This window comes from Crocuta crocuta, unplaced genomic scaffold (assembly GCF_008692635.1).
Source record: "Crocuta crocuta isolate KB4526 unplaced genomic scaffold, BGI_CrCroc_1.0 scaffold9, whole genome shotgun sequence".
Lineage (NCBI taxonomy): Eukaryota > Metazoa > Chordata > Mammalia > Carnivora > Hyaenidae > Crocuta > Crocuta crocuta.
The window spans coordinates 9218913-9363091 of record NW_027551567.1 but is presented as its reverse complement, the minus strand read 5'-3'; the positions used below and the strand labels follow the sequence as shown (position 1 = coordinate 9363091).

The 144179-nt window shown below is 38.4% G+C and overlaps 2 protein-coding genes and 2 long non-coding RNA genes across 7 annotated transcripts in view; 2 read left to right on the top strand and 2 right to left on the bottom strand.

The window, feature by feature from the left end:
- The window catches only part of LOC144220103 (uncharacterized), a 9160-nt gene extending 680 nt beyond the window's left edge, over positions 1 to 8480 (bottom strand). The window contains exons 1-2 of the long non-coding RNA XR_013331622.1: positions 8359 to 8480; positions 1796 to 1917 (exon numbers count right to left, since the gene is read on the bottom strand). This is a non-coding gene — a long non-coding RNA (uncharacterized LOC144220103). The remainder of the gene's footprint in view (positions 1 to 1795; positions 1918 to 8358) is intronic.
- The window catches only part of BCKDHB (branched chain keto acid dehydrogenase E1 subunit beta), a 207743-nt gene extending 194376 nt beyond the window's left edge, over positions 1 to 13367 (top strand). For all 3 annotated transcript variants that reach the window (XM_077750336.1, XM_077750335.1, XM_077750337.1), the window contains 2 exons: positions 11186 to 11334; positions 13137 to 13367. In XM_077750336.1, the coding sequence (XP_077606462.1) occupies positions 11186 to 11326 (141 nt within the window). In that variant the 3' untranslated portion in view covers positions 11327 to 11334; positions 13137 to 13367. The remainder of the gene's footprint in view (positions 1 to 11185; positions 11335 to 13136) is intronic.
- A 1628-nt stretch (positions 13368 to 14995) lies between these two features.
- On the bottom strand, positions 14996 to 28740 carry LOC144220157 (uncharacterized). The gene is made up of 4 exons (XR_013331646.1): positions 28324 to 28740; positions 22237 to 22333; positions 15766 to 15918; positions 14996 to 15204 (listed from the first exon to the last, which is right to left on the bottom strand). It is a non-coding gene; the product is annotated as an uncharacterized LOC144220157 (long non-coding RNA).
- A 1099-nt stretch (positions 28741 to 29839) lies between these two features.
- Positions 29840 to 110285, top strand: LOC144220156 (uncharacterized). 2 transcript variants are annotated; one of them, XR_013331645.1, is made up of 3 exons: positions 29840 to 30304; positions 98675 to 98830; positions 110101 to 110285. XR_013331645.1 is itself a non-coding variant. In XM_077750333.1 (2 exons), exons 1-2 carry the CDS (start codon positions 29919 to 29921, stop codon positions 98697 to 98699), a joined length of 411 nt encoding a protein of 136 aa, XP_077606459.1. In that variant the 5' UTR covers positions 29840 to 29918; the 3' UTR covers positions 98700 to 98860. The 2 variants fall into 2 exon arrangements, 1 of the variants encoding a protein (XP_077606459.1); XM_077750333.1 differs by lacking the exon at positions 110101 to 110285 and having other exon boundaries at positions 98675 to 98860.
- Positions 110286 to 144179: the final 33894 nt, after the last annotated feature.

Genomic DNA, 144179 nt, shown 5'->3' with positions numbered 1-144179 from the left:
GTAAGCCTCCATGTTGTCTTTTGGGATATTCACGAGGATGTGTTGATTACTCACAGAATTATTTGTGTCCATGTGTGCTTATGCACATCATTCTCTGGTGTATATGACCAGTAGGGAAACGCCTGTGATCTCTGTGGGGGAATCCATCCTATGTACTTTAGCCTGATTCCTCATTAAGGGACCTGATTGAATTTTTATAGAGTTCAGCCTCAAGTAGGTAGATAAAAAATAGTAAGTCAATGCTTTGGTCCATCTAAATAAACTGTGTGAACATCACCCTTTTACAGAAACTACATAAACTGAGTTCATCTAAAAACAGTACCTTTGGCATTTTTAATACTATATTTTTGCACTTGACTATGAAATTATCCAAAACCAAGTCCCAGTTACTAACCACCTTTCACTAGTACATCTGTAGTTTTATCAGGCTTATTAGACATTTGTCCACAGTGAGCATGCAATATAGTCTTTGTGAGAATTGGGTTCATCTCATCCACATACAATTTACCCAATTTATAGAGTAAAAAAAAGGAAGTATGTATATTTTTCCCTCATTCTGGAATATCTCTTGATTCTTAAAATTCTGAAAATGTATATACACAAATAAATAGACATTTAATCTGAAAAGCTTCTTTGTAAGAAATATTAACCAACTTTAAAGATAGAAACATAGATCTGTAAATACAGTAAAGAGGAAAATATATTTTGGATTCTGCATTTTATTTTAATTGAATGCAGACAACAATTACAAGTGCTAGATTTGTTTTAATGAAAGGGTTAAACTCATCGTATTAGCAAAAGTCATCTGCATGTAAATAATGAGAGCCCTAACAAGCCTTTTCTTACTTAGGTCAGAGACTCCTGCCAAAAACTTGTTTGCTTTGTTAATTTGTTCAGTTATTAAACTTTGAGAGGGCTGCTACTGCTGGGATCCAATTAACACATTTTTGACTACATCTCCCTAATAATTGATGATAGCCTTAGAACATTTATTTCTGCTCTGCTTTTCTTAGTAAAATTCTAGTGATCTGGTGACCAGAATTAAATTGCTGAAAAATAACTTGGGCTAATTTATTCCTTCAGCAAAATCCACCTTAAAGGCTATGTCCCTATGACACCCAAGATTAACTTCAAAAAATAAATAAATAAAGTGTGTTTAATTTCAGTGAAAACATTGGCACGTCTTTGGGAATTCTGTAGATAAAATAAAATTGATTTTTCCCTTTTCCTTGCCTTTTTGTTTTTTACATTTAGCAAGTTGCTTTAGCATTTAGACATAAACTAAAACATAAACTAGAAATTTGACATATTTATAGAGAAGGAAAAAGCAGTAACACACACACACACACACACAACTTTATATTGTAACAAGAGCTCATTCATAGAACAGCAAATATTTTAGCCATCATTTCTTTATCCAGCTTCTCAAACTTTTTCGAAAGATGGTGCCAAACAGGGGCTAGTAGTTTCAGTTTATGATTAGTCTCAAAACTTAAAAACAGGTTGCAAAATTGGGCCAGTGACAAATTCTAATAGAAATTTTCCTAGTGCGGGTTCAGTTTCCCAAATTCTAAAAGAATCTGTTTTCTGTGTCATGAGACAAAGGAATCTTTAGATTGCTTTCACCAAGGATTGATTTCTGCCTTCCGAGCACCATTTGGTAGTAGTAGAATGCTATAGTAATAATTTTATGATAAAGACAATCAGAAAAACTGAATGCTTTGTAAAATCATCAGAAGTTGCTTTCTAGGAGTATTTGAGGTTTCCTGCTGCCAAACAAAAGCAAGAATCCTACCTGACAGAGAGAGCGGTTTGTTCATGAGATGACCCAGTGCTGCAGTCGCTTATGTTTATCATTATGCACCCACATTCTCAGGAAATTCCACTTTCAAACTTTGCTGCTGCCGATGCTTTCTTCTATAGGGAAGAATTCAGAACTATAAAATTTGAGAAGCTTCAGCGTCTGTGGAAATTTGAGAGCATTGCCTTTTTCCCCCTCTCTATTGAATATGAATTGTTTTAACAAAAGCATTATAGCTGCGGTATACTTTGAATGTCTGCACATTTATATCTGCACATAATATATCTGAAAAGAATCTTAACTTTAGATTTTGAACTTTTAAAGCCTCAGAACGAAACAGACTGACTGCTGCAAATAAGCTCGATGTTTCTTTGCAAGAAGTCTTAATGGAGAAATGACCGTTTTAGCTGCTGTTTTTCACCATGCTCGTCAGGTGAAGGTGCCGTGCAGCAAGACTGTATCTGGGGCAAAGTTGGGAAACAGAACCAAACCTTTACCGGTTTTACCTGGAAAACCAAAGTGGTTTGGATGGGGTGCTAGTTTACGTTTGTGGTTGCTAATTTAGTTCTTATGAAAAACAAAATGAGTTAATATTTATAAAGCAGTTCAGTCCCTAGGCCATAATGAACACTATGTACTTTCTTAAAAAGTGGTTTTAGAAGACATGAGAAATTGTAGACATGAGATATCACTTACTTTCACTTATTTTCTGATTTTAAAACAGTAAAACTTATAAAAGCCATCAGTCTGAGAAACAAAAGCAATACCTTTAATATAATAAATTGTTGATTTTAATGTTACATTTTGATTTTAAAATGTGTTCTACTTTAGTTTCTAAAGTTAATATATTAAGATTCATAGATAATTTTATGTTAACATGTTTATATCCTAACGATTACAGAATTTGAGCCATGAATCATTTCTGTGCAGGTTTTAATATGATACTCCAACTTTGTTTTAGGTAGTTAGACTGTATTCAGGGAAACCCACTTAGTTCAGAAATAATATTTCTAACTTCAGAAAATGAGCATCCATTTTAAAAATGAAATTTGAATTTAAATGAAAATCCTAATTTAGAATTCAGCTCCATTCTTTTACTAAAGAAACCATAGAAAACAAAAATTGTACCAGATTGCCAGTAATTTGCATTCAAGAGGAAGAAATGGGTTTTTTTTTTTTTTAAAGTCCTCAGATACTGAAGGAAGACATTTCAGTGAAGTTAAGTAATAGAGATCTCAGCTTTTAATTTAGTCAAGGTTATGATTTTACAGAGAAGCTTTGCTGAAATGGCTTGGGACAGATTATAATGTTTTCAGGTGTTATAGAAAGCTAGATAAAATTATATTACCCATATACTGTTTTAGTTTTGCACTGGTTCAACTGTTTTAAAAGACTTCAAATCAACAAGTGTTTGTTGAATGCATCTTGGTGCAGATTGTATTAGATACATAAAATAAACGTAGCTCTAATGTTTGAGGGCAGATTAGGGACTGTGCTATCTGAAGATTTAATTTTATAGGTCTGTGTTACTGTAGAAAATTGGTACAGCTTAATATGTCTTCCAAGCTGTATTTTAAAAACATGATATGTACTATTTAAGCCATTAGTTTAAGTGAAAAATAATATTTTACATTAGTAAAAGTGGTATTCATTTAATTCAGTAATGAAATTAATTTGGAGTTGCTGGCATAGTGCCTTCACAGGTTTCTGTGACTCATTTGCTATGGAAGTGTGATTCAAGACACTAGAATCATTTTTTTCTCATCTGCTAAAGCTCATGTTTTGGCTATGGGCAAGTTTTGATGGTAGATTTAAGTTAAATTTAAAACAAATATTCTCTAATAGTACTGGGAGGCTGGTTGATGTCTAGCCTTACATAGATAAGACTAATCAACTTAAGTCTGTAAGTTCATTGACTTTATAGTTCTCAAGTTTACATCATTTGGTATATTCAGGTATTTTTCATATTTTTTAGAGTTTAACTCTTGCACTGCTCATTAGGACCCCTAACTACTAATTGAACTTAGAAGAACAAACTCTCTATTGTTTTGTTAATTTAAAAGTTTAACTAAATTAGGACTAATGGTTTTAGAATTCAGGTTGAAAACTAAGCACATCCACAAATCATTTAAAACTGTGTATTATTTTTTTTCTCCTAGAGAAGAAAAGATAACTCTATGATCTATATCTTGTTTGGTGCTTGTTACATTTATAGCTTAATTTACCCCCATCCTAGCCCCCTCTTGGAAAGAAAACATATTCTCATAGTTTAAATGAGTTATTGGTAGTATAATAATGATTATATGATATATTTGCAAGATTTTTGTTTGCAAAATAATTTAAAAATCAATTTTCTGAGCTATTACTTTGAAATTAAGTTGTGAACTAATGTTTCTCATTGTTCCGAGGAGGAACATAAAATCTTGATTTATCAGGTAATCCTATAGGCAATGCATGCATATTTTGACTTGTGATGTGTTTTTCATTACAGGATCCTGCCTTTCTGACTTTCCATTAAATGTAGAAAAATTAGTTTCTCATGAAAATTTAAGTAATTTAAACAGCCTATAGTAGCTATAAGAAATTAGGAACATATAAAAAAAATTCTGAGGTTTTCTTATCTCACTTTTAACTTTTCTTCACAACTTTTCAACTAAAGATCGTATGCGGTCTTACACGATAGGCTGTATCCAACTTTCTGTCATTAGAAGAGCTGAATAAAAATTATTCAAAATTGTTCCTAGAAAGAAATTGAGCCTGGGATTGCCTTGAACTAAAAAGCAAAAACCAAATGGTTACTTTAGAAATAATTAAATGATACTGAGTGGTCTTTGTATATAGTCTTGATTATATTCAGTTAGGTTGGGCCTTTTTACTTGTAACCATCCAGTAGCTAACTGACAGCCTACTTTTCTATAGTAGCCCTGGTGGGAAATTATGTTCTTTTGGGGGAGGAGGGTAGATTTTTGAACCATTTCCAGAGCTCTTGACTTTTCTTATCTAGCCATACAATCTGTCATTCCAGCCCCAGGAACTGGCAATTTGTGTCCACATTCCCTGACTCCCACCAGGGGGCAGCACCGGACCCTTTCTTTCCTTGAAGCCTGAATGTAGCCTGATTCTCTCATAACCTCAGTGATTTCCACCCTCCTTCCTCACATAGCACTTCGTTATTTTTGGTATTTTCGTACATTTTTTAAGGCTTAGTAAGTCTCCAATAAAGGGTAGCCGTTCAGGTACAGTGCTATTACTTCTCAGTGTTGACTGTTCTGTGTACCAGAATCTTCTCTTTGTTGATGATTTGATCTATCATTTCAAATACCTTGTGTTTATTATAACTTAGAAAATCTTAAGAGGGAAACAACAACCTAGCAATTACTGAGAGCTCTGATGTGTCAAGCTTGAAACCAGGTACTCTTCATATGCTGCTAGAGAGGCAAATAGGCAAAGTAACAATAGAGTTACAAAACAATAGGATAATATAGTATTTTTCAATACCTCTAATTTGCTATTGAGTAAACAGAGGCTCGAAGAAGTGAAATCATAGGAAAACAAAGATTCCCTTCAAAGAGAATTCCAAATTCCATGCTGTATCAATTATATTATACAGCGTTGCCATAAAAACAATGAAGACATTTGTGGCAAGAGTGACTGAAGCCACAATGTGGAATGTCTGTGACTGATTTCAGGGCTATAGCTCCTGTGACATTGTGACAGGAGAAGCTATGGTTGATGTACTTAAAACTGTAATGGGAAGATGAGGTTGAGTGTTGAAAGATTTTGCAAGATCCTGTGAAAGCCCTAATATGTTCATATTTACATACACATACCATATAATCTATGTTATAGTCACTAAAACACAGGACTGAATGCAGTACACTTAATTTTTAGAAACCTATTGCTAATTTTATTTTTCTTAAAACAATAATGGATTCAATTTTAATTAATTTTTACTTGCTCTCTCTTACCTGCTAAAGGATAGGCAGGATCTCTCTCCTCTGCAATCTCAACAACATACTTAAAATTTTGTTTTGTTACGGAAAAGAGACAAAGATGTTTTTCGTTCGTGTCTATGGTTTTTATGATTTAGAATTGTTAGATTGTCTGCTTCCTTTTCTGGTTATAATATACATAGCAACCCAGATAGCTAATATATAAACAATTTGAGTTATGCTGATTTAAATAATTTGGGATCGCTGAAGAGGTTGCTGATACCCAGGACCATCTGTTTATTGCTCTATGTGTGACTTTTAGGCTTAAGTGTGTGCTTTTCAAGTGCTTCCCATGTCTTAGCCTCTACCTTCCTTATATATACGAAAGAGGCTTCTTAGACTGAATTTGACCCGTTGTGCTCTTGAGGCTCTGTTCTAAAACCTTCCTTCCAGCCTGCTTTCTATTTTACCATTCTTCTTTATTCCTATTTTATCTATCTGTCTATCTATCTATCTATCTATCTATCTATCTATCTATCTATCTATCTATCTGGTTATTACTATCCTCAATAGTCACTTCGCAGAAGAGTGACTAGGAACACGGGCTTTATAGTCCAGTTGGAATCTTAATTGCCTATGTATGTAGCTATTTGACCTTGGACAAGTTCTTTCACCTTGATTTCCTTATCTGTGAAATGGAATATAATACCTACCTCATAGATTTGTCAGAGATAAAATATAATTCATTAAGTACCATTCTTGCTACATCATTAGTACTAGTTACTTTTATTAACATTTTATTTTATTTTAAAGGTGTGATGTTTTGTTTTTGTTTTGTTTTGAGATAGAGCACGAGCAGGGGAGGGGCAGAGAGAGAGGGAAGGGGAGAACCCAAGTAGGCTCATGCTCAGCACGGAGCCTCATGAAGGGCTTGAACTCATGAACCACGAGATCATGACCTGAGCCAAAGTTGAGCAGATGTTTAACTGAGTAAGCCACCTGGATACTCCTATTGTTACCATATTTTAGAAAGAAAATTCTCAAAATGACAGACACTCAAGAAGTAAATTTTGAATACCATATACTAGAATTTCACACAACGGTCTTTTGGAAGGAATTTCTGTTTCCCTTTAAAGCACCTGACTGCTTATGTGAAAGCACACACCGCAACAAAATGTATGTAGGTGTAACTGGGCAATTGCTTCAGGGTTGACATACACTCCTTCTCACTGGATCCATGGTAAAACTTAGGACCATGAATGGCTGGAGAAAAGTTTCTCATGGCACTTGTCTGGGTTCTCTCCTGATGTCCCTGGTTACATATTACACTGTAACTACTTTGCACCCTCACAGTCACATCTGTAATTGTCCCATGTGGACTGAGCTGATCCACATACAAGCTCTCCAAGGAGAGAGACCAGAAACTGATGCTTCCCATGTTAGCCCCTGTGCTGGACATGACCTGTAATTCTCACAACTCTGTGGGTTAGGTAATTATTTCTTCTTAATTTTATGTGGCTTACTATTTTTGAATAAAAAAATCATCAGAGTTTTTATTTATTTTTAAAAATAAATTATTTATTTATTTTATGTATGTATTTTGTGTGTGTGAATGGGAGAGGGGCTGAGTGGGGAGGGAGAGAGGGAAAGAGAGAGAGAGAGAGAGAGAAGAGAGAGAATCTGAAACAGGCTTCACACCCAGCATGGAGTCCAGTGTGGGAATCCATCCCATGAACTGTGAGATCATGATCTGAGCTGAAATCAAGAAGTGGCTGCTTAACCAACTGAGCCATCCAGGTGCCCCAAGAAAATAATTTTTTTTTAAGTTTTAAGTTTTAAGTTTTAAGTTTTAAAATATGAGTGTACTTATACAACCAGTGGAAAAGAAGAATACAATTAATCTGGACCTTCTTGGAAATTCAGGGCACATGGTTACTATAATTATGGTGTCATAATATGGTATGTAATACAGATATGATTTCTGGAGGATTAATCTGGTATATTGATCTACAAATCTGATGAAATTCAAATATTTTTTGTAAGTGTATGTGTGAGTATAGTTGCTGTATGAAAACACAGGTTGAACAAAACCCTGTTTTGGTGATTGCCCAAAGAAACATATAGCCACACATAAATCATTTGTATATGAACCCAGTCAGTAGGCAGTCACTCTGTGAAGCTGCTTGACCCAGACATCTTATTTCCAATCTCTTTGAAAGAAATTTTAACACAAGTCCATGAAAGGAATAACTTAAATCTCTTTAATATTACATTAGTTAGCAAAGCATTAAAATTTCAAACTGTTTCAATTGGTTAGGGCCTATCCTTATAAAAATTGAATCATAGTCCTCTGTTATCTTTCCTTCTATTATCTTCTGTAATTTAAAAATATTTTTTATGTATTTATATACAGTACTTTATAATCCTTTAGTTCTACTTAATGTACAATAATTGTTTCCAAATTAAGGATATGCTACATATAAAGTTACAAAACATAAAATAGTAACTTTCATTCACACAAGAAGGTGATTCTTTACTCTTGTATGTGAGTGTCATTTAATTACAAAAATAATACTTTCATAAAAACAATACATATAAAGGATGAATTAGAGAGTCCTTTCTCACCTCTTGCCTCAGAGGATGACCACTGGTTATAGTTCAAGTGTGACCTTTCAGACCTATTTCTGTGCCCATGCGAACACACAGATGTATCTTGTAAAGAGTGGTTCTAACAGTCTTGAGGAATTAGGAGCATTGCTATTTGAAAAAAAAAAAAAAAGTTTGACGATGTTAGTCATTGTGTTAAAAGGAGTCATTTTCACAAATACTGGCAGATTGGTCTATTGTAGCCCAGCTTCCCAACTTTGAAAGAGTAGTATTTTATAGCAGGTGTAAAGTCAAGGGCATTTAATGAAATGTCTTACTTTCGATTTTCCATACTTTGCAGTTTGACCATGGATAGTTTATGAAGAGTACTGTATTCAGGGAAGATGGGAAAAAAGCCCGTTTTAACTCAGTTTTAACTCAGTTTTATAATTAAAATAATAAAACTGAGTTAATCCCACACCAAGATTTAAATCCCTTTAAAATTACTTGTTGCAATCAAGGAACAATCCTGTCTTTTTTTTTTAGCATATTACTAGTGGAATTTCTTAGGTTACTCTTTAAGCCTCATATATATGTAGTGTTCTCAAGTTGTTAATGACGATTTCCTGTTGCGAGCAAAAACTAGGACTTATTTGGTGTTTGATACTATAAACCACAGTGGTTATAGGGGCAGAGTGAGGTCTGTAAATGGCCAGTTGGATCTCTTTGATACTACTTTGTTCTGTTCCCAGGCCCTTTCTGCCTTGATGTGTTTGTCACTTGAAGAAATATCCATAGAGATTGGGTATTGAACATGAAGTATCGTGATTCCTTCGTGTAAAACTTTCTGCTCAAATGAAAATGTTAAAATAATACAATAGCCAACTATGGAAATAGCCCAAATGTCCATTGACCAATGAATGGATAAAAAAGATGTGGTGTATATATGTATGGTGGCATGCATGTGTGTGTGTGTGTGTGTGTGTGTGTGAGAGAGAGAGAGAGTGTGTGTGCTTAAAAATATTTTTAATATCATATGTACACATACACATTCACACACACAGAATGGAATATTGCTCAGCCATAAAAAGGAATGAAATCTTGTCATTTGCAATGCTGTGGATGGAGCTAGAGAGTATTATGCTAAGTGAAATAAGTTAGCCAGAGAAAGACAAATACCATATGATTTCAGTGATATGTAGAAACTAAGAAACAAAATAAGGGAGAGAGGCAGATTAAGAAACAGACTCTTAACTACAGAGAACAAGCTGATGGTTACCAGATGGGTCAGTGGGTGGGGGATGGGTGAAGCAGATGATGGGGATTAAGGAGGGTTGTGATGAGCTCTGGGTATTGTACAGAAGTGTTGAATCACTGTAGTGTACAGCTGGAACTAATACTATGTTATGTTAACTGGAATTTAAATAAAAGCTTTAAAAAAATAAAGCATTGTGTTAAGAAGCAAAAAAATAAAATGCACTTAAGTAAAATATGTAAGGAAAGGTGGACCTCAGTCCTTTGTAAAGCAAGGTAATATAGAATGTAGATGTATAAGAAACCTGAAAGGTCTGTTTTGTTGCTGTTTTGTTTTGTTTTAGTGTAGTTGACACACGGTGCTACATCTGTTTCAGGTGTACAACTTAGTAATTTGACAAGTTTATACATCATGCTGTGTTCACCACAAGTGTGACTGCCACCTGTCCCATTACATCGCTATTACCATATCATTAACTGTATTCCTTATGCTTTGCATTTTACTCCCATGACTTACCTCATTCTCTAACTGGAGGCCTGTATCTCCCTCTCACCCATTTTTCCCAGCACCTCCACTCCCCCCCACCCCCCACCCCTTCTGGCAACATTCAGAAAACACCTAAGATTTTATTTGAGGTATGTGAATAAATACCTCAATATACAATAAATAAATAGCTGGGAATAGTAGCATTAATATCATTTTCATAGGAATAGTTTAATCATATATTTCTCTTAAGATTTTTTAAGCTCTCTAAAAATTTTGTTTTTAAATATGAATTTGCCACCTGAATAGCTTTTTTCCCCTGAGGATAACGTCCTACAGGATTCTTCTGTGGTTGGGATTTTACATTTTTGAACCAGAGCTCCAGCCTCATGGAGTTCATTGTCTCTCAGGAGAGACAGATAATTGGGCAACTTGCTGACCTTGCTGAGTTCTGTTCTGGGAGAGCTCAGGGCAGAAGCCGCTCTCTTATCAGTGGTGCAGGGTTGGGGAAGTGCCAGCAAGGAAGGCTTCCCAGTAGAGCTAACTCCTAAGATGATATTTGAGAGATGAGCACACATCAGTCAGGCAGAGTGATGGGCTTGGCCAGTGAATTGGGCAGGGGACCATTGGCATCTACAAATACCTGGCCATGGGAGGAGCCAGACACAGCTAAGTTCAGTCTGACTGTGTAGAACAATTACAAACATGGATTATGAAAGTAATACATGTCCATTGTACACACACAACTTTAAAAATACAGGAAACAAGAAAAGACATATGTCATCACCACTTTCAAGCCGCAGAGTTTCCTATGAACATTGTGCTATGATTTTGTCATGCCTTACACTTGTATTTGTAGGACAACATGTTTGGTATAATCCCAATTAGACTTAAACAATAGACATATATGCAGGCATAAATGCAAATGCATGTATGAAAACATTTTAAGTAAAATTGGGATCATGCCAAACATGCTGTTTGTTACTTTATTTTTAAACTTTTTTCTACATTAAAAGAGACTTAATTATTTTAATGCCCTTGTATAAAACTGTGTTCTAAGTGGGAATATTTCGTCTCTGTGAATAAGAGAATATGCTTGAAGTTAACTATCTGTATTCTTCTCTGCAGGAAGAGTGTTTTCTCAACCTAGAGGCTCCTATATCAAGAGTATGTGGGTATGACACACCGTTCCCTCACATTTTTGAGCCATTCTACATCCCAGACAAATGGAAGTGCTATGATGCCCTTCGAAAAATGATCAACTATTGACCATATTGGTAAGTCTGCCCTGCATTTTGAGAAAGCCACCATATGTCACTCCCATGAACGTACTATTAACCAAAGCCAATGGTCATCAATGTGTTGGCAATTTCCAGAACAAAATGTGGGTTTTAAGAAAACAAATCAAATTCACAGTGGTATATTTACATTGAATAGAAACACATCAAGTGTATGTATTGTCTGATATCTATAAAACACATGTGTGCACATACTAACATTGAGTAATCAATGAAGAGGGAGATGCTCTGTGCCATGGTTTGATTGCAAATATACCTCACTCCACTGTTCCAACTTTACCCTCATTTTTGTGTATTTTTATCAGCTATTTAAACTGTTCATGAATAGGCTTAATTTCTGCTGTTTAAAATTTGTCCTTCAAGCACCAATTTGGACTCCAGTGAATTAAACTATACGATAATCCATAACATGAAATTTGCATTTGTGTTACCTAAAAATAGGCTTGTTGAACAGGAAACCTATTTATTGTGTATAGGGAAGTTTTTACTTGAAAAAAAAAAAGTATCCAGCACCACCACCATTTCAGATTCCTTTTTGACAAGTGAATGTTTTGGCTTCTTTAAAGTTTATTTACTTATTTTGAGAGAGGGGGTGAGGAGGGTAGAGAGAGAGGAAAAGAGAGAGAATCCCAAGCAGGCTCTGCACTATCAGCACAGAGCCTGACGTGGTGCTTGAACCCATGAACTATTAGATCATGACCTGAGCCGGAGTCAAGATTCTGACAATCGACTGAGCCACCCAGGTGCCCTCAAGTGAATCTTTTTAATTGTGGATAATAAATGATATATATTCATTATGATTTTCCATGCCATCCTTATCTATCCCTTCGGCAGTATTATTCTAGCAAAAATGAATACCATTAAAAATTGTTTCATTTTCAGGGCTTTAACATAAAAGTTGCTATCACTGATACACTGCTTTATTTTACCTTGGCATTTTTGAAATGCATAGATAGGATTTAATTTTACATGTAATATTTGAATATTAACATGTGATAGTTACATTTTAATATCTAGATTGTCTAAAAAAATAGTAATAGTAATACATTTTGAAGAACCGCTATCGTTCTAAGCAAAAGAGGAACAGGCTGTGTAGTAACGTAAGCCCATACTTCTTCAAGGTAAGAAATTCTGTAATTCTTGAATTCCGTGTATGAGGAGTAAACCAAGCTCACGTAAAAAGCAGAGGGGATACCTTTAAATTCTACAGATAGAGAAAACAATGCCCCCCCCATCTGCCACTTCGATCCCCACATTCTTTGCAGTTCTATTTTGACACTACTGCAGATGTAAGTTTAGGTCCTTAAGCCACATATCCCTGGTGTTCTTTCAGACAATAGTAGATTCTGTGTATCTGGTATCCTCTTAATGTCTATGAAAGCAACTGGCCTCTACAGGAAGTCACACTGATGGCTCGTTAGAGGAGCGCCATCTTTGTTTTCCGTCCTGTTCCTCCCACGGTCTATCTGTAATGCAGAATCAAGGTAATGATAATGTGCGCCCGTCGTATTTAGGTGCTGATTTAAATTTGGATATATATTTCTTTTTAAACATAAAAAAATATTTAAGCTTATCAAGAAAACATGACAAAAGAAGAGATCGTTTTTCTGTGCTTAAAGCTAAATAGGGCATTGAGGAAAATAGTCATGCCATTAAGAAATCTATGTTTAGTTCATGGTGGCCAGAATGTCTATAATTGTTGCTGAATTTCTCTTACAGGAAAACTGGAAGATTGTGATATATGGAAATATTTTTCTTAACATTTTTTTTTATTTCCTCAGACTTCTCTCTTCTTGAAAAGAGTTTTAATGAACTGAATCACCTTGGATATTGGCTGAAAATTTTAAATTAGCTATCGTATTAACACGTACGAGTTGATGATTTCCACTAAGAGTGTCTCAGATTAACTTTTTTAAATGCTCCACTTGGTAGTCTTATAAATTCCATTTAATTACATCTGTAAATATTGGGTGTGGGATAATATTCAATAAAGCAAAATCAGATTGTCCTCAGGTCATGTGTCCTTCTGGTTTTTTCATTAGTTAAAAGAATTTTGTCAGAGTAATAGATTACTTGTTAATTCAATCTGAATGAAAGTGAAATGTTTAGAAATGCTGATTTCCAACTTCATTATATTTAGTATAGTTCTTTGTGGTTAAGATGGTTGTATGTATGAAACTTCTGGAGTATTTTTCCTCATCCTTCTCTCTTGTCTCAATAAGATCCACTGATGGACATATTCACTTTTTCTCCAGAACCTGGTGGGGCAGGATCATCCTTACTTCCTCTCTTGCAACTGTGGGAGCTGGACAGCATGAGCCCATTTTTGTTATAAAATTGCCAAGCTTTTGATAGAGTTGCATATTTTTTTTTGCCATGGCGTTGCAAAGCAAGTATCTTTTTCCATGCCCTTGCTATTATTATGTAGATGAAAAGCAAAACAACATGAGCAACAACAAATGCTCTGGCAAGAGGGAACCTCTGTGTTGGGGCCATTGCCAGGGCCCCTCATCTCTCACTCTGTCCTTCATCATAGTTTGAGACAGGCCTGAACAGCCTCAAGAATCCCTTAGCTGAACACTCCTTCTCTGGGTGCCTGGCCCTCACGGTGGTGCCAGTAGGTCTGACACCCCTTCCCTAGATTCCAGAAGAAGAGAACAGAAGAGTCTGTTCTCACCAGTTCCAGCAGAAAGATCCACCTCCCTAAAAATCAGAGAAATGGGGTTCATATAGCATTTTCCTTTCTCTGTAAAGATAATAGATATTTTCTTAGGATTACAAATGTTTATTTTACTTTAAAACTACAATTTAAAAAGTTGCGTTCCATTCATTTTTGTCAGATATATTTGGAGGGTACAGAAATCTTCAGTGATATATTTGTAGATAGCCAGAAACTTGGACGTAAATCAAAGGCACTTTATTTATCGTAGATTCTATATAGCAATGGGCTGAAACAAAGAACCAGAGCACTGGTTAGGGTAGAAATAAAGCCCTGTGCTTGGTTTAAAAATAGAAATGCCTGTATATTCTAGGCTGGGAAAAGAGGCACTTGTCAGCAACAAGTTTGGAAGACATTTAGTGAATCCAGTTGGCTTATGATACAGGACATTATGAGTTTAAGATGCCAAAACTCAATATGGACCTTGGCTTTGTCTTTGCCATCCTCCAAAGTTGTGAGGCATCCTTGCAGGAAACTCCTCACTCACATGGTCAGCCTGGCAAAGAGGCAAATACGCGGTAGTCAACCACATCTTGGCCTATAAAGAGTTCTATTCAAACATATTTGTTTTAGATGCTCTAGGTTTTTTAGTTGATATTACTTATGATTTTAAAGTTACTTATTTTAGGTTAATTGCCATTGATATCTTTTAAACACTCTTTCTTCTATTCATCTGGTCTTGTAAGAATTTTCCCTTAGCCATTTTCATTGTATTGTCTGTTACTCTGTTTTGAAATAGCAAGCATGAAGACAACTGTGGGGATAATCTACCCACTAAGAGCCTGAGTTTGAGGGCATTTACCCCTTCCAGTTAGCCCTGCAGTCCCCACCACTAAATACCGTGTTCCCTCCCCCAAATAAATGGCTTACAATTAATATTAAACTCAGTCTGTGGCACAGGATATACGTATACATCTAAATAATTGTCTTAAGTACATTTTCTTTACATGAAACAAATGTTCCCCATTGTGCAGATGAGAACAGGGAAATGAGACACCCAGGAGGTGTTACATGAACGCCAAGTTCCAAGTCTGCAGGACTCCCAGCTCAGCACAGGAAGGCCACACTCTCTGGGACAGCATAGATATATAAGTGAAGGTAATCTTCTATACTTCAAACTTCCAATTCCTCTAGGGAAAAAAAAAAAAAACATGATTAACATCCACGTTCTATACAACTGATACATCTTAACCAAGTTACGTGAACAGACCTGTATACATTAGAAAAAAATAGAGGTGGCACAAGATCGAGAAAATGACCTTATTTCAACCCCTTAGGTTTAAGTCACATAATCTAGAAAGTCTGAGTAAGAATAATGCGAAGACATCCCATAGAGGGTCCACATTTGGTTTCGTGAAATCCCTTTCCCATCAGCTTGCCTGCGGTGGACATGTGTGGTTTCCAGCTGCCAGGCATCCCTACCCCCACCTTGTAGTCACAGCGCTGATGTTTGTTTTGAGAACATTTGCTGAGAGCTCCCGCCCCACTGCATGTGGCTCTCGAGGGGCTGGCAACCCCAGTGCCATTCAGCACTAGCCACAGAGATGGCCCTGGCCCAGCCCCGTCAGATGGAAAGTCCGGTTGCCCGTGCAGAAACAAAACTTGGCCTCAGCCTTGTCCATGACACTAAATTCTGAAAGACCGACAGCCTCCCTAACTCGTACCCATTCCAAGTATACTTGAGGATATACCTGACGGGTGTTGACCAGCGAGGCACACAGTGTTGCCTTAGCAGACATGGTTGGCTGAGGAGTGAGAAGCGTGACCCCAAAGCCAAAGCCATCCTGTCAGAATTTCCAGAGAGACGGGAGGTTTGGAGACTCTGATACACTCCCCGAGGCCATCTAGTTTGGAAAGAAATAGAAAATGTTCATACATGGGCAAAGATTTAGAAACCCGGATACCTGATACTTCCCTGAACATCATAATTAAAGATATTTGCCAGGAAAATGAGAAAATAAGAACAAGAATAAGGAAATCATAGCTGGAGACGACTGGAAGTAAGAATGAAAACAACTTTAAAAAAAAGATCTATATCTAAAACAATGGTCTTAACTACACTTTTATGCGAAACAAATGTTCCATATTGTAAAAATAAGGAAATGGTGGTGACAATAAATGTGACTTAAATTGACAAAGATTAGAGTAGTAGATTTGCCAAGAGGAATTCAGAAGTGCCAGATTCTTCAGTTTCAGTAAAGAAGAGTAGAACTTTATTATTCACTTGTTAGTCTTGAAAGTTTAATATTGGTTTTTAAATGCTCCAAAAATTAAACTGATCACTAATAGGATTAAAAGCAGCATGTGTATCTTTCATATCATTGTACAAACCATCTATACTATACTTATTAATTCCACAAACGTGTAGTGGATACTTGTTATGGGCCAGGTACTGGGCTAGATTCTAGGATGCAAAATTAATTAAGAAACATCCTCAGCAAAGAAAATGGGAAAAAAAAATGTTTAAAGAACAAGGAAAGAAAAGCAGGAAAATGCAAGACCAAACCTAACAATGATGACAATAAGTATAATAGGGTAAATTCCCTAGTTAGAAAAGAAAGAACATAGAGTGGCTTAAGAAACAAAATCCAGTTAAAAGGTATATACTAGGAAGGATTTTGAAATAAGTTGACCTAGACAGGTTAAAATTTGAAAATGAGCAAGTAAAAGTTAGGCAAAAATAAATATGAAGAAAACAAATGTGGCAGAATTCATATCAGACAAAATAAAAGACAAGGGGAGAAAAGTATGCAGTCAATAGTAACAAAAAGAATATATTACAGGGAAGATATAACAGTTCAATTTTTTTTTAAGTTTATTTTTAAGAGAGAGAGTAAGAGCATGCAAGCATGAGCAGGCGAGGGGCAGAAAGAGAGGGGGACAGAGGATCTGAAGCTGGCTCTGCCCTATCAGCACAGAACCCAATGTGGGGCTCAAACTCATGAACCTTGAGATCATGACCTGAGTCAAACTCAGACCCTTAACTGACTGAGCCACCCAGTTACCCCAAGTTATTTGTCCTAAGGCTGTAATGTAAGCAAAACTTATAAATAGGAAGATATGGACAGAACAGTCATAAAAGACAACTTTGTCACCCACTGCAAATTTGATAGATGAAGTAGATAGGAACAAGTAATAGAATGGAGTCAATAGAAATATATTTTAAATTTTGTCCCTGTAAACAGAGACTATATTACCTTTTAAAGCATCCATAGCAGTTAAAAAACTTGATCGAATATTAAGGTGCACAGAAAAATAACACTAAATGCCCCCCCAAAAGTATTAAAAAACACCATATTTTTTTGTATGTATCCCAAATTAATAAGAAATATTTCCAACTACTTAGAATAAAAACATATCTAGCTAAGTTAACTACGGAACCACGGAGGAAATGTAAAACAATTACAAAATATTGAGAACTTAATATTACTGATGTGCTTCAGCCAAGATTTTACTCAGAGGTCAATTCTAGACTTGAAATCTTTTGAAGAGAAAAGTAGAAATACAAGATTGCAAGAATAAAGGAGGAAGAAGCTCAAGAATAATTAAAAAATAAAATAGAATAAAAGAAAATAAAAAATAAAAGCAGAAAGTTCCAAATGAGAAAAATAAAACTGTAATATTAAAATTATTTTTTCATAAAAATGGAAGTTTTCTTTCATTTTTTAATGTCTATGCCACACGAGGGAATATTATATTACATCTGTTTTTATGTAATGATGGTATTTTGTAGGATTTTTTAACCTCAGTGTCCAGGGTTCACTCTCTCACACCTTTGAAGAATGAAGGAGTGGACAGAATAAAATGAGCGGCAGGCAGAAGTTTATTAGAGGATAAGATTAGAGAGGAAGAATAGTAGGAACGCCTGGGTGGCTCAGTCGGTTAAGCGTCTGACTTCAGATCAGGTCATGATCTTGCAGTTAGTGAGTTCAAGCCCCACTTTGGGCTCTGTGCTGACAGCTCAGAGCCTGGAGCCTGCTTTGGATTCTGTGTCTCCCTCTCTCTCTGCCCCTCCCCCTGCTCATTCTCTGTCTCTATCTCTCAGAAATAAAAAGAAACATTAAAAAAAAGTAAGAATTGTCTGGAACCTCTCTTTACAGACAGGGAACATTCAAAAGTAAATGCCCACGACTACAGGAAGCAGCTTTGTTTTATAGGGTTTTGCTTGGCCCCTTTCTTTCCTGCTTCATTCTTCTCAGGTCCTACCCTTATTGGCTAGATAACTCTAAGTGCCTAATCATTCCTTTCTGATTGGCTCATTTCCATTGTATGAGAGGTGGTCTATGGCCATACCATTCCTTGTGGGTCCTATGTATTAGCGTCTACTACTTATTTTTAGTTAGGTCAGATTCCTGAGGGAAACCTGAGGGCGAGCAGGTGGTGTCTGCTACATTCTTAAGGGGAACCATAAGCCTGAGGGAGTTTGCTGGTGGTCATAGTCTCCCAGCATTGTCCCAAAATGTGTGTTTTTCCCCAGCCAGGGACCTTCAAGTCCTAGCCTCTTTCTTTCTGCCTACTGAATCTTATCTTTTCCTGTCATAATATCAGCAAATAAAGGCCACATAATGGCCATGCCTACAATGGCTAATACCGTCAAGTTCCTTTGTTTGATGGGAGGAAATTGTTTAGTGTAATCTAATCATTTACCCATAGTATTGATAAGTAAATGCCTTTGTTTTTAGGATATTTTATTCCATCACTTTAAGAAAATAATTACTAAGGTCTTGTTTTGCTAAAAGACCTTCAGTTTCTTGCTGAAGCCTAGTTGGCTACCACAAATATTTTATTTACTCTAAATTTTCAGAAGATACAGTGACTATCTTCTGAAATATAATTATTTTTGAAATGTTTTCTTGGTCATTTAAAACTTATTACTTATCACACTGGGAATTTCCCCCTCTCTATTTACAGTGTTTTACTGGTTCCACTGAGGCAGGAGAATTTGGTCTCTTTGTTTACTACCAATTCTGCAGAGCCTAGAATAGTGTCTAAGCTACAGAGGTGCTCAATATGCTGCTGAACAAACACATGAAGGGAAATGCAGACCAATACTTGAATTAGACCTTGTCTAATCAGAGCACTTAGGTAGAGAGGGCTCTTTAGGAATGTAGACATTTAAAGTGATAAGGATACATATTTTTTTAATGTTTATTTATTTTTGACAGAGAGATAGAGAAAGAGAGAGAAAGAGTGCACACAAGTAGGGGAGGGGCAGAGACACACACACACACGCTGAATCCGAAGCAGGCTTCAGGCTCTGAGCTGTGAGTGCAGAGCCCGACTCAGGGCTTGAGCCCATGATCTGCGAGATTGTGACCTGAGCCAAAGTCAGTTGCCCAACCAACCGAACCATCCAGCTTCCCCTTAAAGTGACATTTTAACAAATTGACATTTTAATAGCATTTGATACTTTATACCAGTTGATGATACTATACCACCAGAGGCTTGGGGTTGTATTTAATCTCTTAAGGAATTTCAGGAACAGTAACAGTGCTTTCATATGGGACTAGACCTCAAGGGTCCCGAAAAGATGAGTGTTTCTATATTTCTATATTTTTAGGCCTGTTTCTTCATACAGATTTCAAAACCATGTATTTTTAAATGGCTTCATGACAGTATTGTACACTAAACTGTGTATGCAAATAGACAAACCAGAAAGGAATTCTCATTCAAAACTGTTAATTTGGGAACAACAATGTTGTCAATAAATCTTCTGTATTTTCTTAACTTCTATTCTCGGAGCCACAAATGAAAGGTCATCCTGGCTCAGGGTTATCGTCCCCGTGGTCCTCTCTATGCTATAATCCTCTTCTTTGTGCTCGGTAGAGTCTGCAGACTCGAAGCTGGGTCAGTGGTAGGACACCGTTTCATTGGCCACAATGGCTGGTTGCAGGATGGAAGGTGACCAAACTTGGGCCAATCAGAGCCCTCTTTCAGGATTTTTCAAACAAATAGATCTGGACAGATGTTATTCTGGAGGGACCCAGGACTACCATCTCTATCTGAAAAAGAACAGGATCCTCGTACTGAGGAGAGCTGCAGCACAAGGTGAGCCCGTCCTCGCCAGATTTCAGTCTCTGGAGTCAGTCACACCCAAGACCAGCTCCGCTTCTGCCATGTGCAACCTCATGGTTCCCTTCTTCCTTTCGTTCTGTGAGGAATTACCCCAGGATCTCTCCAATAAACTCTCTCTTTGTCCTATGCCGAATTCGGTTGCTTGCAACCAAAAACATTCTAATTTGATCATTCTAAATGCTTTGAAATGCATTCAATTTGACAGAAGAAAGCCCAGGTGCTTTTAGTAAAATACACTTGGAGAAAACCCTCCACCTTTGGGACTAGTGTAGGTATTGTTCTGATATTTTTTCTTATCTATAACATGCAAATTAGCTGCAAATACTGTTGTATTAATGTCAAGTACCTTAGCCATAGAATAAATGAATTCAGACTTTCAGCCTACAAAAGTTGAATGCCCACACCTTCCCTTAGGCCAGGAAAATGAGCAGTTCCACAGCATCTGTCTTGTAGAAGATGTATTCTTTGGGTCTTACTCACATAAAATTCTTTACTGCTGTTATAAGACCTTAGAACCGTTGTTAAACTTACCCATATGGCTGAAAAACAGCCCTTGGGAATTTTCTTTTTCAAAGAACTTTAAAATGCCTATTGTCAGTCCAAGAGCAAAAAATTTTTTGAGAACACTTTGTGCAAATTCCTTATATTTATTTTCCTTCTTGTGAATCATATATTTGCTTTCACCCTTCATCTTTTATGTGAAATACTTCAGAGGTTAGAGAACAATGTAGTGAATGTCTGTGTGCCTTACCTCTAACGTAAAAATTGTAAAGTACAATTCACCTTCCCTAGGCTACCTTAACCCAGAGGAAAACTTAAAGTCCTATTAACAGTAACAAGAAGTGTTTAAAACAATTGTGTCAACTATTAGATAGCCTCACAAAGGTTTCTCTATTTAGGGGAATTGCTGGAGGGTTGCTCTGCAGCAGTCCTTTGAACAGCACGTGGAGTCCATGCCTCTCTGGTTCCGGCTCCAGCTCCCTACAGAAATATCTGCTGCTAGCCCCTGTGGAAGGCTCCTCGGGGCTGCTACTGCCTCAGGGGTCACCTACAGCTGGCACTCACTGCCCTGAATCTCCCTTCAAACCCCTCCAGAGGGCCACGTGTAGGTGTGGATGCTGTTGATGCTGTTCTTCACTGGGGCCCTGGAGTGGTGATGGTGCTGTGTTCTCCCCTGGAAGCAGGAAAATCTCTCATCGCCCATTGAGATACATGGATCCCAAGACAGTGTGGCCATGTGCCCCCAGTCTCTCATGGATATTTGGTGAGAGAGATCAATTGTCCTTAGAACCTCTGTCTCTTCCTGGGGCTCAAGCACTGTCACTGGTCTACATCTGGCTCCCTAGCTCCCTCTTCTCTGAGAATAGGCTTCTGCCCAAGCTGCTCTATTTCTCAGTACACAGACCATCAGCCAATTTGCCCGCCAGTCTTGCAGACCAGTCTAGATCCTGGAGCAAGCATACTTCAGTCCTAACTTGGTTTACTCTTCTGAGGAAAGACCTCATGTCTATCAGATTTATTTGATGTTCTGTGCACAGTAACAATTTTCATATAGATTATGGGAAAATTGCCTAGGAAAAAAAGGAGCAACAGTGGTTTGTGATTTATGCATCTGTATGATGAACATTAGTGTTCAGCCCAAGGTGGGGCTCGAACTCAGAAACTGTGAGATCTTGACCAGAGCTGAAATTAAGAGTTAGATGCCTAGTAGATTGAGCCACCCAGGTGTCCTGCCTTTGTAAAGTTTTGACCTTTCTATTAAGATGTATTAGAGTTTGTTAGGGTCACAGCAGAAAAAAGATGTCACATTTGTAGGTCTCAACTGAATAGAGTTTTATATTAAAGGGGCTATTTACAAAGGTCTGAGCAGCTATCAGGAACTGGGAAGGAAGAGTGAAGCATCTAGGAATTGACAGCTCTTGAGAAGTCATTGCCAAGGGGGAAGGAATGGCCGAGATCCTAGTGAGAGGTAGAGCCATGGAGGGTCTGCCTGACTAGAGGCCGGAGAGGTGGCCGGAGAGAAACAGAATGGCTACTCACAGAACAGCACAAGGAGAGAGAAGAATACATACCCTGCTCTCTCCTACCTTCTGATGGCCTATCAGTGCTTCGCATCTGTCAAACCCAGTTGCAGGCCAATAGGGCAAGACAGCCAGTTGATGCATTCACTGGAAGTCAGCTTTTCTGGAAACAGAGAAGGACAAAAAAAGGTGGAGAATGGATTTAGAGAGGCCGATGGAGAATAACTGGCACAAGGAGCCCACAGCGATGCCATGTTATAGACAAATAGATTACCTGTTTAACTACAAGCTGGTCCTTAATGTATTGTCAAGTTAGCTAACATACAGTGTAGTCTTGGCTTCAGGAGCAGATTCCTGTGATTCATCACGTCCATACAATACCCAGTGCTCATCCCAACATGCTCTCCTTAGTGCCCATTACCGATTTCCTGCTCCCCCAATTGTCTTCCTCAGTTGTTCTCTGTATTTAATCGTCTTTTATGGTTTTCTTCCCTCTCTTCATACTTATTTTTCCTTCTCTTCCCCTATGGTCTTCTGTTTCGTTTCTCAAATTGCACATATGAGTGAAAACATATATCTGTCTTTCTCTGACTGACTTACTTCACTTAGCATAATACCCTCCGGTTCCATCCATGTTGTTACAAATGGCAAGATTCCATTCTTTTTCATAGCTGAGTAGTATTCCATTCCATTGATGAAAATCTGGGCTCTTTCCATAATTTGGCTATTGTGCATAGTGCTGCTATAAACATTGGGGTACATGTGCCCCTATAAATCAGCACTCCTGTATCCTTTGGATAAATTCCTAGCAGTGCTATTGCTGGGTCATAGGGGCGTTCTACTGTTAATTTTTTGAGGAACCTCCACACTGTTTCCCAGAGGGGCTGCACCACTGTGCATTCCCACCAACAGTGCAGGAGGGTGCCCGTTTCTCCACATCCTCGCCAACATCTGTTGTTTCCTGAGTTGTTAATTTTAGCCAATCTGACCAGTGTAAAGTAGTATCTCAATGTGGTTTTAATTTGTACTTCCCTGATGATGAGCAATGTTGAGCATCTTTTCCTGTGTCTGTTTGCCATCTGTATGTCTTCTTTGGAAATGTGTCAGTTCATGTCTTCTGCCCGTTTCTATACTGGATTATTTGTTTTTTGGGGCATTGAGTTTGTTAAGTTCTTTACAGATTTTTGATACTAACCCTTTATCTGATATGTCATTTGCAAATATCCTTCTCCCATTCTGTTGGTTGCCTTTTAGTTTCGTTGATTGTTTCCTTTGCAGTGCAGAGGCTTTTTATCTTGATGAGGTTCCAATAGTTCATGTTTGCTTTTGTTTCCCTTGCCTCTGGAGACATGTCTAGTAAGAAGTTGCTGTGGCCAAGGTAAAGAGGTTTTTGCCTGTTTTCTCCTCTAGGATTTTGATGGTTTCCTGTCTCACATTTAGGTCTTTCATCCATTTTGATTATTTTTGTGTATGGTGTAAGAGTGTTCCAGGTTCATCCTTCTGCGTGTTGTTGTGCAGTTCTCCCACCACCATTTGCTAAAGAGACTATCTTTTCAATTGGATACTCTTTCCTGCTTTGCCAAAGATTAGTTGGCCATACACTTGTGGGTCCAATTCTGTGTTCTCTGTTTCATTCCATTAGTCTAGGTGTCCTGTTTTGTGCCAGTACCATACTGTCTCGATGATTACAGCTTTGTAGTATAGGCTAAAGTCTGAGATTGTGATGCCTCCTGCTTTGGTTTTCTTTTTCAACATTACTTTGGCTATTTGGGTCTTTTGTGGTTCCATACAAATTTTGGGATTTTTTCTAGCTCTGAGAAGAATGCTGGTGTTATTTTGATTAGGATTGCATTGAATGTGTAGATTTCTTTGGATGTATCAACATTTTAACAATATTTGTTCTTCCAAACCACTAGCTAGAATGTTTTCTCATTTCTTTGCGTCTTCTTCAATTTCCTTCATAAGTTTTCTATAGTTTTCAGCGTACAGATCTTTTACATCTTTGGTTAGGTTTATTCCTTGGTATTTTATGGTTCTGGGTGCAACTGTAAATGGGATCTATTCCTTGATATTTCTTTCTGTTGCTTCATTATTGGTGTATAGAAATGAAACTGATTACTGTACATTGATTTTATATCCTGCGACTTTGCTGAATTCATGTATCAGTTCTGGTAGGCTTCTGGTGGAGTCTGTCGGGTTGTCCATGTAGAGTATCAGGTCATCTGTGAAAAGTGAAAGTTTGGCTTTTTCTTTGCCAATTTGGATGCCTTTTATTTCATTTTGTTGTCTGATTGCTGAGGCTAAGACATCCAATACTATGTTAAACAACAGTGGTAAGAGTGGATATCCCTGTCATGTCACTGATGTAACTGTTGTGTTCCTGATCTCTGGGGCAGAGCTCTTGGTTTTTCCCCATTGAGGATGATATTAGCTCATATCGTGAGCCTTTCATATATAGCTTTATGCTGTTCCTCCTATCCCAACTTTCCCGAGAGTTTTTATTAAGAATGGATGCTGTATTTTGCCAAATACTTTTTCTGTATCTATTGACAGGATTATACGGTTATCCTTTCTTCTATTAATGTGATGTATCACATTGATTGACTTGCAGATATAGAATCAGCCCTGCAGCCCAGGAATGAATCCCACTTGATCATGGTAAATAATTCTTTTAATATACTGTTGAATATCTTGTTGAGAATTTTTACATCCATGTTCATCAGGGATATTGGGCTGTAATTCTTTTTAGTCGAGTCTTTGCCTGGTTTGGGAAGCAAGGTAGTGCTGGCTTCATAGAATGAATCTGGAAGCTTTCCTTCTGTTTCTATTTTTTGGAACAGCTTGAGAAGAATAGGTATTAACTCTGCTTTAAACGTCTGGTAGAATTCCCCTGGGAAGCCATCTGGCGCAGGGCTCTTATTTGTTGGAAGGTCTTTTGAAAACAGATTCAATTTCTTTGCTGGTTATGGGTCTGTTCAAATTTTCTTTTTTTCCTGTTGAGTTTTGGTAGTGTGTGGGTGTCTAGGAACTTGTCCATTTCTTCCAGACTGCCCAGTTTGTTGGCATATAGTTTTTCATAGTATTCTCTAATAATTCTTTCTATTTCTGTAGTGTTGGTTGTGATCTCTCCTCTTTCATTTGTGATTTTATCTACTTGGGTTCTCTCTCTTTTCTTTTTGACAAGTCTGGCTAGGGGCTTATCAATTTTGTTTATTTTTTCAAAAAACCAGCTCTTAGATTCATTTATCTGGTCTACTCTTCTTTTATATTCTATATTATTTATTTCTGCTCTCATCTTTATTATTTCTCTTATTCTTCTGGCTTTGGGGTTTCTTTGCTGCTCTGCTTCTAGTTCCTATAGGTGTGAGGTTAGGTTCGGTATTTGGGATTTTTCCTGCTTCCTGAGATAGGCCTGGATTGCAATGTGTTTTCCTCTTAGGACTGCCTTTGCTGCATCCCAAAGGGTTTGAACTATTGTGTTTTCATTTTCATTTGCTTCCATATACTTTTAATTTTCTTCTTTAATTTCCTAGTTGACCCACTCATTTTTAAGTAGGGTGTTCTTTAACCTGCTCTTTGGAGGCTTTCCAAATTTTTTCTTGTCATTTCTTTCAAGTTTTATTGTGTTGTGATCTGAAAATAAGCATGGGTATGATTTCAATCCTTTTATATTTGTTGAGGGATGTTTTGTGACCCAGTACATGATCTGTTTTGGAGAATGTTCCATGTGCACTGGAGAAGAATGTGTATTCGGCTTTTGGATGAAAACTTCTAAATGTATCTGTCAAGTCCATCTGGTCCAGTGTATCGTTCAAGGCCATTATTTCTTTATTGATTTTTCTGCCTACATGATCTGTCCATTGCTGTAAGTGGAGTATTAAAGTCACTTATTGCAGTATTATTATCAATAAGTTTGCTTATGTTTGTTGTTATGCCCCAGCTTGGTGGCATAAACATTTGTACTTTTTAGCTTTTCTTGATAGATAGACCTCTTAATTATTACATAATGCCCTTCTTCATCTCTTGTTACAGTCTTTGTTTTAAAATCCAGTTTGTCTGATAGAAGTACAGCTCCTCTGGCTTTCTTTTGACTTCCAGTAGCATGATACATGGTTCTCCATCTCCTTGCTTTCAATCAGCAGGTGTCCTCAAGTGCAAAATGAGTCTCTTCTAGGCAGCATATACATGGATCTTGTTTTTTGTGTGTGTTTGTTTGTTTTTTAATCCATTCTTATACCCTATGTCTTTTGATTGGGGAATTTAGTCCATTTATATTCAGAGTGATTATTGAAAGATAAGGATTAGTGTCATTGTGTTACTTGTAGGTTTCATGTTTGCGGTGATGTCTCCAGTCCTTTGTAGTCTTTGCTGCTTTTCACTCACAGAGTCCTTCTTAGGGTCTCCTGTGGGGCTGGTTTAGTGATCATGAACTGCTTTAGTTTTTGTTTGTCTGGGAAAACCTTTATCTCTCCTTCTATTCTGAAAGACAGCCTTGCTGGATAAAAGATTCTTGGCTGCATATTTTTCCTATTCAGCACACTGAATATTTCCTGCCACTCCTTTATGACCTGCCAAGTTTTGGTGGACAGGTCTGCGACTACCTTTATGTATCTACCCTTGTAGGTTAAGGCACATTTGTCCCTAGCTGCTTTCAGAATTCTTTCTTTATCTTTGTATTTTACCAGGTTCACTATGATATGTCATGGTGTTGACCTGTTTTTGTTTATTTTGAAGGAAGTTCTCTGTGCCTCCTGGACTTGGATGTCTGGGGAAGTTCTCAACTATAATTTGTTTAAATAAACCTTCTGTCCCTTTCTCTCTCTTCTTCTTCTTTTGGAACTCCTATGATACAGATATTATTTCATTTCATTGAATCACTTAGATCTCTAATTCTTCCCTGTGGTCTAGTAATTTCTTTTCCCTCGTTTTTTCAGCTTCATGATTTTCCATAATTTTATTTTCTATTTCACCTATTCTATCCTCTGCTTCTTCCATCCTTGCTGTCACTGCATCTAGTTTATTTTGTACCTCATTTACAGTATTTTTTAATTCATCGTGACTAGTTCTTAGGTCCTTGATCTCTGCAGCAATAGATTCTCAGATGTCTCTTATGCTTTTTTCAAGCTCACCTATTAGTTTTATGACTACTCATCTAAATTCTTGCTCAGATATATTGTTTATATCTGTTTTGACCAATTCTCTGGCTGTCATTTTTTTCTGGAATTTCTTTTGAGGAAAATTCTTCCGTTTCATCATTTTGGCTAGTTTTTTGCCCCTTATGTGTTTTAAAAGCTTGTTATGTGTCCTGCACCTGCCAGTACTACTATATTAAAAAGGGGTCATACACTGTCCAGGGTCTGGCGCTTCAGGAAGTATTTCTGGAGTCTGTTGTATGCACTCTGTTGTTGCATCTTTGGCTGCTCTATCCCACAGCTCATGGTGGATTTTTTGAGCCTTCCACCAGGTCCGCTTTGATTTGTTCACTGAAGTAACCCTAGAAAAAAAGGGAAAAATGGGGGGGGGGCTTTTCCTGTATAAACAGAGAAATCCTGGGGCTCCTGGGTGGCTTAGTTGGTTAAGCGTCTGACTTTCGCTTAGGTCATGATCTCGCGGTTCATGGGTTCGAGCCCCGAGTCGGGCTCTGTGCTGACTGCCAGCTCAGAGCCTGGAGCCTGTTTCAGAGTCTGTGACTCCCTCTCTCTCTGACCCTCCCCTGCTCACGCTGTCTCTCTCTCTCTCCTAGAAATAAATAAAACATTAAAAAAATTAAAAAAAAGAGAGAACTCCTATACAAAGAGAGGGTTTGGGAAATTCTTTTAAAAATGCAGAGAATCAAAGAAACTATAAGGCTTAATCCAGACAAAGAGAGAGAAAAATGAAGAAGCAGATAAAGAAAAGGTATAAAAACAACAGAGTAAAAATGCCTGATTAAACACACAACCAGAACAGAGAGAGAGAGAGAGAGAGAGAGAGAGAGAGAGATCTTTATATATATAAAGGAATTGACCAAAAGTCAAATGAGAACCTGAGTCTGATTCCAAAGGAAAGGGGGGGAAAAAAAAAGAGGAGGGAAGAAAGGAAAAAGGAAAAGAGAAGAGAAGGAAAGAGGAAAAAATTAATAATAAAAAGCAAAACAAAAACAGACTAACATACCAAACTGCAGGACAGTTGTCTGCTGGTGCCTGGGACCAGGGGCTGTGTTGGTCTGGAGGAGAGGCCATCTGGTTCTGTGGGTGTCAGTCTCATTCCAGTAGATGAGCAGTTATGCAGTTACCAGGCACTGAGGGGCGAGGTGTGGTGTAAGCGGTCCCGCCCCCACTGGGGGCATCTGTCCTATTCCAGGGAGCCCCACAGTGTTGATGTTGGGGAGAGAACTGGCAACACCCCAATCTCTCCTCCTAGGACCGGGTGTCTCCAACCATGCTGTTCAGGCAGCCTTCACAGAGTAGCCCAGGCAGGTGCCCTTGTTATGCCTGAATCGCGAGTCCCCAGAGACCTCCAAGGAGCCGGCACCGATGCAAGTACAAAAGGGTATTTAATACAAGCTCGAGCAGGGGCTCACCTGTCTACCGGCACAGCAGCAGCAAAGTGAAGCCCCGAACAGTGGCAAGCAGGGTTTTTATGGGGGAAGGATGGGGGTGTTACCGTGCACACGTTGTACGTTTTGCATCATTACATAAGCACCAGTCATAATTGTACAATACCCATAGTAACAGCATAGTAACAGTTTTGACCATTCAGTATCTGCGAGGCGTGCATTACATTTGGCGGGACCCAATCATGACCTTTGAGAGTCTTTTAAAATGACCAATTATGAGGTGGGCTCAGAGAATCTACCTGGTGCTTATGCAAGCGGTGATTGATTAGCAAGTTTGTACAAAGTAACTACCTGCAGTTACCAGCCCTGGACTCGTCTCCAAGACCACAGGAATGTTACACATTTCTTTTGATTGGCAGATCCGAGGGCGGTCCGAGGGTGGCTTCAGCTGAGGCTTTTCCTGGAACTGGTACTACGTGCAGCCTGAGGTTGTTTCTAATGGAGGACTTAATTTCTAATGGAGGACTTAATTTCAGGCTCCTCACCCTGCCCTGCTCCACAGTCTCCCTAGTCTCCTAAGTGCTCAGCTGGGATTCAAAACCCAAAGAAACTATAATGGCTTGATCCAGACAGAGAGTAAGGAAAATAAAGGAGATGCAGAACATGTATCAAGAGAATGGATTAAATGTGTATCAAGAGAATGGATTAAATATGTCTGTTTAAACAAACCACCAACCAAAATAACCAGACTAGAGAAGGGAAGAGCTAAGAAGAAGAAAAGAAAGGAAGATGTAATTATATAATAAGAATTGTTCAAGAAATAAACCAGGCAATGCAACCTCGCTGGTCTGGAGGAGGGGCCATCTGGTTCATCGTCAGGCTCCCGCAGAGACGCAGTTACCCAGCGCCGAGGGGCGTGGTTTGGTGTCGGGGGTCCGCCTCCACTGTGAGACCACGGGTCCGTTTGCTGAAGTCCCACCTATGGCCTGTAGGTTGTCCCTTTGGATCCCGAGATGCAACTCTGCCTCTTTTCCTCCTAGACTCTTGGGGTTCAAAGTTCTTTGGCCTCACCACGGCTTTATTTGAGAGATGAAGGAACTCCCGATCCCCCTCCTTCTCTGCCATGTTGACCCCTCCCTCCAACCGCTCACTTCCGTGGAACTGCGGCTTTGACTTGCTCAGATCCTCTGGGGGAGGGTCTCACTGAGCAATGGCCGGGCTCTGGCCCACCCCCAGGAACCTTCGCGAGACCATGCTGCTGCTGCTGCTGCTGCTGGTGCTCAGAGACTGCGGGCTGGGTGCCAGCCGGCCCCAGAAAGAGATCCCGCGAACTTGTAACAGCAGCCGTTCAGGGTTTATGGAAAATCACAACACACATCTAGCGCCCAGCTTCCCTCTTAACGTCCTTGTTCCAATACCGGCAAACGTAGTTGTTCTCCAGGGTCCGCTGGGACCTGTTGCCTGTTGGGGGGCTGCCCAGCCTCTACCAAATGTCCTCCCTGCAGGGGAACTGCCACTCCTCATGTGGCCCGTGGACACCTCAGACCCCCTCTCCACTCCTGGGGATTCGCGCCCTTCCCATCGGAGCATCACCAGGTATGGAGCTGCACCGAGTTTCAGACTCTGTGCTCCCTCTGTTTATAGAGTCTTAATGGAATTTTAACCCTCTCCCTTCTCCCTTTTTTGTTCAGTCCCTGCGGCTGTTTCTACTTTTACACTTTCTCGCCAGCTGCTTTGTGGGGGAGTGCTTTTCCCGTACTGTCCCCCTCTGTCTCTGTCACTCTCCGCAAGCAAATACAGCTCCCTGCCCTCCGCGGCTTCTCTCTCCCCCAGCTCACCTCTCCCCGGTCGTTGTGTACCTGCTGAGTTCTCAGGTTGTGGCTCAGGTTGTGCAGATTGTTGTGGTAATCCTCCAATCGGTTTTCTAGGGGTGCTGGATGATTCAGTGTTGATCTGGCTGCATTTGAGGGATGAGAGACGCAAAAAAAACCTTCCATGATGTTCTGCCATTTTGGCCCCTCCTGGGATTCAAAACCCAACGTATTAAAGGATCCTGCTCTGCGTGGACTTGGTTCTGGCGAAGCGCCACTTCCCCCAGCTGCAAAAGGCCTCTGGCTGTCACCTGCAGGGTTTTTTGTCCTTGGAGGTCAATAAACCCTCTTCCCATAGTACTTGAAGAAGGGGACTGTTACCTCCCAGCGTGCCCCTGAGATTGCTACCACACCCTGGGCTGACTCCCTCCCGGCCATACGATGGTGGCTCCGGTCTGGAGAAAGCCACACATCGCGGAAAACTCCGATCTTCAGCCAGAAGCTGGCTTTCTCCATATTTTTTAATTTCCCAGTCCGTGGTCCAGCGAGGTTTTTCTCTTGCCCAAAAACCACACTTCCACAGCCTCTCTTTGTCTTCTTTTGTCTCTCCAGAGAAGGGGTCCCCTCTCCTCTGTGCCTATGCTGCCTGCCACTTTATCTCTCTAAATTCACAAACATGCACCTCTGTCCTGCCAAGCTTTCTCTGTACACCTGCAGAGATATTTCTGTCACCCCAGAGCCTGTATTCCTGGGTGTTCCAAGTGTTCTGACCTCAAGCTGTGTTTGCGGGACAAGGGAAATTCTGGTCTCCCTAGTTCTCTGCCGTCTGAACTCCTCCCACAAGCTTATTGCTTTTAAAGCTGGTGAAAATGTAGATTCTTTTAGTCATACCAACTTTTCCTAGGGTGGGGGCTAGGTTTTGATGGCTATGTGTTCTGCTGGTGGAAATGTGTAGCATTTATATCTATATCCTGTATTTGTGATGATTTTCTGTGAGTCCTCAGTCTCCCTGCAACGCTCTGGATTGAGGGCAAAGCTGCCACACTGGAGATGTTCTGTGCTTACATCTGTTTTGAGGGTCCACGATTTTTCTCTCTCCTTTCATTTTATTGGAGCATACCAGTAGATTCCTTTCAAAAATCTCAATTTTCTGAGACCTTTCATGTCAGAAAATGGCCTTGTTCTAACCCTTGACTGGTAGTTTGGCTGAGTGTAGAATTTTAGGCTCAAAAACATTTTTGTCTCTGAATAGTGAAGGCATTGCATAATCTTCTCACATTTTTCTAAGTCTCTTATTATTTCTCTCAAAGTTTGTGTCTTTGTCAGACTTCTTGGGACAGTTCCTTAACCTCTTCTGACCTTCTTTATGTTATTTTTCTTTTGGCCGATTTTTTTAAACCTGTATTAATCTCACAGCACCCTCTTATTTTAAAGGTGAGATATATACATGTATGTGCATATATGTGTGTATACACATAAATATACATATACATACACGTGTGCGTGTGTTATTTTAATCTCTTGGGATATATATTAGAGCTATGGGTTTTTGGAAGTTTTGTTGTGTTTTCTGAATTATATTGTTTTCTCCAGTTCCACTTTCCTTTTTTATTTTTTTTATTTTTTTTAATGTTTTGCTTATTTCTAGGAGAGAGAGAGAGACAGCGTGAGCAGGGGAGGGTCAGAGAGAGAGGGAGTCACAGACTGAAACAGGCTCCAGGCTCTGAGCTGGCAGTCAGCACAGAGCCCGATGCGGGGCTCGAACCCACGAACCGCGAGATCATGACCCAAGCGAAAGTCGGACGCTTAACCGACTAAGCCACCCAGGCGCCCGTCCAGTTCCACTTTTCTGTTTGTTCTCTTTTGTCTTATGTATGGCGATTTCTAGTCATTTTTATTCAAGACTGAGGCATCAACAGTTGATTTGGATTGTAGTATATACATGCAATGGAATATTATTCAACCCTAAAAATGAATGAAGTTCTGATATATGCTCCAACGTGGACAAATCTCTAGAACATCCTGCTAATTGAGAAAAGCTAGAAGCAAATGTTACATATTGTATGATTCCATTTATATGAAATATCCAGACTAGATAAATCCATGGAGATGGAAGGCACATTGGTGGCTTCCAAGGGCTGGAGGAAGGGGATAATGGGGCAGAGAGTGCTTAATGGGTAAAGGATTTTACTTTAGAGCAATGGAAATGCTTTGGAGGTGGATAGAGGTAGTTGTATAACATTGTACATGCACTAAATGCCACTGAATTGTTCATTTTAAGATGGTTAATTATATGTTATGTGAATATCATCTCACTAAACAGTTTTTAAATGTTTATTTGTTTTGTGTGTGTGTGAGAGAGAGACAGAGAAAGAGGGGCAGCAGGGGAGTGGCAGAGATGAGGGGGGAGAGAGAGAATCCCAAGCAGGCTGTACGCTGTCAACACAGAGCCCAGGGTGGGTGTTGAATTCATGAACTGTGAGATCATGACCTGAGCCGAAGTCAAGAGTTGGACGCCTAACCAGCTGAGCCACCCAGGCGCCCCAGTGAGTTGTGTTTTGGAAGTTGACTGGACATGGGTGTGTGGCAGGAGAAGCGGTGGCCTTCGTTTCTGGGTGATTAGGCAGAGAGCCTGTCATGTTGAGAGGGCTCAACATTGTTGGGACATGAAAAAACTTTCTCTGGGGCTTTTTCTCAAGAAAAATGTTCTAATCTGCGGCCTACAGGGTAGCAGCCCAGTTCATTAAGAGCTGGTTCTGGGGTCTGGATGTAACGTTGAATTCCATGTTTTTTACCTTGTGCATTTTCTCTTCTTGCTCTGAAGCAGATTTTCCTGGTCCCAGAGGCTCTCGCTCTCAGTTTTGCCACAGACAAAACCTCTGGCCTCCAATGGGCAGGTAGACATGGCGTTCTCATGGGAGTGAGGAAAGGGAACCCCATGGCTTTCTTCCTCTTGCCTCAACCTTGCGGTGGGTCTTGGCACAACACGTCAGCCTCCTCCCATCGGATGGGCCTGGCCCCCACTGTCCCTCCTCTGCTGCAGCTCCTCTCACTGATTTTATTCTTCTGACCACATTCTCATGTCCCCTCTCCCGTTTTCTTTGCCATTGGGGTTTATACTTAAATTTTTGTTTCATTATTATTTTAATGCCATCCCTGGAAGGAGAAGAGATAAACCTGTTGTTCAACAGGCTAGTTTAACTGGAAGCCTGTATGTTTGTTTATTTTTCAACCTGTCAGGGGAAACTTTATCACAGAATGGAAAAACACTGCCCAATTGTCAGCTTTAAAATCAGCTGTGTTCCTGGGGAATTTGGTAAATCGCCTAATCTTTTCTTGTGCCTGATTTTTAACTGTTAAAATGGTTATTGGAGGTGTTAAGGCGTGGCTTGACGTGGGCGGGGGCCACATTTATTGAACACTGGTTATGTGCCAAGAGAACACTTTTCCTCAGGTTTCAAGTGCAAATTACTAAAATTGAACTGATGTTTCCCTGTCTTGTGTGATTGCTCTCACAAAGTATCAGTTCTTATAACTATCTTTGAAGGAGGCAAAAATTCAATAAGGTAATGTTTCTGGAGCCTTAGAAGAGCAACCTGTGCCTCTATTACAGACTTTTCATGTGCTGTTGTCATGATTCATTTACACCTTTCACCCTCACCCCACCCCCCAGCAGGAGGGGATCCTGCCTTATTCATCACCATTCACAAAGTAGCTCAATGAATGATTATATAATATATGGAGATCCTGATATAGGAATAATAATTTATATGGAAGACAATAAGCTGGATATAAGGTGAACTGAGAATTCATGGTCAGGGATGAGTAAAACTGAGAGTCTTATGTTCCCAGATCACTACTTAGCAGTCTTATACTTTGTTCTAAGAAATCCCCTGGTATGTGCACTTGTCATTACAGGGACCAGAGATTAACTCATAATAGTTTATGCAAGGTGGAATTTATTCCTACAAATCTAATTGCAGGAAGGATCTAGGACTTCGATAAGAATTAGAAAGTTGTAAAGTTTCTTTTTCTTTTTTTTTTTTTTTAACCCCACCTCCTTTGTCTCCCTCTCCCCGCTGGGGCCTCGTGGTATCTCTGCTTTCCTGCATGCCAGTTTCTTTATTTTCTCTCTGCCGACCTTCTCCATTCACTCCTCACCACTGCGCCTGGCTGCCTTAAAGCGGTAGTCCATACCTGGCTTTCTAGCGTGGCTACACATAATTAACAAAGTCAGTATTTGTTAAGTCTAATTCCAGATTCTCAGGAATAGGCCTAATTGGCCCAGCCAGGGTCAGGTGTCCTCTCGCCGCCCACAGCTGGGACAGGGCGTGCAGGGGCACTTCATATGGAGAGCTGGGGAGAGATTGCACCTCTGTAAGAGTCACTCGACAGGTCCCTCTCTCTGAAACAGTTGATTATTATTGCTGTTACTGTTATTCCTTCTCCGTAAATAAGGTATTTTATCCAGAACGTAATGGATGAACGGTGGGCGAAGCATGAATGAACATGTTGTCCTTGAGAGGACTTTGTGAAGCCAAGGAGCACATGGCACGTGGGGGGCAGGGGACCTTTCAGGCCGCCCTGTCGGGTGCTACTCTTACTGTGATCAGCAGGAGCACTCGCCTCCAAGAGACGGAGCATTTTCTCTGCTTCAGCCAAATTTCTTAAGTCACGTAGATGCTGACAGCTTATAAAGGAATTGACAAACAGACTTTGAGAAAATGGAGCCTCAGTTGTACTAAGGCTTGGGAGCCACACATGGATGGAGGGATTGGCAAGTTTCCGTCTCCGTGATCCTCTAAATGCCTTCTTTGCACACAGAGGTCACACGTTGCAGGCTGAAAAGGAATTAGAGGAGGAGGCAGATTCTGAGACAAAATCAGAAATCTGGCATGGCAGAGAGGCAGGGAGCTGCTCCAAGGAACAAAGGCCACATTTTGTCCTGAGAGTTGCACAATTAAAGTGATCTTTATTTATTGTATCATTTTTTACATATATCACCTGTGTGCTAGGCTGTCTCTAAGAAATGATGATTAATTGCAACACCAGGAATGGATGGGAATGGGAAGCCTGTGTGGGCTCTGAAGTAGCACTAACAAATCAACTTTCCATTTCTTCTCTTTGATGGTCAACTCTTTCCTGCTTTCATGCTCTTTTTGGCTCTTTCCTTTCCTAGCTTCAGTCCCCCAGATCAAGGGAATCTGATCTCATTTTGATTCAGAATGAACCCTTAAGCCCAGAATCTTGGTTCAGTCAATATCCTAGAGCCAGACTAGAACTGATTTTATAGGAAGTACACCGATGCTTTCCTCTGAAAGGGACCAAAGAGGTGGATAATGGGCATGATGGTGCTTAATGACTTTGCACTGTAATTACAGGTTGATATCATTGATTTTTCAGCCTCTGGTCAGCCAGCAAACCACCCAGAGTGTCCCTCCTGGCTCTAGAATAGTGTTGGCTTACTATTGTAGCTTCTCTGGAGTGACCCGGGGTAAGGGCAAGCAAAGGCTGACATAGGACCTGCCAAACCTTGTATAGAAGCATGTCATCTCTTGGAATGCTCCCTAGAAGAGAAAGCTTTGAGTAGACTCTGGAACAGAAAATGGTTATTTATACTGTTGAAGAGAGCAGAGATGCCTTTACAGGTAGTGGCACATGTAAGCTTTTATGGAAGAAAAGGAGATCAAGTTGGCCTCACAGTTTTAAATAACACTGTTCTTAAATATATGGCCCTAAAACTTTGAAAAATGACAACCTGCTTGAATTTTAAACTTAATAAATGTTGTTCTGTCAACTCCCTGACTTGAAATGCAAGTTGCATTAACCAAAGATGTGCCTTTAGATGTACGTTTAAATAAAGCACCTCTAAAGAAGACTCAAATTCTATGTAATTTTACATAATTAAATGTAGCTATTTTGTCATACTACAATTTTCCGCTTTGCTCCTTGTGTCTACAATTTTGATGTTCGTCATGGATTTGGATGGTTTATTTCGGTGCAAGCTTACCCACATTTGTAGGGTGCAGATGGTAATTACTCTCTACCCAAAACCAGACAAGATGCCCCAAGTTCTCAGTTTGATGACACTTGGAAAAGTTTTAGCAAAGAAAATAGTGAACACTCTTCAATCTGAGCACAAACAGTAAAGGCAAAAGTAGTTTCATAAGGTCACTTTTATTTCTGCTTCTGTTCTGCCTTTTCTACTTCTCTGTCCTTTTCACTGGTGAGAAATGATTGAGCTGAGGAGGGCACTTGTTGGGATGAGCACTGGATGCTATATGTAAGCCAACTTGACAATAAACTATTTAAGGAAAAAATAAAATTAAAAAAAAAAATAAAAGAAATGATTGAGCTGATGGACCTGAGCATTTCTAAAAAGTCTGAGTCTACCAAAAACTTCCAAGGACTAATATGCATTTGATTACAAGAAACTATTTTTTTTCAAGAGCTTATCTGTAGGAAACATTTTTCTTGTCTCATCAAATAAAAGATCATGCAGAATGTCGAAGTCTGAGGTTCTATGAGTCTTGTATACAATTTTTCTCATTCCCTTTTCATCATACATGAAAATGAATATTTTGAACTCTCTAACACTTTTTTATGTAGAAAATTATTCATATACTAAGCTCCTTGAAGTTAGAGAAGGTGACCTCATTCTAGGAGCATTATGGTACGAATTGTTATTATAAGCATAGCACAGGGCTGTGGGCCAAGGAGATTACAAAAGAAATGTAGGATTCAAGTCCATGCTCCCAGAACATATGATGCACTTAAGCAGAAAGAGTGCAACTGTATTTTAAAGTTTTTTTTTTTAAATAGATAAACTTGTCTCTCTGAAAATCTGAAGAGATCTAGAATAAAATATTAAGAGAGTAAGAGTACAAAGAATATGTTAGTGTGGCAAAAGTTGTGTAGATGGCTTGTAGGTGACTAACATTTGGACCATCCTGTGTTTACTTCTAGCCTTACAGCTTCACAGTGAGCACTGAGCTCCTTCAAAGGACAACAGACTCACTGTTATGTATGCCATTGACGTGTAGACATTTGCGGCAGTGAGGTAGAAGTTTTAGACAATTCACAAGTACTTCCAGCCAGCACACTACACCCTTTCTTCCTTACAAAGTTTGGAATGACTAATAATAGTCCTACAGTGATGTTCTGTAGCTTCTTTCTTTCTTTTGAAATTCGTGTGTGTGTATGAGTCATGTGCACTAGGATTTAGAGAATGTTTATCACTTACATATTTGTATTTTTACTTGAACTCAAACATGCAATTACCCAAACCTGAAATGAATAGGACCAACTGAGGAAAGAAAGAACAGCTCGCTAGCATCCTCAAGCCACACCACAAACGACCAGGGCTCTGGCATGAACTGGCAGCTACAAGGCTAGCAGAGATGCACAGATAATTGAATTAGGCATTGCTGTGGTGTCTGAGAAGGATATTTGATGGATGGGGGAGGGAGGAGATGTAGATCTATTTCTGTCTCGATGTGGGGTAGGGAGGGCCCGAGCCATGAAATGGTGGTAAGAGGATGGCCCTGCTCTCTAATTTTTCAAAGCAATTTTCAGACAAATATTATTCTGCAAGTGAAATGTTTTTATCAGTCTATTTCAGAGGTAAATAGAGCCTGTTTTCCCTCAGTTTTTTTCTTCAAGCACCTTTGTTTATGGCCGCTTACACCAAAACGAGGAGACCCAGTCTTTTTCTCAGGAGCCTCAAACTCTGTGGTTCTCAGCTGAGATTAAAACCCAAACTTGTTCACACTATAAAAACAGACTCATGATAACAGGAACAAGTGTTGGCAATTCACAGAAAGTTAGATTTGCTCCTACTTTGGCTTTCCCAGTACAATCAGTGAACCTGTTGAAAGCAGTCGGGGCCAGGAATTCATTCTGAACGGAGGCTATAATATGACACCATTGGAAATATTTGAAAAGCACACGATCTCAACACAACTAGTATTAGTCTCTCAGGTACAATCACTCAAAGATCCCTTTTGGTGTATGCAGTTTGTGTTTTTATTAGTATGGAGTGTGTTTCAATTTTCTGTAAGCCAGTTTCAGGCTCTAGACCAATGCCATAACCTTGAACCTGGAGTAATCAAAGTAGGAATTTCCCTGTTTGGCACTGAGCTCTCCTCATTAGCTGTTAATGAGGCAGATGTAGAGCCAAGCCCCATGTGGGCCATTTGGCTTCGTATTGAGAGAAATATCTTTCAAAGACACAGATTGAATTCTCATCTGTAGGCAACATCAGGCAGATGCCTACCATGGGACACATCTGATCTTGAGGTAAGAGTATGGATGTTTAGTGTATTGCTGCCCAGACCGATAACTGGAAGAAAAGAAAAGAAAAACAAAAAAAAAAAACACCAAATATGGCCTGCTGTCTGGAACAACCCTAGCATCCTGTTCATAAATGCAGTCAGCAAGATTTCCCTTTAATGGTGGGAGAAAAATCCAAAAAGAAAAAAAAGGAAAAAGGAAAATTACCTATGTATGAAAGTTTGATTTATCATCCAAGCGTCCTGTTGACCTAAAAGTGTCATTTTGTTCTGTAGGACATGTGTTCACATTATTTTCAGTGTTGTTCTTGGTTTTCATGTCTTAGTATAAAAATCTCCAATTGTCCCATTTCATAATACAGTGTCTAAACTCTTAAGAGTAGAAAACAAGGTTGGAAACAAACTACTTTCCCCAGATGGCTCTCACAGAGGTTACGAGATTAGCCTCTATTTCATGATGTCTATTCTCAGCCCCCAACCCGGGTTCAGAAGGGAAGAAGGGCAGACTCCAGAGGTGAGCCCTCTCCCTGAGCCTTGGCTGCAGGCTGGTCAGAGGGCAGGCATGCAGTCGTGTGTCGTCCCCATGCCCAGCAAGACAGCTGTTCCTGGGTTTGTTATTTGAGCAAATAACCAAAAGCTCTCTTTCACAAACACTTCTCTTTTGGCTTCCATGACTCTGATTATCCTGGTTCCCCTTAAACCTAAGAAAACTCCCAAAAGATCAGCACCATAATTTGTGGGGTCCAGTGCAAAATGAAAATACGGCTTCCATGTTCGAAAAGTAGGAAGAGTCACCATGAGAGATACCCAAGTACAAACCTTTTTCCTTTCCCTTGCAGTTTCTCTCTTTGCTTGTGATGGTGTCTTTTTATTTGCTATTTGATGTCATTCTAGGTAAAGAAGAATTAAAATTTTAAAGTACCGGTATGAATTTTCCCATTTACTTTTATAGTGTAACAACACCAATTAAATGCAAATTTAAGAGCATTTAGCTTATATGCAGAATCACTGAAATTACACAATTAGTATTTTATAGTACGTATACACATGTACTCATTCTTACCAGAACAGTGGAATCAAACAAATTGCACAAAACAAACCACTGATTTTCGGTTTCATTTCTTGATATGCACACATTCTACCAACACACTCTACATCGACTCACCGATGAGTCAGGAAGGACTGAAAAGAAAAGGAATTGTGGGTTGCCTTATCTCTCCTTTTCCTTCAATGTCATCATTTTTGATATATGCAGTTGGCTGATACAGGAAAGTAACACAAATAAGAAAGGATAAGAGGGTTTCACGATTATTCATGTTTCCAAAATGCCATTGATTTCCTTCAAACCAGCAAGTTCTGGCTTGAACTCAAGTCGTGGGCTCTTGGGGCTTTCAGCCTTCCTCCTACCCAGCCTTACTCAGTCGAAGATTACCTGGTACTCACAGTGAGTCCTACAGAGCTCCCACACATCATGGGCACTGGAATTCTGTGCTCAGAAGACACGGAATGGTGGGCATGCATATTGCACACATTTCAGCTCCATTGTCCCATCCAACTTTAGTTACAAAACATAAGTTCAGAGATAACAATTATTAAGAATTTCAAAACTGTAGTGATAGAACATTTCACTAGGCTGGAGTCCTGCTGGGCACAGAGCTTTGTAAGACTGAACAGATCACACACAGTTCTTGGGCTCTCTCTGGCTTTCTGTTTCATCCAGGCCACCTAATAAGTGTCATGTGTAATTTTGTCATCATCTTCTCTTTCTAGATTTCATTCACCGTTAGAGATTCAATTTACACCTCTCTGTCTCCAGCTACCAGCTTTTCCCCAGACTGAATATCCAAGTGCCTGCTGAACACATTTCAACACGTAACATGTCTAAAGTAAAATCCATCATTTTTCTCCTAAAGCTGCTCCTCCCTGATTGAGTTACTGGAACTAAAACTCAGTCATTTGGTCTGCAGTCTGCACAGAGCTGATAACATGGCAGTTGCTCAATATACATTGGTTTATTGCTCATACTGAAAACCTGCTTCCAGTTAGGCATTTATAATATTCAGTCTCTATCATTTAGAAGTTGGTTGTTCTGGTTGTAGATGATCCTTACCTTTATTTCATTTCTTTTAACATGATTCTTATATCTTCAAGACATTATACAAGAGCAAGGAATTGGTATAAAGTTTAACCATCCGTTTCTACTTAAAACTAACCAAAACCTTTTAATAGGAAAGGCATTGATATTACCAGTTACAGTGATTTGGGATTTGGAGTAGATTTCACTAACATATGCTCACAACTTTGCCTTTCAATCATTCCAAAATAAGAAGTTTCATTTCTTCTCTTCTATTTCTTTCTCTCTCTCTCCTTATAAAAAACTCTGCCAACGGACCTCAGAATTAGTTCCCTTCAAAGCCACACTGGCTACTGTCTTGTTATTTGTGTTCTTTATTGCGAGAATTGTAATTGAATGGTGTCTTGATTATGGTGTCTTGATATTTCTAGTGTTTCCCACTTCTGGGTAGGTCATAAATACAATGGCAGTATTTTGTGTTGTTTTTCTGGCACTTTCAGTTCATACTAGAACCCAGGAAAGGGTACAAGTATATTAAAAACACCACCACCAACAAAAAGAAGACAAACAGAACTAATAAAAAAAGGTGGGGATTTGGATTATTTCAAACCTCATTATGGTATTTGGTTTATATTTAAGTGAGGTTCAAGTCAGTTCTTGTTTTTATGGGACCCTCCAAGTCAATTTCTAGCCATCTTTGCTTTAGGTTTGGCGTGTAGAAAGACCAAACTGCCTTCTTCCTTGACTGGGGCTCATCCAGTCATTAACTGCCTGCAGCACCGAGGCAAAAGTTTTACTTATTTCAGATGGCCCAGGCACTGGAAATAATGTGCTACTTGTATAATAAATCCAGAGAAATGCCAAAATAACATGTGGCTTCCAAAAGTGGCCCACAGAACTGTTAGGCACAAGAAATAGGAAGCCAACTTAGAATTCAGTATCAACTTCTCTATCCAAATCTACATTCTGGCAGAAATTAAAGTACTTGTTATTTGTAAAATTAAAAAGTAAGATTTTAAATAACATTTACTTCTGGGATCTTCTAAGATATATTTAATTTAAGGTACATTATAGTAATCTTCTAATTTGGAGATACCCAAAACTCTTTTTAACTATTGCTTTCAACAGTCTTAATGCATTTCATTATGCAACTTCAAAGCCAATAAAGATATCAATCAAAAAAACATTGATTGGATTTCTAGTGCATCTGGCACTGGATTTACTGTTTATAAAACAGTAAAATGAATAACTCCCACCCTCAGAAAATAAATTTTTTTGAGGTAACAACATATGTATATGAACAATTAGAAAACAATACAGTATAGTATTTAGTTTTGTTAAAGAGCTCAGCTGCGGAAGAAACCAGGTCCCTATGGAGAGGAGACAGTGAGGCTTAAACTACCCTTCTCCCTAGAAATTGATGAGGACCAAAGAGGTCAGCCTCATAGGCCTCATGGAAAACAAATTACCTAAAGGGTTTGGGACATTGGTAGATGCTGCATGACATTTTGCATTTCTTTTCTTTTCTTTTCTTTTTTTTTTTTTAACATTTATTTATTTGTTGAGAGACAGAGAGCACAAGCAGGGGAGGGGCAGAGAGAGAGGGAGACACAGAATCTGAAGCAGGCTCCAGGCTCTGAGGTGTCACCACAGAGCCTGATGCAGGGCTTGACCTCAAACCGCCAAGATAGTGACCTGAGCCCAAGTCGGACACTTAACGGACTGAGCCATGCAGGGGCCCCTTGCATTTCTTTAAGGACAGGATATTTCCAAAGACTGAGCAGTGTGGCATAGGGAAGAGTTGAAATGCGACCTGGGTTATGGAGGAATGTAAGAACTTGAAAGAGTAACTTGTTTTGACAGAGTAAGAAATTATTTCTTAATGGAAGTAGGGTGGCAGAGGAAGGTGAGAAAGGTCTATTCAGGTCCTTCATCTATTTTTAAGGGAACTTAATAGCTCTGTTTGTCTTTTTAATATTGAGTTGTAGGAGTTCTTTATATATTCTAGATACAAGTTCTTTATTAGCTAAATCATTTGCAAATCAGATTTCTCTCATTCTGTGGACTATCTTCTCACTGTCTTCATGGTGTACTTTGTAAGCATGAAATTTTTAAATTTTAAAGTCCAATTTATCTGTTTATTCCTTTGTTGTTTGTGCTTTTTGTGTCATATCTAATAATCATTTGCCAAACCAAGGTCATGAAGATTTACTCCTATGTTTTCTTCTAAGAGTCTGACAATTTTAGTTCTCACACTTAGTCTTTGATCCATTTGGAGTTAGTTTTTGTATATTATGTGAATAAGAGTGCAATTTTATTCTTTTGTATATGCTTATCCATTTGTCCCAGAGCCATTTGTTGAACAGATTATTTCTTTGCCACTAGATTGTCTTGAAACTCTTGTCAAAAACCAGTTGATCATGGACGTATGGGTTTATTTCTGGACACTCAGTTCTACTCCTTTGCTCAATGACTATCTTTATGCCAGTACCACCATTATGATTACTTGTGCTTTGCAGTAAGTTTTAAAATGGAGAAGTATGAGTCCCCCTTTGTTCTTCTTTTTCAGGATTGTTTTGGCTATTCTGAGTCATTTGCAATACACACTAATTTTAGCATCAGTTTGTCCATTTCTACAAAGAAGTCAGCTGGGATCCAATAGGGATTATAGGTCAGTTTGGGAAGTATTACCATCAGAGCAGCAGAAAGTTTTTGGGTCCACAGACATGAAATGTTTTTCCAATTATTTAGATCTTTAATTTTTTTGACAATGTTTTACAGTTTTCAGAGTACAAGTTTTTCATTTCTTTTGATAAATTTATTCCTAAGTACTTTATTCTTTTTGATGATGTTATTGTGAATAGAATTGTCTTCTTAAATTTCATTGGGGGGGGCACCTGGGTGACTCAGTCAGCTGAGTGTCCCACTTTGGCTTAGGTCATGATCTTGTGGTTTGTGAGTTCCAGCCCTGCATTGAGCTTCATGCTGACAGCTCAGAGCCTGGAGCCTGCTTCAGGTCCTGCCTCCCCTTCTCTCTGCCCCTCCCCTGTTGTGCTCTCTCTCTCTTCCTCTTTCTCAAAAATAAATAAACATGGGAAAAAATTTCATTTTTGGGTTATTCATTGTATAGAAAAACAAGTTATTTTGTAGATTGGTCTTATATCCTCTAACCTTGCTCCAGTAGTTTTTTAGTTGGATTCCTTAAGATTTTCTATATACATGATCATGTCATCTGCTAATAGAGAGGGCTTTACTTCTTCCTTTCTATCTATATCAGGGGAATATTATCTCTGTCTTAGTCTTGGAGGTTAGGTATATAGTTTGGGCATACAAAGTTATCAGATATTTTTTTCTGTCTCTCATAGATGCTTTCTAATCTCCTTTCACTGTATTTGTATGGCCTGTTATAGAGATACTTATGTTCATGACATTCAGTTATTCTTACATCCCTTTTGAATAAGGTAAAACTTCCTATACCAGATAAGCCCCATCTAATCAAGGTCGATGACACCTGAGATTAGAACTATCAAATGCTAATGAATATCTGTGACCGTGGAGCCAGAATGAGAATCATGGCAAGTTTAGGTCCCTTCTTCCTTATGTTTAAATTAAATATATTTTGGCTTTCACTCACAATCTGTTTAGCCACCAGAGGAAGAGAGTTTTATGCCTGATGTTTTTTCTCACCACCTACTACTTAACAGTTACACCGGGTTTGTTCAAAATTCTCTCAGTTCATCACATTTTAAAAATTAATCCCACTTGATGAGGTCAGCAGGTTTTTGAACCAAAACATTTTCCTTTATCTTCACGGAGACATGTCTCATGTTTAATTTTTATCAGCTTTTGTTTCTAAACACATTTCAGTAGGTCATGCATCTGTGGTTATTTCTGATAATAAAAATTTTAAATACGTTCTGCATCACTTCTTTGTTAAGAGCATTCCTAACCATCAGCAGTAAGATTTATTCTTTATTTCATAGAGAAGAAAAATGGTGATCCCTCTAACTCCCACGACATCTATTTTATTAACAACCCTGAAAACCAATGGCTTTGTTCTTTAAAAATATGTTTCATTTTTTACATACTCAGTGTATGTAAAAAATTTCTCTAAGCCTTGGAGAAATTCCCAACACCTGGTTAAATAAAATAAACATGTTATATGAAGATTTTCTACATATTTGTTATGTTTCTATTAAATGCAGTGTAACTTGGGGTAATTGGAACTGATGCAGAAAAGGGCCTATTTAATGGCCAATAGATGTATTTTGATGGCAACGAGGACATATTCCAGGAAGAAGAAGTAATTGTTGAAAATGTTTACCATCATCCTTGATGCATATTAGACAGTCATGGACTCTAGACTAAAAAGTACCTATTTTTTATTTCTTTCAACCATCAAATGTGTTTAGAAATATTTGGAAGACATAATATTTGTTTATAATACTCTGGGTTCTGGAAGCATTAAAACATAAGTTGTGGCTTATTAGTTTAGGTTCTGATAAAGTTGTAAAAGAAAGAAAGTTATTGAAATAGCATTGAGATAATAAATGACATTTCAAATCATCTTCTCAACCAGGAAGTTTATGATTCTTTTTGCAATGCAGCCAGGGGTTATCCTCATTAGGTTTGAAACATATTTTCTTTGTATTACCAAAATCTACTCTATGCATATACATTTCACTGAAAACCCCTATGTAGATAGAGATGCTACTTTCAAGTAGCCTCAGTGAGATGTTTGTGCCTTAAGCATGCATAGACTTCCTGTAGATGCTCTAGTTCAGGGCAGCCCACTGCCCTGTATATCTCCTATATCCACCTAAATGTGTATGAGACTGCCCATTTCATGACATTCCTTTATAATCTACACCACCTGACAGGCTCAAAAAGACTTTTTTTTTTTTTTTTAACCTAGGCATATCTTTATTTTTTATTTTATTTTTTGTATTCCTTTTTTAAAATAGTTTATTGTCATGTTGGTTTCCATACAACACCCAGTGCTCATCCCCACAAGTGCCCTCCTCCATACCCATCACCCCCTTCCCCCTCTCCCCCATACCCATCAGTCCTCAGTTTGTTCTCAACAACATCAAGAGTCTCTCATGATGTGATTCTCTATTTTCCATAAGTTCCTGTTCATATTTTCTTTAATAAATTGTTTTTTTCTTGTCCTTGTCTTCTCCAAGTCTCCTTCACCTAAATGTCCATCACACTCCCCAGATTATATCCTCTCTGATTCTCTCTTCCCTCCACTACTACTTTGGAAGTCTTCCCTGTCTTGAAAACTATTAACACACACACGCACACTTCAATTTGAAATAGCTCTTTATTTGAAAACAAACAAAACACCACAGGATTGATGTGCCAGTCAGTGAAATGTAATTACAAGAGTCTTACTAATCATATTGAACTATTATTATGTTCTCTTTGTTCATAAATGTATATTACGTAGTTTCCTCTTATAGCAGTTAATACATTCTTATCTTTAATGTTGTACTTCATTTCAGTCATTTATTATTTTTTGCATTTATGGTAACTGTATAAGTCAGCTTTTGCTAAGTAATTCTGTGGATATATATAAGCATTGGAATGACAGTGGCCTATAATAACCAACTTTTATTTCTCTTTTATGCAATGTTTGCTGAGAGTCAGCTTTGTTCTTTCTATTCTTTCTGTATCTTATCCATTTTGGGATCAAGCTGAAGGAATAGCTTCTACCTTGGGCTGGTAGTGGGAATGGGGTGAGGAGCAACACAAAAATATGTGTTAGCTCCAACTTTTATTGGGAAAGAACATACACCACTTCAACTCATGTTTTATTCACTAAAGCTGATCATATGGCCAAACCTGAGGCAATGGTATGGAGAAGCATAGTCCTGTCTTAGAGAGGACAAGCCAAATGCAGTAAGTGGAAATGTTTAATCCCCTCAGAGCAGGGATACACATAATTTGGGTAAAATAACATAACCAACCACAGTTTCACTGATTATAAAAAGTCTTACAGACTACTGGCAGAGGAGGATTTTAGAAGCATAGTGATTTGAACTCCCTTCCTCCCCACTCCCAGCTATTTGCTACTCTAAGCTAATTCACTGCTAGGACCTGTGTGAACTATGGGGTGTCTGGCCTTGGACTTTGGACTCTGGGAAACAGGCACAGAGTTTGTCCTCCTGGGGAGGCTGGATTACTGTGTAGAGCCCCAGGATGAGGAGCAAAAAGAAGGGGATCCTTAGGAGACACTATTGCTACCCAACACCTCATGTCACATTTCATCCCCTTTCTATCCCCCGTCCTCTGCATAGTCATGTGCTTCAGGGGAAGTGATGCCATCCACCATCCTCAGTGGTCTAAATCAATTTTCATAATCCCATTCCCTTTGAGAGCAATTGGTTTAGGATACTTATAAGACCTCTTTCTGGGTAATGAAATGTGAGGGGCAAAATTCTACAGTGTGTTTAGAAAAAATTTCCTCCCTCCTATTCAAAAGCAACCCCCTTTCTTCCTGTGGTCCTTATGTTTGGAAAGACTGAGCCATCTTTGTTTTTTTTTTTTTTTAATGTTTATTTATTTTTGAGAGAGAGACAGACAGACAGACAGACTATGAGCTGTGGAGGAGGAGAGAGAGAGGGAGGCACAGAATCTAAAGCAGGCTAAAGGCTTTGAGCTGACAGCACAGAGCCTGACATGGGGCTGGAACTCAAGAACCTGGAGATCATGACCTGAGCTGAAGTCAGACGCTTAACCAACTGAGCCACCCAGGCACCCCATTTTTTTAAAAACAATTTTCTAATGTTTATGGCTGAGCCACCTTTTGACCACAAACCTGGGGCAGCCTTAGGAAAAACAACACACCGGGACAAAAGAGCAGGGAGAGGAAAAGAATTGAGTACTGATTTTACCAAATTAAGGGTCTACCTCATCTTTGACTTCTGCCTATTGTTTAAGCTGGTGCTGTTTAGGGCTTATTACTTAAAGAAAACAGCCTGAGAGTACCCTTTAAAATATTCTAAACAGATACTGAGAAATTGCTTTATGATTTCACCAGCAGTGTATGAGACGACCCATTTCATAACATTCCTTTATAATCTACACCAACCTGACAGGCTCAAAATGTTTTGTTTTGTTTTTACTTAGGCATATCTTTAAAATGTGATTCACTATTTTCCAGAGATCCCTGTTCATTTTTTCTTTAGTAAAATGTTTTTTCTTGTCCTTCACCAAGTCATCTATAAGACTGTTAGTTTTTCTCTCACTGATATGAGTTCCTGACTATAAAACAGTTTGATTTTAGGTACATAGAAAACCATGTATGTAACCAATTATATAAATTATATAAATACTTCATTCTTAAGTGACTATATAGTTCAAATGCCCTTGTGCATAATAAAATTAGTTAATTTACCAATAGCTTTCAAATGTTTTGTAGTTTCAAATTTTACTTTTAAATACTCAACTCACTTAAAATTTGTGTTTATGGTGTAAAATGAAGACTCTTTTTTCAAAATATTCATATTACTCTCTCTTCTAAAAACATTTACTATTTTTGGATAGGTTCTACATTCATATGGTCCAAAATTCAGAAGATGTAAAATAATTTGCGTTTAATGTAGAGACAATTGTTATTTTTCATTATATACATTCTTTCATGTGATTTTTTTTTGGTATTTAATTGAATAAGGAATTGATTTTGAATAATTATTTGGAAAATTATTTCATCTGCCAATACTTTCATGCCATGGTTTTCCCATCCAAGATCTTATGATTTTATTTCCTTAAATCAGTTGGGAGACATTTACAAGTAATTTCTTTTTCAAGAAGTTAACATAGGTAGTGTAGTGGGCTGTATGGTGACCCCAAAGATATGTCCATATAGTAATCCCCAGAATCTGTTATTATGACCTTATATGGAAAAATATGTGATTAGCTTGAGGATCTTGAGGGAGATTATCCTGAAATATCCAGGTAAACCTAAGGTAATCACATATATTTTTGTAAGAGAGAAGCAAGAGAGATTTGACATATGTGAAGAAGAGAAGGGAGTGTGAAAAAGGAGGCAGAGATTGGGGTGGTAGAGATAAGCCAAGGAACACTGAGGATTGCCAGCAGCCAATAGAAGCTAGAAGAGGCAAGAGACAGATTCTGGAGGGAGCACAGCCCAGCTGCCATCTTTATTTCGAACTTTTAAAAAATATATATATACTTTATTGTCAAGTTGGTTTCCATATAACACTGAGTGCTCATCCCAACAAGTGCCCTCCTCCATGCCCATCACCCATTTTGGTCTCCAGAAATGTGAGAAAATGAACTTTTCTTGTTTTAAGACCTCAAGGTTGTGCTAAATTGTTATGAAGTCCTAGGAAACTAATAAGATGACATTTTATGAACACCTGTATAATAAATGAGAATGTCTTTCTCTGCCTTAACATATGAACCACAGATTGGCAAGGTATAACATTTAGGGTTTATAATCTTATTCCATTAATATTCTCTGCACATTGCTTTATTTATTTATTTATTTATTTATTTATTTATTTATTTCTAGGAGAGAGAGAGAGACAGCGTGAGCAGGGGAGGGTCAGAGAGAGAGGGAGTCACAGACTGAAACAGGCTCCAGGCTCCGAGCTGGCAGTCAGCACAGAGCCCGACGCGGGGCTCGAACCCACGAACCGCGAGATCATGACCTAAGCGAAAGTCGGACGCTTAACCGACTAAGCCACCCAGGCGCCCCTGCTTTATTGCCCCTTATTCTTGACCATCATTTTTTAAGAGAACATACATTTTCTTTCCAATTATTTATAGGATCTTTTTACTTCTTTTTTTTTGGGGGTCTTGTTAAAACTCTGTTAAGGATGTACCTCTTTTTACTGATAACTTCTAAAGTGGAGTGAGTCTTTTAATATGCATACAGAGGTTGTTTACTTCAGCTCAAAATATTTTGTCCTATTAGGGCTCTGTATTAGTCTATTTAAGCTGCTATAACAAAATACCATGGACTGAGTAGCTTACAGACAACAGGAATTTATTTCTCAGAGTTTTGGAGGCTAGGAAGTCCAAGACTGAGGTGATGGCAGATTTAGTGTCTAATGAAGAAGATTCATACACAGCTATCTTTCTGGTTCAAAGACAGAACCATAGATGTCTTTCTGGTGCTACACTGTCTGGCTCATAGCCAGCCATCTTTTCAGTGTAATGTCAGGTAGTAGGAGGAAGACGGCTCTGTTCATCACCATGGGGTAGCGGGGGCCAGGGAGTTCTGGAACTCTTATATAAGAGCACAAATCCCATTTATTAGGGCTCTGCCCTCATGTTCTAATTACTTTTCAAAGGCCCCTCCACCTCCAAATACCATCACATTGAGGGTTCACTTTCACCTTATGAATTTGGGGAGAACACAAAATCTCAGTTCATTGCAGACTCTGATTATTATTTTTATTTTATTTATTTTGAGCTTGCCTTTATTAGCACTTGTGGCTTATATTGTACTTCTCTGACCTCAATTTTCATGAATCTGTTTTCTTATCATTTTCATCCCATTGTCCTTTTTCTCTGTCTTCTTGGATGGCCGCTTAAATATGTCCTCAATAATATTGTTTCCATTTTCTCCAAGCATTTTTATGTTCTTTACAGTTTCCTTTTTTTTTTTTTTTTAATTTATTTCTAGTAGAGAGAGAGAGAGACAGCGTGAGCAGGGGAGGGTCAGAGAGAGAGGGAGTCACAGCCTGAAACAGGCTCCAGGCTCCGAGCTGGCAGTCAGCACAGAGCCCGACGCGGGGCTCGAACCCACGAACCGCGAGATCATGACCTAAGCGAAAGTCGGACGCTTAACCGACTAAGCCACCCAGGCGCCCCTGTTCTTTACCGATGTTTCCGATGTCAATTTTTATTCTATTATGTTATTAGCTCTGTTTCAGTCCATCTAACTTCACGTTGTCTTTTCTAATTTGTTGTTGTTGTTTTTTTCTTGTGATTTTTGGCTTCTTGTTTATAGAAGTTTTATCTTCTTCACTGAGGATTTTGAGCATTTTCCTGAAAAGTTGCTTTGGATCTTGTACTAGATAATTTTCTTCCTCTGTATCGCCCAAGTAATATTTTCTCAAACACTTACATCCTTTTCTTACTAACATATATTTAATATTCTAGCTAAAATGAGAGCCTATGACTAGCCTACTACAAAGAAAAGCATTTCTCTGCCTCATCCTGACTTAAACTTGACCATTCTAATTTCCATTGTCCAATAATAACCCTTGAACTCTTTTGTTTGTTGCCTTCTGGTAACTACCTTCTTGGTCTAAATAACATGCTTATATTGCCGTCTCTTGATTTTATTGTTTTGAATTTTTTGTCGTACTATGGAATATGAGGATTATCTCTCTTATATTATCTTTTTTAATGTAAATGTTAAATACTGATTGATAGAAACATTATGAAAATAGAATATTCAATATTTCACAGTAGAGCTTATTTTCCAGGAGCGTCTTGAGGAAGAGAGTGAGTGAAGTAAAATTTTGAGAATTTACATGTCTAATTTTTTTTATTTTACCCTCACACATTTTTGCTACAATTTTTGCTACAAGTTTTGCAAAATTTTACAATTCTGCTACAAAATTGTAGCTTATAAATATTTTTCTTTTATAATTTGGTGTCTTCACTCTTTTTACTTCTACAGTTTAGTGTTACTTTTGAAAACTCTTACGTGTTTACTTTGTTTGTACACTGATTTTGTTCCCTCAAGTTGGGAGGCTTTTAGGCTTTTTATTTTTGAGGTGCTTAAATGTCACTGCCGTGTAACTTGAGAAGTGATTATTCATTTATTGAGTTGTGTGAAAAAGACCTTCAATCTGGAAGATCATGCTGTCTGGTTCTAGAAATTTACATTTTAATATGATATTTTCTCCCTTAGTTTTTCTGTAATATTTCTTATCCTTCTGTTATATGGATATTGGCCACCCTAGTTAGTATCTCCAATATTATTATGTTTTCTCTACTATTTCCCATCATTTATCTTTTTTGTTCTACTTTCTGACAAATTTTCTTAGCTTTCTCTCTTGACATTTTAGTTGAATTTTGAATTTATCTTATGAAATCCTTAGTAGCCAGAGGCTTCTTTGTGTTCCCTGAACACTCCTTTAAAGTAGAATTCTGATTTCTTTTTAAATTTAGTATTTCTGTCATCTTTTTTGAGGATATTAATTTCTTTTTCTTTTCTTTCTTTCAAAATTTATTTCTGCTCTCTGTACTGTCTCTCCTCAGTTCCTTTGCTTCTCTTTGTGTGTTTGGTCTCTTTGTGTTTGGGATTCTGCTCAACTTCTGATGACACTTGTGAGCTCTGTGTGTGGTGTGGGAGAGGCTTATCAAGTAACAGCTTCCCTAAAATTTGAGTGGGCTGGTATCCCTACATTTTTCTGCCAGTACCTCAGTCTTGCCTCTTGGGCAGGTGAGTTTCCCCAGTGAGGAGTACTCCAGTCCCTGTCAACAGGGAGTAACTGTGGCTTCCTATGTGTTAGAGCCAAAGGGGGAGGAAAGGGACCCGAGTGTCACAATCAGATGTTGGATCTCTTGGTTTGATCTTCCTATTCTTATAGAAATTATAGAACCCAAACCTGACTCTCAGCCATGCCCAGAATTACTGGTTCCAGAATCTCTTTGGTTCAGCTTGTCCAAAAAGTTTACCTTGGCCATATAGGGTGAGTCGTTGCCAGGCTTCACAGGATTTGGGAGGAGATCTAGGGGTCTCTCTCCTTCCTTTGTATACTTTTAAGCGACACCTCCACTCTTAATTCTAACTTATAAAAGGTACCTGGAGGCCTTCCTGGTGTCTCTGGTGCCAGGTGGCTTGTATACTTACCTGTCCCCAAAGACCAGTACCTTCATAGGGTCAGGTACTTCTTTTCTATCTGCTTTTCAGTTTTCAAATTTTTGTTCATATCTCTTATCTACTCTTAATTTTCTCTTGTTCTCTTTGTCTTTTTAAGTTAATGCACTCGTTCTCTCTCTCTGTGTGTGTGTGTGTGTGTGTGTGTATGTGTGTGTGTGTGTGTGTGTTTCCATTTCCTTTAAATCCTTTGACTGGACTGCCAAGACAAAACAGAGCCAAATATGTTTTCAATACACCTCGAAGTCCCAAACATTTCTTTACCCTTTTTCTTCTGCAATACTTTTTCCGAGGCTTTTTGTCATTGCTTTCTTCTTATTCCTCCTCCTCCCACCTGTGTGAGTTGGTGGAAGCAGTGGGTTACACTGTCATCTCACTCTCTTCTCTTCTCCAGCTTTATATCACATTCATCTCTGCAGCTCCTGAATTTGTCACCAGCTTCCATATTGCTTACTTTGATGGAGTCCATCTTGGCTCTGTTCTAAGTTGGTTATTTTTCTTTTTTTCTTTCCCCTGTCCCCACTTATTAGTTCATTGTTCATTTGAACTGAAAAGAGTGTCTGAGAAATTAGATTTTGGACATTCACTGAACCCTGTTCTTTCCTACCCAAGTACTTCGTCAGACTACTTGCCTCATCACTTCATTATTGGTGTTTAGAAATGCAACTGACTTCTGTAGATTGATTTTATATCCTGCCACTTTGCTGAATTTATGTATCAGTTCTAGCAATTTTTTGGTGGGATCTTTCAGGTTTTCCATGTAAAGGATCATGTCATTTGTGCAGATTGAAAGTTTGCCTTCCTCCTTGCCAATATGGATGCATTTTACTTCTTTTTGTTGTCTGACTGCTGAGGCTAGGACCTCCAGTATTACGTCAGACAACAATGGTGAGTGGACATCTCTGTCATGTTCCTGACCTTAGGTGGAAAGCTCTCAGTTTTTCCTCATTGAAGATGGATGATATTAGCTGTGGGTCTTTCATATGTGGTCTTTATGGTGTTGAGATATGTTCCTCCTATCCCTATTTCTTGAGGTTTTTTTTTTAATCAAGAAAGTTTGCTGTATTTTATCAAATGCTTTATCTACCTCTAGTGAGACAATCATGTGTATCTTATCCTTTCCTTTATTAATATTATATACTTGGTTGATGATTTGCAGATATTGAACCCCTCTGCACCACAGAAACAAATCCCACTTGATCATAGTGAATAATTCTTTTAATGTACTATTGGATTCGATTTGCTGGTATCTTGCTGAGAATTTTTGCATCCATGTTCATCATGGAAATTGGTCTGTAACTCTTAGTAGTGGGGTCTTTGTCTGGTTTTGGAATCAATATAATCCTGGCCTCGTTAAATGAGTTTGGAAGTTTTCCTTCCATTTCTGTTTTTTTTGGAACAGCTTCAAAAGAATAAGTATTAACTCTTCTTTACAGGTTTGTAAAATTCCCCCGGGAAACCATCCAGCTCTGGACTCTTGTATTTTGGGAGATTTTTGATCGTTGATTCAATTTCTTTACTGGTTATGGGTCTGTTCTTATTTTCTATTTCTAACTGTTTCATTTTTGGTAGAAAATGTTTCTAGAAATTTGTTCATCTCTTCCAATGTCCTCAATTTGTTGGCATATAATTGCTCATAATATTCTCTTATTATTGTTTGTATTTCTATGGTGTTGGTTGTGATCTCTCCTCTTTCATTCATAATTTTATTTACTTGGGTCCTTGTTCTTTTTGATCATTCTGGCTAGGGGATTATCAAATTTGTTTATTCTTACAAAGAACCTATTCCTGGCTTCATTGAACTGTTGTTGCATTTTTTTTTTCCCGATGTCATTGATATCTGCTCTAATATTTATTATTTTCCTTCTGCTGCTGGTTTGGAGCTTTTTCCTTTAGGTTTAAGTTTAGGTTGTGTATTTCAGACATTTCTTCCTTCTTTAGGAGGGCCTGCATTGCTATATACTTCCCTCTTATGACCGCCTTCATTACATCCCAAAGATTTTGGACTGTCATGTTTTCATTTTCATTTTCGTTGCCTTACATGTACTCATGATTTTCCTTTTATATTTTTTTAATTTTTTTTTTTTAATTTCTGAGAGAGAGAGACAGTGTGAGCAGGGGAGGGCCAGAGAGAGAGAGAGGGAGTTGCAGAATATGAAGTAGGCTCCGGGCTCTGAGCTAGCTGTCGGCACAGAGCCCAATGCGGGGCTCCAACCCACTGAACTGTGAGATCATGACCTGAGCCGAAGTCGGATGCTTAACCGACTGAGCCACCTAGGCACCCCCATTATTTCCTTTTAAATTCTCTGGTTAACCCATTCATTCTTTAGTAGGATGTTCTTTAATACCCAAGTGTTTATGGTCTTACCAAAATTTTTCTTGTTGTTGATTTCAAGTTTTGTAGCATTGTGGTTTGAAAATATGCATGATTTGATCTCAGTTTTTTTGTACTTGTTGAGGGCTGATTTGTGACCCAGTATTTATCTATTCTGGAAAATGTTCCTTGTGCCCTCAAGAAGAATGTGTATTCTGCTGCGTTAGGATGCAATGTTCTGAATATATCTGTTAAGTACATCTGGTCCAGTGTGTCATTCAAGGCCATTGTTTCCTTGTTGATTTTCTGCTTAGAAGTCCATTGCTGTAAATGGAGTTTTAAAGTCCCTTAATATTATTGCATTATTATCAGTGAGCTTGTTTATGTCAGTGATTAATTGATGTATATATTTGGGTGCCACCAAGTTGGGGGAATAAATATTTACAATGGTTATATCTTCTTTGTAGATAGACCCTTTAATTATGATATAATGCTCTTCTTCATCTCTTGTTATAGTCTTTGTTTAAAATTCTAGTTTGTCTGATATAAGTGTGGCTACTGTGGCTTTATTTTGACATCTATGAGCTTGAGAGATGGTTCTCCATCCCCTTACTTTCTTTTTTTTCCCAACCCCTTGCTTTCAATCTGCAGGTGTCTTTAGGTCTAAAATGAGTATCTTTTAGGAGAATATAGATGGGTCATGTTTTTTAAAAGTCCATTTTGATATCCTATGTCTTTTGATTGGAGCATTTAGCCCATTTACATTTAGAGTGATTATTGAAAGATATGAATTTAGTACCATTGTGTTGCCTGTAGAGTTGGTGTTTCTGGTGATATTCTCTGGTTCTAGTCTCTGATGCTTTTGGTATTGTTTTGTTTGTTTTGTATTTTCTCCACTCAAAGTGTCACCCTTAAAATTTCTTTCAGTGACTGGTTTAGTTTTTGTTTTTCTGGGAAACTCTTTATCTCTCCTTCTATTTTGAATGACAGACTTGCTGGATAAAGAATTCTTGGCTGCATATTTTTCTGATTCAACATGTTGAATATATCCTGCCACTCCTTTCTGGCCTGCCATTTCTGTGTATAGATCTGCTGCAAGCCTGATCTGTCTTTGCTTGTAGGTTAAGGATTTTTACTTTAAAGTTTATTAATTTATTTTGAGAGAGAGAGAGAGAGAGAAATTCCAAGCAGGCTCCACACTGATAGTGGGGCTCAAACCCATGAACCATGAGATCATGACCTGGGCCAAAACCAAGTGTCAGACGATTAACTGACTGTGCCACCGGGTGCCCCAGGACTTTTTTTTCTTTCTGCTTTCGTGATCCTTTCCTAGTCTATGTATTTTGTGAATTTGACGATGATATGCCTTGGTGATGATGAAGTTTTTTTTTTAAAATCTAATGGGAGTTTTTGTGCTTCTTGGATTTTGATGTCTGTGTCCTTCCCCATATTAGGAATGTTTTCAGTTCTATTGTGTTCACATAAACCTTTTGCCCCTTTTTGTTTCTCTTCATCTTCTGTGACTCCCATGAGACAAACATTATTCTCTTTAATAAGTCACTGAGTTCTCCAAGTCCTGTATCATTATCCTTTGCCTTTGCTTCCCTTTTTTCCTGCTTCATTATTTTCCATAATTTTATCTTCTATGTCAGTGATTTGCTGATTTGCTTCATTCATTGCCATTACAACATCCTTTTGAGGTTGCATCTCAGTTATAGCATTTTTAATTTTGACCTGACTAGATTTTAGTTCTTTTATCTCTGCAGAAAGGGATTCTCTGTGTCGTCTATGCTTTTTTCAACCCCAGCTGTTCTTCTTATAATTGTGGTTTAAATTCTAGCTCAGACATCTTATTGATGTGTTGATTAAATCCCTTACTGTTCTTTCTTTTGGGGTGAATTCTCCCATTTTGTCACTTTGGAGGAAGAAAATTAATAAAATAAAAATTAAAAACTTAAAAACAAAACAATTCAAATAAAGGAAGCTATATCCTAGGTGTGTTTCAATCTGCTTGTTGAGAGAAGCTGTATAGAAAAGAGAAAAAAGAGAAAGGAAAAAAGTTAAAAACATTTTAAATTAAAAAACATTTTAAATAATAAATAGAATAAACTAAAAATTAATTAATTAATTAATTAATTAATTAGGTCTTTTTGCATTTAAGAAAGAGAAAGAAAAGAAAGAAAAAAGAAAACAACATAAGCAAAAACAGAAGCAAGGAAAACAAACAAACAAATGAACAAGCAAACAGAATGAAGCCTGAATGAAGTTACATCCAGTTTCTCCTAGAACTGAAACTTTGCAGCACACTATAGTCCATAGAATAACATGCAGGTGGAAAGGATTTGTGCTGGTCTTCTAGGGGAGGAACCTAGAAGGTGCAGGTGGGTAGGGTTTGGTGTCAAGTCTCCGTTCTTCATGTGGTGGCACTGCTTAGCTCACTGAGATTGATTTGTAGGTGTGCATGTAGACGCTAGAGGTGAAAATGGCTTCACCTTGCTTTCTAGTCTCTGGTGCAGAAATTTCATGCACTCACAGACACACAGTCAAGCACCCCTCCCTTGTGTCAGGCCTCTGTCCACTTCTGCCTTTACCTTGTCTGTGCCCAAGCTATCTTCTTTCTAGGTGGTGGCTCCCTCCAGGGTTTTATCTCAAATGGGGCTGTTTCAAAACCTCACACTTCAGAGACTCCCACTGCTTGGACCCGTGCTGATTCTCTGAGGGAGTTTTTCTCAAAGCAATGACCAGGTGCTGGCTTGCCCCAGAAAATGTTCATGTGATTGTGCAGTGACAGAGGCTCAGAGTTCATGATAAATCACAACACACAGCCAGTGCCAGTTTTTGCTGCACTCTGGTAGCTTTTTTCCAATATCAGTCAACATGGCAGCTCTCCTGGGTCCACTGGGGCTTTGCCCAAGGGGAAGCCACATGGCCTCTACCCCATGCTCTCCGAGCAGGGGAACTGCTTGTCTCCATGTGGCACACAGACCCCTCAGCCCCCCATCTGCTCCTGGGGATTCGCCCTGCTTCCTCACCAGAGCACCACCAAGCACGGAGCTCCAGAACCTCAGACTCTGTGCTCCCCTAATTTTAATAGAATCCTGGTGCTATTGACACCTTCTCCTTTTTCCCCATCAGTGGTTTTGGGGAAGAGATTTCTCACCCAGTCCCTTGCGAGTATTTTCACTCTTTCCCTCTCTCTCCAGCTACTTTCAGGGTAGTGCTTTATGATCTTAACGTGCTGCACTCTCCCCCTTTCTCTATCTCTGTTCTCTCTCTGCAAAAACAGGTTCCTAACCTCTGTGGCTCCATGGCTTTTCTCTTCCCTGATTCGTCTGTCTGCATCGTGTACCTGCTAGGATCTGTGGCTCAAACGGTGCAAATTGTTGCATTAATCCTCAGATCAATTTCCTACATGTGCAAAATGTTTTGATGCTCATCTTGCTGCATTTCAGGGATAAGACAAGTTCAAGGTCCCCATACTATTCTGCCATCTTAACTCTAATGCCACATTTTGGATTTTATGTACCAGAAAAATAAACTTTAGTCTTCTTAATCTCTCAAAATGTGTGTATGTGGGCAGGGTAGGGGGGGATTTGTCATAGCAGTAAGTATTATCTTAGCTAATATTCTTAGTCTGTTCATTATGCTTTTTTGCCCTTTTTTTGTAAGAGGCATTTATCCTTGACATACTTTTGAGAACAGCCAGCATTCTCTAATTTTCTCTGAATGTCATCGGAGTCTTATATGATGTTCTTTTTCCCTTGTGTTGTGATGTTCACAAGTTCCACATTAATTTTTATTCTCTTTATACATTCTTTAAAATGTAATGATTTTTGCAAAATGGAGATTGTCAACAAGCAAGCTTTCTGATTTTTATTTGACTGTGTTAACTCTACACTTGTTTTTATGGAGGACTCTCTTTCTATGATCCTTACCTGTCAGAAGGGCTTAAATATCTGATCAGTGTCCACAGAGAGCTGCTTTGATGCATCAGGGCGCAATTCTACCCTATACCCATAATTCGGTCCTTTAATACTATGAACCAAAAACAGTGCAGTAAGAACCTCAGTCTCCCAGCATGCACTGCTTCCAGGGGTTTCATGTTTCTGCTCCAGCCTCAGTGCTTTACCTCGAGGTAAAACTAGTCGCTCATCCATTCCCTCCTCACATATGTGTTTCTTCCTGGCTTGTTTCATGTTTCAATTTTAACAACAACTGGCCAAGAGTATATTGGATGTGGTAAAGAGACTGGTCATCCCACAAGAAAAACATTTTTAGGAAGGGGACAGCTGCACAATTACTTTTTGATTAGAATGTGGGGCTTTGGTCTTGATTCATTGGTCCCATATGGAAATTCTGACTTAGCAATTCTAAGGTTATACCCAAGAACCTGTACTTTTAAAAACTTTCTAGATGCTTTTGGTCTGTGGCAAAATACTTGATTGGAAAGGAAATTTACACTATAGCAGATAGTTAAAAAATAAATTTCCTATTAACCCATTTCCATTGGCAGATGAATGGATAAACAAGAGGTGGTATTTATATAAAATGGGATATCACTGAGCCTTAAAAAGAAGGAGATTACTGATATATGCTACAACATGGATGACCCTTGAAGATATTATGCTCAGTAAAATAAACCAGTCACAAAAGAACAAATACCATATGATTTCACTTGTATGCAATATCTAGAGTAGTCACATTCATAGAGATAGAAAGCAGAAAGGTGGTTGCCAGGGACTGGGGGCAGGGTGAAATGGGAAATGACCATTTAATGAGTACAGAGTTTTAGTTTTGGAAGGTGAAAAAAGTTCTACAGATGGTTGTTGGTGATGATTGCACAACAATGTAGATAAACTTAATGTCATTGAAATGTACATTTAAAATGATTAACTTGGCACAAGTCATGTATATTTTACCACAATTAAAAAATACAATACATAAAAATAAACAAAAGTTCTCCTTACTCTACCACTTAATTTTCATATCACTAGAATCATAAACTTTGAAAGCCAGAAAGATCTTAGAGATGTGAGGCCCTGAGAGATGGAGAGGTTTACATAGGGCCAGCAAGGAAGTGAACAGAGGCAGAACCTCGGCTTATAAGTCTTAGTTGTATTTGCCAAAATGCCATATTTTATGTAGTGAATGTCTCTCTTTTCCTGATAGCTGGTATGAAAGGTTTGTTCTGGAAACTACATTTTGATTCTCATTGGTTTCTTTTTTGGGACAGAGAGGCACCTTTGGTTGGAAGTGGTTTGACTAACATTTTTCTTAAAAGTCCAGTAAATGTCTTGGGCTGTTGGAAGCAATTAGGGTTTTTGGTGTTTTTGTTTTGAGAGAGAGAGAGAGCACACGTGCATGAGCAGGAGACAGGGGCAGAAGGGCAGAGAGAGAGAGAGAGAGAGAGAGAATTTTAAGCAGGCTCCATGCTCAGCACAGAGCTGGACATAGGGCTCGATCTCATGAGACTGTGAGATCATGACCTGAGCCAAAATCGAGCCAGATGCTTAACCGACTGAGCCACCCAGGCACCCTGGCAATAAGGCTTATTAAGAATGGCTATATTTGGGGCACGTCTCAGGTTGTCAGTAAGGCTCAGGACTCGATGTCATGTTTGGGTCCCTAGTATGGAGTCATGGACTCTGAAGTGGAGAGTGGAAAGAAGTTAAAGGAAAGCTTGTCATCATCTCTCTGGCTTTGAAACTTCTGAGTGAGTCTTCATGGACCCTCTGTGGTGTTTTATGACAAATTAAATTGTACTTCTGCAAAAAGGAGGAATGGCCAAAATTACAGATGACTGTCTGGAAAAGACTTTTCCCAGACTAAAGAAGTGGAACAACTCACTGATAGAGAATTTAATGAATTACAGCTTGGAAGAAGCCAAACAAAGATGAGTTTACATTAATTTGCCACACACACAACACTCTGCAAATATACAGGGAATAATGACTAAGCGCTGTGTAAGGGACTTAACCCATTTGTATGGACACCGCAGATTTGGAAAAAGAGACTGCTAACATTCCTTCGGCCACACTGGCATTCAAGACCAAAATACTTAACTCCTGGTTGAACATAAATTGTGCAACCACTCAGCTTCCAGAGTTTCCCCTGGTTATGACTTGTTACAGATGCAACTGCCACATGTCACTGAGAAATCGTAATAGCTTGGTCATGTCATCTGAGGAAACATGGATTCAAAGAATTTGCTCTTTACAGCATTTTTCAGAGTAAACCACTGTGTGGTCAGTGAAGGGATTACATCTGGAGTGTCTGAAAATAAAAGTCATTTCAAAAGCAGTATTAAATGGAAGGGCTTAAAATAGCATGTGTGGGGATAGGTTACTTTATCCCTAAGAAGGCAGGACAGTTTTGGACAGTTAGTTACCACAACAGCTGATGACAGTGAACCGTAAGAAGGCTGACCACTTCAGCATGATCTTCCGCAAGGGTCTTACAACTTACGGTCTCAGTTGTTCACATACCAGTGAATTTTTCTTTTTTTGGTGTCCACAATATTGTGTGTTGTGAGCAGAAAAAGGGATAGTGTTGCAACTTGAAATCTGTCTTTTGGTTTGAAAAACCCAATGAGACAATGTAACATCTACTTTGTTTTCAAAGCAAGAAAGAGGATTTCTTTTCATACTTAGAAGCTGGGGGGAATGTTTTTTCAACTTTGTATCTAAGAAAAACAAAGCCTCCTTTTTTGTTTCATTTCAGATCTTCCTGGCAAAGACTCACTGCTGACATAGATCTTGTTCGGACTCATATTTTCCTCGTGGGTTATGCTTTAGTAGAGTAGTATTCTGAGTATTGCTCCCCCATGCATAATCACCCCACTTCACAACCAGGCAAAGTAAAGATAGGCTGCTTATATCTGTGCCAGATTTTCTGGGAAACAGGAAGAAAAATGGTTTCTAGTAACAAGGAAAAACAGTAAGAATGTTGTCTGCCTGGGACTGAGGATTTCTCTGTAACTGATGCTAATATTTGTGCCAAGATGATTTGGTACTACGTATGTTGAATTTATTTTGCCTCCTTGGCTTAGCACAATCATTTTTTAAAACTAGAATTTAGCATCTTTTATTTTCTCTGTTATATTTCTATTTCCTTCTGATATATTTGCTTCCTTTATTATTTACTTCCTTCTGTTTAATTTGGGTTTGATTTGCTCTTCTCCTTCTAGTGTAAGGCAAAAGCTTAGTTTATTGATTTGAGATTATTTTAATAATATAATCACAAAATGCTATAAATTTCCCTCTAAGCACTGCTTTAGCTATCCCCACAACTTTTAACGTTGTGTTTTAATTTCATTAAGTACAAAATATCTTTTAGTTTTCTTTTATTTATTTTAAAGAAAGGCAGTCTGCCACATGCAGCACCTCATTTGGATGTGTCTGGAATCTTGACAGCTTTACTACCCTATGTTCTACAAATAGACCTTGAGGGTTTGTCTGGGGATTTTAGCAGGGGTGCACAGCTAGGGTGTACTCTTGACTGAGCAGTCCTCCTCTATCGGAGAAGGTCTTCCTCTTCAATGGAAGGTGCATCTTTGGGAGGGATGCACATGGAGCTGTGAGGGAGGAAGGGGACAGCCAGATCAGCCAAATCAACCCTGGTGATCAGCAGGGTGACATATGTCACAGCCATATAGCCCTCAAATCTGGTATCTTTTAATTTTCCATGTGATGTCATCTTTTACCCTTTGGTTATTTAGAAAAATATTTGGTTATTTCTTGTGGACCAAGAAAAGAGACAGACTAAAAACAAAGCACTTATTTGGCGTTATCAGAATTGCAATTCAGGGAATGTGGATTTGGGCCCCCGCCTAAATAGTGTCCCCCCCAGGGAACAAAAGTCAAAGGTTTCTAGCGATAGACAGGAGTGCTTATATGTTATTCACAAATAATTTTGATTGGTGTTGGTGGCAGAAAACTAATCTTGACTGAATATAATTGGTAGTGAAAGCTATTGCTAAGCAAAATCTCCTACTACAGCAGATTGTAGGTGTTTGGGCTGAGTCCTTGGAATAGTTGTGGTTTGGCCCAGTTCAAAAGTTCATGGTTCCACCGTAAGGCTGTACTAAGGCCCATATCCTTCATGCTCCCCTTTTAAACCTCCTTCCCATAAGTGACCCCATTTCATCTTACCCTTTACACATATTTTTTAAATTTCCAGAGTTGAGAATTTAAAAAATACCTTTCTGTTATTAACTTTTAGTTTAATTACCTTGTGGTTAGAGAACATACTTTATAAGAATTTTATTTTTTTTAATTTATTGAGCCTTGTTTTCATGGCCCAGAATGTAGTCTATTTTGTAAATGTTCTATGTGCACCTATTTTTTTTAATGTGTATTCTACTGTTGTTGGGGAGAGTATTCTATAAATATCAGTTAGGTCAGTCTGGTTCATATGTATCCATGTGTTCTGTATCCTGTTGATTCTTATTTTGTCTAATTGTTCCATTACTGAGAAAATTATTGAGATTTTTAGCTATAATTTTGGATTATCTACTTCTATTTTCAGTTTAATCAGTATTTGCTTCATGTATATTAAAGTTCAAAATGTATTGGTGTGTTTATTAGGGACATTAACATTTAGAATGATATGTTCTCTAGATGAATTGATCCCTCTATGATTATGAGATATCCTTCTTTATTCCTGGTAGCATTCCTTTTTCTAAAACCTACTTCATGTGAAATTAATATAGTCATTCTAGTTACATTATGCTTAGTGTCTGCAAAGTATATTTTATTCTATCTTCTTACTTTTAATGTATTTATGTCTTCATATGTATAAATATTTATATATATTTAATGTTTACTTATCTCCAAAAGGCAGAGAGAGAGAGTGCAAACAGGGGAGGGACAGAGAGAGGAGACATCTGAAGTGCTGTCCAGCACAGAGACTGACACGGGAATTGAACCCATGAACTGTGAGATCGTGAGCCAAAGTTGGACACTTAACCAACTGAGCCACCAGGTGCCCCTGTGTCTTCCTATTTAAAGTGGCTCTCTTGGGGGCACCTGGGTGGCTCAGTCAGTTAAGCCTCTGACTTCGGGTCAGGTCATCGTCTCACAGTTTGTGGGTTCGAGCCTCACATTGGGCTCTATGCTGACAGCCAGCTCAGAGCCTGGAGCCTGTTTTGGATTCTGTGTCTCCCTCTCTCTCTGACCCTCCCCTGCTCATGTGCTCACACGCTCTCTCTCTCTCAGAAATAAATTTTAAAAAAAACATTAAAAAATAAAGTGGCTTTCTTGTAGATAGAATAAAGTTGGGTTGTTCTTTTTATTCAGTCTGGCAGTTTTTAACTTTAAAATTGAGCATTTGGCTATTGACATAGTGTTTCAATAAATCTACCATCTTGTTACTTGTTTTCTATTTGCTACATCTGTTCTTTGATACTTTATTTCTATTTTTGCCTTCACTTAAAGTCAGTACTTTGATGATTTCATTTCATCATCTTTTTGAGCTTCTTTTTTAATTATTTTTTTAATGTTTATTTATGTTTGAGAGCGAGAGCGAGAGCGAGAGAGAGAGAGCAAGAGGCAGAAAGAGAGGGAGACACAGAATCCGAAGCAGGCTCTGGGCTCTGAGCTGTCAGCACAGAGCCCAGTGTGTGGTTCAAACTCACAAACTGCGAGGTCATGGCCTGAACTGAAGTTGGATGCTCAACCAACTGAGCCACCCAGGCGCCCCTTCTTTATGAAGCTTCTTACGTCTGCCTCTTTGTTTTATTTTTCTTAGTGGTTGCTTTAGGGTTTACGGTACACATCTTCCACTTACCACAGTCTACTTTCAAATAATAATGTTATATTGCTTCACGTATAGTTATGAGAATCTTACAGCAGCTTTCATGTTCTTTTTCCCAAACTTCTTGCTATCATAGTCATCCATTTTACTTCTACATCTTATAAGCTCCAAAATACATTGTTATTTTTGCTTTAAATAATTGTCATTTAAAGAGATTTATAAGTGAGAAAACAATGTAAAAAGTATTTTACTTTACCCACGTGTTTGCTATTTCCAACATTCTTTATTCTTTTCTATAGATTTTAGTTTCCATCTGTTATCGTTTTCCTTCTGCCTGATCGCTACCTTTAATATTTGTTTCTGTGCATGTTGAATGGCAATTAATTCTCTCAGCTTTTTATCTCTTTTCTTTTGGTCTTTAAAACTTTTTAATTATGGCTTTTTTCCCTAAGATTTTTTGCTAACTATAGAATTCTAGGTTTATAATTTTCTTTCAGATTTTTAAAGATGTTATTATGCTTTTGTGTTTTGGTTTGTGTACTTCTTGACAAAAAGCCTGCTATCACATCTTTGTTCTTTTGTATGTAATGTGTCCCCACCCCTCAGCTACCATACCCATGGCTTATTTTAACATTTTGTTTCTTTATCACTGGTTTTCAGTAATTATGTATGATGCACAGTTTTGTGTGGGGGTTTTCCTTTCTTTTCCTTGGATTCCTTAAACTTCTTGGATATCTGCATTGAGTTTTATCAAATGTGGCAAAATTTCAGCTTTATTTCTTTAAACACTCTCTCCCCTCCACCTTTTCATTTTTGAGATTTCAACTGAAGATATACTAGAGTACTTGATTTTGTTTCTCAGATTATTGATGCTGTTTTGTGGGGGAAGGAGGAGATGGTCTTTTTTTAGTCTCTTTACCTCTCTGTGCTTCATTTTAAGTAGTTTATATTCTTATGTTTTGGGTTCACTGATCTTTTCTACTAACTTATATAATCTGTTTTTAATTACATCCAATGTATTTTTCCATTTCAAATATTGCTTTTTTCATCTCATGAACTTCCTTTTGCATCTTTTTTTATATCATTTCTCTCTTCATCATTTTAATGCTTTTCTTTACTTCTTGAATTCATGCAACACATGTATAATATTTATAATGACTGTTTTAAAATCTTTGTGATTTCACCACTTCTGTCACATATGAGTTTCTGTTGACTGATTTTTCTGTTGTGATTATGGAACAAATATTTTCTGGATTCTTGCATGCTAATAACTTTTCATTGGATTGTTATATATATAGTGATTCTTTTCGTTGTTGGATCCTGGGTTGGTTTGTTTTCTTAAACTTAATTTAAAAAGTGTTGGACTCTGATGTATAGTTAATTTACTTGAAACCACTATAACCTTTTGAGGCTTTCTCAGATCCAGGTAAGCCTTCTTTCTCAAGCTAATTCAGCCCACTACTAAGGTAATGTCCTTCTGGGGATTTGCCCAATTTCTTGTGTGTTATGAAATCTCTCTAATCTGAGTGCTGGAGAGTATGAACGGTTTCCAGCTGTATTTGAGCTCTACAACCTGTTCAGCCTACCACTTTTCAGTGGTTCTTTTCCTGATTTGGGGCAATTTTTTCTTCCATATTCACAGATCTGTACTTAGCCAGAGACTCACAGGTATTTTTTTCTATAGATCTCTGGCACTTTCTCTCTGTGCAACTCTCTCCTCTCCAGTACTTATTTCTATAAATTCTAGTGATTTTGGCCCTTTGGCTCTAATTCCAAACTGAGGAAAACTGCCAGGTTCTGCTTGGGCTCTCCCTGTCTGCATTGCAGCCTGGGAACTACTTCTAGGCAACAAGTCAGCACAATTGTATGTATACTTTTCCTCATGTGTTTCACTTCTCTCAAGGATCACAGTCCTGTACTGTCTGTTATGCAGTGTTTTATGACTATTACTTCATATGTAGCTCTCTCATAGCCAGCAATGGGAGTCTCCAGCTGGGCACAGTCTGACTACTAAAATTTGTTATGTCAATTTTATTTCTCATTTGACTTTTTTGTATTTAAGAGCCAATACAGAGTAGTGAGAAAGAATCAAGTAATGTGGACAGACAATCCAGGCCTGAATCATAGCTCTATTTAATATGCATTAATTTAATTAATCAATGTATTCAGGAGTTCGGTCATTTATTTTTATAATATTCATTTGTGTCAGGCACTGTACACTGTACTATTCCAGCTTTAGTTTGTCACTGTAAAATAAAAAGAAATGACACCCACCTCACTGTGGTAGATGGCAAGAATGGTTACAAATTCTTCCACCTTTTTTTCATGATCTTGCAATGTGATCTTATTGCCTCTCCTATGAAGAGTCGAGTTCTTTCATTTATTCATTAAACCTGGGCTGACCTTATGACTTGCATTGGTCTATATAGTGTTGTAGAAATGATGTGTGTGAGTTCTGAGCCTGGACCTTCAGACACTTTGCAGATTTCTACTCTCTTTCTTAAAAACTTGTGCCTACTGGACTGCCTGGGTAGGTCAGTCGGTTAAGTGTCTGACTTTAGCTCAGGTCGGGACCTCATGGCTTGTGAGTTCGAGCCCCATGTTGGGCTCTGTGCTTTGACAGCTCAGAGTCTGGAGCCTGCTTCTGATTCTGTGTCTCCTTTCTCTTCTCTGACCCTCCCCTGCTTGCACTCTGTCTCTCTCTCTCAAAAATAAATAAACATTAAAAAAAAAAAAAAAAAAGCAAAACTACTTGTATCTAGCATATGAATAGGCCTGAGCTAGCATGTCAAAGAATGAGAGACTAAGTGGAAGGAAGCATTTATTCTCCAGCCTAGCTCTCAAGGTCATTGTAAACTAGTCAGCCCCAACCTACCTACCAGCCTATTATGCATCAGGCTTATTGCACTATGTTCTGGCTTCAGTTTATCAGTTTAAGTGAGCCTAGCTAAGCTTTAGAGCCAGGCTTAGAGCAGAAGAAATGCCTACTTAAGTCCAACCTAAATTGTCAGCATGCAGAATTGAGAGTTAATTAATATCTATTGTTTTAAGTCACTATGCCACCTCACTGTTTTAGGTTAGTGTGTTATGCAGGAAAAGCCTGATATGGAGTAGGCTCAAAAAGTGTTTAGAATTGGTATTTTTAACATCATGGTCATCATCAGAGATTAGAATGTCAGGCTGGTGGATAGAAATTATTTGAGACCCCTGAATGCTTTCCTGATTCTGAATTCTTTACATGTTTAGCTTCAACTCTAAGACAGATACACACACACACACACACACACACACACAAAATCATATACACATACACATATAAACTCATATCTACATACATATATTAACAACTTGAAATAAACAAACAAAAAAACTAGTATAACTTAGTATACTGTTATACAACCTAGTTAAGAAACAGGGTGGTCTATGGGAATCCTGCGTGGCTTAATCAGTTGAGTGTCTGGCTCTTGATTTCAGCTCAGGTCATGATCTCATGGTTGTCGGATTGAGCCTTGTGTTGGGCTCTGTGCTGAGCATATAGCCTGTTTGAGATTTTTCTCTCTCCCCCTGTCTGTCCCTCCTCTGCACACATGCACTCTCTCTAAAAAATAAATAAACAAATATTTAACAAAGAAATAGGGTGGTCTAGTAATAATGTAAACATTACATGTGAATACTTTTTTTCAAAAATATAAAACACACAAAGCATTAAAACTATAGTAGTCCAAGTGTTAATCAGCTTTGATGATCCAGGAGGCAGCTATTTTCTCATCCCGAACTATTATTATAAGATTGAACCATCATTGCATGGTATGTATGAATATACTGGTTAGTTGAGATGCTATCTCCGGGTTTTCTTGTTGGTTTGTTTTTGTTTTTGTGTTTTTTTTTTTTTTATAGTTGAGATGTTATTTGACTGAATGAAAGATAAGTAAGCTGCATAGTTGCATACAGCTATTTTTGAGTAGAGAAGTAGAGTTTTGAATTTCAGCTTAGAAATAATTTTCTTAAGGAAATTTTGCTGATGCCCTTAAAATTTCCAATTTTATGCTCATACTTCATACTATAATTTTTTATCATTAGTCGTAAATATAATCAAATACTCATTTCTGCAACTGTTTAATATCAAACTCCTCTTTTATACAATAAACTCCACTTCAACATTTATGCCCACACTTAAAACAGTAACTGGCAGTTAGTCAATAGCTGGTAAATATTGTTTGGATGAATAAGAAGTAAAGTAGGTTAAGGAGTGAAAAAATGTCACTTGGATCTAATAACAAAGAAGTCATTAAAACACATGTTGACAGCAGTTTCAGTGGATTGATGGGAAAAGACAAGACCACAGGTGAGTCAATATTGTAGAAAGTGCTAAGAAAAACAGAAAAGAAATTAGGGTCCAAGTAACTAGCTTTATTTCAAAATGACAAATTCCTTTTATGCTTGATGATTTTTTTTTAATTTAAAAATTTTAAATCTGAAGTGTCGGGTGAAAAAATTACAAAATTAGTCGTGTTAATTTGACCATTAACATGTCTCTGAGAATCAGCACACAGAGGACCTTTATAAGTGGCAGGTTCTTTTGTGATATTAACCTCTTTCAGTTTTACTTGCACACTTGTTTTGAGTTCTCTAGAGTTTGACAGTCAAGAGGACGTATACGTAATAGAATAAGGCAATGTGTTTAGTTTGGTTACTACGGACTAATTGAAGAGGGTCCCCAGAATCTGTCATTCGGGCATTTGAGTAAAAATCTTTAAAATTGAGTGAAGATTTATCTTTCGTGACCCTGTATGTACACTTCCTTTACGTCTCTCATGGCAGAAAGGTCACATCTCTGTATATTTACTCTCTGCCTTTGAAAGTGATTTCATTATTCTTAATGTCAGTTTTAATCATCATGCGAAGTTAAAGACAAGAATGGAATGACCTTTAGTTTCAGTGCCATCAATATTTCAAAGGAAATGGACCTTTCAAGTTCAGGAAAGGGTGTGCCAGACGAACAGGTGTCACTGCAGGTTAATGTGTTGCCTTTCACCATCAGCCATTTGGACTGTAATTTGGCTTGGGTCACACATGTGCATGAGATTGGCCATCACACTCCTGACTCTCTTGGAACTGTCTCCCTCTTAGAAAGCCATCAAACAAATAATCCACTTGGAACCCTATCATCAGTCTCCTAAAGGCAGATTGGGGTTTGGGATGGCAAGAAAATTAAAGCCAACGGCAGGCAGCTGGCCTGGGCACAGTTTTCTTTCTATAAACTACTTCCCATTAAGCACTTGGGCATGGGTGAGTGACATTCAACAGGAAGGAGAACAATTACCCACTAATGAAGGGAAATCCTAGATTTACATTTTCGGAAAGGGAAATGTACCAAGCTAAAAACAGAAGTAAACCGTATCTTCAGGTAACAAGCATGAGTATGTAGGATGTTTATGTGCATGGAAGAGATTAGTCAGTATAATTTCAGAGGGCCATAAGATTGAGGTGTGAACTCCAGAAAATGAGCAATTTCTCTAAAACATTAGGGTCTTATAAAATGAACATGCTAAAGAAGCTGTCCATTCATTCTCTTGGTTTGATTCTTTTTATAAGACTTTCACTCATTATTTATGATGGTGCTTAAAGAAGCCATCTGGTAAAGTTAATGGCAAACTACCTGCCCCTCTATTTTATTTTGAGTACTTAGTCATTGTCTCACCTTTTATACAGTCCTTGGCTCATGCATACGTTATACAGAATACCTTGTTTATGAGGTCAGAATGAAGTAGGTTGCAGACTGAAGTCCTGAATTTACCTTTGTTGGTACTTACCACAGACTCCCTTCTCTAACACCAGCTGCCAGGCTCAGGAGAGTGACAGCACATCAGAAGCTATGGTAACGTTTCCAGCAGTAAATCTTGAGCACATTTATGCATCTTATATTGCTGTCATTACTATATTTTCAAAGTGCCCTTTTCACATGGCCATTTTATTGCTTCGAGTTGCCAGAGTTCTCTGACTCCATCTCTCACTGCCAAAAAAGACATTAAACTATTCAGCTGGTCTTATCATCTTCCAGAAAACAATAAAGGCCCTTTTGTATGCCTGTACTTAAATGTGTTCATTGTGCCAGCAAGACAGGAGTTAGGCATGTCTTCCAGTGCAGGCTTAAGTCCAGCTGGAGGGGATTATGGCTTCCTCTATTCTCTATCCCAGGCCCAGCTTTGGAATTGACTTCTTGCTGTAGAGTATACATCTGATGAATTTTATTCCTAGCCACTAAATTCTTTTTAGGCGTATTTATGTGCACTTGCAAAATATTAAGTAGTTACAAATTTATTTTTGTTTAGACTTTTGAAGAGTGGCCTAGAATTGAACAGTCATGGGATGAAACTGCCGCAAATTGAAGAAAAAAGTGTGACAAGTGGGGTGTCCTGGGAATTTTGTTCTAAGTCATTGCAATATTTATAGGAAAATTTTGCAGATAAGGAGAAATGGCTAGTTACTTTAGATGGTCCAGGATAGACCAAATAGTACTAAACACTTTTTTTTTTAAATATTTTATTCATTTTTGAGAGAGAGATAGAGACGGCATGAGCAGGGGAGGATCAGAGAGAGAGGGAGGCACAGAATCTGAAACAGGCTCCAGGCTCTGAGCTATCAGCACAGAGCCCGATGCGGGGCTTGAACCCACGAACTGTGAGACCATGACCTGAGCCGAAGTTGGACGCTCAACCGACTGAGCCACCCAGGTGCCCCAGTACTAAACACTTTTTAAAAAATGAAGTGTTATTAAAGTACGGCCTTATATTAGTTCCAGGTGTACAATATAATGATTTACCAATTCTATGCATTACTCAGTGCTCATCAAGATAAGTGTACTTTTAATTCTCTTGATCTCTTTCACCTATCTCCTACTCCCTCCCCATGGGCAGTTACCAGTTTGTTCTTTATATTTAAGAATCTTTTGTGCTGTTTGTCTCTTTTTTTCCTTGTTCATTTGTTTTGCTTCTTAAATTCCACGTATGAGTGAAATCATATGGTATTTTTCTTTCTCTGACTTATTTCACTTAGCATTATATCCACTAGATTCATCTGTGTTGTTGCAAACAGCAATGTCTCATTCTTTTTTTATGGCTGAGTAGAATTCCACTGTGTAGGTATATATACTACATCTTCTTTATCCATTCATCTATCTATAGACACTTGGATTCCTTCCATACTTTGGCTATTGTGAATAATGCTGTAACATACATAGGGGTGCATATGTCTTTTCAAACTAGTGTTCTTGTTTTCTTTGGGTAAATATTCAGTAGTGGAATTACTAGACTATATGATATTTCTATTTTTAATTTTTTGAGAAATATCCATACAGTTTTTCACAATGGCTGCAGCAATTTGCATTCCCACCTACAGTGCACAAGGGTTCCTTTTTCTCTACATCCTTGCCAATACTTTCTATTTCTTGTGTTTTTTATTTTAGTCATTCTGACAGGTATAAGCTGATGGCAGTTGTGTTTTTTTTTTTGTTTTTTTTTGTTTTTTTTTTTTTACATTTATTTATTTTTGAGAGACAGAGCATGAACAGGGGAGGGGCAGAGAAAGAGACACAGAATCTGAAGCAGGCTCCAGGCTCTCAGCTAGCAGTCAGCACAGAGCCCGACACAGGGCTCGAACCCATGAACCGTGAGAGCATGACCTGAGCCGAAGTTGGATGCTCAACTGACTGAGCCACCCAGATGCCCCAGCTCATTGTGGTTTTGATGTGCATTTTTCTGATGATGAGTGGTATTGAGCATCTTTTCATCTGTTGGCCATCTGTATGTCTTCTGTGGAAGAAATATCTGTTCAGATCCTCTGCTCATTTTAATCAGATTATTTGTGTTTTAGGTGTTGAGCTGTATGAGTTTTTTATATATTTTGAATATTAACCCCTTATTAAATATATCATTTGCAAATATCTTCTCTCATTCAGTAGAATACCCTCCGTGGTGAAAGATTAAAAGGTTTTCCTGTAAGGTCAGGCACAAAATAATGCTGTTCACTCTTACCAGTTTTATTCAACATAGTATTGGAAGTCTTAGCCATAGCCATCAGATAAGAAAAGGAAATACATTCAAATTGGTAAGGAAAAAGTAAAACTTTCACCACTTACAGATGACCTGATATAGAAAACCCAAGAGTCCACTAAAAAACTACTAGAACTATAAGTGAATTCAGTAGAGTCATGGGATATAAAATTAATATACAGAAATCTCTTGCATTTCTATACACTAATAATGAAGTAGCAAGAAAGAGAAATTAAGAAAATAATCCCATTTACACTTGCACCAAAAGTGATAAAACATCTAGGAAAGAACTTAAAGAGATGAAATTAATAAGCACTTAAAATATTATTGGAAGAAAAATTTCTATGTAATTTAAAACATATGTACATAAAAGCATCATTTTGAACACAGCAATTCTATCTTCTCCTAGATTTGACCTTAGGAAATGCTATCTCCTTAATTTAGTTCATTTACTTAAGTCATTAGTATGATATTTGGGGGTTTAGTAAATGTGACTGGACAGATAATTTTACCAAATTCATTCTCCCCTTCTTCCATGAAAAAATAGAGCTATGGTTGAGTCTAACCTCTTTAGACCTCATTTCCCAGCCCCCTCTTGTGGTTAGATGGCCAAGTTCTTGTTAACAGAAGTGAGCAGAAGTGATGTGTTTGGGTCTAGAAATTAAAACATTGGGCAAAACTCCTCCTGACTCTTTCTGGATATGAAGGGATTTTGCTTCTTTTGTGGCCTGGGAGCTCTGTGTTAGAGGAGCTCATCTTTTAATATAACTAACCCAATTATAACTCCATTTAACTAAGAAGCGATGTGTTCTTGATTAGTTATGTTAGAATTTATGTGTGGTTTTAAAATTTAAGAAACAAATAGACGTTGAATATGATTCCTCTCTGATTGGAGATACAAACACCAATGTACATTTTTCATAAACTTATTTCTCATACATGCATAATATAAAGATTTCTCCTTTATTATCCAGTGTTGATGAGGGTGTGAGGAATATTGGATTTTTACACAGCGTGGAATGTAATTGTTATGATCTTCTTGTAGTTTTTTTGGTGGTATCTATCCAAAACAAAAACATGCATCACCTTTGGGTTCCATTTCTTGAAATCTGTTTTCAGAAATGCTTGCACATGTGCACAAACATACATGCAAAAAGAAGGGAATTTCAAGGATTTTTTTTTATAATAGGAAAAACTGTAAACAACTTAAGCATCTATGAATATAAGAATATTTACGTAAATTATGGAAGAATCCATTCTCTAAGATCCTTATAAAGAATGATGAGTAATGATCATATATTCTGACATGGAAAGATGACCAGGAAGTGGTAACAAAAAAATACATCACAGAACAGCGTGCATGTTATGACACCACTTAAGTAAAAATGTGTGTATGTGTATGTGTGTGTGCATGTGTGTGTTTCTTAGTGTGTATGTGATCAGAGGAAGAATCAGGGCTGAGATAAGAGTGCAATTTGTCTTTGAGCTCCTTCATTTTCTACAGTATCCAACATATAATGGAAGCCAGATGTTGACCCAGATATAACAAGTTTCATCCTCCCTATCATCCAAAGTGTAAAAAGCTGCATCCACATGAATAAATACATTTGTGAATTGCACAGGAAAAGCATAAGAAGACAATGCATCAAGGTTACTCTGGCAAGGCAGAAGGGATTTGCAGCATATATTGGAATGCGATGGAGGACTATCACTTTTCCATTTTATATACTTCTCTATTCTTTGATTTTTTAAATATGTCCCATGACTCCTTGACTCAACTATAGCATGACATTAAGAACCACAAAGTATTTAAAGTGTTTATTGAAAATTCATGCACCAAGAGAGCTTTTTAAGAGTATCAGATGCTAAATGCTGTGGCGGGATTTAATATCTCAAAACCAAGGACTTTGAAGAAATTAGTCTTGATCTAAAAGGAAGGCTCTGGGTCAGAAAGATATTAAAATAAAAATGGAAAATATGACTTATACTGGAACACTTCAAGCAACTTTTGGCCTTTTCTCTGAGAACACTGAAGCTTCCTTGTTGGTAAATTTGGGAATACCGGAGAAAGTCTCACAGGCTCTGGGCTTCTAGGCTGGATATATAATTGCAGCTGGGAGACTGTCGTTCCAAAGAAAGTTGAAGACAACACCAGATTAACAAGCCGGCAAAAGCTCTACATGTGGTTTTAAAAAGTAAGGCCTTTTGCAAAAAGGAAGCTGGATGCACATCCAACTGTTAGGTTTTCAAAGAATAGATAAATGAGTATTCTTTAAGATGAACGCTAATGTTTTGAAGCTTCCTTTCCAGAAACAAAATTGAACTGTGGCAACACCTTAGACTGTTGTTTTAACTGCATAGGGATTTCCCCCTCCCTCCCCCCCCGTCGAACTTTGTGGTGGTTTTAAACATTTTATCCAGGGCCAGCTATAATGTGAACACTTGGATGGGTCTCAATCTCTGAGACAGTAGGATTCAGAAGTTTAGAAATTCAAGCTTGGTTATATCAAATAAAATATTATTTTAGATACTTTTAACCACTAAGTAAAATAAAACAATGCCCAAATCTTCCTTTTCTCATCGAGGAGTGTTACGGGTAAGTATGTTAAAATAATTAAAATCAACTAAAATGAAGCTTACATCCAAAGGTTATTCCACAGACTACTCTGGAAAATACCATTGCTTGGCATGAATGGTTCTAGACTGTTCTGCCAAAGCATTCAGTAGAGCACTGACAATCAAACTGCAGTTTGGATTGTCTTGGTACTTAAAAGTAAAATATATTAGAAAAAACAATCATGCTATTAGGCAGTCATTCAACACATATTCGTGGATCCCTACATGGATTTAGGAAAAGAAAGTTACATTAGCTGGAGATTTCTCTCAAAGGGAAAAAGAGCATTAATCATTTACATATAATGTGAATGTATTATAAATTATACATCAGAACTCTTTAGATCCCAAATAAAGGCAGAAAACTCCCTTCTAAGTTGTTAATGTTTTCATAGAGGACGTGACATTTAAGAGTCTTTAAGGATGTCTAGGATTATCACCAAATATGGAAAGGGACAAGTCAAGTAAAGATGACAGCCTGGGTGAAAAGCACGTGTTAAATATACAGCTGTAAGTTAAGAACATTAAATTCTAACAGTGTGGCATTTTGAAAACTGAGACTATTCCAGAAAGAATCAAATATGTTCATATTCAGCTTTGTATGCTCAAAATAGGATTTTTCCAACAGGCAGTACGTTTGAGAGAATAAAGATTTTTTATTCATTTATATGTTTTTTTTTTAAGTTTATTTACTTATTGTGTTAGAGAGAGAGAGAGAGAGGGAGAAAGACAGAATCCTGAGCAGGCTCTGTGCTGTCAACACAGAGCTAGATGGGGGGCTCGAACTCACACTGTCAGATGCTTAACCTTAAGACTGAGCCACCCAGTTAAACGTCCGACTTTGGCTCAGGTCATGATCTCACGGTTCGTGGGTTTGAGCCCCACGTTGGGCTCTGTGCTAACAGCTCAGAGCCTGGAGCCTGTTTCCAATTCTGTGTCTCCCCTCTCTCTCTGATCCTCCCCTGCTCATGCTCTCTCTTTCTCTCTCTTTCTCTCTCTCTCTCTCAGAAATAAATAAAACATTTAAAAAAAAAAAAAAAGACTGAGCCACCCTGGCAACCCTGAGACTAAAGACTTTTTAAATTTTTCTTATTCTCATTAACATCAAGAGCTGGGCCTAATGGATATCACAGCTTTTTTTCTGATTGTGTAGAAGAAAAGACTTTGATCATTATTTAAACTTAGCCATGAGAATGGAATTTGGGAGATGAAGGATACAGTCTGGAGGAAATAAAAATGTATCTTGATTTTTAAATTATTTTAATTATTTTTCTTCATTATTCTGGTAATGAGAGGAGAGAGAACAGAGGCAAAGGCTGGAAGATACTAAGGTCCCTCTACCATACTTCCAAGTACATATGCTCAAGGCTGAGCTGGTAGGAAAAGAAATGGTGCAGAAGATATGGAACTTTAGGAACCGGAGAGCTTTTGCCCAGTTTCAGAAGGAGATAACTGCAGCCACCTCCAACTTAATTGAGGGAGATTTCCATATTACAAATAAACATAATATCAGAATGTGATTGGACATGGAGGAGGCTGTTGTAGTCAGCCCTTTATTTATTTATTTTTTAAATTTATTTCTAGGAGAGAAAGAGAGAGACAGCGTGAGCAGGGGAGGGTCAAAGAGAGAGGGAGTCACAGACTGAAACAGGCTCCAGGCTCTGAGCTGGCAGTCAGCACAGAGCCCGACGCGGGGCTCGAACCCACGAACCGCGAGATCATGACCTAAGTGAAAGTTGGACGCTTAACCGACTAAGCCACCCAGGCGCCCCCGCAGTCAGCCCTTTAAAACATTCTTGATTCCTGTGTTTTGAGGATAGAGGAAGCTGTTGCAATAGGGATGAAAAACTCTACAGCAAATACATTGGGTTGTGTCATCTGGGCTGGTGACAAGTGGATAACAGTCAGACCTCAGTGTATGGTTGGGGTTCAAAGACTGGTCAGGGCTAAGTAGAGCGTAAGTCATCCAAGAAAGGTTATAAAATTAACAGAGGTCAGGTAGATAAGGGAAGTTACTAAGGACACCATATGAGACTAAGGATCACTTTCCCCAACTCCTAAAACACATGGAGAAAGGCACCAACATCCATTGCTAACCCCCTAATCCCTTTCCATTAGCAATGCTTCGTTATCTTTTTATACCTCTCTTACAGAGTAGAGTGAATATTTGATCAAGATTGGTCAATGATATATAAGAGAACTTTTCTGGTGGAGTTTTCATGTAGTGATTTTCTATCTTCGTAAGATAGGGATGTGGCAGGGACCACTCCTGACCTCTTTTCTTTCTTTATATGTGAACATATATGTGAGGCCTCCTTCCTTTGTCCATCAAGCTAGAAGTATGAAGACAAGAACCCAACATGCTAACAATGTGCACTAAAGCCAGAAAGAGCTTCTTATTCATATTATCACTAGCAAATAAGTTAACAACACCTGCTTACCTTTGGATTTTTTAAATATAAAAACAAACAATTTCCAATTCATTCAGGCCACAGTTAATCATGTTTTCTATACTTTTCAGCCTTTTATTTATCATAAAAAAATACTGTTCCATCTGACAGTCCTGTAAATTTATTGAGAGTTATGTCTAACAGATAATTGGTAAGAGGCTCCTTAATCCCATGTACTTAGATATCTGAAAGATGAATGTGTGCAATGGAGTCCTCTAAGCCAAGTTCAATGATCTGAGGGTGATGGAAACAACCTGTGGATTTAAAACTTTTCCCTCTACCTAAAGAAATACCATTTTTTACTATTCCCCAGATTGTGATTTGGGTAAACTGATAACCCCATCACAAAAGTTTAGGAATTATGAGTATTAGTGAGCTAGAAAAATAGACGTTTGGATGGGAGGGATTGGGATAGAGGAAAATGAGACAGGCAGGGTAAGTGACAGCCAGATTGTAAAGGAACTTCTGTGCGACGATTTAAACATGGATTTTGACTTGTAAGTCATTGGAACCATGAAAGAGTTTACAATAGGAGATGAATATCAAGTTAGCATTTTAAGAAGGTTGTTTTGGTAACTATGTGGAAGGAAGAATGGAGGGGGAAGAGAACAGGGGCACCGAAAATGGTAAAGAAGCTAATGCAGTTATGTTACTCTGGGCTCAGAATATGATTATTGATACTTGTTAAAAGAATTCAACCTTTGGTTCTGGATTTGCCTAAAATTGTCGACATAGTAAGTATTAGATTCAGGTGACAAAAACTGAAGACTTAAGACTTTGTTTAAAATTATTATAATATAGACAAAGTGTTTGCTAATAGCAGTTCTTTTTTCAGAACTGAATACAACCACACAACTGTTAGGTTTTAAAGTTGCAATTCATGTGAAATTCATTTCATGTCTTCATCCTGGCAGGTGTACAATAACTGGTTAATGACGGACAGGCTGAATTGAATTCAACACCTCTTTACTGACTGCCCGCTATACACATTGCATTCACAAATGATTTTTCTTACATCTTGCCTAGAGATATGGCCAATATAGGATGCTCAGTTTTTCTGAGGCAAATACTAGCTAGCTTCTGATTTTGTGTTCTGTTGCTCTCAGAAGCATACTTATCCTTGCCAAATCATTTGTCTCAATTTTTGTTTCAGAAATGTTGGTCTGTGTTCTTATATTATAATAACCCCCCAAAATAGGACAAATTATCACATTGCTTCTATTTTTCTTTCCTTATTGCTATAGAATTTCTTAAGATGACCTCAAATACTCAATGTTGTGGTTATATAGAGAAATGTCCATATTAATACAATCTTTGGAGTCCTTTTAACTCTAAGATTTTATTTCCAAGCAGTAACCACCTTCAGTGTGAGGCAAGCACTCTCTGGCCTCTTGCTGAAATCTATTTGCCAAGATTAAACATTTAACTACCTGTCAAAAGTATATCAAGCCATTGCCTAAACTAGATCTGTGTTTCTTGTTGCTGGTGTTTTTTTCTAAAGGAAAAGATGGGAGAGGAGTCGTTTATAAAGCTGATAAGAGTGTGGGTGGGTGGAATGAGGCCCACATGAATGAAACAGGGGAAAAAGGAAGGGTCAGAGGGAGCAGGCACAGCTGTAAACGTATCTGCATCTATACTTATTTAAAGGATTTTTCAACACTCCATAGAACGAATGCATGAGCCTCTGTGGTTGATTTTAGGGAGACCACATCTGAAATATCATAAGACCACAGGGACCCGTAGCAGATGCATCTTGAGAGCAGAGACCACAGAATCTGGGTCTATGGGTCCCACCCGCTTTGCAACTTTTCCTTGTAGATGAAGTCCACAAAATGAAACACCTCAACTTTTCACTTCTCTTTGGCAAAAATATGCTCTTAAAATTCTACATGCATGTATTTTATTGCCTTCCTCAAAAAACCAGCCACATCAAAACTTTAGGTCCGAGGCAGGACATATAAGTGAATGAAGAAATACCCTGGGACGTCTCTGTGCTGTGTTATTCATGGGAGCAAAGGGTTAGAAAAGAGAATGCTCAGGAGAATATTCAGGAAGCAGTGAGTGGTTTAGCATGACTGAAGTATAACATGCCTAGAGAGCCAAAGAATGAGATTTGTTTGGAAAGATGGATTACGTATAATTTCAACATGTGTGTGTGAGCGCTCAGCTCCACAGCCTGGCCGCTGGGCATTGTCTGATGTGGTGGGATAATCAGACTGCTCCACCACAGCCCTTCCTGGGAACACAGAGAACACAGTGACATGGTTTCCTGTGTTGCAAAGCAGCTTATTGGCTCAGGGACGGCAGACCTGCCCCCTTCAGAATTGCAGTGTGGAAGGCAAGACCCAGCTGGTACTGGAAACTGGGAGCATGCCCTCCTTACTAAGAGGCAGACCATGGTGTCAGCAGCCCCAGCACCACCCATCCCCAAAATGGGCAGATCCAGAGTGGTAAGGAGAGGTGGGGGGCGGGGAGGCGGTGCAGCTTGCAAACTTGGAAGAAGATCTTGCAGATGTTCAAAAGTAAAAGCCAGGTTCTTCTAGGTGTAGTTGGCTGTGTAGTCCAGGTGAAAGTCCAGTCAGGAGTCCTCTCCCTGGCTTGTTTTCCTGTGCTTCAATGTTCTCATCTGCCAAATGGGGGCAAGAGTTAGTGTTCCATAATATACTTCGAATGTAAGGATCAGATGCATGATGTATGTGAAAGAGATAGATACCATTTATCGAACATCAACAGTGCACCAGGAACTGAACTAGCCCTCTGGTTAATTACCTCATATAACTCCTACAAGAATTAACTCTGTTAATTATCTCATTTAACTCTTACAAGCACTGTCTAAGGCAGTGCCTCTCCATGTTACAGATGTGGAAACAAGTTTGACAAGTTAAAGTTACTTGTTCATTTGTGTGTTTAACACATTTATATTGAGCACTTAACATGTGCCAAACATGGTCATAGACCCTGAGGACAGCGTGGTGAACCAGCTGTATAAGATCTCTGTATTATTGGTGCTTATATTCCGGAGGGAAGATAGATAGTAAAAATTAATTAATTAATTGATTGAGTAATTAATACAGTAAAATAAGGGGCCCCTGGGTGGCTCAGTCGGTTGAGTGTCCGACTTTGGCTCAGATCATGGTCTCCAAGTTAGTGAGTTTGAGCCCCATGTCAGGCTTTGTGCTGACAGCTCAGAGCCTGGGGCCTGCTTCAGATTCTGTGTCTCCCTCCCTCTGCTCTTCCCCTGCTCGTGCTTTCTCTCTCTCAAAGAATAAATAGGATAAATAAACATTAAAAATTTAAATATTAAAAAAATACAGAAAATAGGCCAGGTTATGTCAAATGGAATCTACTGTCCGCTATTCCCCATATTTTCTAGAAACTTCAAGTTACATCTAAAGGCTTGATTAGACTCAGGGTCATCTTTTCTGACAAAAATCCATCAAGGTGTTATGTGAACTCAAAATTACATCACATTGGGACTCATTATGTCTGGTTGTCCCACTTTTAAAGATGATGATAAGGACAGCCTGACTCTTCCAGGGTAAAGTTGTAGTCTCCTTTTATAACTAGAGATCAATCCCTAGGGTGATCATTTGGCATCCTGCCAAATCCAGCTCCCCATCAACCTTTCACCCAATGGTTTTAAATAAATCTATTGATAATGAATCCCTAAAATAATTAATTTATTAGGGGTTGTGAAACTGTGATTGTATAATCTTATCATTTATCCAGAACTTTTCTGTAAAGAGAGCTTTCTCTCATCAACCAGGATATTTGTTTTACTGAAAACTGCTCATACAGTTCATGTTGAAATATTTAAGCCTTTAACTTTTCCCATTAGTTTCCAATAAGGAGTTGGTGCCAATGCTATCTCAAAGATGACTAATGAGTTTATTTTTGGCTTTCCTTTGAGTATTATAATGAACTCATGAGTTTTAATATAAAAATGTATTTCAAACTATTGCAGTTGGTAGCTTTTGGTTCCAAGTTGGTCAGTGGGATTATGACTGGGATGGAGGGAAAAATCACCTCTGATACAAGGAGTGGTAGAGGAAGAAATGCTATTGAGAGGGTGTTTCATGTTTGCCGAGGTGAAGCAGCTGATCAAGTGGCAGATCCAAAACCATGTGCCTGCCGTTACACCAGCTCTTTCTAGAGGGAAATGTAAAAGTACTTTAAAGTTAAGTATATAACTCTTTAGTAATATCTTGCTTAAGATGTATGTTAATCAGCTTTTGCTATGATTACAAACAATCCTCGAATCTCAGTGGATTGAAACAACAAACATTTATTTCTTACTCACAATATGGGTCTTTGCCTATGACTTGGCTATGGCTGCTGGATGTCTGCCCAGCTCCACTCCATGTGTCTTCTCCCTCCGGAGCCCAGGCTGCAGGAGTGTCTCTACATTTGGTGCAGTCTGGTGGTGGAGCTGAAAGAGTGAGAGAGCTGAAGGAAAATCATGATGGCTCCCGCATCTTCCAGTCCTGGTTTATAAGACATCTTCTCACATTCCATTGATGAAACAGTCCTATAGCCAAGCCTGGTTTCCACAGAGTAGGGGTGTTTGCTTCTCCAACACAAGACACTGCAAACCATACAGCAAAGGCAGGGAATTGAGGTTCTCCCATGGGGAGCACAGGACAACTACTTTAGACAAAGAATGTAATCCATCACAGATTGTCATTATCTGGTAACCTTCATGACAGGAATAGACGTGGGTATGGGATTATGAAAGCATATTTTCTAAACACTCAAAAAAGATGCAGGGGATTGTAAGAGTCAAAAGTGATCATGAATGTAAAAATGCCTCATATAACACAAAGGATTATGAATTATTAATTTGGGGATTTCAGAATGTCTGAGTGTGACATCTTAACTTCTTTACTCACAGAGTATCCTTCAGTCCCTCACTCAAAATTGTTCCTAATTGTTCCTCACTTAATTGTTCCTAATTTACTTACAATTCTAGGAAGCAGGTTAGAAGTAGAGAGTTGTAGATTGTGGTGGGCACAGAGTACTCCGAAGGCAAACAGTGACAAAAGGCAAGCAGAATGGTTGACAGCAAAGGAAGCCATAAAAATAACTAAATCAAGCACAAATGAAATCTCAGGAACCAGAACATTTGGTTCTGGGATGACTTGGACACAAACAATTTCCTACAGCCTAACACCCTTTAGCATATAACAAACTGTCTCTTTTCCTGTCAGTGCCCTTATTTCATCTCTAAGTATATTCTCTTCCCCAGACATATACAGACTTATACACAAACGTGTACCTATAATTTCTGATACATGAAAATCCCATGCAATTAGCTTCTGTTTTCAGGAAAATCACTGTTACTGTGCATACGTGTATCAGTTTGGATAGAGTGAGTTCTGACACAGTTAACAAACAACTTCCAAATTTTGATGGGTGAAAATATTAAAGGTTTCTTTCTCTTGCTTCATCTCCAACATGGGTAACTAAAGAGGGTGGTTTGCTCATTGCAGTGACCCTGGGCTTCAGCTGAACACATGCTTTCCTGTGACTGGAGGAGCAAAATGGAAAATGGTGAATCATGTTCAGGCCTTTGAAGCTTCCGTCTGGAAGTGCTGCATGTCACCTCTCTGCATCCCATGGTGAAAGTAAATCACAGAACATTTTAAAGGAGGGGGTAAGATAAGAAAAACACACAGGACCTTTCAAGGGCATGGAAATGGAATTCTACCATAAGCCCAAAGGGAATAACTAAAAATATTTAGTGAGTGGTGTTAATGACCAACATAGTGTACTCCCTTGTGTCTGGGTCTCCAGGAAATCCAGAACAACTCAGTTGGACAGCCTGCCTGACTCTGAGATAGAGGTGAGGCTCCAAGGAAATGGGCTTCTGAGTTAGTGAGGTTTGAAAGGACACACCAGAAAAGAAAGGACTTAGCATGGGGTGGCGCACTTGGGGAAGCCCAAGAACATCCTCAGCCTTGGAGAGGGAACACATTCCCAAAGCGTTGAAGATTTTAGTGTATTAACATCTTTTCTAAATCTCTTTCTGTTTTTCCTGCTTTCCTTAGAGAGTTAGATGCTCTACAAACTCCTCATAGTCTCCTTTCCCACCTAGCCTCCTTTCATTTTCCTCTTTCAATACTGTCTGCATCAACTGACCCCTCACCCTCTGCTCCATACCATTGCCTGTTTTTTTTTCTTCCACAACCAGAAGTTTGAGAAAGATTATCCTTAACATTTCATCTTTCCTTTCTGCTGAGCTCTGTGATGTGAGGATTTGGGGTCCCAGTAGATGGAGATTAGGTCACATGGCACAGACTGCTTAAAGGAATTTGCTTCACACTGTGTACCTCACCCACATCCCTTTAATTTTGGGAAGGGTGGCTTTGAAATGAGTATTGGGGGCAGGAGTGCCACAGAGGCCAATACTGCAATCATAGGAAGGAGAAGGAAGAGTTCTTCAAGCACAGATGTGGATTCAAGAAGCAGAGCCCCTGGTAATAAGCCCATGACTTTCTGGAAACGGAGCACAATGCGGAGAATGGAAATATGCCCTGTCTCTTGAGAGCAAAACCTCACAATCAGTTCTGGTCCTCCTGCACAGGGTGTTTCTGGATCATTGTTCTTTCCAAGTGCAATTAGTCACACTTTTTTTCCTTGGTGGCCTGATGGGGAGAAGCATTGGCCACACACTACTGCGGTATGTGAGCTCGCAGAGCTGGAAGGCACCGCTGCTCACAGACATGACCCACTCCACTCTAGAGGGTCTACACCTTCTGTTTAATGACACAGTGAGGTTGTGGGAACCTCAGGCATGGAACATTTGTGGATTAATGGGCTGAGTGTTAGTAAGGCTCTTAAATAATAGAAGACAGGACTCTGCAGACCTCATGGCCTCTGATTTCCCATAGAGACCTGGTGGAGCTGAGTATTGTTTACAAGGCACTGGATGCATAAGTCTGTTTCCAGATGGGTCCTCAGGAGACTGAGGCCCAGAAGACCCTTGGAGTGTGTGTGTGGATTTGTCAGCAAGACCACACACAGCGAGAGCAGCTCTGCACATCTCCCGTCCTGTTTAGCCAGGTCCTCCAAGGTTGATGCAGTCCTTTCCATGCTTTTCAGAGGCATTTGCAGTCCACTCTTCAGTCTGGCTCTGGCTTGTCTTTCCTCACTTGTGCCTAAATTGTTCTCCTTAATGACCCTCGACTGGGGCTTGAGTTTTCCTGCCTTCATTAGACATTATCTCCTAAATTTCGATTGACCATCCTGATCCTACTTGTTTTCGAGGATTGAGTTCAGACCTCACTTTGTCTATTTACTCTCCCTAATCGCTTCTACTGGAAGGGGTCTTGCCTCTTTGCTGATTTTTCACATAGACCAGTTCTCTCATTCTCCTTACCCCTCATTTATCTCACACACATAAAACCATCTTGCATTTGACATTGCAAAGGTATCTCATACTCCCAAGAGGAATGTCCTTAAAGACCAGGGTTATAAGTATGGGAAGTAGGAGGGAAAGTGCAGAGACACAAAGACAACTTACACTCCTTTATGTATTTTGGGTGTCGGCTGAGGTTACTCTGCATTCTGAAACCTAAATAAAATTGTGTCTCAACTTCTGGGAAGTTCAGGGCCTCTCCTAAAGTTTCCATAAGTTCTGGGAGGTTTTTAGCCTCATTTCAAAATTAATTACCCCTCTTTCCCATGTTCTATTTGTCTGAATCTCACTCTTGTCTCATCCTCTAAAGACTGTACCTTATCAACTCTGCAGTAACCTGATCTTGGAAACTGCCCCTTTTCTTTGATTTCCCTGATAATCTTGCTCATGTAAGGCATTTGTAGGAGAAGACTCTATTGACGTTGTGGGAGTAAAAGTGGTGCAAAGTTGCTTTTCTTCAGTGCCATTTCAGCACCCTTTGACAAAAATTTCTCAGCAGCTAATGTTTCTCTATAAGAGCTGCTCTATGCCATGACCTATCTCCTCTGCCTATCTCCAATGGCATGGAAATCCCCACCCCTGAAATTCTCCTTAATTTTTTATCAAATGAACTTAAATCTCTCTTTTCTTCCCAGCACATTGCCATCCACATGCAAGGTATCTCATCTGTCACACCCAGAGCGAAGTAGCCAGTCAAGGCGGCAAGCTAAAAGGAAGGCCATCTACCCTAGACAGCAGGCATGCTACTTACTCCTTCAGGGGCCAGAGAAGCTCAGGATGTTAGATCAAATAGAAAGTTTTCTATTCCTTCTGGTATATTCATATTAAACTTTTGTTTTGTTTTGGCATCTATTTGGAGCACCATGCATGGTGCTTCCCACAAAGCAGAAATTCACATCCATGTGTTGAATGAATGAACAGCCAAAGCAACAATGAAACCAAGGTACATCCTGCTCAGGTAAAAGACTGTGGCATTGGCAAGGTTTTCTGGTCTCTCACCTGCCGAATCTATCCTCACTGCCTCTCCCAGCCTCCAGATTCCTGTCTGCAGCCTGCTAGCATCTTGTCATTTTTATCTTTTAACTGAAAAGATTAAAAGTTTTAATCTCTTGAAAGAGTATCTTGTAATGGCTTAAGGTATGTCTGCCAGTCCCTTCCACTTCTCTATCAGCCACCATAAAACAGAAAAGTCCTCATGATCTAAAGTAAATTAGCTAAGTACTTAAGTACAAGAATACTATTTGGATAGTGTCCCTTAAATACCACTTTCTTTGTGGCCCCATATGTTATCAGACAGCATTTTCCCAAGTGGATTCTCAGATGTGTATCCAAATCACTTTGGGTGTTGGTTAAAATACAGAATCTTATTGAATCTAATCGATGAAGGTTCTTATTGTTTTTTAAATAAGTTCCTGAGGCATTCTTTTTTTTTTTTTTGAGAGAGAGAGGGTTCAAGTGAACAAAGAGCAGAGAGAGAAAGAGATAGAGATAGAGAGAGAGAGAGAGAGAGAGAGAGAGAGAGAAACAGAGCTCACTGAAAGCAAGGCTCGTGTTTTATCCCAAGAAGGGCTTGGGTACACCCAACGTGGGACTTCAACTCACGAACCATGAGATCATGATCTGAGCTGAAGTCAGGTGCTTAATGACTGAGCCACCCAGGTGCCCCATTCCCTGGGGCATTCTTAGGCTTGAAAGGGTGAAAGCTATTGCATATATGCATTCTTTTCTCATCTGTGTGTTGGACAGAAGAATTCTTCCCTTCTGAGGACAAGTGCATCTTCTATCTGACCCACCTGCACTTTCATGGGGGGAAAAGATAGGTTCATTATACTGTGTTGACAGTCATACACCTTCCTATTTCGTTTCCATGTTGGCCACAATAAGCTTTTATTTTTTCTTGAGGATAATTCAATTAGACTTATCATAAACAGATCACTGGACACAACCTCTTGTGTTGTAAACTTATCCAACACACTCATATTTCAAATAAGTAGCTAGAGAGCAAACATGAAGCATATGGATGAATTGGGTGGCTTTTTAAACCACAGATGGAAATGAGCCAGTAGGAAGTAGCCTCAGCTGGAGTGTGGCTTGCAACCAGAAGTTCTGAATATGGTATACCTGGTGTAAGCTTGGGACACGTGGGCAGGGCCTTTGATGGCCAGCTACCTCTGCTGGCCTTCAGCCTTATGCCTTCTTTGCAAGCAAGCCTCTGGCCCCTATGAACCATGGCAAACCATTGCTGGCACCGGGGGGAGAAATCCTACCCTCCCAGTCACCTCCAGCCACTGCCTAACTTTTGAGAACTCACCCCCGATGCAAATGTGGACCCTGCTGAGTGTGTGAGCTCTGGCACAGCATCCACGCTAAATTGGCACACGCTCCCTCCTGTCTGTTCGAGTGACTCACTGAGTGTTCAGAGCACATTTTCCCTTCCCTGCCTGCCAGCTGTAGCTATTGGCTCACTCATTCTCTCTTTGGAAAGACTCAGCACTTCTGTGCTAATGCAGCCGCTTGAACCCATGTGCAATTGTGTAGAGTCCTGCAGGAGAGCCTAAAACTATTTACCATGTGGCTGAAGGCTGGGATCTGTCACATCTTTAAGACCATCAGACATGAATCTTTACCACTTTCGACCTGTTGCCACTTACTAATCCTATCTGTGGCCCTTTGACAGGCTTCCCAGGGGGCAGAAACTTCACAAACTGCAAAGGTACGAAAGTGCCACTGGTCAGGAAATCAAAGGCAAATGTATCCCCTTTCATCTGTGTTTTAAGATGAAAAAAATGAAGGGCTTGTAAATCTGGAAATATGGGCAATTTTCCTTCCTTCTATGCTATTCTTGGCATTTATGTGTACTTTGGAGTGCATTATCTGAAACTTGTGTGTGGACATGGGTCTCATGGAAGTTAATTATCTTCCCAGCTATGTTCCTATCTTCATTAAGAACAGGGATTTGGTGTCTAACTTCTTTTGTGACTGCCCCAGAATCCAGTTTCCTCCAGTTCAATGCAGCCTTAGAAACTAGGCTTGCTGAAAGAATGAATGGGGCAAACTCCCATGGAAAAGCCAAGTATGTTGAAGGAAGGGCTGTTTTGCCAGTCATATTAATTTTTTCCACACACTTTCTACACCATCAAAGGATAGCTTCTCTTATCCTTGAATAGGAAAAATGCATAATAAATCAGTCTGCAGTAACCTAATTGCACCTCATGGGTCAAGCAAATAGCCAGAATGAAGTTTGGAGAAAAACAAAACAAAACAAAACAAAACAAAATGTTTGTAGGCGTCTGGGCACACAACAGTGGCTGGGTATTTTATGTGAGTTTATACATGTGTATGAATATCTAAATTTTTCAATTATTGTTTAGTGAATGAAAGAGGAAGCCAGGCTTGGTAAATACCAGCAATGTGTACGGTGGTTAGGATCTTGGGCTTTGGAGTCAGAAATTGAATCCTGGCTAGGCCACGTACCAGCTGAGTGAATATGAGTGGCATCAGTTGACTTCTTTAAACTGTGGGTGCTTCACGTATCAAATGTGTGTAATAGAAATCCCCTCACAGACTGTGGTTTGAATTAAATGAGATTATTACCATCAAGTGCCTAGCCAGGTAACTGATATGATCAATAAACACCCAATAGATGATAGCTATTATTATTAATGGTGTCTGATTAAAGGCTTTGAGGGATAGAACAGTTAAGGCTGGTGCCCACGTTTTGGTTTGTTCCTAACATTACCCAGAATTCTTAAGTATTTCATTCTGAGCGAAAAGGGAAAAATTAACCCAACTCTCCTGAAAAAGAAAACTGAACTAAAGTAAATGAAATAAGTGTTTGGTGCACTCTCATTGGCCCATTGTTAATGCTTCACCTCGTGGAAAGCTGGCAGCATGAGGACTTTGTGGAAGACAGAATTGTTCCATCATTTTTACTCCCAAATATGTAACTAGTATTCTTACTGATTCTTTCAAAGGTTGAATTTCAGGCTTATGTAACTGCATGGAAATGCTCAGCGATTTGGGTGACTCCAATTTACTATGACAACTTGGACCCATAAGCCATTTCCCAAGCCATCCCAAATAGATAAAGGTCATCTACTGTCAGTGGAGCTGGGATTTAAGTAATTTTTTTAACTTAAAAAAAGCTACCTTTTTTTTTTTAAGTGGCAGAAGGTATCTTTTTCATGTGCACCCACAGTTCTGTTCATTCCAAACTATCAGAGAGTATTGATTTCGCCCCAATGGTTTCTGTATTAGAATAGACATGAGACATGTACTCGCCGCTTCTACATTTTAAATCTTTAAAATTAGTGAAATGATCAAGGAGATATTTACAGCAAGAAGCTTTGAGTTTTGGGGGGAAATCACATTTTATTTTTCCAACTGAGATATCCAAATAATACTGAGTATGTTCTATAAAACTTGCAATTTTAAAAAGATGACGTATTTTAAAGAATAATAAAATTGCCCACAATATCCTTTTAAAGTAAATGTAGAGAGATGTTTTCTTCATTAAAAATGGGTATTTCTGGAACAAAACAAACGCTAATGTAGAAGTACTTGCTTAATTTATATTTCCCATGAACTGTATTTAACCTTTGCTTCAAGGACACACAGCAGAAAAGCTGTCTGGAATACCCCACCCTAAACAGAGGATGAGTTTATTACATCCCAGAGTAAAGACTGCCCAAGTATTGGCTCACTACTTGATAGAGGAAGAAAAACAAAAACACTCCAAGCCTTTTTTGTTTAGGGAAAGTTCAGTTTTCAGGTTTATCCTCACTGCATTGAAACTGAAGGGACTTGGAGTCTGTGGCTTAGTGGCATATTTCATCTGTGAATAATAAGAAATATGAAGAATTGGTTGCTATTGTAAATAGCTGGAGAGCTCTAGGCCAGAGTAAGTCGAAACTCTGCTGATACTATTTTTGGCCCAAGTCTCTTCTTCTTGGCTTGAAATTATAGAGTCACACGGATATTCTTCAGGCCCTATCTTACTTGACCATTCTGTAATACTTGTTTGTTCTATGGACTCTTCTCCATGAAACACTATTTCGTGGCTTCTGTGATTCTCCCCTCTCAGGGAGATTCTTCACACTCTACCCGGCGATGGTTCTTCTTTCTCAGCTGACCCCTTACTGGTTGCTGTTCCTGTGATATGTGTTGTGATCTTGTTATAGCTTGTACCACACACACAGTGTCTGGTGATGTCATTCAGTTGTGACAGCACCTACCACACATAAAGACAGAGAATCAAAAAATCTATTGTTTCCTGATTGAAATCTATATTCTTACCGCCTTACTAGAATTTCTTTCACTTGAATGTTCTTCTGGTACCCCAACTGAAATCGTTATTTTTTTTTAATGCTTTATTTATTTCTAGGAGAGAGAGAGAGAGACAGCGTGAGCGAGGGCGGGGGGGTCAGAGAGAGCGGGAGTCACAGACTGAAACAGGCTCCAGGCTCTGAGCTGGCAGTCAGCACAGAGCCCGACGCGGGGCTCGAACCCACGAACCGCGAGATCATGACCTAAGCGAAAGTCGGACGCTTAACCGACTAAGCCACCCAGGCGCCCCCATGAAATCATTATTTTTTTGCCCTACCTGGCTGCTTTCGTTCTTCCTTTCTTAGTGAATACTGTCACCTAGTTGCCTAATTCAAAACCCTAAAAGTCATTTTTTACTTCTCTGCCTCCACTATTCCCCACAAACAATCCATCTCCAAAGCTTGCTGTATCTACATTCTACTCCTCTCTCAGGTTTATCCTTTTCTGTCCATATCTACTGCCAGTATTTCAGTTCAGGTTCCTAGCACTGGTTCCTTGATCACTACATCAGACTCCTAACTGGTTTTCTCTGGCTTCTTCCTCCATGATCTAGACTTTTGTCAAGTGTTACAGAGTAGGCATTTGACCATTTCTCTCATCTGATTAAAACCCCTCAAAAATTTGCCGTCATCCTTATGATAAAGTTTAAACTTGTGAACATTGGCATAAAATATCATGTATGCTCTGACTTTTTTTTTTTTAAACTTATGGTTTTAGCTGTAGGTATTTCTCCTCTTATTTACCCTATAGCCTCTATAACCATATCAAAGTACGTGAATGGGCATTTTCTGTGTTTCCTCTAGGCTTTTGTATATGTCTTCCCCTCTGCTCAGAATAATCTTTCCTTATTTGCCTGGCTTACACCCACCTGTCCCTTTAACTGAGAAGGCATATTATCTGGGCAACTGTCTTTGATCTCTTTTTAATTCCAGATCTGAGTTAGATGCTCCTTGTTACCTCCATAATACCTGATACATTTACTTTTCATGGCACTTACAAAAATATTGCCAATGCCTATTTGTTTGCCTGTTTCTCCAAGAGCTATTTGAGATCAGGAGCTATATAGCTTTTCAACATTGTATCCCTAATGACTTCCTCAGTACTTGGTACACAGTAGGCACTCCATAGAGATACTTTAGAATTAACTACCTAGCTGTTGAATTACCACCCAAGAAGAAGGACATGATTCAAAAATCTTGCCTTCTTTTGAAATCATCAAGCATCAGATAAGACTCTCTGGGCAGCTTTCTGTAGCTCGAGTACCCTCCACTCACATTCTAGGTATGAGAGCAATAGCGAGATTGTTAGAAGCCACCAACTGGGTCTGAGAGTCCATAACCAGAATTCCAGGAGTCTTCTCTGGGTTCTTCTGAGGTAGCAAAAGAGAGATCTTTCACTGTTCTTGAAGGCATTATGTGCCCTATGGTTTCTGAAACTAGAAAAGGATTTAACTCCACATTCATGACTTTTGGGAACTCATGTGGAATCCAGAATGTTGGACCTGATGCTCCATGAGTTTGTGGGAATCAAATCAAGGTTGTCAGTGGCTACAGACTGCCAAGAGAGCTTGATATTTCCATAAAGTTTTCTTCTTCCAAATGAACCTTGGGGTTATTTGTCTAGAGTGCTGCCAGGGGCCTCTTCAGACATTGATTCGCTGGGAACAAACCACCATGAACATGTTCTCAGGTCTCCACCTTCCTGCCATTGCATGAGAAATGGAACTTAGCAAACATGTAACAGAGCTGGATTTTCTGAATTCTACAGGACTACTCAGAGGGCTTGGAATGATACATACCCACAATTAAAACAGAAAAGAAGGATGAGTAAGTGAGGAACTGAGAATCACATATTTTTCTAAATCAGATTTATCTGTAAGATTTAAATACATGCGAACATACTTTGAATGATCTGGTATGAATTATGGCTTTCTTATTAAACAACCATTTCACTTTGTCCTTATGTGTAAAGTAAAAAGAGACTTGCTTTCCTACATTTTTCTCTTTGGTAAGTATTGAATTTTGAGGGGATACTAGTCTTTTTAGCCAAATAGAAAAATGGCTCTGAATTTAAAGGATACTCCATCTGAATTCAAGCTGTGTTTGGGTTTGGCAACATATTTTTCTTTGGCAATGGAAAGTATGTTTGATTCTTATGACTTGGTAGACCTCAAATAGGCTCACACACAAGCTACAGTCCCTATGATATGTAGATGGGGAAACCAAAAGATGAGAGCAGAGCTTGCCTCAACATGAAACATACAAATAAAGATTTAAGAAGAGAGAAAGGAATTGTCTTTAATCAAAAGCGTTGAGATTTTTAGCTTCTTATATTTTTCAATATTTTTTGTAAATTCTGAAATTTACTACATTTTCTCAGCCTTTGCTGTTTGTTTCAAGTTCCTCTCCACAAATAGTAGAAAGACAGTGGCTTGGCTGTGTTGTTTTTTTTTTTAATGTTTACTTTTGAGAGAGAGCACCAGTGGGGGGAGGGGCAGAAAGAGAGTGGGGGACAGAGGCTCCAAGGCAGGCTCTGCACTAACAGCAGCATGCACAATGCAGGGTTCAAACTCACGAACCAGGAAATCATGACCTGAGCTGAAGCTGGAGGGTCAACTGAGTGAGCCACACCAAGGTGTCCCCCTTTGACTATTTTAAGGCTTAAAAGATACGCCACTATCGATCAGCCCCTGTTACAGTACCATAAAGTTGAGCACATAGTGTCTCATTTAACATTCACACCTTGCCTGCACAACAATACCATTTCTCCCGCTTGGCAGTTGGGAACAGTGAGTCTCAGATAGATCAAGTGATGTGCCCACTCACATACAGAGTAAGCTCAGGCCCTTTCCAGCTGATGTTCTCTCTGCCTGGAATGCTCCCCCTGGTACTCCTACAGGCTCTCTCTCTCTCCTAGCAATGTCTTACCTTCCCTACTTTATCTGGACAACCCCTATGTCTTTCAAAGCTCAACTCTTTCAGGAACTTTCTCTGATTTGCTATCCAGCACCCTGGCCTTAGATAGGTGCCTTCCTGGAGTCTGCCAGTTTTCGAACCTCCCTCCACAAACATTTGTTACAAGTACAATGAGCCTCTCTCCAGTTTGTCTCATCGTCTGGACTGTCCACCCCAGTTCACAGGTGGCACGATGCCACCTGCATATCTTCAGTGATTCCTTTAGCCTTAGTAAACAATTTATATCTGTAGAATCTAAAAATAAATTAGTACATCAGTAACTTCCTTGGGATTTCTATAAATCATCACTCCACTGTCTTATCTTAAAAAAATCAGTATCTAATAAAAATTCTTCTCCCAGCCCTGCCCAGTAGAGGCCATTTACTGAAAGAGTGAAAAAAGGCTGCTTGCTCCTTGCTCTCCACACTGCTTTCCTACTCTTAAAACAATCACTAACCTGCACTTGAGAGGAAAGGCCACACTCTGTCATGCTGCCTTCCACATTATGTCCGGGTTCCGTAGTCTAGGACAAAGAAAGATAGAGACTCAGATAAGGATTTGGTGCTAGTACTTGAGTTGGAAGTTAAATCCTAGGACAGCGAGAGTGAGAGGAAAGGGAAGCCACGCAGGGGAGAACGGGAAGCCGGGAAATGTGAAGCATTATCATGCCAGTTACTTCTTTACCGTAAGCTGAAAAGAGGCACTTCGGTTGCTTGGCATAGACGTCTTCGGCCAGGTTGGTCGCGGGGAGTCAGAGAGAGGAAATTTATCTGCCCAGTTTTCTCCTGCCTCCCTTTGGCCAAGATGGTGCTATGAGTCAACTTCCTTGCATGCCAGGTTGTGTCATATAAGTTCTTTGGCAGCCTCTTGGGAAGCTACGTATACTCTTTAGGGTGGCATTTCCCCAAATCTAGAAGAGATGGGAGAAGACAGAGACTGCAGGGGTGAAGTGGTTGCTTTTAAAAGACAGCCTGCCTGAGTCTGCATGCATGTATGTGCTGCATTAGTGATAGAAGTGGGTAAACAGCTGAAGCTTCCAGAACAGGTAAGGCTGAGAGACTCAGAAGAAGCTCATAAATCTTAGGCAGGTGCATTTCCGCCTTGTACATCCAACTGATTTCTCTCTCTATGCTGTTTTTTCATGAATCCCTCGGCCCTCCCAAATTATAGTGAATCTGGTCCAGACATCCAAATGTCATCTCAAGCACAGCACATGTCTAAAACCAAATTCATGTCATAATTTTCTGTCAAAACAGTTCCCTTTCCAGCTCTTGCTCATTTCTCTTCATGGAAATGCTAAAACTTACAGTCATTCAGGTTGAAACTTCAAAGTTATCTCTGATTCCATTCCTCTTTCCTCATATAGGCAGGGTCCATGATATAAATGTATCTGCAATTCCCCTGTGGTGACAGGGACACTCTGGCACAAATTACACACTCAGCAAGGCATGAACAGAATGCCTAGATGTTTTGCTTTTCAGTTTGCTGCTGTACTTGTTCAGGAAATGCTGTTTGCTGGTGAGGAAGGAGGAGAGGAAATAGAGAACTCAATAAATCAGGTACTGTTTTACAAACCAGTTATATGCAACACAGTTATAAGATGTTGCTGGGAGATTGGGATCCTCAAGTCCTTTGGGTCTCCGTTGCTTCCTGCCACTATCACATCATCATCAGCCATTGTGGTTGGAACTGTAGGCATGTAGGGACATGAACCAAGTGGCCTTCGAAAGAGAGGTTTAAAAATGATAATAGATGTATTAATTTGTCATAATTGCCTGCTTTTGATGAAAGGATCTTAAAGGTACTTAAGTTGATGGCCTCAGACCTTCTGTTTGGTGCTGAGGTCTTACAAAATTTTGTAAGTTCTTGCTAGCAATTTCTGCCTTCTCTGATAAAGCAGGAGGTAAGTTCTGGGAGGAAGCCAAGTATGTTTCTCACAAAGTTTACCTTCTGTTTCTTCTCTTCACGTATGGTATTAATGAAGGCACTTTGGAAGATTATAGGAATAAGACACGTAGATATTTGCAATTTTATGATAAAAATCATGTCAGATTTGGGAGTTTGGAAGTTTTAGACTTGTCAAAAATGGTGTCACACTGAACATAATAAAAAGGGCTCTTCAATCCAACTGTCAAAACCTATTAATAGGGGACCCAATCTGAGAGAGTTCCTTCACATCATTATTGAATCTCCCCTGTATAGAAAAACTGCCGTTAGTGGGGGAAAGAAAAGACTCCAGACATGATATTTTGCCAGTAACATCTTTGACGGCCTTTTCATCTCCCTGATGAACTCACTCTAGCTATGGAAATTCTAATTTCCTATCTTGGGTCAGCTTCAGAAATGTGCTTACTTAGATGCTTCAAATGGACTTATCAACTAATGAACCAAGAAATGACTTTAAGGGGAAGGTTCTGTTTAAATATGTCTTGCTCAGATTTTAATAATCAGGGCATTTTAGGGTGAGGTTTGCACCATAATTTTTCTATGTAACATGTTCGCCTCTGGTTAAAATCTAATTTTCTCTACCGGGAAGGTGTTAGGCTTCTGATCTCTCATGGAAATTGTACTTTGCATGAGCATTACCTCATCCAAATGTATGTTCCCAGTGAACCTGTCATCAAGTGGACTTGATGCCTTAATTTTTTCCTTTTGTAGCAANATGAGGGGGGGGGGGGGGGAGTTGAGGGAATAAAAAAAGCGTGGCAATTACAAGCATTAGAACTGAGCATAACTGTTGCTGTAGCATCAGATGTTAAGATTTTAGGGCAAGCCAAGTCATTTCTTCAGAATCAAAATGAGAGTAATTGGACTCAATTTATTTATTAGCTACTTGGGTCAAGTCCACAAACTCTACAGTTACAAAGATAACTGTGCCAGTGTTTTGCCTTGTTCTCAAGATGCTAAGACAGATCCATGGTTTGTCTAGTCATTCAACAAACACTTTCTGAGCATGTTTTGTCCACTAGAGATATAGTGGTACATGGTACAAAACCTTGTAAGTGCTGATTATGGAACCTAGTATAAAGGACTGGAATTAGGACTTCATGAATGAGGCAGTATTTGCTCTGGGATTTGAAGGATAGGCAGGATTGGAAACGAAGGGATGTTAAGGAATATTGTTCTCAATAGAGGACATATTATTGTAATGGAGCACTGCTCAAACACTAATGTTCCCTGTTTATATGATCCCAAACTCAGGTCATTTAGAATGGTTCCTCTCCTCAGGATTGTGGCAAACTGAAGTCAGTGACTCGACTGAGGAGTCAGAGGGACCTTGGAAAAGATCAACCCCTAGGAGAGTCTAAGCTATCATATGGGCGTGTCATGTCGACTATATTTTCTTAACAAGATTTTTACCTACTCTCTAGGTAAATACTCATGGATTATATTCTGAGGTCACAGGCTTGAGAAAAACTTTGGAAGCCTTTCACAGAGAACTGGGTAAAATAAAAGCTACATTTTACAGCATATACATTACATACGAAGCAAATTAGTCTCCATTGTTCTGAGAAGGTTCTGAGAGTGCATCTGGCACGTGACACCTCACTCAGCAGAAGACAATGATGTTTCTGCTTACTTTTTCCACGTGCTTTCAATTCTGTTTATTTCAGTTGTCCTAATTTACTATCTAGGTACCTTAACCAACTAGGACACAAAGTGACCTATAATTGTCATCATTTAGATGCATCACTGTGGCAGAGTTAAATTTGCTTCAACATTTCTTCCAGAACCAGACTATCACCTCCCTGAGGCCAAATGATATCATCTAATTTTTTTTCCTTAGTAGAACCATATAGTCCCTATGTAGGTAGGAAGACCACAAATATTTGCTGATAATTGAGCAGAAGTAGCAGAGATCTGAAGCTTTTTCTCTAAGGGCTCAAATGTCATGCAGTAGTTTCAGAAAGGGAATGTTCCCCCAAGGGCTCAGGCAAAAGGAGGGATATATATATCTTATTTCTCATTTAGAATTAAAGGAATCTGCTAAAGGGAATTGATAAACTCTGCTTATTCTTCTCCGAGGTCTTTTTTGAGGATCAGGATGAGTTTGTTTGCCTGCGACTACATGGATGTCAAGGATACATAATTACATTGTAATACAATATTACATTGTAATCCCACAATGAATAGATACCTTTCCCCTTCTTATCCTTAGCCCCCATAGGAAACTACCACCAACTTGTTGAGTTTTGTAATTTTATTGCTCTATTATTTCTTGTTATAAAGAAATCTAAATGGCATAACATTGTAATACAATTGCAATCTTTATATTCTCTAAAACTATATCTTGAGCATTTTCCGTATCATTAAATAATCTTCTGCAGCACAATTTAAATAACCATGAGTATTCCATTATATGATCATATTATACATTGTTATCCTTGATGTGAATATCATAATCATAAAAAATGTTTGTAATATATAAATCAATACACTTGGCTTGCTTCACTTACTATCCTCCCACTGTCATCTATAAAGTTAATCATTCTCCATGATTTGAGGCTCACTGTTTGGCTTTATATATATATTTATATCTGTATGGAGTTACAAAACTTATTCTATAAGAATATAAACGTTTAATATTTGAATGGATACAATTAAGTACAAAAATATATGTCTAAACTATATATAGGGGTTACTAATAACAACACTGTGAAAACCTGTGCACCCAACCAGCCAGCCTCGGAAATAGGACATTACTGGGAGTTTAGAAACCACCCTCTTGCCCTCCCCAACTGCTCTCACCTCCCCAGCTCCCAATGGTTATCACGCTCTGAAAATTTTCTGCGAATCATTCACAAGCTTTGCTTTATAATTTTAAAACATACATTCTCAGCCCTGAAAATGCATTTTGAAATTTAATATGGTTTCAGACACAGAGGTGGAGACCTGTTTTCTAAATGTCCTAGGTTAGAGGCCTGCCTTTCACAAAGCAGCAACACCTTCAGTGGCAACAATGGCAGTAGTAGCCAGCATAAGCTCTTCCCACATTCTCCTTAGAAATTTGATGTAGATACCATCTCTTTTCCTTTGGTAGATGTACTGTTCCATTGGGAAGTTGAGACTGATGTCATCTAACTGGGTTCCAGCTGCAAAGATTGTGAGGACATTCTCCTGCATCTAAAGGACATCAAGTACCTCAGACATTGTGAAACTTTCCCTTTCACTTATGACAGGAACCCAGGACAATGTGGTATGGACCGCTTTCTGGTTAGATTCGAAAAGGCATACTTTTTTTGGTATCTTTCCTTCTCTGCATTTTTTTTAAATGTTTTATTTATTTCTGAGAGAGAGAGGGGCAGCGTGAGCAGGGGAGGGTCAGAGAGAAAGGGAGATACAGAATCTGAAACAGGCTCCAGGCTCTGAGCTGGCGGTCAGCACAGAGCCCGACGCGGGGCTCCAAACCAGGAACCATGAGATCATGATGTGAGCCAAAGTCAGAGGCTTAACCGACTGAGCCACCAAGGCACCCCTCCTTTTTTGCATTTTTAAAGAACTAACTTTTGGCTGAATATTTATATTGCGTGTATGTTTGTTAATTCATTAATTTATACACAAATCTTTATTTTTTCCTTCATTATATGGGGGAGAGGAGTTCTGTTTATTTTCTACATTTTAGGGTGAGTGCCTTGCTGAGTAAGCATGAGAAAAATGGGCAGAAGTAATATAAGGCATTTTTGTTTTGGCCCCTACAATGTCATGAAATTCTTTCTTCTTTCTTAATTCTTTTTGGCCATTAAATGCAGAGGACCAAGTAGACTCAATAGAATTCCAAGGTGTAGAAGGTGAAAATGCCACAAAGCAGATGGAGTCATAATCTCTCAATCCTTGGTGACTGTGATAAAAGGAAAAACAAACTTCCATTGTGTTAAGTCACTGAGGCTTTAAGTTTTCCTTGGTTTGGCACTGTAGCCTAGCATGGCCTGATACATAGTGTTGTTCAAGTGCTCTGTGTTTGCAATGACATTTTATCTACTTAATCTGGGAATTACTGACAAAATATATTAAAATATTCCACTCTGATGGTGGAATTTGTAAATTTCTACATGTGTTTTTGCAATTTTCCTTTTTATGTATTATATTTCTATTATCTTTTTGTACTTTTGGTACATATAAATTTAGAATGGCTTTATTTTCCTGATAAATTTAGTCTTCTATCATTATAGAGTGACTTTTTATTTCTATTACTGCTCTTTGACTCAAACTCTATTTTGTTTGATTTAAATATAATTATTCCCACCTCATTTGGTTAGTATTTGACTATGATATCTTTCTCTATGCTTGAACTTCTTTTGCTGTATACTTGGTATCTTTTAGCTATGTCTCTTCAGCATGTAGAGGCATTTTAAAAATCTAGTCAACTATTTTGTTTAAATGATATGTTTATTTATGTTTACTGTGGGTTTAGGTCAATTTTAATTTATTTATAATACCTTAATATTTCTTTTTTGAGTATTCTCTTTTTCTAACATTTTAAAAATTCCTCACTGTCTTTAAAAATAGATTACATATTTCTTCTCACTCAATTTTTTAAAATTTCTGTGAATTTGGAAAGAATAATACTCTTCTTCCACTGATAATGCATCTTTAAAGAATTTTCTTTTAAGGAAGATCTCTTAGAAGTAAATGCTCTCAGGTTTTGCTTTTTGTTTATAATTCTCTTATTCTTATCATTATCTTAAAAGTAAAGTCTTATTGGGTACACAATTCTAGACTGAAGCCCCTGCTTGTAAGAATTAGGGATTAGATTGTAACAGACCAGTTTACTCTTTAAGAATAACTAAAAAAGCTGGGTAGATGTGAAACACTATTTAAAGGCACTGCAAGGTTCCAAGGCAGCCATAATGTGCACGGTCAAGATCCTGAAGAGAAGGGAATTGAAAAAAGGAGAGCCAGGCATCACTCACTGTTTTCTTCCCAAAGCATTTGCTGATTCTTAATGCTGCATGGGTGAGATGATGAGCAGAACTTTCGGTACTCTCTAGGGATACAAAAATTGTATATGTAGTGTATTCATTAAAAGAATAGTAAATAAATGTGTCGCTAAGAAGCTACTAGAAGAAGGAAGGTGGAAAATATTTTACTAATCCAAAGAAGGCAAGAAAGAGGCAAAAGAGGAATACAAAAGAGGGGAAACAAATGAAAATAAATAGTAACATGATTGGTTTAAAATAAAATATATCAACGTTTACATGAAACACTTCCATGATTAGATGGAAGAAATAACAATATTACACTGAAGAAAACAACAAAACTCTTTGTTCTTTTATAAAGATATGCCTTAAATGTGAAAACTAAAAGGTTGAAAATGAAAGAGTGGAAAAAATATAACATATAAACACCAGTGATTCTAAGTTGACCTTTAGTTTCTGTCAATACAATGAAGTTATTATTTTATTATCTTCCATCTTCCCCTGTTGCTTAGTTGTCAATGTACTTGTCATTCATTTGAAGCTCATCTGTATTCTCTGGCTGAAGGTAAGATTTTTGTCTTCAGTGCTACACAGTTTTGCTATCGTGTGCCTAGATGCCTTTCATTTTATTGATCTTATTGAGATTCATCAGCCTTCCTATAGCTATTAACTAATTATTAGTTGTATAAATTTCTTACCCATTAACCCTCCAAATGTTTCTTCTGTTTAACTTTGTGTCTCCTTTGTCATTTATATTTAAATGGACATTGGTTGGGTCTTCCTACCTATTCTCCATGTCTCTTAGCAACTTTGTCATATTTTCCATTTACCTATTTATATGTGCTCCACTCTAGAAAATTTCAGATAAACATTCCAGTTAATTAATTTCCTTTTTGGCTACGTCTAATGTATTGTACACTACACATTTTATATAAATTATAATAGTTTTAGTTTCTAAAGAAGATTTATGTCTTTATTTTTCAAGATAGACTCTACCTGTTTTAATAATCTCTTATGCTCTAGTCATGTATTTAACCCTGCATTTTATTTCCTTGAACATATGAAGCATATTTATGGTATATTTTTTAATCAGTAATTTTAGTACCTGAGGTCTTTGTGGGTCCCTGTAACCTTGTGTTAGGTTGAATTGTGTCCCCCTTCCACCATCCCCCCTTAAAAATATGCTTTCTGGAACCTCAGGGTATGATCCTATTTTGAAATAGAGTCTTATGTATGTAATCATGTAGATGAGGTCAAACTGGAGTAGGGTGGACCCTAAATGTAATGTTAACTGGTATCTTTATGAGAAGAGAAGAGACAGGCACACATGCAAAGAGAGACGAAGATGTGAAGAGAGACGCCGGGGAGAAGGCCATGTGAATACAGAGGCAGAGATGGGAGTGATGCATCTACAAACCAAGGAATGCCAAGGATTTCTGATAACCACCAGAAGTTAGCAGAGAGTCATGGAATAGACCCTCTCCAGCAGCCTTCAGAGAGATGTGGCCCTGCTGATGCCTTTATTCAGAGTTTTAGCCTCCAGGACTGTCAAAGAACAAATCTCTTTGTTGTGGTCTTTGTTATTAAATCTCATCCATAAAATATGCACTCAAAGATATAATGTGAGGATTGAATGAGATTATATATAGAAAATACTTTGCTTTGTCTGGTCCAGGGTCCAGAATAAGAGATCAATAAATGTTATCTTTTTGGATTTGATTTTCATCTCTGTGACAGTGTTGGATCACTTTCTTTCAAGTGCATAGATATGTCTGTGTNCTCACATTCAGGATCTGTATATACATATCACATATATCCACATAGGACTTATCCTAATTCTCTTCACTCAAACCTCACACAGCTAGTTTCCCATAATTGTTAAAACAGCATATATCTGAGACTTTTTCCATTTCAAACCAGATTTCATGTAATGAAACACCAAATTTTTCCCATCAAATAAGAGAAGGAAGACCATTTCATATTACAGATCCAGAAATAGTGAATTGTGCTAAAGGGAAAAAATTGCATCAATAATTCTTGGTCTCTTGGTTCTTTCTTGTTACTGAGAAAAATCTTGCACAAATCTTTTTTCTTTTTTTCAGAATAAAAAAAAAAAAGAAGTAATGATAGTTCCAGTGGTTTGCATTGTGGTGCTGCTCACTTAAGACCAGCCTGAAAGCAACCATCTTATTTCGTGTCAGGACTTTAACCCATAGTTTAGCTTGGCCAGCTGAACCAAAACCTTGAAGCAAAGGGTGGAGTACTATGAGAAAAGTTAAATTTAATCTCTAGAGTTCCAATATGTTAAAGTTTCTGTGAGTTAGAATTAAAATGTGCTTTGGAAGAAATTCTAACATGAATAAAGAGAATGAATGAACATTTGGACCAAATGATGTTATTTTTAGATAGTGGCTTTTTCTTCCTTTGAATTTCAGTGGGTAAAACAATGACAGAAACCTTGTATATTGTCACGGGAAATAATCACTTCTACATGTCCTACTTCTTATAATATGTTCTGATACCCTGAGGATAATCCTAGATGTAGTATATGAGTAAAGAATAAAGTCCTGGGTTGGACAATATTATTTTAATTCAGAGATAGATTGTTTAATTCTATCTAGACTGACATCAAATTGGGAAAGAATTATAACTGTCTTTTTGGTTATATATTCTATATAGACATACTTTCCCCCTTTCCTTTAAGGGCTTAATTCATGGTATGATTATATAGTATAGTTTAATTTATAAAAAGTACTACAGTTTAATTTTTAAAAAGATATCACTTTATGTAATGAGGTTAAAGAAAGAAATGATTCAGTTACATACTTTAAAGAATCTGATCAACTAATATTCATGAAGAATACTTTTCAAGATAATGTGATCAAGGGATCTGCTTGTAAGACTCTTAGAAATTCATTCATTCATTCATTCATTCACTCATTCGACCAATCATCTATACACTTATTCAAAAATATTTCATGCTGACAATGGACCTATACTAGGTGCAAGAATATAGGTTGAGAGAGAGATAATGTACAAATTAAGTAAGTAAAATATACTGTATATCAGATGGTGATGAGTAATTTGGAGGAAAATGAATTTGAGGAGGAAGATGGAGAATCAAGGAGCATGTTGCCATTTTTACAAGGATCACCAGGGGCGGCCCGAGAAAGTGCCAGCTGAGCTAATATCTAAAGGACAGGAGGATATAGTCAAGTGAAGTTATTGAGAAGAAATTAAGATTTGTAAATCTGAACTACAGGGGAAAGGCTGGACAGGAGATAGCTCACAAAAATAGGTTTGGGGAAACTTATTAGAGTATTCTCTATTTTTAAGAATTTTGTTTTTTTTTATTTTTTAAAGGTGTATTTGTTTTTGAGAGACAGAAAGAGCACAAGTGGGAGAGGGGCAGAAAGAGAGGGAGACACAGAATCTGAAGAAGGCTCTGGGCTCTGGAGCCCTGCGGGCCTCGGACTCACGAGCTGTGAGATCATGACCTGAGCCAAAATTGGACACTTAAAACAACCGAGCCACCCAGGCACCCCTATATTTTAAGAATTTCATATTATTTACAGAAGATACTGGAACTCTAGACCAGCACTACAAAATTTTCAGTTTATTCTGAAGCTCTTTTTCTACCAGTCTCTATTTGTTCTAGAACTGATACTAGTAACTTATCCAAGGGCTTTGATCACAGAGCATTTAGATATATTGGGGTCAGTATGCCCTCAGCAAATGAGTGTATGATTGTGTTGTGGCTTGAGGCTAAGTCTACATTTTGCAGTCTCAGTAACACCGTGTTGTGCTCTGGCCCACTTAAAATGGCAGGAACCTTAAGCAAGGCCCTTATTTAACCTGCTACTTCAGAATCTCCATAAAGTAAATCAAAGGATTAAACTAAATGGCTTTTAAAAAGACACTTTGGTGGGGCCTCTGGGTGGCTCAGTCGGTTGAACATCTGACTTCAGCTCAGGTCATGATCTCACGGTTCGTGGGTTGGAGCCCCGTGTCAGCCTCTGTGCTGACAGCTAGCTTAGAGCCTCAAGCCTGTTTGGGATCCTATACCTCCTTTTCTCTCTGGCCCTCCCCTGCTCATGCCCTCTCCCTCTTCTCTCTCTCTCTCTGTCAGAAATAAATAAAACATTTAAAAGAAGTTTTAAAAAAAATGACACTTTGGTTCTCACGTTCCATGATTATATGATATTTACCTTGATTCTTACATGGAGCATTTTAAATTGTGAACATATTGCCCAATTCAATAGATTTTTCAGCAGATTTTCCATACAGAACTTTCTTTGCCCTTGTTGGTAATTGTTCTTCATGTTCTTTACTCACAACTGTTCTCTCATTGAGAACAGTTATTTACAAATTTGGCTCTGGACTGAGGGAAAAAGAATGCCATATGAGATAACCTTAGAATAAAGGTGCTTACAGGATTTTCTGTTCTGTTCCTCATGACACTTAAAGCAGAGTTAATGCAAATATAACTTGCTTTTGGATCCTAGACAATCATTAAATTTAGAGCAATTTTAGGCTTTTGAAGTCTTCAAAATAAGTATTGTCTTTTGGCTTATTCTAGTTTTTATCATTTTTGAAGCATCCATCACTTTGTCAACTCCCAAAAAGACTGCAATCTTTCTTCTCTATTTCCCCAATACCTCATCGCGTTTCAGGTTGATTTCTGTCATTCAAAAGGAAGGGTATGTACACTTGTTTAGCTTCAAAAGCGTAGCTGGTTTTAGTTGTTTCTGATTGTTGCTTTTCTTTGAAATGTTGTCGTTAATAAATCAGCTGAATAATGTGATTCCTCCCTCTCTAAAAGTAGTATACCTCACTGACTGAATCAGGAGAAGCAGTTTAGGGAAACATAACTGACTCAATTAGTATTATGGTGGCCAGCCACATGATTCAAAGCCACTCAGGAAGTTTGTATTCCAGGAAGGGTTGAGAATAAAAATGAAATGTCTCTTAAAACATTAATGAAAGCAGGAAGCTCATTTAACGGGTTGGCACTTAGTGAGTGCTCAGTGAGTACTAGTTGAATGAAATAAATAACACTTTATATACTTTTTTTTTTTGGGTCCATTCTCAAAAACAGAGTTTTCCAGGGAAAACTTTTAACAAATTATGTATATGGCTTGTAACTGTATTTGGATAGAAGGGTGTGATTATAATTTACTTAAAACTCTGTGTCCGCATATCATTTGTGGTGGTGGCTACAGGAACATGTTTCCTCCAGAATAAACTCCTGAGATATGGAACAAATCAGGTGAACTCAAAACCGGGCAAACTGAGATGGAAGGTGGAGACACTTCACATTGAAGGCTACTCCAAACAGGCTTGAAGCAAGAAGACTATGAACAAGAAGGAGACCGTTGCTGAATCACTGTGTTATGAGCAGGAACAGGAGAAGCCCTGAAGGAGAGAAAGCTCTGAGATGTGAAGGCACCATAACGATGCTAATGATGATGACAAAAATGGCAGCTAGTATTTGCTGAAGTGCTTATGATGTACCAGGCACTAAGTTAAGCATTCCTGGTAGATTATTTCATTTAATCCTCATGATGAATTTGTTAGGAAGGTACATTCATTACCCTCTTTTTCTCTATTTTATTTTTGGGGAAGCAATTTTTCTGCGGTGATGCTGCCTGCTACCATATCCTGTCTGAACATAGAATTGAGGAGAGGGGGAAAGGAAGGGAGAATAAACCTAGATATGTCTGTTTATCCTCTTTTTCAATAAAATTTAGAAACATAAGAAAACTTTCCCCCCAGTTACAGAGCAAAGAAGTGGCAGAACTGGGAGAGGAATACATGCCGGGTGATTCTAGAACATACATGCACATCCAGTACAGTGAGGTTTCTGATAGAAAGGAAGAGCTCCAAAAAACCTAAACATAAAACAGAGGCAAGAGTGGAATTCATTTTATAAATTAACACTTGCATTGGAGGCAATAAAGAATGAACTGATAATGTTAAAAATTTGAACCAGCGCTGCGGAGGGACTCGTGAAACTACTACCACAAAAGGGAAAGATAAAATATTAAGGGGACTCAGTGATGGAGCCAGGGGACAGATGGTGGAGATCCAGCCTGAAAATTACAGGTACTTCCGAAGAAAAAAGTCACAACTGTGACAGAAGACAATGAAAGGCATATTTGAAGCAGATTTTTTTTTAAGTATAAAAATACTTAGAGATGCAAGTAAAAAAGTCTACAGAATTCCAGGAAAAATAATCAATAAAGACAGACCTCATCCCATTTTTGCAACATTGCAAAGGGCCAAGATTAAAAAACTAAAATACAAAGCCCCTACAAACATTTCGGTACAAAACTCAGGCCGGCAGCAAAATTTACCGCTCCAGCAGTGCATATCACACAGCTGGGGAACAATCTCTGTGGAGTCATTCATGTGGGAAGGTGACAGAGAAACACTGTCAGAGACTCACAAGCTCAGAAAATATACTAACTGTGCCCTCTTGAAAAATGATCTGAAGACGTATGTTAGGAAACCAGACATCTGTAGATTGTCCAGAGTGAACATGGCCTTGAAACTTGTTCAACCACCCTGTGAAAGTGTAATAAGTAGTATGGGTGTTCCACAGGCCACACAGGTCACATGCCTGAGGGATATCTGAAGCCAAGTTAGCTTTGGCTACTAAGCTTGGAAGAAAATATTCTCCTTTTGAAATATTTGCTCTTCCCCCTTCTATACTCCATATTTTTTTTCTTCTTCTAACTGAACTGGAACTTTCACTGTAGTTTCCTTCAACCTTGCAATTTCTTCAAACCATTTGGATGCTAACCTCCCAAATAACAGTGAGATTCCCCACAGTTAACTTCATAGTAACTTTCTCAAAGGTAATTTCTCCAAAGTCATTGGAATTGCTCCACTTTCAGCAGAAATCTTTCCTTTCAGTGATATTTACATAACATAAAAATTTGCTGTTTTACGCAGAAATAGTTTTCAAACGGGCCAGGTTTTATTTCTTTTCCTAAAATACTTATATAAAGAATTTATCATTTTAACAAAGTATGCCAGTGTATCTGCTTTTCCCAGAAGTGCTGAAAAGGATTTGTTAAAAATGATGCACTGTCATTCCAATCTTCCTTTATATCCCCAAAGTTTGTAAAATATAATAACTGGGTGGAGGTCAGCAGCAGAGACAGCCAAACATTTCTTAGACCTTTATGTAGATCTGTGGTGCCTTGAAGATATGTATGATTAAACAGAAAATTCTGGAATAAAAAGCAACGGTATTTTCTGAATATTTTTCAATAGTATCTGTTTCTATTGTTTCTGTGAACTTTCTTGATATTTCTTCCCTCACACTATCTTTGCCATAAATAGCTTTTTCCTGCTTCTTATGTGTCTTGAAGGAAGTGTCTGGTTTTGTGCTTCACTGGTAAATGTTAAGTTTCTCCTCTGTGGTATTTCTCTCGACCTCACATCTTTCCTTCTCTCCCCAAGTAAGATCCCAAGTGCAAGCAGCTAACAGAAACACTATAATAGTTATTTGATGCTTTTAATAAGGCCACCCTCAAACAGTCCCAAGGCAATTTATGATGCTATGCAATTTGTTTACACATGTGCCAAAAAGCAAAACTGAAGTAACATAGGAAGGTCTTTTGGAGAAACTAGAAGCATTTATTTTTAAATACTTGCTCTATTGTCCATGAAAGTAATAAATTGATGCCAGTTGTTTTTGGGGTTTTTTTTCCAGACCAAAACTGAAATATTATTACCAATTATAGAAGTCCTATGATTTGTATAGCCCTGGAACTTGAAATTGATATTGAGGTTATTTGCTTTTAAGAGACAGAATAGTATAGGGACAGAATACATAGACTCAGGAGCCAGACTGCCTGGGTTTGAGTCAATCTCTTCTCTAACACTTTCTACCTGTGTAGACTTCAGTCATTAACTTACTATCTGTGTTGGTTTTCTCAGCTATAAAATGAAGATAATAATAGCATCCATGTCATGATTAATTAATGTAACACATTTAGAAGAGTTCTTGGCACATGTTAAATGTGTTCAATAGTATTAATTTCTAAGTTATTATTTTTAATATTCGGATTTCCCTGGAAGGCCCCTTCTCTTAAATACAGATGCATGGAATGGTTTACCTAGTGGATCTTTCTTTCATAAGAATGAAGTCAAAGATTAAATTTTCTACTCAGAACATGTATCCATTTAAAAATTTCTGTTTTATTGGGGAGACTGCGTGGCTCAGTCAGTTAAGCGTCTGACTTTGGCTCAGGTCATGATCTCACGGTTCTTGGGTTCAAGCCCCGTGTCGGGCTCTGTGATGACAGCTAGCTCAGAGCCTGGAGCCTGCTTCAGATTCTGTGTCTCCCTCTCTCTCTGACCCTCCCGTGCTCATGCTGCCTCTCTCTCTCTCTCAGAAATAAATAAGAAACATTAAAAAAAATTCTACTCTATTGAAGTTTCTTTTTCCTTTTCTGATCACACTGTACTTTGGTTGGAAGTATCTGGAAACTTAGCAAATATGTGTTTTCTCACTAAAGTCTTTTTTAAAGTTATGATGAGAGTTATTTAAGATACTTAATGATACAGACTATTTTCACCTACAAAATCTAGCAAAGTGAAAAAAAGAGGAAAGAGACAGAAATTTGGGGAAAAAAATGGAAGTGGGTCTCAAAGAAAATACAGCTGAAATTTCTTCATCAATGGTTCCTGCTTTGTTCATTCAACCAATATTTTTTTAAACACATATATTATAAGCACTACTTCCTGTCCTCAAGGTGTGTATTGTTGAATAACAACTTGTGGTAAATGTCACTGTGATATCTAGCTCACTCTTATCAAAATAAGTCTTGCTAAAGACAGAATTAGAAATGGAATTCTGGTTTAGTCCAGTGAGAGGAGTTCTTCAGATTGGGACTTTATGAAATTTACAACAGAAGTTGTTGAAAGGAGTGAAACCCAAACTCTGTATTAAGAATGAAAAATATGATAAGAACAGGGAGGGAGGCAACCCATAACAGACTCTTAAATACAGAGAAAAAACTGAGGGTTACTGGGTGTGGGGGCAGGTGGGCAGATGGGTTAAATGGATAAGTGTATTAAGGATGGCGCTTTTCAGGATGAGCACTGGGTATCATATGTAAGAGATAAATCACTGGGTTCTACTCCTGAAGCAAAGGCTACATTGTATGTTAACTAACTTGAGAAAAAAAATAAAGAGTAACATAAACTTTGGGGCTCCTGGGTGGCTCAGTCGGTTAAGCGTCCAACTCTTGATTTCGGCTCAGGTCATGATCTCATAATGGTTTGCGTGCTCAGGCACCACACTGGGCTCTGGGATGAAAGCACAGAACCTGTTTGGGATTCTCTGTCTCTCCCTATTTCTTTGCCTCTCCTACTGCTTGCACTCTCTCTCTCAGAATAAATTAATAAACATTTTTTTAAAAAAGAATGACATAAACTTTAATAATGCCATCATAATAGCTGATACTTTATCATAATAGCTAAATACTAAGTATTGTGTGCTAACAATAAATCTATACATTTACTTCATTTGCAGGTATTTAAAACTCAGAAAGGAGAAGGAGCTTGTCTGGGGTCTCTTGGCTGGTCAGTGGCCTCAGAGAGTACATGACCATCATATGTAAAGCACGTCCCAACCAAGTCCATTCCTCTATGACACTTTCCTTTGTTCTATATCCTTCAATTGAAAATTTCATTTATTTATTTATTTGCCTATTTACTTTTGTGTCCTTACCACTATGCTGTATATCACTAAAATGCAGTACAGTGCCTGGTACCCTAATAGGGTATATTTTATTAAATGAATAAATGTTTAATACTACTCTATGTAATCTCTAAAGTAATCCTATTTCATAACAATTATTTTAATATTATCTTTTTTTTTTTTTTTCACAAATAGGAAAGTAGAAACAGGGGTGGTGAAAACAGAATGCAAAGACATAGTAAAAATTTTGGGTTCAAAGTTAGATTTTTACCCAAAGCCCAAGCTCCTTCCTTCCTATATCCATACCAATAGTCTCTCCCCAGAACACTTTTGAAACTAAGCTGGTAAAACATAATACTAGCAAATAAGGAAGATAAAACCACAAGTTTAAGAATTAATTAAAACATGGAAAGAGCAGAAAGGAATGGAGAATTTTTAAAAAGTGTCATTTTTTGGCTATCAGATCACTCTTGCTCCTTGGGATGTGTAGTGATTGACACCATCTTGTGATTTATGCTCCTTGTCTCAAAATGGAGTGTATGAATAGAAAACTCTGAAGTGCAGTAAGACTAGGAAACAACTCCAATTGGAAAAGATAGTTGCTTACTAATAGTTCCCAAGAGGGGGGTATGCCCTCCCTATGGGGGCCACATGGGGAAGTATTGGTGCTGGCTACAAAGCACAGGGTTGGGGAGAGCTGTGGGCAAGAATTTTTTTTTTTTTTTTTTTTTTTGTGGTTTCTGTGGGAAGAATGGCAAGGCAGAGTAAGCAGGTTTTGGATTGGATAGGACAATTTGAGTAGTTTCAACACACTCTGGAGTACAGGACCTGTCCCTAGTTGTCTGGTGTGTGGCCCTGGTGATTAGGGAAAATGTACACTGGCACAGAGCTTAAGAGCCCAATAAGCAAGGTGGTTTAGGTGTGGGCTCCAGATTGATTTGCGTTTGAAAAGCACAATCATGGGCAAGTTGTTTACAAGTTGTTTACTATCTCTAGGAATTAGAACCCTGGGAAGGACAGTCCCTCTAGGGTAAACAAGCCTCAGATGTTAAAACAACAAAATATAGAAAATAAAGAGATGGGGCTCCTGGATGGCTCAGTCGGCTAAGTGTCCAACTCTTGATTTCAGCTCAGGTCATGATCTCATAGTTGGGGAGTTTGAGCCCTGCATTGGGCTCTGTGCTGACAGTGTGGAACCTGCTTGGGATTCTCTCTCTCCCCTTCTCTCTCTACCCCTCCCCTGCTCTCATTCTCTCTCTCTCTCCCTCTCTCAAAATAAATAAACTTTTTTTAAAAAGCAAAGAAATGTGGTTAATACAATCCTCAATTCTGCTTCTGAGATACTGATTATAGAAAAACTGCTGAAATCACATTTCTTATCCACCTGGGTTGTGACTTTTCCCTTGTAACAAATGACAGATTTATAGTCAACCAATGGCTCCTTATCCATTTCATATAATTTGCATTATATAAGTGTTCATCTTCTAGACGATGCCTGTGAGCTTAGGAAGCATAATGCCCAGGAGGCTATGACACTGAAAAGTTTTTCAATCAGAGCATTGAATAATTTTTTGCTTGTAGGCCCGCATCTCCAAATTTACAGAGCAAGCCGGTGAGAAAATTATATGTGTGCATGTTTGTATGAGTGTATACAATTTTAGAATAGGATTTAGTTTAAGAAGTTGTATAAACTTGTACAAAAAGTGTAAATCATTTGAATGTTTCAGTTCTCACATTTATAAAATAATATAAATCCTCACATATTTTTATAACTGAATAATATAGATACATATGCAGATTTGTTCCATACATGATTCACTGTGATGAAAATAACATGGATCATATTTATAACAAAAAGCAGTGATTTTTTAATTTTTTTTTAATGTTTATTTTGGAGAGGGAGAGAGAGGGAGGGAAAGAGAGGATTATGAGCAGAGGAGGGGCAGAGAGAGAAGGAGACATAGAATCCTAAGCAGGCCCCAGGCTCTGAGCTGTCAGCACAGAGCCTGATTCAGGGCTTGAATCTGTGAACCATGAGATCATGACCTGAGCCAAAGTCAGATGCTTAACCCAGGTGCCCCCCGAAACAGTGATTTTATACTTGGAGGGCTTTTTCAAAACGGACGGTTGGCCCCCACCCCCAGATTTTCTGATTCAATATATCTGGAGTGGGACCTAAGAATTTGCATTTCTAACAAGGTGTTGCTAAAATTGCTGGTGCAAGACCCCATTTTGCAAACTACTGGTTGGTAGATTTAGTGATTTCCCCTCCATGAGATTACCTAATCTTCACCACAACTGTGACCAATAGGTGTTGTTATTCTCATTTTATACAATGGACACTGAGGTTCAGAGGATTAGCTAGGTTACCCAAGCTCACCTAAATGATGTGACAAGAAATAACAAAAGGGAATTGTCTTCTGGACCAGTTTTCTGGTATCCTTTCTTTGATGTGTGGGATTATTCCAGTACTCTATTTGGTGATGCTTCATTTTTGAAGGAGGAGTTTTGCTCTACATTTTATTTCCTCCACTATTTACAGTAGATGCTATATTTATGTCTGACCTAGGCATTTTCATTATTCCTTCATTCATGAATGAGACATTGTCTATAAATTGAATAAACTCTTACATATAATAATAGACAGAATCCAAGTTTCAGAGAGGGCGTGGATGACATTTTTATTACTTATTTTAGACACAGTGATATTTGGCCTGGTGTCACATGTTCAATTATTACTGCACTCTCTTTATTACTAGCTAAGGGCTCGAATTTCAGAGGTTGAAGCAAAAGAAATTTGGAGATTAGAAGTGAATTGACTTTTATTTTATGTTAATTAAATAACTTAAGCCAGACACTTTATTAAACTCATTATTTCACTTGCTTTCAATAAGGAGGACAGAGAGAGATTGGGAGGCTAGAGTAGGGTATGGATATGCAGGCAAATTAAAGCATTCTTTTTGAAGAATGAATACTTTAATGAACTAAGGAGAATTTTAGAATTTTTAATGTTTTTTTTTTTTCTAGGAGAGAGAGAGAGAGACAGCGTGAGCAGGGGAGGGTCAGAGAGAGAGGGAGTCACAGACTGAAACAGGCTCCAGGCTCTGAGCTGGCAGTCAGCACAGAGCCCGACGCGGGGCTCGAACCCACAAACTGCGAGATCATGACCTAAGCGAAAGTCGGACGCTTAACCCAGGCGCCCCGAGAATTTTAGAATTTTTAATGTTAGTATATTGTAATTCTGATTCAGATTAAGTAGCAATGGATCCGTGCTTTTTGCAATACCACATTATGAGGCAAAATCATGCCAGTTGATTCTATTTTACATTTTTCAAAAATATTTCAATTACATTTTTCAATAAGTCTATAGTTTTAAAGTTAAAAATTTGTATATATATATATATATTCATATTTATTCATATTTATTTCCAGGCATTCTGCCTACTTTTGTTCTGGTCTTTCCATTTTTTTTTTTCTTTTTCCCTCCTTCACTGCTCAAGTCCAACACAAACGATTCCTTTTCAACACACAGTTCTGCTCATTATTTAAATGGAAATGAGGCTAGAGAGGCATTTTCTCATGCTATTTCTAGGACACCTCAAACTCCACTTTGCCTGTAGGCCAATTCCTATGGAAAACCCAACCAAAAGCTTCTGGAAAACCTAACCAGTGTCTTCGGCAAAAGAAGTTTTAGATTCCATGGCCCATTTACCATCTTCTGCAGTGAATAACAAATTGGTTGGACTGTATTGCCATTACAAGACTATCATGGCAGTAAATTTTATGGAATAACTCAACCATAATTACAAAGAAAAACCAACATAGCAATAAAGCAATTTTAAAGAGTATTTCTCATTTAGACCAAATTTTCTATTCTCGGAAAATGGTCATCCTAAACCCAAGAAGGGTCAGCAGGCAGGAGGCAAACAACAGATTGCTGATGTGTTCCTTAAAAAGCACTTCCCTTCACATGAGGGCTTGAATTTTAGACTGTAAAAATGCATCCTCAAATTTTATGAGAACAAAGGCTTTCTAGAGTCATGAGGGTGTAGCATGTGTTCTTACAAGAAGGATCTTCCTAGAGTATAAATGAATGACAGCTCTTTATATGCAAGGTTTCTGCTTGCTGTGCAAAGGTTTGTAGTTTGAATATAGATGCTGAGAGTACAGGGCCCACCATTAAAGCTGAACGTTAATGTTCAAAGAGCTTAACTTGCCCTCCTTTTGGTCTGGTGGAGCAGTGAGTGTGTTGGCTATTTTTTCCTTCATCACTGGCATGCCCTGAGTTCAAGATGAATCATTTAAAAACATCACTTTTTAAACATTTTTAAAATGTTTTTATTTATTTGTGTTTGTGTGAGAGAGAGAGAGACAGCATGAGCAGGGGAGGGTCAGAGAAAGAGGAAGACACAGAATCTGAAGTAAGCTCCAGGCTCTGAGCTAGCTGTCAGCACAGAGCCTGATGCAGGGCTCGAACCCATGAACTTTGAGATCATGACCTGAGCCAAAGTCGGCCGCTTAACCGACTGAGTGACCCAGGCGCCCCTAAAAACATCACTGTTTAAATATCTTTAACTATTTTTCCCTTTTATTGTTCTGATAACATTTTATGAAACACTTCCTTTGTGTACAGTTCACATTGTAAAAATTTTTTCATCATAGCACTGAAATCTAAAGTTGAAATTTCTTTGCCTCCATTAATTTAAAATAAATTCACATTGTCTTCTTGATGCAATGCTCATTGGTTGTTTTGACTTGGTACTACATCATAGATTTGAAAATTTTATATCCATTTAAAAATAAAGTCTGTATTTTAACAAGTTCTACCACAAAACTATGGTATGTAGAAGTGAGAACTTTGTCCTAGCAGGATGAAAAACTCAATTAGGCTTGAGACTTTCCTATGTCCTCTTCTGGTGCTTTGTGATTATAACCCGGGCTTGGGCAAGGAAAAAGCAAAAGTTCATCATTAATGCTCTAGTGTTTGGACCTCTGTCCTTTGTCCCAATCTCCAAACTTCTCCTGGCATGGAGATCTCCAGGGTAGGAAAGTGGAACAAACAATTGAGCTTGATGGGTAAGGGCATGAGTTATACCACCAGACAAATAATTGGCTCAAATCCATGTTCTTTTACTCCTGAGCTATGTGACCGTTGGATTCTCACTTACCCTCAGTTCCTCTATTTTAAAATTTGGGTTTATATAATTTCCTACCAAAAGTATGCTTTGAATATTGAACAAGCAGATATGAGTAAAACATCAGGCATAATGAATGGGATAGAGCAAGCATTCAATACAGAATAGCTCTCTGTCATGTATAAGTTACCTGAATCAGGGGCAGTATTGTTTTAATTTATATTATTAACATCTGTTGTGGTCAGAATCATTCTAACACTACTCTATTTCTTCCTTTCTGTATTTATTTCTCCAGGCTTCTGATGTATTTCTTCCATGACTCAATCTGACAAGTAACTAATTTGATGATGGCTAGGGAAAAAGGCAGTTTCTAAGTCCTCACAGAATACACGCTCTTCTGCGGAATTGGTTCCTACTTTGTTTTAAAGGGATACTAAAAGGAAAGCTGGGTTTTGACAACAAAGTATGAGAAGTTTAGGAGATGGATTAGCTTCAGTGCATGCATGTTAGTATGTAAGTGGCACTGTTTATTCCCTTATTCCTCAGGATCCATCAATACAGAAATCATTGAGGAATCCTTTCAATTTATTGACTTAGCTATTCTTCAAGCAGAAGCCTGCACTTCACTCAGTTTAGGGCATCCCTAGTTTGTGGGCCATAAGAAAATATTAAAGGAACTTTGCCATTATCCTGAGCTAACATCCCATACATTTCTGAACATTGCATGAGGGGCCCAAATGGGCAGACTAGTGATTGAAAAAGTGGGGAGATGTTTTTCTGGTTCTCCTCAAACCTCTCTGACTCTTAGGGCCCCTTCTTTATCAGCCCCTTCTTCCCCTTGCCCTTTAAATGCGATGGTTTCCAGGATTCCTTCTTCACACCAGTGCTCTTCTCACTACACACACTCTCAAGCAACCTCATCTATTCTTGGGGTCTCAAGTATCACTGTGTCTCCCTCTCAGACATGACCCTGGCACTCTTACTCTTTGATCTGACTGCCGGTTGGGTATTTTCTTCTATGAACTTTGTGGGCTGCGCAGTGTTAGTGCATGTCTAAGTAAAGCCAGCTCAACCAACTCTCCTCCTTGTCCATGGCAAATTCTCTGTCTTACTGTCCACCTAGTACCCAACTTAGAAATCTGACAGTCATCTGGGAGTCCTTCCTTCCCATACTCAGTGGGATCTGACAGTATCTAAAAAGAGCACAGGTCACACCTCAGAGTTGTCTTGATTGGTGTGAGGGAGAAGGATAAGTTACAGTTCTGCATCTTTCAGCCACTGTAAAGGGTTCTCCTCCAAGAGAATGTAAATCCTCAGGTATTTTAAGTACTTTGTGTAAACAGCCAAGCATGTGGAGGCTGGTGTGAGTAAAACACACTCTCAGAGGATGTGCCTAAAAATGGAAAAGAGATCAAGGACTAGAAATGGAGCATCTGATCTTGGATTCCATTTTGATGGTCCTACAACACAGTCCTATCCAAAACGTGAGGATTTTTTGTTCGTTTGTGTTTTGTGTTTTGTTTTTGTTTTAGCTTGCTGCAGCAATAGGAATACACTGCAGAGGAACTTCCCCTAAAACAGAGATAGACAGTTACTTTATTGGGAGCAGATAAAATACTCTTGTTTGTATTAGAGGTTATATCTATATAACACAGTATATATCACAGTTACTTTACAGGGTGTAGATGAAACACTCTGTATTAGAGGTTACCATCAAGAGGTTTTGGGCAGAGGTTGGGATTGACACTATTGTTGATGCAACTGCCTGGTGCTCACTTGATGGGCAACTATGCTTTCTTGGAGCTTGGGGAGGAGGTGGGGGTGCAAACCAAATGTTTTTTCTTTCAGGATGGGCCAGATTTCCAAAGTGACTCTTAATTGCTCAGTGAAACTCTATTATTATTCAAGGCCCCTGCACAAAATAGGTAACACACTCAAATTGGATAACTTTAAGAGAGTGTAACAAGGGGGTCATTTAAAAAGATGTGGAGTTTAACCGATCAATGTGGTGATTTCACGCCCCCCCGGGGCCGGAACTAAGCTGTGTTGGAAAATAAATAAATAAAAAGATGTGGAGAGGGTACAGAGAAACAAACCATATGGGTAATCTAGGACACAGCAGACTGTGTGAAAAGGGCAACCTCACAGCAAAGTGACCCTCATTCAAGGGATTCAGAAGGTGGGTAGATCTGCCTCTGAAGGAGCTGGGAGAAAGTGCCCAGACTTCATTCTCCACTACCTCCCTGGTGTTCTCACTGACCAGCAAAACAGGGAGCTCTTTGATAAAGCCCATTAAAATCAGCCTCCTTGGACATAGAATAGGGTGGATCAAGGTGGAAAGTGAATCTGAAGGGGCGGATGGAAAGAATCTGGCACAACTCATCAAGAAGTCTGTGGATTTACTATCACCTGAGTTGTCATTACTTATGTCAACATAGATGAATATGAACCAGATAGTCCCAGAAAAAGTTTGCAATGGATAGCAATGTTCTCGCACCTGCTGCATTTGACCATAAACTATTCTTCTGAAGATTACTGGAATGGTTTTTACCAGATTGCAATGTCTCCGATTACAGGTAAAATAATAGACTTTGTAAAAAACAGAAACCTGGATTGTAGTCCTCTGTGAATATGATTACAAGTATACCCAGACCTTCCATTGAGTTATCTCAGGAACATTTGTACTTGGATCATGTTACAGTAGTTTATGAAGCTGACAAAAGATTGTTCCACAGGTGATCCACTTATATCATGACACGTAGACTTGTTTAAAGGTTTTCAACAAACCATATGTATCTGGGCAGAATAAAGACCCCTGTAAAAAATAAAGACAGACAATTTGGGCACCGCGTATAGAATTTAGGGAATGCTCCCTATATTTTGAATTGAAAACTATCTGAATGGAAAATCAAATGAATAAAAACACTTAGCAGTTTTTTCATGGGAAGGTTTTACTACCGAGATCTCAAAAGTAGTTGAGCATAGAGAGAAGGTGTTTGTTGAGAGCAGAATTAGAAATACCTCTGAACTGCTTTACAGGAAAATACCAGTGGTGTGTAAATGAGGTGAAAAAAAAATCAGAAAGGACGCATCTACCTAAAGTGAAGTGGTTCATATTAATATCTACATTATCTCCTTACTTATAGAGCAAAAGGGCAAAGATTATATGCGTTAAAATATGGTGGCATGATAAATACAAAATGGCTCAGGCAAAGAACCTTTCAGAGGAATGGAAGGAATCTTTGAAGTTTGAGAATGTGTATAGCTACTGAATTTTTATGAAATGATAAGATTAAATTGGTACATGTAAAACAGCACCTTTGAGGAAACTATGTTAGACTGACTATAGGTATAAAAAAGATTGGAATNGGATGAGCACTGAGTGTTATGTGGAAACTAATTTGACAATAAACTATTTGTAAAAAAAAAAAAAAGTTGGAATGCTTAGTCTAGAGATGCCAAGAATAAAGAGGAAAAATAAATGTGATCAATGTGAACAAAAATACAGAAACTGGTAAATAAACATGACTAAGAATTTAGTGGTACATTTGGATCTTCTTTTTAAGAATACGTGGCACATGAAATATATTTTGCAGGCATGACAAAGCATGGAAAACCTTTCAGCAACAGGTATGTTTTTCAGCCCCTGAACGTCTGTGTGACCTAGGGCAAGTTTCTGATGCCCATTCCCTCCTCTGTGAAGTACAGAGTTGAGGTAGTTTACCTTCAAAGATTTTTCTAATGCTAAATACACCATATATTAAAAAACAAAAACCTGTAACCTATCACAGATGCTAACCCTTACTCATTTATTGAATGAGGGATAATTCATAAGTAGTAAGAGCTCAGTGAATTTTTATACATATCTGTAATCGGCACCCAAATCAAGACAGTCTCCAGCACCTGAGAGAGTTCCCTGTGTCCTTTCCCAGCCAATACACTTTCGCCTGAAGGTAGTCATCTAATTTGATATCTACTTCAGTAGATTAGATTTGCCTGTTTTTGAATTTTGTTAACATGGAGTCATACAGTTTTTAAAATATCATTATTTAACTTAGCTATTAGTGTTATCCAAAATAAATAACCTTAACTATAATTGATGGTAATTGCCTCAGCATGGTGCTACATAACTCTATGTGTTCTTTGTGTTTTATGCAACTAAGGTGGTTTATGTAATTTTATTTAATGTGCCAAAGTTACTTGGGTAATTTTCTTCCAGGTGGGAATATCCTCCTATCTCAACTATGAATGTCCAATTCTCATTCAATTTCAGGATGCAGTTCAAGGCCACTGTCTTCATGAAGCCTTTTCACAACTATTCCAGTCCACATTACTGCTCTGTTTTTTGGCTTCCGTATAGTTCTTAGTCTATAATACTTAGGATAGACATTAATCATATGGTGCTTCATATTATTTAACTGTTCCACATATTTGTAACGTCTGCTTTCTTAAAAACTACATGTGCAATGAAAAGCCAGTTTCATTTGTTTTTTTTTTTTTTAAATCCCAGAATAATGGAAATACCATTGAATAAAAATGGTTGACAGTATGCGTGTGTGTGTTGTTCTCTCCCTTATATAACCATATAAGAATGTGGGCTCTGGATTCAGACAGCCTGATCTGGATTGAGGCTACTATTTATAAGCAGTGGGCTCATGGGCAATTTATATAACTTGACTTGTTTTAGCTTTAATTTTACCATCTCTAAAATAGACATCACGGCAGAATTTACGTATTCATACAAGGTGCTCAGAACTTTTCAATTTGCCTAGGATTTTCAATTTTACTATATACTCTATTCATGTGTGGTTTAGTCATATTTCACTAACAGTGTTCTGGTCTTAGAACTGAGCTAGTGAATTGTTTTTGAATGCTTGTCCCTCAGAAAACTATTTCATAGTGATCCATTTTGATGATCAATTAAAGAAATAGCTTTCTTTCCCACTTAAGCCCCCGTCTATTGGTTGTAATCTATACTACTAGAAGGGATTGCCACTACATTCTGATGTAGCATTTACCAGGCTCCAAATAGGAGCCAATGTTATGATAGGGGTGCATGTATGTGCATGTTTGTGTGTGCGTGTGCATGCAGAATTAGATTTTTAGTAGATGACCCAAGTACTGGCTAACAAGTTAATGGGGATAATATAAAATATCACTATCTGAATATCTAGAGTAATTTTTTTCTAAAAGTTTTTTTCAGTAAAATCTTGGAACTAATAAAATTAGAAGTAAAGTATTAGAAAAAATGTCAAACTCTATCTTTTTCCAAGTGACATTTAGCTATGTTTAAACCCAAGAGAATGAGATATTTATTTGTATCCAAAACTTTAGTAATGAGTACATAATTTGGGTGAAAAGTTTCTAGAGGAAAATTAGGCCAATATATATTACACATTAATGAGCAGTTATTCTTTTGAGGATTATGATAGAAATGAATGATATTCTTGCCTACCTACATTTTAAAAGTATTAAGACCATTTTAAATTATACCTTGAAACATAGGGTTTGGAGGAAAGAAAGAGTACATCACCACACAATGATGTGGTCACAATATGGGGTGCAAACCTGTTTCATGGATCTTTTCCTGAATCAGCCTTATGCTCAAGTAAGCGTATCATTAAAAAGAACAATAACAGCAAGTCAAACATCAAAAACAACTTTTCATGGACTCCCAGATAAATGTGGCTTTCCTTCCATATTCAAACTAATTGAATTCTGACATAATACTCCCTTCCTCTTGCTGTTCCAATTCTTTGGTATTTATTTAGCAATTTTGGTCATATTTTGGTAATGATGTAGATTTATGGAGGATTATGACAGATGATTCATACAAAATCTTTTTTTTTTCATTTCTGGAATCCTCTTGGCATGACTTCCAAAACTCAGCCACTAATAGAACATAAATATAGAGTGGCTATGTTTCTATTTCTAGAGAAAAGAGTAGTAACTATAAGTACTGAAGACCTGGGGGTGGTTGGATTTTAGTACTTCCAAATCAGCAAAACTTTTTAGGGTCATGTTCATTCTGTGTTTATCATGGTGCTTTGTAATAACATGGCTGGCCTTTGGAAATTCTGTTTGTATATAGATTCTATATTTTTCCTTCAAATTTTTCCTGTTTTTGGAGAGATTCATTTGAGTTCTAGGAACATTCTGAGAAACTTAGGAGTGAACAGGTGTAGAGCAAATATATAAAACTTCTAGATGTTGGTTTTGTTAAATGTGCTGACAAAATTTTAACACCTCTCTCTTCAAGACATTTAGTGCTTGCTGTCTATATGTTCACTTTGCAACTGGGCTTCATTTTGATATCCTTGCAATGGAAATAAATCCTTAATTTTCAAGGGAAAGGAGAATCTGTCCCAGTCTGTGAAATAATACAGAAAAAAGAAAAAAGGCTACATCAACCTGAATATGTAAATTCAAATTTGTCATTTAAAATTGTTTATTTTTTGGGTGCCTGGGTGGCTCTGTCGATTAAGCATCCTACTTCAGCTCAGGCCATGATTTTGCAGTTTGTGGTTCAGGCCCCAGTTTGTGGTTTGAGCCCCATGTGGGGCTCTGTGCTTACAGCTTGGAGCCTGAAGACTGCTTTGGATTCTGTGTCTCCCTCTCTCTCTGCCTCTCCCCAGCTCATGCTCTTTCTCTCTCAAAAATAAATAAACATTAAATATTTTTAATTGCTTATTTTTGGTCTAAACTTGAAAACAGCCAATACACAGTTTTCTTCATGTTTGGGAAGGGAAATCAATTCACTTTTTTTTTTTTTTTACACTAAGATGTATAATGCTTTCAACCTTCACCAAATTGTTACTGAGGTCCTGCTATGTGCCAGATCTTTGTTAAGGCCCAGTGATTACATGGTGAGAGCAGATGCAGATCCTGCTTTGGGCTCCTAGGACTTACTTACAAAAGAGAGTCACACATTTTCTTCATGTCTTCTTTATCTGGCAATGTTTTTCATAGTTTATTTACATATGATGAGGATTTCAATTTAATACATGTATATATGCATTAATTATATATATACTTTTCATTATACTCTTAATATATAAGAGTATAAGCATATTATGCTTAGCTTCTTTTATTGAGGTAAATTGACATATAATGTTATATTAGCTTCAGGTGTACAACGTAACGATTTGACATTTGTATATACTGCAAAATGATCACCACAATATGTCTAGTTAACATTTATCACCACATCTAGTTTAAAAAATTTTTTTCTTGTCATGAGAACTTTTACATGTTTTTTAAAAAATTTTTTAATGTTTATTTATTTTTGAGAGAGAGAGACAGACAGACAGACAGACAGAGACAGAGCACGGGCTGGAGAGAGGCAGAGAGAGAGACACAATTCGAAGCAGGCTTCAGGCTCTCTGTGCTGACAGCTCAGAGCCTGACGTGGGGCTTGAACCCACAAACCTTGAGATCATGACTTGAGCCGGAGTCAGATACTTAACCAGCTGAGCTAGCCAGGCGCCCCAAGAGAACTTTTAGGATTTACTAAAAGCAACTTTCAGGTATGAAATACAGTATTATTAACTACAGTCACCATGCTGTACATTACATCACCATGACTTTTTAAATTTATAACTGGAAGTTTATACCTTTTGATTTCACCATCANCGTTGGTTGCCTATTAATTTTCTGGGTTGTTTCCTTGGCTGCACTTGCACCCATTTTAACCCTCCTTGTTCCCCCACTTCTGGCAACCACTGGTCTGTTCTCTGTATCTATGAGTTTGTTTGTTTATTTATTTCCATATGTAAGTGAGATCATACAGTATTTGTCTTTCCTTTCTCTGGCTGACTTATGTCACTTAGCGTAATGCCCTAAAGATCCATCCACATTGTTGCAAATAGCAAGATTACCTCCTTTTAACATCTGAATAAGAATTCATTCTATATATGTCACATATATAATCTCATCTTCTTTACCCATTTATCAATGGGCATTTATGTTTTTTCCATATTTTGGCTATTGTAAATAAAGCTACAATAAACATGCAGGTACATATATCTTTTCAAGTTAGCATTTTCATTTTCTTCAGATGAATACCCAGAAGTGGAATTTCTGGATCATATGATAATTCTATTTTTAAGTTTCTGAGGAATCCCCACACTGTGTTCCATAGTGGCTGCACCAACTTATGTTCTCACCAGCAGTACACTGGGAGTCCCTTTTCTCTACATTCTAGATAATTCTTATTAGCTCTTGTTTTTTTGATAATTGCTATTCTGACAGGGGTAGGTGGTATCTCATTGTGGTTTTGATTCGCATTTCCCTGATGATGAGTGATATTGAGCACCTTTTCATGTACTGTTGGCTACCTGTTTGTCTTCTCTGGAAAAATGTCTATTCTGATCCTCTTTCCATTTTTTAATTGGGTTGTTTTATGCCTAGCTTTTATGAAATGCTTCTTTATAGGGAAAAAAATCTGTATATTAACTCCTAGTTGTTACAAGGAGTTTACTCCTTGAATGTTTACATTTTGTTTCAATCAAATGAAGATGCAAATAATTATTAAATAATGCTGTCTATAAATATTCAAAAATAAGACAGAATTTTTGTATGTACAAATTGTATTTTAAGCCCATGAACTTTATTTATTTTATTTATCAAGTACACACAATTTAATCAAAGGCAGGCTTTAAAATAATTACACAGGACACTTATAGAAGGTACATTTATCAAGTTAAGCACATTTATAGCACATATGGATGCTGGATAATTAAAATAACCTCCACATGGGAGTTTACTTTAGAAATGGACACAAGGAAATATTTTAATTTTCATATGCTTTGAATAATTGTATTTTAATATCTTTTTCTTCTCAGAAGTGGTTATTTCATTTATTTTTAATGAGAATTCAATACATTTAAATTTGTTCTTTTTCCCGATATATTAAGGGACTAGTAGATACTGTGACCCTGAGCTGATGATGCTTTAGTCCCAGCACCAAAATATTTAATCATTTTGTACAATATTGATTTGGCTTAGTTTGGGTGTTATATTCTCTAATTTCTGTGTCTTTATTGAAAAGGTAATGAGTGTTACATTTTATGCGTATATACTATGGCAGGCTAGCACCCCCCAGATCTTTCTTCTGGATCGCAGAAACTATTCTCACTGCGAGTGTGGTCAGAAGGCCATCAGCTATCAGCCTTCTTTGGCATGTCAAATCCCCTGCCCTGAGCAGCCCACATCTAATGGCTGATCAACACAGAGTATGAAGATCAAGTGGTCTCTGACGGGCTTTCTAACCCCGTGGCTCCCTGTGGGATAACTGAGGCTGCAGCTGGTGGTGTTGGGATTGTAGTGCAGCCCAGATTCTCTGCTACCTACTCTTTCTTCCACAATGGTTGATTCTAAGAGCCTTCCCCTGCAAACACTTCAATCGTAGAGGATGCTATCTGGGGAACCCACGGTGTGAAACATGCCCACTGAATACTTAGAAGTCAAATGTCTTGACCACTGACAGTAAATTCTAATAACTATTACTACCTTGGAATGTATTCTGATCAATTAATTGATGTAAATGTTAATGAAGATAGAGTATCCTGAGCTTACTAATATTTTCTAGTTCTAAAACAATCAACTTCTTAATCATGGTTAGCTGGTAAAGAATTAAAAGCAGATGAACAGCATGGCCAATAATTGAATAACCAGAAAAAAAAAATCCATAGTAATCACATTTTGCTTTTGTCAAAGTCTTAGTACAATTTTGACCTGCAGATTGAGCAGGCTGTGGTCTGATGTTGAACAAAGGAAAAGATGAAACAGACGCTTATTAATCATTCTGGAACTTCTAAAACAGCTGTTGCTATGGGAGATATTGTCTCAGTATTTCTTTTGAATTTTACATGAGGACATATACTCCCTCTTTGCCACTGCAAATTATAGGAGTGATTTAGGTAGTTCTAAAACACACAACTCCTCTTCCCGATTCGAATGCACGGCTTTGTTTTTTGGCATCCATTCGAATGTAATGCCTTTCCAGCAAAGCCAGGCTAACTCTGTGAACTATAATTGCTCACTGAAAACGTGTTTTATTATTAGTACAATTTCTCAAGAAAGCTGTAAAGAATAGAACTGTGATTAGGGAGTTAATAAAGCAACACCACGGTTTCCCTAGCCAGTTTTTCCAGGTGCAACGCCTGCTCCTCTCAAACAAAATCTATAGTTTCAGAGTAGAATAACCCCTGCGCATGATCAGTGGTCAAACCCAGAGAAGTGGGGGCTGATCCAAAAGAAACAAGATTAAAAATTCAGCAAAAGACAGGAATCTGGACGTGCACCAAGCAACTTTTCATCAGCATGTCTGTCCGAGAGGAAACATTTTCCAGTGGCCTCCTTCCTTTTTCTTTAGGAATGAGCTCAACTGCAGTGTTCCCAGACACTATAACCAACGGATGGAGGCACAGAGACGCATTAATAAATGATGCCGTCCGTTAAAGGTAGTTTGGATGCCCTGCCCCCTCGGGTCAAAGTCAAACCCTAGCGAGAAACCAATTCTAGCACATTTCTCGCAGTCCACGCGGGGACTCCCTGTGATTCTCCGAATGGCGCAGGATTTGGGTCAGGTGGAGAAGGCAGATGTGGTAGGGAGAAAGAACGCTATTATATATGCTGACCTCGTAGAGAAATGGCAGAACTTCCGCAACCCATTAACTCCTGCCTCTCGTTCATTTACTTTCCACTTCGCTCCCTCCGACTCCAGCTGTGGGTGCAGGAGCCCCGGAGGCGGGCGGAGCAGGCCTGGGGCCGGCAGAGGGCGCATCTCCAGCCGGAAGCCAGAGAGGCTTCCACCTGGCCCACGGGAAAGGCACGACTGAGCCTGGCGTGGCGAGGTTTAATCTCCCTCGGTTTAGCCGTAAAACCGCCAGTATCAGGCACGTACATTTGGAAGTCAGAGACAGTGAAAACACAGGGTTCAAGTGTTTTGCACCACGCAGTGTTTACAGGAAAAGGAAAGCCTGGTGAGTCATCCTTCTATTTTTAAATGGTAACTGCTGAAGATTTATATGTGCGCATTGCCACTCTGTGCATTTAAATGGACCAAACATTAATGTGTTCAGAGGACGACGCGCGAACAGAATGCTACTTACTAAGGAACTATAATAGAGTGATTTCAAAAGGCTCATGACAAGGTGGAGAATGAGAAAGATATTTTGCTTTAAGCCGTTTCGTTTTTATCCACCGGGCTAACAGCGGGACTGTTCGGTCAGTCTTCAGAAGGCAGCAGGGAACACGAAGGTCACCATAACCAGTAAGCAGGAATTACAGCAAACCCCTTCCCAGTGACAGTTTGTCCATAGGCCGTGATGCAGGCTCTAGCCTAAAATAAGGGAAAGGAAGCAGGGCTTGAGGAGGACCGAAGAGAGCAGTGATGCTGGTGGAGAATTCCAGCTGTGGCTGCTCAGTGCTCTGCCACTCTCCTTTCAGTGGGAGTGCTACACAACTTACTTTTAAGTTGTGTCAAACCACACTTTTGCAGAGTTCCTCAACTTGGCGTCATCAGCAAACCAGATGACATTGCCTTCTGTGTATTCCTTCAAGTGGTGGAAATACTGAACAGAAAGGGACCTACCGGTATGTGTCAAGGAATGTTCCCCCAGGGAGACACTGTTTCATTAATCAGTATTCTTCCACGTAGTAAACAAAATGCAAGTCCTGCTAATTGCGACAGTTCCTATTTCTTGTGTTGTCTATGAGACCTGGACTTGCCAGGTGACTGGCTGAATGTAGACACACTTGGCTATTTTTTTTTCTGAGGTAGGAGCATTGAAGCAGAGGCTTTCAGTTAGCCTGCCTGGGTTTGAGTCGTGGCGCAGCTGTGTACTATCAGCTGTCTGTCTTTGAGCAAGTTACCTTGCTTCTCTGTGCCTTAGTTTCCTTATCAGTAAAATGGGGATGACAACAGTGTGTAGGTTCCTGTGAGGATGGAATGAGTTAGTGCTAAGTGTGCACGCCTAGAACAGTGCTGAGCCCGCTGTTCCAGTGTTTGTGATGGCTGTCGTTATTACCATTGGGCCCCTTTCCCCAGACAAATGGTGAGCCTGCTTGTTGTTGCTGTTTAATCTCTGTTGATACCCAGCGATCACTGTTCACTTCGAAGTGCACAGAAAATAAAGATTTAAAAATCAGGTCTAGAATTTTCCTGCAAATTATCCCTGTTGAGACATCCTTTCATTATATAATGCACAGATTATATGGGCTAGGAAATGCACAATGGATATAAAATATATAATGAATATTAGCTACCTAAACTGTGTTCTCCCAAATATAGCATGATTTCTGCTGAAAGGTCTTTTTTCCCCCCTACCAGTAGCTAAAGTTGCCACCCGTGGGGAAAAACAAGCGGCTTTGCTGTATCACTATACATCCTTGAGTCGGTTATTTAACCTCTCTGAGCCTCAGGTTTTAATTTTTTTTCTTATTAAGAAATTGGAATGAGAATATAAATTTCATATATTCATTTATTCAAAGGCAGTGTATTGAGTAAATGATAGGTGTCTTGGCTAATCTAGGTTTTAAAGGTTGAACTTGACGTGAAGAAATCAGTCCTTGCTGTGACAGTAAACAGATATTAAAAAACATCTAATACATCAAGGGATAAACAGTGCTGTAAGAATATAAAGCAGAATAAGGGGCAAAAGGGTGGGAGGGAGCAAAGGACTGCAGATACGACAGCTTTTCTAGGAGTGGATGTCCCCATATTTGATAATTGTTGACGTTGTATGTAACACTATGAAAGTTTTGACTGGATGGAACTGAAAGGCGAGGAGATCTCTTAAAATTGTCCACAGGCCCCTGATGCTCTTCTCCAAGGGTCTTCTTTTTAGAGCTCCCATAGCATGGCTTGTGATATGCTGGAGGCCAGGGTTGGGGGACGGCAGCTTTTGGAGATTTGTTGCTCATTCCCACGTGAGAAGCATAAATGATCCTGTCCTAAGGAGAACGGTATTTGCCCATACTTTCCCGGCTTCAGTATCTCTTCATGGGCAAAGATAATGACATTTGTAGCTGTTTCAACAATGCATTGCTTGCTCTGAAATCCCTCAAATTAAACCCAACCTCGGATCTACCAGGTTTTCCCATTCTCACCGGAACCTCCTTAGCTGAACATCGGCAAGCAGCTCACTGGTTATCTTTAATTTTTACCCTTGACAACTTTCTCCAGAGAAGTCTGAACACCCTCGGGCCTTTTCACCTCTTGCAGCTTAGAGGGAGCACAGCGCTATTAGTGACTGTGGCAACTGAAAGTTATTCCTGGGCTATTTGAAGCCCTTCATAAAAACTCCAGGAAACTCAGCAACTGCTGCACAGCATATGTGATCTTCATGTGGAAGCTCTTGTTCCTCTGGCAAAGACCCCGGGCAGCACAACTGGATTTGTTCCTCAAGAAGTGTCAGTGAGGTGCCGTAAGGATTTCTAGGCTGAACTTTGGTCGGAACGTGTATGTTTTTTAGGTTCTCTAGGACTTCAAATTGCCCATGACTGGTACAGAAGACCTCTTGCTGACCGCTCCTTGCAGCATTTTGTGGCCGTTCCATCTTTTTGCCGAGCCCTATTCTTTTCCAATTGAAGCGCTCTCAGTGTGTAAATCAAAAGTGAAAGTTGGACAGGGGGATTGGACCTGAATGAAAGTCTGTTTTCTTGCTTTTCCTTCTCAAATGGAGTTGTCTGAATTTCAAATCATGTCAGTTTGGTTGCTCTGGCTGAATTTTCTTCTTTCTCCTGTTGATTAATTCTTGATAGGATACCACAGTTTGTCCTAATGTTGTTTTCAGTTATTTCCAAAGAGATTTTTGGAAATAATTTATTTTTTTCAGGCAAAATTCTGGCTTTCCCCTCCAAACCTACAAGTCTTGTCAGTACTGTCCAGAACTTGGATGTCTGAACAGGCCTCCCATGTTGTACGTTCTCCTGGATTTATCCTTTGAATGTGCTCTACGGAATAGACCCGGGGCTCTTAGATTCTAACTAACACTAGCTCTAAACCCCACCTCGACGTGCTAGTTCTCATAAACATCAGAGTTCTCAGATGAGTTATATAAATTAATTGTTTTGGACTTCGTAAGGCTTAAATCTCTCTTGTTTTAAAGGAAATGTGTTAAACTATTTTAAGGTTCTCCCTAAATTTGAGCAATATTTGAGTAAGTCATCATCACTGCCATGCTACTACTTGGGTTTGGTGCCATTTTGGAAGTGCTTTCTATTTGGGCTTTCAAAACTACCAGTGGGTTGAGGGAGAGTAAACAGTCATCATTTGTTCTCCCTCCGGTATTAGATTACATGATAGTTGCTAAGGTGATGTTTTACACAGAATATGTACTTTGGTGTGTAAACACAGGTTTAAAACCTCCCTAGATATACTCTGGCTACACAGGTCAAAAATCTGTGCTGTTGGCTTCTCACAAAGAGATGCTGGCAAGCTTGTGGGTGATGATAGGAATGTAAACAGTGAAGCAGATCTCCTATCAGTGGTAATCAGAGGGAAAAAAGGACTTAGCTAATGCCCAGCATCCGACGTACAACAAGGCAAAGCTAAGTGGAAAATGCCTCAGGAGGCACATTTTGTCTCCCAGTGCATACTGTGACACTGTTTGCTTCTCTCTAGTGAGTTTTCCGTTAACTTCATCAAATATTTAGAACTCACCCCTCTTCTTTTCAGAGCTGTCGGTTCATTCCATTCAGTACTTAGTCATTGCTGCTAAGTACCTGGTACCTCTGTTCCTGTTCCGAGAGAGCTAGTATGCTCTGATTTCGGCCTCAGCACTGCCTCTCCTGGTAGACCATTCCTACCTGAGGATTAGCAGTACTGAGAGACAAAGAAATGGGAGACAGAGTTCACAGGCAAGTTTTTCTCCTTTATCTCCGGAGTGGCTATGATGAAGATAAGATAAACGAGAAACTTTTGTGCAAGGCATTGTTAGTTCCTCTCATAGTGGGAAAAGTGCTCTGAAAAAAGTCAGGGACAGAGGGAAATTGTGTGCCTGCATCTGCTCTTGGTTACACTTCCCTAAATTTCTAACGGAGCAGCCTCTGTGCTCTGTCCCTCACTAGCACTCAGAAAAAAGCTTCTTTCTTACAATTGTTTAACTTGCAAACTTCACATGTAATGGAAAGTGCTACCAAGACCAGCACAAAGGAGCTCAACTCTGCCAGCACCCACCACCTTCAGCTTCAGGGGCTGCTTGTAGAGAGTTACTTTAAAAGTTCAAACAAATGGATTGAGAAACAGCTTTTTGGAACTCACCCTATTCTTAAAAAAGATCGTTACAAGATTATGAGTAAAATCCCCAAGAAGCTATCTTTAAATTACTTGAACCATATGTAATCTCCAAGAAATTTACAAGAGTTAATTCTCCATTTCTCTTTCTTTCCCACCCTCGCCTTCTCAAATTCCCTCATTTAATTTATTCTCATAATTGGAGAAATGAGCAATTTTCCTATTCTGTTAGAATGTCTGTGAGATAATAAAGAGAAAAAAAGTTAATCAAATGGAAGAATTTGTGGAGGGATATTAGGTTCAGAAATAAATTATTTCAACATGTGAGGTTTTTATTGGGCTGCCAAAGAAAATCCATGCAGTAGGTCACAAGAATAGAATCAGTAGCGGGTAGGCTTAAGTTTCTTGGTTTAGAAAAACTTAAGATGGGTGTTCAAATATTAACATTTTCTAAGAAGTTGGGTGGTTTGGAGTAGAATATGTACTTATGGGTATAAATTCAGAGAGCAGATTTTGGCGAACCTGATTAGAACTGAATTTAACAATAATTAATCATCGTCATTAAGAGTGACACACTATATTTGACTATATTTTGTTTCAATATTTTAAATTACAAGTACCGGGCTAGATGGAAAGAAACTGAGTCGTAGTGCTGATTTTGTCACTAACAAGTAATGTAGTTTGGGGAAAATTCATTTAAATTTTAAGGGCCTCAATTTACCAAAGGTGAAAACTGTGATGCCTAATGAAGTACTTTCCAACTGTCCAGCTCGAAGATTCACTCCGGGCAAAGCAGCGACATTTTCAGCTTCACTTCAGATTTGTTCTCTGCTTTCTAATCAGATTTGGTTGGAAATGATACTACATTTCTGGATGCTTTGTAGTTTTTATAAATCTGTGCTATCGCACAAGTAAACTTTTGCTCCTTAAACTTAAGTTTGGGGGCTACAGGTACTAAGAACAAGATGCATGAACCAAAATTTGTGTGCTACAAGCTCAGTTGACTTCTTAAGGGTTTTCTGGACAAAAATTACATTGGTTTCTTTTGTAGGCAATAAATGCTTTCTGTGTTATTCTGAGTTAAGTGATATTTTCATTCTTGCTCTACATTTCTAAATATCTAACTCTGAAAATACAGTAGGCTTACAGGACAATGAGTAAAACAAAATTAGTAACTTCATGATGTTAGCCATGATAATCAAGAGACAAAATCACAGACCTTAGAGAGTCTGAGGAAAGCTTTGGAAACCTTCTTACAAGCTTGCACAGGGACAGGCGTTCGCATGGATGTATGTTTGCATACAATCTTAAGAGGTTCAAAAGGCGACATTACTTCCCCTAGAGTGTTTTCTGAGCCCAGTATGCAGTCGGTAAATTTCAGACTTGGCAGTAGTCTTTGTCATCTGTACTGCAGCCTTAGAGATAACTAGGGCAGATAGTGGCAACTCTTACTATCCAAATAAGGAGAGAGTATAGTGGCATAGATAAAATTGGTAGATAATTCTCAAATCAGTTTTCTTTGATCCTGTAACTCTTCTTTTAGCTTCTTTTGCTTTGTGCTAATGTTGAGGGCACAATGCTTTTTGAGAGCACACCAGTTGTTGGTTAGCCATATTTGTGGTAAGTTGCTGGGACAAAGCCAGCTTGAATTTAAAATAGGCTATGGATGGTCTATGAAGTGTATGCAATATATACGGATAGTTATGAGCTTTCACAAGGTTTCTATGTATACGTACCCATTTATTCCGAGGAGAGATCCGAGCACATTAAAAAAAGTGGGCAGTAATTTCCACACAGATACATTTTAGCACAGCATGTGAATAGACTTCAGAGGGTGGCTACAATTTCTCCTTCCAGATTTTTTGAATAATAATAATCATCTACTATATTTAGAGGTATATTCTGCTCTGAAATAGCATGGGAGAGAACAAAATAAAATGTTTGGCCTCTCTCCCCTCTCTCTTCCCCACCCACCTCTTCTTTTCTCTCCATTTCTCTGTGGTCACTTTCTCTTCTCAAATTCCAAAGAGAATTTTAATGTGAGCCTTACTCAATGTGTTGTTCTGGAGAATTCGTGGGGACACCCTAAAATGATGCTGAGTCTGATTCTCATTAGAGGCAGAGCTGAGCAGAGCTTTTAAATAAATGAAACTATTTGTAAGGATTTATTTTGCTAGTGCTCATATCATTCATTTCACCATTAGAATAAAATTCTCCAGTAGATCTTAGTAAAACAGTGTTATATATATATTAGGACCATAGGAGCTGAGTAAATTGTCCCAGGCCACTAAGGTGGTAAGTACCAACGCCAGGCCCAACTAGCTGCACATCTACATTCCCTTTACGTATCTTTAACTTCAACTTCAAGAACCATTTAGGGATATAGTAGATGTTCAATTAATAGTCAATGTTGTCTGAAGAATATGACTAACTTTAAAACTTCACTGGCTTCCTAATGTGGCATCTAGCCAAATGTAATGCCACTACATCACATTCTGCCCTGGACTAGATATTGAGTTTCTGTGCTCTTTGAAGCAGAGGGATGCACTAGACACCCCCAGCTGGGAACTTCATGTCCTGAACCCTATTGAATTGAATGACTTCCTCATTAATAAACATTCTTTGAAGTTGTAGATTCAATGAATTGAGACATCCACATAAGCCTGCTTGATAATAACATGTATTTTAGTCACGTAATAGAAGATGAGCGTACAAATACACCAAAGAGTAGCTGAGCCAGTTTTATCCTGGTGTTACCTAACCCAAAGAATATTTGATAGAAACATCTTGAAGAATTAGGAAATATTAAATGTTGACATTTTATAAATACAGTGACTTTTTTCTCTCACTAGTAATGATGTTTTAATCATGGAAAACATTAAAGTAATTGCAATCAGCTTTTATGTATCAGAGAAAATTCAAAGCAGCATTCATATGTCTCATATGTAGTTAAGCTTTATAATAGTATCTACTCTTAGAAAGTTCTAGAATGACTTTCTGTTATGTTTTGAAGGCAAAACACTTTCAGTGATGCTATAATTATTTTTGTTTACTTCAATAAACTTCTTTATAATTGGTCACTTCTACTATTAGCTCAGATCTTAAATCTCTTGAAGTTTTTAATGTTTGTGTAAACAATGGCATATACTGAGAAAGTTACCAGGCTTGGAGTTCTTGAACATACTGGATCCTTTATCACATTTTTCTTGCCTTGCTTGTTGGGTATCTGCCTGGATTAAAAGAGCAAATCCAAACCAAAAACTGCAGATGAGAGACTTATTATACTCCTACTGCTGTTTAGCTATGTTTCTTTTTAGATCCCTGCTCCTTAATTACTGAATTGGGCAAAATCCTTGCCTGAATGAGGAAAGAAATAATGATAAAAAATACTATAGAGAAAAAAATGTCTGTCTATGGAAATCTATGGTTATGATTCATAGTAATATTCTCCATATCACCATTTATTCCTTGGTCAGTCATTTGAGGAGGCAGAGTTAGGGATGGGTGTCATAAATTGAGCTTATTGGTTTCTAAACCAGGGACTAGAGTTAGATCTGTCCCAAGTTTGTGCCTACATCCTATTATTGACGCTAAGGTTCTGAAAAAAGCCAGGAATCCATTTGCATTTGCTGCAGATTGCAAGGCACTGGCAGATGTTTATGGCCTACTTTGCTTGCTCTGGCTCTTAGTTTCTCTAAGTACAGTTCCCAGGATGGAGAGCCTCCCCACACATTCCAGGCTTTTCTCAAATGCCACTGTTGTTAAGGTTTGTAAAGCTGGGGGAACAGGGAAAAGGGAACAGCTACAGGAGTAGCAAGGAAGATGTGTGTTGCGTTGCTCTGCTCTGTTTCAGGGAAAGAGAGGCAAAGGTATGAGGACAGGATGATTAAGTACACCTTCCCGTAGATTACACATGGGACATCGCAAACAAGCTGTGTTCTGTCATGATGTGCTCTGTTGTGGTATGCTTAATTTTTTTTTTACTGTTTTGTTTATTTCTGAGAGAGAGAGAGCAAGAGCAGGGGAGGGTCAGAGAGAGAGGAAGGGAGACACAGAATCTGAAACAGGCTCCAGGCTCCGAGCTGTCAGCACAGAGCCTGACACGGGGCTCAAACCCACGAACTGTGAGATCATGAACTGAGCTGAAGTTGGACACTTAACGGACTGGGCCACCCAGGCGCCCCTGTTGTGGTATGCTTAAGAAAAACCTGTACAAACACTGTAAGGAAAGGTGGCTCACAGGATGGTGATCTGTTTGTGTTGAGGAGAAGGCTACGGGAAGAGTGAATGAACCCTCGGGGACAATGCCACACTGGAATTCAGCCTTGCTCTGGGCCATGCAGGCTGTGTAAGCTCCTGCTGACACCTGGGTCTCAAGGAACCCTCACTTACTCAAGATCTTTCCTTTGAAGCACTTTCGAGGATATTTGGAGACCTTGGTGATTTGATAATGGTCCTCAAGAGGACCATTCACTGCTTTTGTAAAATCCTTTTGGTTTAAATCTACCTCCCCTGACCAAAGACAGATGTAGGTTTTGTGAAGGCCCTCTTTAAAAAAAGAATATAAAATCAGGTACGAAAGTGTTTGGAAAGTGTTTAGAATGAGACAAAGAAACACACTGAATCAGAAAATTTAAAAAGCAGACATTTACCACAGACATAATAAAATTCAAAAAATAATGCAAGGTGGCTCAGTCGGTTGAGCATCCAACTCTTGATTTCTGCTCACGTCATGATCTCACAGTTCACGAGTTCAAGCCCCGCATTGGGCTTTGTGCTGTCAGCAGATTGGGGCTCTCTCTGTTCCTCCTCCTCTTGTGCTGTCTCGCAAAGTAAAGAAATTAAAAAAAAGAAAAATAATACAATATCCATATGAATAAACTGCCTGCCACATTTCTACAATGCCTTTTTTCCCCTTTATTATTTTTGGCTGCATAATCCCTGCCTTTTTTTTTTTTTTTAAAGCCTTGATTTTTTTTTTAGAGCAGTTTTAGGTTTACAAGAAAATGAAGAGAACGGTACAGAGATATCTTCGGTATCCCCTGTCTCACCCATGCATAGGCTCCCCTATTACTGGCTCACCAGAGTGGTAGGGTTTTTTTTTTTAACCAAAAATGAATGTACATTAACAGATCATTATCACCCACAGTCTGTCGTTTACTTTAGGGTTCATTCTTGGTGTTGTACATTTCGTAGGTTTAGACAAAAGTGTAATAACATATACTCATCTGTGCTCTGCCTATTCATCTCTTCCCCCGGCTCCTGGCAACCACTGATCTTTTCACTGTCTCTTTAGTTTGGCCTTTTATAGAGAGTCTTCTAGGGGCACCTGGGTGGCTCAGTCAGTTAATCGTCTAACTTTGGTTCAGGTCATGATCTCATGTTTGTGAATTAGAGCCTCGCATCCTACTCTGTGCTGACAGCTTAGAGCCTGGAGCCTGCTTCGGATTCTGTCTCCCCCTCTCTCTGCCCCTCACCTGCTTGTCCTCTGTCTCTCAAAAATAAATAAATGTAAAAAAAATTTAAAAAGAAAGTCTTATAATTGGAATTCTATGATATGTAGCTTTCTCAGATTGGCTTCTTTCACTTAGTAATATACATTTTAGGCTCCTCAATGGTTTTTCATGGCTTAATAGCTTATTTCTTTGTAGTATTGAATACTTTCATTGTCTGGATGTGCCACAGTTTATTTATCCATTCAACTACTGAAGAGCATCTTAGTTGCTTCCAGTATTTGGCAATTATGAGCAAAGCTGCTATAAACATTTGTGTGCTGTCTTTTATGTGTGTATAAATTTTCAAGTCCTTTGGGAAAATACTAAAGAGTACAATTACTGGCATATGGTAAGAGTATGTTTAGTTTTGTAAGATCTGATTGCCTTTTTTACATGACAACAATTTTCTAAGATCGTTTTCTATGGGGAGGGTAGACAGATACTTCAATCTTACCTCTAACATGGCTGGATGAAATTTGTTTCCTTATCACTGAGAGTTGGGGTGCATAAAGCATAAAATTTCACATGCAGATGTACTTCCCATTTATAGCTGTGTTATAGGTTTGTGTGCTACAAACACAGAGAGCCTGAAAAATTCTATTTCTCATGGTTGATATAAAAAAAAAAAAAGAAAAAATTTCAGTGTGCTCAGAATTGTTTACTCTTGTTCATCAAGTATGCTTCTGCCAGGGAAAAAACTTCTAATTGAGGCATACTAAGGTACCAATTCATCTGTTTACAGAGTTACAGGTCTGAAGATCAGAAGAGTTTTCTGCAGACTGGCTTCTGGGTCTATACTTTTCAAGTTTTGTTTCTCCTTATATGATCCACATGTTCCCTGGGTTGTGAATTGTGGGCATGTTAATAGCCTGTAAGCCTGCACCTTCATGTCAGTATAGAAAATGAGTCGGCACACTGTATTGCAGAGTATTTTTGGAAGCCAGTCCTATGCTGTGAAGGAGGGCAATAGCTTAACAATATATAGAGATGACTGTGAATCACATCAGTATATTCCACTAAGCCCAACAAATGTACCCCAAATTAATTTCTCCTTAGTTGAACCACAAATACTCATGGCCACTCTGCGGGAGGGAAAGTGGGCCAAGGGGGAAAATGAGTAGAAAAGACAGAAACCCTGCTAACTGAGGTTAAAATATCCTCCTCTTGCAAATTTTGCAAAAAAACAAAAACCTATGTGAACACACTGGTAAGCCCCCTCCCAGGGACTTGGCAGTGTTTGGTGTAAGTGAGGAGCTCTGAGGCTTAAGTTTCATTAGCTTCACGGTAAATTCATTTCTCTACCATTAGATTCTACCCTTTTCTCCAAATGATTTTTCATTCACACCTGTCTTAGCGGCCCTACACTGTCCTGCTTATAATATTTCAATATGTGAATATACATATTCACATTCAGGTATATTAATGAACTTTGTGTATTTACCTCTAATACTGATCTCAGAATTCTTTGAAATGATTAGCTTTGTGGATAAATCTTTCTATGTATATAAATTTATCTGGTTTATCCTTGTGTGTACTCCCACTAGAGACATATGAAAATCATTGTTTTACCATACTTCTCCAAAAATGATCATCAGGATTCAAGTTCTAAAACAATCCCATTGTATACGTTCATTTGGGACAGTTTTAATTTTTAGTATATTGAGTTTTGCCGCTTGGGATCATGGTTATGTGTGTTTTTCATTACTCAAGTAAGCTTTATGTCTCTAAGCAAAATTTTGTAGTTTCCTCTCTATATGTTTTACACATTAATATTTTTCTGGCTAGTTCATAATTTGTTGCTGTTGTGAAGAGGATCTTTCTTTTTCTCTTGATTGCTTACGTATTCATGGCTGGTATCTAGAAAAAGTATTGATTTTTGTGTACTTATTTAGTAGTTATTTTCTTGTTATTTTGACTTGTTAATTATAAATAGTCACTCAGTTAGTTGAGATAGATATTCTTTGGGAAGTATTCTTTTGTTTAGATGTTTAGATGTTAAGGTTAAGCTAGTGCTTTTTGAGCCTATATAAAACAATCCTATAACTATTCTTTAAATTTACCTATATGATAAATCTGATTAATGTATTTCTTTATATTAAGTCACAATTATATTTCTGCAAGAATCCTTTTTGGTCCTAGTGTTTTGTTCCTTCAATATTCTGCTGAATTCTCTCCTAAAATATAATGTAGACAGAATGCAGCTGCAAGAATGTTTATTGCAGCAGTATATAAGAGAGCAAAGGTTTATAAACAACCTAACTATTCAAAACTAGGATATTGGTTAAATAAATTAATGCATATATCCTCAAGTGAGACTAAGTAGACATTAAAAAGATATTATAAAATTGTCTTTTCTAACGTGTTTATATTATTTGGTGAAAAAGCAGTAATTTTGGAATGAGCCCATTCAGAATTGTGTTCGTATGTGCATATGCCTGTATGTTTGTGTGTGAGTATATGCGTGTGTGATTGAGCGTGTTTGTGCGTGTAACTATGATACATACTTAGAATGATCTGTACGTGAGTTGCAGTAATAAGGTTTCTTCAGGTGAATGGAGGTTGTATTTTGCGTTTTATTATTATTTTTAGAAAAATGACGTTCTAGATTTTTGGTGACACTTTTATAGCCAGTACAAGAATATCCCAGCATGGAAACAACCACTGCTTGCAGTAAGTGAACATCATTCCAGATATCTCTTAATGTATGCATACAAATAAAAGGATATATGGACAGAAGTACTTCAAGATTGTAATTATATTTTATATGCTGTTTTTAATATTTTCTCATTTTTTGCATTTATGAAAACAGAATAAATTAAGTGAAACTAAATAGATTGCTCAATATCAGAATATGGCCTGTATTAGTTTGCTAAGGCCGTCCTAACAAAATGTCATAGACTGAGTGGCTTACACACAGAAATTTATGTTCTCACAATTCTGGAGGCTGGAAGTCCAAGATCAAGGTTTGGTTTCTTCTGGAACCTCTCTCCTTGATTTGCAGATGGCCACCACGTGTCCACACGTGGTTGTCCCTGAGTGTCCATGTCCTGTCGTATCTATAAGCACACCAGTTATATTGGATTAGTGCTCACCTTAACAACCCATTATTTACTGGATTTATCTCACTTAAACTTTATCTCTTTAATGGCCCTATCTCCAAATCCAGTCCAAATCTGAGGTACTGGGTGTTAGGATGTCAACATTTGAATATCAGGGTAAGGGGGAACACATTTCAGCCCAACCAAAGAGGTTCTTTACTGAAACATATTAAAAAATTTTTTAATGTTTATTTTGAGAGAGAGAGAGCGTGAGCAGAGAAAGGACAGAGAGAGAGAGACACAGAATTTGAGGCAGGCTCTAGGCTCTGAGCTGTCAGCACAGAGCCTGATGTGGGGCTCAAACTCACAAACCCTGAGATCATGACCTGAGCTGAAGTTGGACACTTGACCCACTGAGCCACCCAGGTGCCCCTACTGAAACATATTTTAATTCCTACTAAATAGTCACTGAAAGGTTAAGAAAATGACTGCATCAAAACACTGGAATAATGGAATATCTTTCTAAAAATTACACAAATATTTTTAGTATGCTTATGGTTATTCCCACCTTTCTTTCTTTTACCTGTTAATTGTATGCATAACATACATATACTATTTATATATTGCTTTTACATTGTCAAGATTTATGTTATTTGCATTATGTTACTTGGTAAGGATAATTACTAGAGTCATAGTTTTACTCCTGTATTTAAATTGATTCACTGCTCACCACCGGTCTTATCACAGTTTGTATATCATTTATTGCTTACTTTTTATTATTAAGTACAATTTTCAAGGAGGGTCCATAGTACTCCTATTCCATTAATTCTTTCCTCTGGAAAGCTATCAATCGATTGCCTGCCTCCTAGATTAGACTGAGTGGGCACCATTCTTAGGTCTTTTTTATTATTAGTAATTATTAATTACTATATATAGTACATATACTATATATACTATAATTATTAATAATTATAATAATAATTATTATTAGGTTATTTTATTTTGCTTTTAGAGGTGACAAACTGGTTACCTACCAGACTGGCCAGCTAACTTTGGTGGAGGTTATCAAGAGGACATGACCACGGGTCCACCCTTGAGCTGGACGCTGGCAAGCAGAGGCTCCTGTCTTGTCTTTGGAATGTATGTTCTGCCCACCATGATCACACTGTTTCAAAGACATAGGCTTCAGAGAGTAAGGTGCTGTTGAGGCTAACTGATCTGAATATGTGACTATAGTTGGTTAAAGCCTCTGTAGAAACTTAAGATTCTGGCAGCAGAGATCTACTTGGGTTCTCTTGCAGGTGCTCAAAACAAGTCTTGTAAGTTCCCCTGCTTTTTAAAAACTGTGCCTACCAATCTGGAGCTGTCTGCCCCTCTCTTTACTCTTTTTCTGCCCTCCATGTACGAAACAACTCTAACAGACGGACTTTGTTTTCCTTAGTTGAGAGAATTAAGACAGAAGTTTGGATTTCTGGATTTTTCTGGAAAACATCAAAGATCTGGTTATATGACTTCCTTTTAACTGTTTCTTACTCTATTAAGGCAAAGTTGGCTGTAGCGCCCTTGTTTTGGTAATGTGTATGCTCTTCAGTTCACCGAATCCAATCTGTTTTGACCCCTTATAAGTTCTGCCTCATCCGTGTGGGCATTAGAGTTTGCAACTCCAGACTTACAATTTTTTTGCCATTAGTCTATTATTTTATGGCACTGAATGTTGAACGAGTCATTTTACTAAGATTTCCCCATTCAGTTGTTGGTGATCTTACTTTATTTGCAAGTTTATTTTTCTCAGAAAGGGCTCACATATTATATTTCCTAAGTTTCTTAACATTTCGGCCTGTTTGTTGCCCTTACTCTGAAACAAACGTGTTTGGGTATAATCTATTTTGATATAGTATAATTTTTTTCGCTCAAGATATTGTAGCTATCGCTGTACTGCTTTCTGGATTAGTACATTGCTGTGGAGAAGTTTGCAACCAACCTGACTTCCATCCCTCTAACTGACTTGCTTTTTATGTCTGAATGGCTGAAAACCAGTTGCTTTGTCCTTGAAATTTAATACCTAAACCAAGGCGTATCATGATGCCAATCGTTCTGTATCTTTTTCTCAGTAGAGAAGCTCAGTTCTTTAATCTGAGCTTCTCTCTCATTTCAGGGACTTTTCTTTTTAATATTTCTGAATATTTCTTCTCTGTTTTATTTGTTTGGATCACAATGACAGAGATCTAAAATACCCTTCTGTTATACTGGCTTTGCCTTTATCGACTTCTTTCTAACATATTTTCTGATGTCGATATTATCTCAAGCCTTTCCTCTATCCCATTAATATGGCTTTTAGCTCTTTCTTGCTCTTCCCAGTCTATCAAATAGAGGAGTAAATGGTTCTAATGGTGTCATCGCAGTCCAGGTTTATCTCTGCAGACTGCCTTTCTACCTACTTCTGTTGTTTTACGGGCTTTCATGTCTTCCCCCCTTCATATTACCACTAAGGCACACAATGAGTCAATGTCTCTTTAGCAAGTAAAATATGTTTTATTTCCAAGTAAGATTTTTCTGTCTCTCTTGTAGGTCATGCCGCTTCTCTTCTCTGTATTTATGTTGTGCTTCTACGTAACTGCAGTGCCATTTCTTTTCACTCTCATTTGTGCTTAGCACACTCTGGGTGCTCTGGAAGTGTGTCTGTGAATTCTCCAGGGGCCTCTCCCCATGAGACCTGCCCTCCTGTCTTTCTCTCTCAGAGCTGCACTCTGAGACCTAGGTGTTGCTAGCACTTAATTTTTCCCTAGCCTTAGGTCAAGAGAGTATACTTTGACCTACTGGAAGCTCTGGCTCTGCCTCTTCTCTGATTTGGGGCAAATTTCCTCTTACACTGTCCACTCCATCTACCTGGGAGCATGTTCTCTTCCTGAGCCCTTCAGACCAGTCTTCTGGCTTGTGTGTGATGCCCTGAAGCGTAAGCTTTCGATAGAGAGGTTGTTTATTCATTTTCTTGTTTTATGCCCACATTTCTTCCAGCCCTAGTGAGTGCATTCACCCTTCCTCCCCCGTCAGGACCGGAAAAGGTAACACTTCCTGTGGGGTGTAGCCCCATTAACGTCAACTAGGGGCCAAAAGGAGTTTTACCTTCTTTTTAATCTCTCAATTTTTGGCTCTTGTAGACAGATTTTATACTTTTCTCATTTGTTTGCTCTTTTGTCTTCATTTCTGCAGTGTGTACCAGAGATCTTGCGCGCCGTCTCTTCTTTCCTCTCCACCTGGGAGGGGGCAGAATGGCGCTCCCTGGACGTCTTCTCTTCCTCTGTGGGTTCCTCTGGCGGAGATGTTGGCCACAGTGTCCCCATGACTTTCTCACCAGCAGCCCGCACTCCCAGCTCCTTCCCTATTTTTAGAAATATTAATAACATTGTAAAGACGTACTTGAGTCATCTACTTTCCCTACCATTTCTTCTGAGAGATGCAGATAAGGTTAAAAGACTTCCTGAAGCAAATAAGCATCTTCTGTTTATTTGCTTGGCCACCTCTTTTCAAAGTTTATGTCATGTATTTTTGTTCCTTTCATCAAGCGTTGGAGTGGGCAGATTCTCTCATTGTCTACTACCCTAACTGGGAGGTCTAAACTCTTTTGCCATTTTTTTTTCGTTCTTTTTCTCTTTTTTAAGACATATGTTTCTCTGGCTGCTTTGAAAATTAAAAATACTATGTTCAAACAGATTTTATATCATTTATTTAAGGTTGTTATAACTACATTTGTAACACATTAGACCACAGTTTCTTTTTTGAGCTGCTTCCATCAGTTTTGTTACTAGAGTTATACTGGTTTTATATCAAGACATGGGAAGTTGAAATAGTTCTATGTATTCTGAAAAATTTAAACAGCATGCCACATCTTTATTTCTTGAAGGTTTTACTCGTGTTGAATTTACTCGTGCATCTATCTGGTCCTTGTCTCCATTTCAGGGGCACATTTTCATAACTATTTTATTATTTATCATGGTTTTCAGTCTATTTTTGCTTCTTGACTTAATTTTGGTAACTTCCTAGAAAATGACGCATTTTATCCAGACTTTTCTGGTTTGGGATCTCAATTTTTTGTAATTTTTCAATCTGTGTTTATAAAGCATTTCTCATTTCTTCCATATATATTTGTACTTCCTCTTTTGAATTATTACATGTTCCAGAATTATTTTTTCTGACCTTTCTAAACAACAAAGACTTGGATATTTTTATCATGCTTAGTTTCCCTGTTTTCTAATACATTAAATTTCTTCTTTATTTATTGATTTTAATTTGTGTATATATAAATTGAATTGTATATACATAAATACCTTTCCCCACATTTTAGCTGGGGAAATATTTTATTGGATTATATCCTTTTATCCCAGAAAAATTTATAGATTTTCACCATCATCTTTTAACTTTTGATATTTTAGAGGGCAAATGTGAGGCCAGTCTCATTTTTGTGATTTCATATGTGACATGTATATTTTCTACCTAGATTCTTATTTCTAAAGTGAAAAAAGAGGGAGGAGAATGATGTATCATCATTGGTCTCATTCTGATGGCCTTTTTTCAGTTCAGGAAAGTTTTATTTTGTAGTATCATTGGTTATTATTTTTGTTCATTTGATTTTTTTCTTTTTTTATTAAAAAATTTTTTTAATGTTTTATTTATTTCTGAGAGAGAGAGAGAGAGAGAGAGCGTGGGAGGGTCAGAGAGAGAGGGAGACACAGAATCTGAAACAGACTCCAGGCTCTGAGCTGGATGTCAGCACAGAGCCCGACACGGGGCTTGAACTCGTAAACTGCAAGATCATGCCCTGAGACGAAGTCGAATGCTTTACTGACTGACCCACCTAGGGGTCCCTCATTTGCTTTTTTTCTGGGTAGCAATTATTTGAATGTTGGCTTCACAGTCTTCTTTTCTCCTTATCATTTCTCTCTTTCCCTCATCATTTTCTACATACTGGGATTTTTTGATTTTTTAAGCCTGGTCAGTTTGGAAA

What these genes read in the sequence shown, in the direction of transcription:
- LOC144220156 (XM_077750333.1), top strand. Translation starts at nt 29,919, where the DNA reads ATGGCCGGGCTCTGGCCCACCCCCAGGAACCTTCGCGAGACCATGCTG. An exon ending in TCCCATCGGAGCATCACCAG is followed by an intron (nt 30,305 to 98,674) that starts GTATGGAGCTGC and finishes TTCCTTTGGTAG; the next exon opens with ATGTACTGTTCCATTGGGAA.